The following is a 141,392-nucleotide window of genomic DNA, read 5'->3' as shown; positions in this document are numbered from 1 at the left end:
TTCCCAGCACTTACAGAACGAGTTTGCCGAGCCCCCTTACGAACTCCGCCGCCAGCTGAGATGCACCCCTTTGTCAGAGTTCTGGGTTCCTGCCCCTCTCCCAGGCTTCCAAGTTTGAATATTTTTAGCCTCTTTCCTTTCCTCCTCCAGCCCTAGGGAGAGGGGCGGCTTTCTGTAATTGTTGGAGAACTCTTGTTTTGCCTTTTCAGTGCTTCAGTTGCTGGGTGTGGTGGGCAGAATAATTGTCCCCTAAAGATATCCATGACCTAATCCCCAGGGCCTTGAATAAGTCGCCTTACATGGCACAAGGGACTCTGTAGACGTGATTACGTTAAGGACTTGCGATGGGGAGACTATCCTGGGTTATCTGGGTGGGCCGCATCTTCATCACAAGGGTCCTTAAAAGCGGCAGTGGGAAACAGAAGAAAATTAGAGGGAGATGTGACGAGGGGGAGTGGCCTGAGAGATAGGGGGCGGGACCGAAAACCTGTAGAGGCTACAAGAGGCAAAGAAATGGGTTCAGCCCTATAGAGCTTCCAGAAGGGAGCACAGCCCAATGACCTCTGTGTCAGATTTCTAACCTTCGGAACTGAAAGATGATGAATGTGTGTTGTTTTTAGCCACTAAACTTGCTATAGCAGCAATAGAAAACACACACCCTGGTTACCACTTCTATGCGAAATTCTCTGTTCGTGTAACAGGTGATCATCCTCCCTGGGACCTCTTGCAGGGTGTTCTTACCAGAGCTGGGAAGAAAATAATAAGGAAGCCCTCGGGGGCAAAGAGGCAGCCTAGTAGCTCTGCGCTGGAGGCCAAGACAGAAAGGATCTCCATGGCCCCGTTGACCTTCCCCTTGGTGCTGTGATGGACGAGGAGGGAGGTGACCCAGACATTGCGGGGCACCGGCATGCTTGAACTTGGCTTCATTGACGGGGTCAGGCAGACTCCTGGCCAGGAGAGCCCCAGCGGTGCTCCCCGGGGCCACAGAGCCTAGATATCCCTGGACACCGTAGAAGACAGTGACAGAGCCCTTACTGCATCCAGGGCAGATGAAGTGTGCAGGTGCTTTTGTTGGGAGGGCAGTGAAGAATAAGGAACAGGGGAAACACAGGAAAAGGGAGGTGAGCAGGATGTAGCTGAGAGTTGGTCGTTGGCCTTGACCAAGGGAAAGTCTTGGTCCTTCACAGAGACCACAAGGACCGCAGCCAGGGGGACAGAGAAGCATAGATCTGTGGGGGCCAGAGCCGTCCCCGTGGGGTCTTGATAAACCAGGAAAGCCGCTTTCTTTGGGAGATGGTGGTCTTGATCTGGGTTTGAGTCCTGATGGGACGATATGACATTTGTCCCTGATTTTAGTTGATCAGGGACAAGCTGATCAACTAGTGATCAGTGATACTTCCTCGGCTCTCGAAGACATTCAGGGCAGCCTCAGCTCACTGGCCGGGTTGGTCTGGATGGTGGAATCTCCCTGGCCTTCTTCCTTGCAGGCTAAGACGGCGTCTGCAGTTGCTACGGGATTCTGCCAAGCCCGGATTAATACCCTCGGGCCAAGAACAGTCAATACAGAAACTTCAGGAGAGAGCCGCCTGCTTTCTTAGGCAGAAATCCCTGACGGTTGATGGGATTCGTTCCGCTGGTTGCGTCCAGGACCCTGGATGACATGGCTTCATCCTGAGGCTTGAAGTCCTGTTCACAGCTGGCGGAGTTGCATGTTGTACTAATCAAACTAAATGAATCTGGCTAGCCTCTGTCAGTCAGATGAATCGGGTCAAGAATGGATTCTTCTAACCCCTGTGGGAGAGTCTTTCCAGAAAACGAAGCCAGCTTTCTCGTCTGTGGGTTTTACCTTCCTCAGTTTCGTTCTCTCCTCTGCCTTCTTCACTATCTTTCCTTCTTCTTGTCTCGAGTTCTGTACAGACTCTGGGGATGGTAGGATCTGAATGAGGTCGCTGTCATGAAGATGGGGCACGGACGACCCATCACTGAAGCCTCTCAAGGTATAAATGTCCCGTCACGTTTATTTGTTAACTACAGGCAGAGGAGCTGCTGAACACCTGGAGGTGGGAAGGTTGTGGGAAGTTTCCAGAAACATCACACCCTTGTAACGCCCTTTACTTTAGAGGCGTTTCCAAATGGAAACATTTGGACAATTATGAAACACTGAAAGCTTCCTGGTCAGGAAGTGGTCTTGTAAAAGGGGGAAGCCTCTGAGGCTTAGCAACCAACGTTAGCCCGTTTGATGCTGACTACCTCAGACAAACTGAGCTAGCAGTCTGCTCAGAGCAGGAGGAAGTAAGCCTCGAGTGACATCAGCCCCGCTTTGAATGGGGTATTATATTTAGGAGTTTCTCCGAAAGCAGGGTGCTTGTGCTATAGGCAAACACTCCATTCATTCATCCACCGGATAAGTTTTGTGTCTCATAACATATTGTGAGTGTTGTTCCAGACCCTAGGGCTGTACCGGATGCCAAGGCAGCCCAAGTTTCTGCCTTCCCTTTTCAGGCTCTGAGCCCCGCTGAGGTGGGTCCCGGCCCCTCCCGGCCCCACGCTAACTTTATCTGCCCTTCCCCATAGCCAGACCATGTAGCTGGACCCTCCCTTCAAGGTCTTCTCCCACTGCATTTCTCAAGTTCTCCCAGAGCTGGCCTCCAGCCCAGCAGGTGCTTTAACCTGGTGGCCCTTTCCTACATCAGAGAGAGGAGACCGTGTCTGCCCACCTCCAGGGAGTCAAGTTTCCCAAAGAGCGACAATTAGGACTGTTCAGACCTCAGAGAAGACACCACGCCAATGGGACAGAACGAAGCCGATGGGCTTCAAGGGGTGAGACATCTTCTAAGGCTCTTTTTTGACCTTGAACAAAGGAATCCTGTGTTATACATCAGTTATTTTCCAGGAACTAAACCAGGTTCCAAAGAAGCATGTTTTTTTAGGGGCGCCTGGGTGGCTCAGTCAGTTAAGCGTCCGACTCTTGATTTCAGCTCAGGTCATGACCTCACAGTTCATGGGTTCAAGCCCCGAGTTAGGCTCTGCATTCACAGTGTGGGCCCTGCTTGGGATTCTTTTTTCTCTTTCTCTCTGCCCCTTCCTTGCTCATGGTTGCTCTCTCTCTCTCTAAAGTAAATAAATAAACATAAAAAAAAATGTGTTTTTTTTTTCTGGAAGAGAATTCCAGCAGAGCCTTAAAAATGACAGGTTACATCCGTGCAAGTGGACGTGAACATTTTACTTTATGTATCAGTCCTATGAGAGCAATTTCATGCTGCTTGGATTTATGCGCCTTACAAAAAAAGCATCTAAAACGTTTGTAAGCAAAACATACCAATCAATAAAAATCTCTTCAGTACAGATTCAGCCTGAGAAGAGGAGACAGCCCCCAAGGTCAGCAATTCTTGGGTATTTCAAAAGATAGATATCTCCTTTTTTTAAAATATTTTTTAATGTTTATTTATTTTTGAGAGAGAGAGAGAGACAGACAGACAGACAGAACACGAGCAGGGGAGAGGCAGAGAGAGAGGAAGACACAGAAACTGAAGCAGGCTCCAGGCTCTAAGCTGTCAGCACAGAGCCCGACGCGGAGCTCGAACTCATGAACTGTCAGATCATGACCCGAGCCGAAGTCGAACGTTTAACTGACTGAGCCACCCAGGCGCCTCTAGACGTCTCTTTTTGATACTCAGAAACAGGACTTTTACAAACAGGTTCACTTGTCAGCACACCTCAAATAAAACCCTCCCCATGGGAATGGGGTCTCCAAATCCAAAACTCCTATTTCCACACTCATCATACCCTTGGCCATGAGTTCATCGTTCTCTCTGATGGGTCACACACGTTGCACTGGAGACCAGCATGGAAGCGGCCAAGACTTGTGCCAAGTCTCCATCCCCCATTTAGAAGACCAGACAGACATCCAAACAGACAGGCTCTGAGATATCCATTTTTATAGTTTCTAAACAGTGTCCTGAGGAGGTAATGTTCTAGACTGAGCAGTGACTTGGGAATAGGATTCTTCCTCCATATTCCTCTCCATTTTATTTTATTTTATTTTATTTTATTTTATTTTATTTTATTTCATTTCACTTCATTTCATTTTATTTTTGTAATGTTTATTTTTGAGAGATAGAGAGAGAGAGAGCATGAGTGGGAGAGGGGCAGAGAGAGGGAGACACAGAATCCGAAGCAGGCTCCAGGCTCCAAGCTGTCAGCACAGAGCCTGACATGGGGCTCGAACCCACAAACAGCAAACACTCCATTTTGAAAACACTATTTCCACAAAGTTTGTTGAGTGACTGTCTATGACCCATCAGGCCAGTCCTTTGCATCTCTCCTGAGGGGCTCACGGAAATGAGGCGGTAACTGCCCGGAGAACGTGAGGACAGGGGACTCTGAGCTTCTCCGATAAATTAAGCGGCATAAAAATGATACATTTCAACTGCTTTAAAATTACTGTCACCCTTGTTCAAGGGAGTAGTGGCTCGATTCTAAACCTTGTAAACTTTAGGAGGGAGAATTGACATTTGGAAGGTACTTCTGCGGATTTGTGAGTAGTCGAGAGAGGGGAGGGCTAAGAGAAGGGAGGGAGTGGGGATGATTGGGTTTTGGCGTGAGTATCTGGGCAGGTGGGGCATCTGTTACAGAGAGAACGAGATTGGGGGTTGGTGGAAGTTGGGGGCGGGGGGTGGAGAAGCTTTCTGGAAAAACCTTCTTAGAAGAAAAAAATGCTTTGATTTTAAAAGCCTAATGTAGGGGCAACCTTCAAGTGCGCTCACTGGAAGGCCTTTGGTAACTCTGAACATTATCATTCATGGAAGCTTCGTGATCTGTTCAGTTGTTTACCCTCTCACTGTCACTGTCGGTTTGCCTAGCTTAACGTAGCATGTGTCAGGTACTGTACTTGACTCACGAGGAACTGTATCTGAAGATAAGGAAACTGACGCTCAGACCTTAGATGACTAAGGTCACCCAGCTAGCAATATGCAGGGTACATTCTTTTCCTGTGTACTTATATTATATAAAAAGTTAGCCCAATACAGAAGGTGCTTTCTGGCTTCAAAACTAACAGCAGCACTAGCTCCCTGGTCCTTGTGAAATACCTGCCATCCAGAATCTCCTGATCACCAGGTCCTTTCTCTGGGGGGTAAGCAGTACTATGTACTTGAGAGAGATGTCTTTTTAAAAAAATTTTTTTTTAATATTTATTTTTGAGAGAGGGGGAGGGGCAGAGAGAGGGAGACACAGAATCTGAAACAGGCTCCAGGCTCTGAGCTGTCAGCACAGAGCCCAACACAGGGTTCAAACTCACAAACCTCGAGATTGTGACCTGAACTGAAATTGGATGCTTAACCGACTGAGCCACCCAGGCGCCCCGAGAGAGATGTCTTTGAAAAACCTTTGGAAGCCTCTTGGGATAGATTTATGGTGACCATATTTCTTCACCAAAAATGTTGACACAGGGTCGGATATCGGTAGCACATTTGAAGTTGGGATTGCTCTGGAGAGCCCAGCTTATTTGGTTCCCTTGAGATGGAACTAGGAGGAGTATGTCTACAGAATTTAGTCCTCAGGAAGAGCAGACTCTGGGTGGTCTCCTCCCAGGAATATCCCCTCGTACCAGATGTCTCAGACCGATGTTTTCCCCTTAAGCTGTAACTTGGTGTTCTAGACCATTGTCCCAAGCCTGGGGCCTCGTGTTCCGGCTGATGTCACAGGGGATGTGGGAGGCCCTGCTTCTAAAGAACCTAAAGCCTTGACCATTGCAGGGGCGCCTGGGTGGCTCAGTTGGTTGAGTGTCAACTTCAGCTCAGGTCATGATCTCACCACTTGTGAGTTCAAGCCCTGCATCGTCAGGCTCTGTGCTGACAGCTCAAAGCCTGGAGCCTGTTTTGGATTCTGTGTCCCCCGCCTCCCCATTCCTCCCCACTTGCTCTCTCTCTCTCTCTCTCTCTCTCAAAAGTAAATAAACATTAAAAAACAACAACAACAAAGAACAGCCTTCCTTCCTGATCAACACCCTGAAATCCCCATTAATCTATATTATTTGTGATTTTGTAAGAGAAATCAACTTCAGGTAGCTTACAAGAAAGGAATTCATCCCATGAACTCAGCAGTACCTCATGGAACCCGAGGCCAGAAAGCAGCCGGACTCCTGGAAAGCACCGGAGGGGAAAGCTGCCCAGAAGCCTGGAAGGTACTGTTTCCCCTCCCTGTGCCTTTTCTCCAGGCATCTCCTTCCCTCCTGTTTCCTAGCAATTAGACTTCTCTGCTTTCCACTTTTCCACTCACAGCGGTGGTCCCTAGAGCTGTTAGATTTCCATGAACCAACAGGGTCAGGTGCCCGGAAGAGAATAGATTCTTTCTTGGTCACATTCCACCGTCTGGGGAAATGTCTGCTGAGTCTGTCCTATGCTCTGTTCTGAACCCAAGTCAGGTCCGAGCTGGGTGGTTCAAACATGGCTGCTGTGGGGGCCACGCAGCCCATGAGTTTAGTCCTGGGCAGAGTCTGCTCAGGACGATGAGGGTGGGAGTGAGACCGGGCCCCAGTAGGGAGGTCTGTTGAGGTCCTGTGGGTGCTTGCCATTTGGTCGCAGTCCCCTTGGATCTGTGGGGATTGTCATTATTTTATACTCAGTACACTTCCCACTTTTTATTTCAGAAACTGCTCCTTCTCCATTGCATGCGGGCCTGATAGAAATCATCCAGTACTTGTCCCTTTGTGATTCGCTTATTTTACTCAGCATAACGTCCTATAGGTTTATTCATGCTGTAGCAGGTGTCTGATACTCCTTCCTTTTTAAGGCTGGACAATATTCCATTGTATGGATGCTCCATGTTTTGCTTAATTCATTCATTCGTTGATGGACATTTGAGTTGACTCCACCTTTCGGCTCTTGGGAATAACGCTGCTAGGAATGTGGGTATACAAAGATCTCTTCGAGATCCTGTTTTCGATTCTTTTGGGCATATAGGCAGAGGTGGGATTGCTGGATCCTATAACAATTCTATATTTAATTCTTTTGAAGAACCACCATACTGTTTTCCATAGCAACATCATACCCCCTTTTACATCCCCTCTGACAGTGCACAAGTGTTTCAATTGCCACATCGGCACGGACACATTTTATTTCCTGTTTTGTTTTGTTTTTTTTTCTTTTTGGGGTATAGTGGCCATCCTATGAGTGAAATGGTATCTCATTTGCGGTTTTATTTTGCACTTCCCTAATGATTGGTGACGTTGAGCATTTTTACATGTACTTATTGACCATTTGTGTATCTTCTTTGGAGACTGCTATTGAATTTCCACTTGAATATGCCTATTCTCATCCATTGCCCAGTTTTGAACTGCGTTGTTTATTTTTTGTTGTTGAATTATAGGAGTTGTTTGTATATTCTGGATACTAACCCTTTATCACATGTATGATTTGCAAATGTTTTCTCCCATATTCATGGGTTGCCTTTCACTCTGTTGATTGTGTCCTTGGATGTAAAAAAAGTTTTAAAATTTGTTGTAGGGCAAATTTGTTGTGTTCTGTTGTCTGTGCTTTTACAGTAATATCTAAGAAATCATTGCCAAATCCAATGTCATAAAGCTTCCCCCCTATGTTTCCTCTAAGAGTTTTATAGGTTCAGCCCTTACGTTTAGGTCTTTGATCCATTTTGAGTTAATTTTTTTTAAGTTTATTTACTTTGAGAGAGAGAGAGAGAGTGAGCACAGGACAGAGGTGGGGGGAGAGAGAATCCCAAGCAGGCTCTGCACTGTCAGTGCAGAGCCCGATGTGGGGCGCAAACTTTCAAACCGTGAGATCGTGACCTGAGCTGAAACCAAGAGTTGGACGCTTAGCCAACTGAGCCACCCAGGCACCTCAAGCTAATTTTTGTATGTGGTGTGAGGTAAGGGTCCAACTTCATTCTTTTGTGTGAGGAGATCCAGGTCTCCCGGCATCATTTGTTGAAAAAACTGTCCTTTTCCCCATTGAATGGTCTTGGCGCTCTTGTCAAAAATCATTTGACTACATCTGTGGGAGCTTATTTCTGGGCTCTCTATCCTATTCCTTTGGCCTATATGTCTGTCTTTATGCCAGCATCACACTTTTTTGATTATTTTTGCTTTGTAAAAAGTTTTGAAGTCAGGAAGTAGGCGTCTTCCAACTTTATTCTTCTTTTTCAAGATTGTTTTGGTTATTTGAAATTCTTTGAGATGCCATATGAATTTTAGGATGGATTTTTCTATTTCTATAAAAAAATACCATTGGGATTTTTTATAGGATTGCACGGAATCTGTAGTTTGGTTTGGGTGGTACTAACATCTTAACAATACCAAGTCTTCCAGCCCATGAACACAGAATGTCTCTCCATTAATTTGTGTCTTCTTTACTTTCTTCCAGCAGTATTTTGTAGTTTTCAGTCTTTTGCCTCTGTGGTTAAGCTAGTTTTTAATTATTTTATTCTTTTTGATGCCATTGCAAATGGAATTGTTTTCATAATCTTTTTCAGACAGCTCATTGTTGGTGTACTAGAAACGTAACTGATTTTTGCTTGTTGATTTTGTTAATGTTTATTTATTTATTTTGAGAGAGAGAGAGAGAAAGAGAGAGAGAGAATCCCAAGCAGGCTCTCTGCTGGCAGAACCGTGAGATCATGACCTGAGCCAAAATCAAGAGTCGAATGCTTAACTGACTGAGCCAGCCAGGCGCCCCTGCATGTTGATTTTGTATCCTGCAACTTTTCTGATTTCCTTTATTAGTAGTTCTAACAGTTTCTTTTGTGTGTTTGTGGAATCTTTAAGTGTTTGTGGAATCTTTAAGGTTATCTATATATGAGGTCATGTCATCTGTGAACAGAGATTAAGTCTTTTATTTCTTTTTCTTGCCTAATTGCTCTGGCTAGATGTGGCACTATGTTGAATAGAAGTGGTGAAGGCAGACATCCTCTCCTTTTGGAACTCCAGTGACACAAAGTTTAGATCTTTTGTTATTGTCCCACAGGTCCTAAGACTACGTTTCTTTTTTTAAAAAGACAATTATTGGAGGGGGGGCACCTGAGTGGCTCAGTCGGTTAGTGTCTGACTTTGGCTCAGGTCATGATCTCACGGTTCGTGAGTTCGAGCACTGCATTGGGCTTTCTGCTGTCACCATGAGCCTGCTTTGGATCCTCTATCCCTCTCTCTCTCTCTCTGCCCCTCCCCCATTCACTCTCTCTCCTTGTCTCAAAAATAAATAAACATTAAATAAATTTAAAAAAAGAATGAAAATTATTGGGGCACCTCGCTGGCTCAGTCAGTTGGTAGGGCATGCAACTCTTGATGTCAGAGTGGTGAGTTCGAGCCCCATGTTGGGCATAGAGATCACTTAAAAAGAAAAAAAAAAGAAAATGATTTTCTTCTTGTTCAAATTAGATAACTTTATTAGCTATCTGCACGCTCGCTGATCCTTTCCTCTGTATTTTCCACTCTGCTTTTACGCTCAGCCAGTGTTATTTTTGTCGTTTGCTGACTTTAGTTATTGTATCTTTGACTTCTAAAATTTCCAGTTGGTTCTTCTTTGTCTTTTTCATGTCTTTGCTGAGATGTTTTTACTTTTCCCATTTGCTTAAAGAGAGCTTGTAATTGCTTGTTGGAGCATTTATATAACTGCTTCAAAATCCTCGTCAGATAATTCCAACATCTGTGTTGTCTCCGTACTGGTATTTGCGGATTATCCTTTCTCATTTGAGTATGAGATTTCCTTGGCTCTTGTTATGAGTGATTTTGGATGGTATCCTGGGCATTTGGAGGACAAGGTTATGAGTCTCCCTCCTTTTTACGTATCTATTTTAGCAGGCAGTCCGTCTGTTTATATTAGGAACGCATGTCCTGGCCCCCTTTTGTGGGCTATGTTTTAAATGTCAATTACTTTTCAAAGCCTTTGCTATGCTCTTGTGGGCGGCTGCTTGTGTGTTACCCACAGGCCGGTCTGAAACCCGGGCAGGATTCCACACCAAAGCTGAGCTCTCAAAGCTTTTGCTGTGTTGATCCCGGTCAGTTTTATAAATGGGATGTGTCCAGGACTTGATGCTCTGATTTAAAGCATCCCGTTCTGCCATGGATTTGTGGCCTCTCCTCTCCCCACCCCCACCCCCAAATTCATGTGTTGAAGCCCTAACCCTTCATGTGCTGGTATTGGGAGATGGGGCCTTTGGGAGGTGATGAGATTTGGGTGAGGTCAGGAGGGTGAGGCCCCGGTGATGGGATTGCTGTCCTCATTAAAAAGGCCCCAGAGAACGTTCCCCTTCATCCCCTGCCCATGTGAGGACACAGTGACAAGGTGGCAGTCCGCAAGGCAAGAAACAACGCTGGCCCTGAGATGATGGGCTCGCCTCCGGCACCGTGACAAGATGGCATTCCTGCTTCTCTCCCTTGGTGTAGACCTTCTCGCTTCTCAGAAGGTATCTGCAGAAGTATCTGCAGAAGTTCCTGGTGGCTTCCCCTCCCTGTCTCCCCACCTTCCGGTGCGGGGACACCCTCCAAAACCGAGGTGTTGTGGCACTCGCCTGCCGACACCCTCGGGAAAAGCTCCAGGTTTCCCAGCCAGCAAGGCCGGGTGCTGACTTCCGCACACTCAGCTCCCGCTACCCTTTCTCCTCGCTCCTAGCCTAGCTCTGCTGTCAGGACCCACCAGCCCGAACCTCACCTTCACCCGGGTGGTGTTTACTTAACTAGTTTTTTTTTTTTTTTTTTACATTTTTTTAATGTTTATTTTTTTGAGAGAGACATAGAGTTTGAGCAGGAGAGGGGCGGAGGGAGACACGGAATTCGAAACGGGCTCCAGGCTCCGAGCTGTCAGCCCAGAGCCTGACGCGGGGCTCGAACTCACGAACCGCGAGATCATGACCTGAGTCGAAGTCGGACGCTTAACGGACTGAGCCACCCAGACGCCCCTTAACTAGCCTGTTCTTAAGAAGCCTCCCCTTGGGGCACCTGCGTGGCTTAGTCCGTTAAGTGGCCAACTCTCGATTTTGGCTCAGGGCTCAATCTCGCAGTTGGTGAGTTCAAGCCCCGCGTCGGGCTCTGCACTGACAGTGTGGAGCCTGCTTGAGATTCTGCCTCTCCCCTGCTTGCTCTCTCTCTCTTTCAAAATAAATATATAAACTTTAAAAAAAAGAAATAAAAGAGGTCCTCCCTACACCAGAAGAACGGGTCGCCTAGAGAGTGGGCACCTTTGCCTGCTGTGGCTCTCAGTGCGAAAGTCCCCTGCACTCCATGGCCTTGACTTTTCTGCCATCTTGCTCAGCCTGTAGCCTCCGGGCCAGCGCTTCTGGGTTTCTCTGCGGTGTTCTGGTTGTCCAGCACAGTGCCTGACGCGTGGGAGAGGAGTCATGGAAAGAACCTTCACCTGTATTTCCTGCCTCACTCCCCTGCATTTAGCCCCACCGCAGTTCATGAAAACAGGGCTTTGCTCCCAGAGCCTCTCGCCTGCGAGCCCTGACTTCTCTTTTTCCCTCTGTGTAATTCCTGTTTTCCTCCTACCCAGTGAAAATTCCTCTTTCATCACCGTGTTCTCACATGAACCCACCTGGAATTCGTAGTTTATTCGTTGAATTGAATCCCATGTTGAATGAGACACCGTAGAGGGAGGAAGGGCTCTGAGCCCTGTTTTCTGGATCATGTGGGTAAGGGACCTGGGCAAATGTTCCCCCAGCACTTCTTTTAAAAAAAAAAAAAATTTTTTTTTTAAGTTTATTTATTTTTGAGACAGAGAGAGACAGAGCATGAACGGGGGAGGGTCAGAGAGAGAGGGAGACACAGAACCCGAAGCAGGCTCCAGGCTCCGAGCCGTCAGCCCAGAGCCCGACGCGGGGCTCGAGCTCACGGAACATGAGATCATGACCTGAGTTGAAGTCGGAAGCTTAACCGAGGCACCCCTCTCCCAGCACTTCTTAACTTCAGGTGGCTCCCATTGCCAGGATGAGCCTTCTGGGCTCCCTGGGGATGTGGATGGAAGCACTCTCTGGCACATGAGGGCCCTTAGAGGACAGAAGCACCATATCTGCTCTGTTCAGAATTGTCCCTACCTTGCCCTCGGTGTGGCACGGTAACACTGTGCCTCCAGCTTTCAGATACTTTACAACATTGTCTCTCGGAGCCCTTGCGCTGGCCGGAAACTGTTGCCAAGGCCCAGTTTCAGTCTGCACTTCTGGAAGCAGCAACGCTATACCGGGGACCTGAGATTCTGCCGGGGAGTGACTGTGCCATTTCAAAGTCCAGAATGTAAACACTTTGTTGGGTGGCCAGATATACCTCAGCCAGAGAGGTAACCAGTGCCAGTGTGTGGGATGTAAAACAAAGCCATGAGGGGCGTCCGGCTGGCTCAGTTAGAAGAGTGTGTGACTCTTGATCTTGGGGTTGTGAGTTTGTGGCCCACGTTGGGTGTAGAGATCACTTAACAACGAAATATCAAAAGATGATAATAAATAAAATAAAGCAATGAAACACAGGGCGTGCACATCCGTGGTGGCCGGGCACCAAGTTTTATTACAGTTATCCTGATCTGATCGAACGGTTCAGGAGGCCAATTAAATTCACACGCAGGAGAAATAGCCTCAGATCAATCTCTGGGCAAACCTTATCTTTACGATTATTCACAATATTGCTATTCTTGCAGATGGGTACGTGTCTCATAAAAAGAAAACAAGGGAAAGGATCACATGAAACTGTTTCTGGGAGAGATGTGGAACAGCACTGCTGGGCGATGTTTATAAAGTGTGACCAGGAAGATCAGCACCCCGCGTGGGCTTAGAATTTAAAATACGTAGACGTCAAAATCGGAAGGTAACGATACGGAAATGAAGCATGCTGCATGGAACTCTGGTATTAAATAACCTCATCTTTAGGGACACTTGGGATAATATGCCGGCCCCCACGTGGAGGGGACCGACTTGGCTGATAATTCCCAGTTGGCACCCGGGAGGACGCGCGGGTAGATCTGTCACGGGTTGGGGGCAGTGCGACATCTGTGTGGCATAGCTCAGGGACTCGGGCATTTGCATGGACTTCTCCTGGCGCAGTGACCTCAGTGCTTTGAATCCTCTTGGGTCAGCGAAGCGAGATGCTCCCGGCCAACGTTTGCCCGCTTTTTGGTCTCATCTGGGCTGTTCTGAAGTCTCAGCTTTGCTTCCAGTCTCTGCCTCCATCCTTCTCTGAGCCTGAAAATAGACACCAAACACGCAAACGGAGCAGCCATTTCCACGGCTGTTGGCTCAGGGATGCTTCCTTCCCCCCCTTTTGTTGCCCCCCTGAAGGTGTCTGTGTGTGCATTCAGGTTTTAAAAGGTATGCAGAGCACTTGCAAATTTAAATATATGCATATTTTATATTTTGTAGGTATATCTTTAGCTCTCACTTCTGTTCAGTCTCTTCTAATCTTAACCCTTCAAACTTTCCCCTTGGGGCTGCAACGTCTTTAGAGTTGTGGAGGGGGGAACCTGTCAGTCTAGAATTGTTCACTCGGCAGAGCTGTCTTTCAAACACAGAAGTGAAGTAAAGGTGTCTTCAGCCATGCAAGAGCGGGAGGAACTCGCACCAGCAGCCTGTCCCCACATGACATGTTAAAGGAAACCCGTCAAGCAGAGGGAGAATGGCCGGAAATGGAAGTCGGGATCTGCGCAATTCAGTGAAGGGCGATCGCGTGGGTGCATATTACTAATTTTGTCTCACTACTTAAATCTCCTTAGGGTGCCTGGGTGGCTCAGTCGGTTGAGCGTCCGACTTTGGCTCAGGTCAAGATCTCACGGTTCGTGAGTTCGAGCCCCACATCGGGCTCTGTGCTGACAGCTCAGAGCCTAGAGCTGCTTCGGATTCTGTGTCTCGCTCTCTCTCTGGCCCTCCCCTGCTCGCGCTCTGTCTCTGTCTCTCTCTCAAAAATAAACTTTAAAGAAAAAAATTGAAAAAAAAAAAGAAGATAGTGTCTGAAAGCAAATCTGTCAATGACGTCACGTGGGGTTTATGACGTGTGTGGAAGAGAAACTTTACTTTGCACCGTTGGAGGGGGAGCGGGGGGCTGGGCCACCGTAAGGCTCCCACACCCTCCCTACGGGAGACCAGGTGGCCCTCAAAGGCACACGGTGATGGAGGCCCTAAAGCGACCCTGAAAAGAACACAAACAGATGGCGTTAAAAAGCCGACAGAGGAGATAAAATGAAATCATAAAATACCATTTAGTTAACCCAAAAGAAGGCAGAAAAGAGATAAAGGAAAAACAGCACAGATGAGCGAACAGGAGACAAATCGCAAGCTGGCAGATTTAAACCCAATCATGCGCATTAACGTTAAAGATGTAAACCGCTGATTAAAATGAAAAGATGTTGAGCTGAATAAAAAATGATATTGAAATAGAGGCCGCCTACGGGAAAATCGCTTTTTGTTTTATTTTATTATTTTATTTTATTTTGAGAGAGAGAGAGAGAGAGAGAGTGTGTGAGCAAGTGGGAGAGGGGCAGAGAGAGGGGGAGAGAGAGAATCCCAAGCAGGCTCCATGTTCCGTGCAGAGCCTTACTTGGGGGTCGATCCCACAACCCTGGGCTCATGACCTGAGCCAAAATCAAGAACTGACTGAGCCACCCAGGCGCTTAGGAAAGTCACCTTTAATATGAAGGTGGCAATAGGTTAAAATCAAAAGGATGGGAAAATATTCTATCTTAACCCTAATCAAAGAAAGCTGGAGTGTAATATCAGACGAGGTAGATTTCACAGCCAAGAACATTACCAAAGAGAAAGAGGGTCGTTTGGCAACAAGGGGGTCAATTTATCAAGAGGACGTAACGATCTTAAACATTTGTATGAAAACAGAGCTTCAAAACACACGAGACGAAATGCGACAGAGCTGTTAGGAGATAGAGACAGATCTGCAACGACAGCTAGATTTCAATACCCACATTTCAGAACCAGAGGCAAGACATCAGTAGGGCTGTGGAACTCTGAACAACACTACCAACCGACCGCTCCCCGCTGGTGAAAGGCGGGGACTCTCCAACAGCCCTCTCCTCCTAGTGTCCGTGGGAAAAGTCATAAGGAGAAAATGAAGGCACGGGGAGATCTGCGGGCTCACCCAGAGACCACAGGGGCTGGGGCCGTTCCTCTGGCGTCTGGTCTCTGCTGTATTTAATCCTGGACTAAGTGGCCACGTGCGGGGGCCGGGGGGGGGGGGTTGGGGGTTGGGCGGGGGAGAAGGAACTGACATTATCCTGTTCCAGCCTCGGAACAGCCTAATGAACTGGGCCATCTCCTCCATTTTGTGCCGGGACAAGACGGATTAGCGGGTAAGAGCAGAGACCCTCTGGAGGAGGCCACCGGGTTCAAATGGGAAGAGGAGGAGAAGGATGAACAAATTCGAGTCTCGCCGTCCCACCAGCCAGAAAGCGTCCCCCTGCGGTCTTCCGTTAAGTTGCATAGACGGACACTGTGCATATACATTGTCATGTTTTAATTTTTTGACATTTATTCCTCTTTTGAGAAACAGCGTGAGCAGGGAGAGGGGCCGAGAGAGGGGGAGACACAGAATTCTCCGAAGCAGGCTCCAGGCGCCGAGCTGTCAGCACAGAGCCCGACGCGGGGCTCGAACCCACGGACCGCGAGATCATGACCTGAGCCGAAGTCGGCCGCTTAACTGACTGAGCCACCCAGGCGCCCCTGTCATGCTTTAACAGACTGGAGCCGGTTTGCTCATCCCTCGGCGTGCACCTCACTTTCTGCATCTTCCTTAGGCAGTTCCATCGCACCTGACGCCTTCTGCACACTCCCTGGGGCGGGAGCGGGGGGCACACGCGTGCACGGCGTGCTGAGTGGCCTGGCCTGGGGAAGGAAGGTGGCAGGGACCACAGAAATGACTGACCGCCCACCTCGGCTTCTCAGACAATCCCCGGAGGAGACGCCCTAACACGGCGCTTCAACAGCGAGGACAGCCTGCTTCCCCTTGCCCGTGGCCAGGAATGTGGCCCAGCAGCTCTCCATACGTGCAAGAGGCTGGGTTCCCCTTGGGACTCAGGAGGGCGCTTGGAAGGCAACAGCGAGTCTAAGTCGCACAGACTGGTGCGTGTCGTTGGCCCAGCAAGCACGCACTGGCAGCGTGGAGTCACGAGCCCCGCCGTCGGGCCGATCCCCCCGGCCATACACAAGCTGTGCCCTCTGCAAACAGATGGCGGCTGAGCTGTTCCATGGGGATGGAGGACCCAGATGGGCCTGTCCCCTCACTGGCTCCGAAGTGGAGGTGGCGCGTGCGGGTGGTGACCCGCCGCGGTCCCCACAGCCATGGCGGCCCCGGTCTGCTCAAGGGAGTCGCCGCTCTGCCCTGGGTGGACTGGTTTGGCTGCCGCAGGGATGCCCGGCAGAGGGGTGACCGCCCATCAGCCCCCCTCAGAGAACCTCGCAGGGTGTCCCGTGTCTTCACCCAGACGAACCCTGGGAATCGGTCACGGTCTCCTTTGCTTGATTGCTTCTCACGGGCTCATCTGCTGACCTGCTCCCCAAATTTAGGGTGACCCCCATGAACTAGAAATGGTGACAGAGGGGAGATTTTTCCATTTCTAAAGATACGGATCAAAGGGTACATTTGTTAATGTAAAAGAATTTTAAAAATCACTGCCCAAGGGCGCCTGGATGGCTCAGTAGATTGGGCGCCCGACTTTGGCTCAGGTCATGATCTCATGGTTCGTGGGTTCGAGCCCCGCATCAGGCTCTCTGCTGTCAGCGCAGAACCTGCTTCGGATCCTCTGTCTCCCTCTCTCTGCCCCTCCCCAACTCTCGCGCACGCTCTCTCTCTCTCGAAAATAAATAAACATTAAAAAAAAAAAAAAAGATGGGGCGCCTGGGTGGCGCAGCCGGTTAAGCGTCCGACTTCAGCCAGGTCACGATCTCGCGGTCCGTGAGTTCGAGCCCCGCGTCAGGCTCTGGGCTGATGGCTCGGAGCCTGGAGCCTGTTTCCGATTCTGTGTCTCCCTCTCTCTCTGCCCCTCCCCCGTTCATGCTCTGTCTCTCTCTGTCCCAAAAATAAATAAAAAATGTTGGAAAAAAAAAAATTAAAAAAAAAAAAAAAAAAAAGAAAAGCAAACATAAAAATTGCTGCCCATCAGTATAGGTGATGGCAGGAACATACGCCGGGAAAATTAAAATAATGATGTTCTCTAAGATGCCCATCTGACATTCTGGGGAAATAAATTTTGCTTTAAAAAAAATAGACAAACAAGGGCAGTAATGCTTCGCCCATGTGTGTTCATGGCGGGGATGCTGACAGCGGGGAGGTTGTGCCTGGGAGGCCGGGGATATGGGAATTCTATCTTCCACTCAGTTTTGCTGTGAACCTAAAACTGCCCTAAAGAATAAAGTCTATTTTGTTCTTAGTGGCGTCTGGGTGGCTCAGACGGTTAAGCGTCTGCCTTTGGCTCGGGTCATGATCTCACGGTCCGTGAGTTCGAGCCCCGTGTCGGGCTCTGGGCTGACGGCGCAGAGCCCGCTTCAGATCCTCCTCTGTCTTCCCCTCTCTCTGCCTCTGCCGTGCTCATGCTCTTTTCTCTCTCAAAAGTAAATAAATAAATGTCTATTCTTAAAATCGAATGAACAGTAAAAAAAAAAAATAGACAAACGAGAAACGAGCCACGTACTTTCTCAGGGCGCTTTTTCCCAGGCGATATTCCTCCGACTGTCGGTAGTAGGTCTGTTTGCCGATCTCCTGTTCCCAGAAACGCTTGAGCTCGTGGCAGGTGTTTCCGCAGAAGACTTCCCGGCGGACGTACTGATTGTTCATCCCCTTGAAAAAGAAAGTATCAGTCGAACCCCCGTGGAACACGCTCCCTCAGACTCTGGGGGGTACAGACTATTTGAATCCGGCCCCTGCCACTTATCTGAGGGGGTCCTGGCCAGCGGCAGAACCTCACGGGGGTGGGGGGTGGGGGGTGGGGTTGGCCACACGGCTTGTCGTCGGGATACAGTGGTGTGAATGCGGAAGTCCCCCCGCGGAGCGAGGCCTGGCAGAGACCTCTGCCCTTCTGTCCTCCTTCCGGAAGAGGGGCCCTTCTCAACTCTGCATCAGCAGGTGACGCGTGCCAGGCTTGGATGCATGGTCTAGTTCCTTATCGATGCCCGCAGCACCCCCGTGAGTGGGCATTACCCTCCTCATTTTATGGGGGAGACGTGTGACCAGTTACAGAACTTGCCTGTGGCCCCATGGCTGTAACTAACAGAAACAGGCTGCATACTTCTGCGTGTCTTCAAGCCCTTTACTAAAGGGCTTTGTCACACGTGACGGTCCCAGCGTCTGATACACGTGGAGCCGGCAGCTTTGAGGTGTGTGTGTGTGTGTGTGTGTGTGTGTGTGTGGGTGCACGCACTTGGGTGTGGAACGCTCCAGGTCAGACACTCAAGAACGATCGTTGTTTTACACAAAGAAACTCTGACCCACTCCCAGACCTCACTGGGTCCGGGGGACAGGTCAGAAGCAGGGACCGGAGGGGAGAGGGGTGCAGGGTGAGGAGCAGCGGGCTACTGGAAACGCCCGGAGAGACGCAATGACCGTGCGGTGGAGGCCAGGTTAATGGAAAGTGGACGGGTTCACAAGGCATCTTGGGGGGGTGGCCAACTCCACCTGCCAAATGCGGGTGAGGGGCTGTCGGTGGAGACTCTGACGCCTGTGCAAAGATGGGAAGCAGCAGAGGAGGGGTGCTCACGGGGAGGGGCCTTGAGCCATGCCGGGCAGAATCTGAGATGCCTGGGTGCTACCACCCAGGGGAAGAGAGAGACGGGCATCTGGACCTAGGGTCCGGAGCTCAGCCTGCTGGTCTGGACCACAGCTCTCTCGCAGAGACGGACTGGGGTGGTGGGGCAGGGTGGAAGGAGAGAGGGTCTGAACCCAGACATCGACCGTGGACCTGTGTTCACACCTTCTGCTTGTCAATAAATTTCTCTGGGCCTCAGTCTCTTCACCTTTAAAATTTCTCTGAAGATCAGTGGGCACCTGAGCGGCTCAGTCGGTTGAGTGTCTGACTTCGGCTCAGGTCGTAATCTCGCAGTTTGTGGGTTTGAGCCCCACATCGGGCTTTGCGCTGACAGGGTAGAGCCTGCCTCTAATTCATTGTCTCTCTCTCTCCCCCTCTCCCGCTCGCGTGCTCTCTCTCTCTCTCAAAAATAAACATTAAAAAACATTGAAAAATAAAATAATATTTCTCTGAAGATCACAATGTAATCGTGGATGTGAAACTATTTAGCACTGTATAAATTTCTGAATAAAGACAACGTTTATAGTTTGTCAACCTTAGATTGCACAGGGCATGATACTATAATTAACAGAGAGCAATAATAACTCCTCCAACTCTATAGAAAAGAAAGAATTCCACTTCTCTTTCCTTCTGGATCAGCGGCTATTGACCTTGGCTGCCCGTTGGAATCTCTTGGGGAGCTTTGCAAAGACCTGACGCCAGGGCTCTATCCCCAGGGCGTCCGATTTCAGCGGCCCGTGGTGTGGCCTGGGCATCAGGGATTTGTCAAGCTCCCGCCCTGTGATTCCAGGGTGCAGCCAAGGTGAGAACTGCCATCTTGAATCCTGTCCTCTCGTGCCGTGGTCACATCTCTGTCCGGCGCTGGGTCCAAGGAAGCCGCGGTGACGAGGGCTGGGCATAGAGGCCTAAGGAGTGTAACAGTCATAGCCATCTTGCAAAGTAGGCACTATTTTCCCATCTTGCAGGTAAGAAAACTGAGGTTCAGAGGTAGCCATCTGACTTCATCAAAGTCATTCAGATGGTCAGTGGGGCAGGTGTCCTACTCAGGGCCCAGGCTCCATCCACTGCCCCTAGCTGTTGGCCACAGAGGAGGAATGTGACTCTCTTACCCCCGGAGGTGCTCAGTGATCTCGTACTTTCCTGGAAATATAGCAGAGGGCTCACTGACTGCAGTGAGCTCCCCTGCCTCAGAGCAGAATTTTTCAGAAACAGCTCTTTCCTGTTTTATCTCAATGTCTTGAGCGCACAGCCGTGCTCAACAAATACTTGTTGAATTGACCAAATCCCCCACCCCCCACCCAGTTATCTTTAGTGATTCCTCTGCAGTGCTTTGGGCATCGAGGGGAAGTCTGCAGGGACAGTAAGAGGGACACTGTCACATCACCTTGCCTGCCCACTGGCCCTGGTGGACCTGGCCAGCGAGTGTGGCTGCAGAACATGTTTCTCAGGGAGGGCAAAGGAAAGAACCTGCTGATCCTGAGAATTGTGAGTTCATGTGAAGTTCCTGGCGTGCAGGGGAGAGTCAGTTTGGGGGAGTAAATGCTCATTAGAGTTTTTTCCCAAAGAATTTGGAGGGTTCATTTTTACTCTGAAGTTTTTTTTGTTTTTTTTGTTTTTAATGTTTAAGAAAATGGGAAGGCTCTCGGGGCGCCTGGTGGTTCAGTCGATTAGCGGTGAAGTGTCTGACTTCCGCTCAGGTCCTGATCCCAAGGTTCATGAGTTTGAGCCCCGCGTCGGGCTCTGTGCCGACAGCTCAGAGCCTGGAGGCTGCTTCCATTCTGGGTTTCCCTCTCTCTCTGCCTCTCTGCGTTTGGGCAGCCTCCAGACCCAAACACAGCGAGTGCGGCCTGGCGAGCAGTTATGAAGTGTCCCTACTGTGTGAACAGTCTGCGTCCAGCCTCAGGCTTCCATTTCTTTCTCTCTTTTTTTTTTTCTTCAGTGTTTATTTTTTTTTGAGAGAGACAGACGGAGTGTGAGCAGGGGAGGGGCAGAGAGAGAGAGAGGGAGGCACAGAATCGGAAGCAGGCTCCAGGTTCTGAGCTGTCAGCACAGAGCCCGACACGGGGCTCAAACCCACGCACTGTGAGATCGTGACCCGAGCCAAAGTCGGACGCTTAACCGACTGAGCCACCCAGTCGCCCCTCAAAACATGTTTTTTAAAAGTTTATTTACCTACTTTGAGAGAGACAGAGAAAGCCAGTGGAAGAGGGGCAGAAAGAGAGCGAGAGGGAGAATTCCCACCAGGCTCCCCACTGTCAGCGCTGAGCCCGATGCAGGGCTCGAACTCACAACCCACGAGATCATGACCTGGGCAGAAACCCAGAATCAGACGCTTAACCCACTGAGCCACCCAGGCGCCCCCTTTTGAAAATTTTTTTGAATTTTTTATCAAAACACTTTTTCCTGGACCCTGCTGGCCGCAGGAAAAAGAGGGTCTGGGCCCCACTGGGCCTGTTTGCAGCCATAAACGTAATACCCTACAGCCCGCTTTCAGATGTATTCCGGCGCTGTGCTCCAGGGCTGGCCTCCCAAACCGTCTGCAAACGCCCACCTCCGCTCCCCAGCCCTCCTCAGTGCGCCCTGCGCGCTCTAGCTCTCTTCTTTTGTTACAGAGGGACTCAGGGTGCCCCCCACCCCGGCCTCTCCCTTCCCCGAGCCACACCCTGTGCCTGGGCTGCAAAGGGCTGTCTTGGTCTGCTGCTCTTCTGTCATCCTGTCCCCGCAGCTCCCGGCGTCGGATATTCGTGAAATCTCCTCTCACATGTAGCAGGTGTGCGGGTGTACCTGCTCTGCCCGCTTAACGCACGGTGTTCCCTGCTCACTCCCGGGGCACGGACTCCCAACCCAGCAGGCGGGAGGGTAAGAGAGAGGAGGACGGGCACCCTGCAGCGGTCCCCTCAGAGCTTCGGGGTTTCCTTTATGCGTCCTGCACCTCCGTGTTGTCATCTGTGAAATGGGATTTTTGTGAAGGTTCAATCAGATCACGCTCCTGAAAATGCCGCACAGAGACGTGTGTCCAGCATCCTTCTAGGTGGCCCTCTGATTTTCTCAGGCTGTTGCCGGGCACAGGGACGTCATTAGCCACGGCGAATAGAGCATAATCGAAAACCCTAAGTTAAGTGTCACTTTTCCTTATATGTACATAATATCGAATGTTTGGCCTCTGGACTACGTACGTGGCTAGGATTCATTTGGCTTTGTTCCTGGTCTGTTGGGCTCCTATTTAGGGACACTTAGATGACAAGGCAGAAGCTTCTCAGGTTTTTAGATTAGACAACGTCCCATCTAGGGTCACGCTCAGAGGAGCATTTGGTAAAAGTTTGTGACTGGTGTCGTTCTTATGTCCTTTCACCTCTGATACACCGGAGATGAGCCTCACCACGCCCACTCATCGGGGGATGCCCACGTGTGTAAGAAGGAAGATCTGATCGTGTGTTCCCGAGGGAGAACCGAGTCCCTTCTGGGGTGAACGCTGGCATCTGTCTCCACTTTCGTCTCCACCGTGTTATTTTACAACCTAACCAGCTGTTTTTCTGGAAAACGCCGATGCCACTATGGTGCAAAGGAGCAGGCTCTCTAAGAAAAAATGCATCTTGCTGTTGGACGAGCTACCTCACCCTCTTCCTAACTTTCAGCCATCGTCCCCGGTATGACCAGCACGGTGGCGGCTGCCGTTAACCAGTTGTGTAACATCAAGGAAGCAAAATTAATGACAACTTTTAGGAAAATACACAAGTACGAGAGGAGAGAGGGAGTTAAAGACATCTGGGACTCCTAACCCCCCAACCCCAGGGACTGGTGATACTAGGATGATTCAGGGTCCCCTCAGGGGACTTCAGGTGTAACAGGGGGTGAGCTGTGACAGGAGCTGAAATGGGGGTGGGGTGGGGCACGGGAAGAGTCACCTGACCCCGTCTGAGGGGTTCAGGGGCCTGCAGGATGAGTGGGTGGGAGCAACCAGGGTGCAGGGAGGAGGCCCTGCGGAGGCCGGTGGTGAGAGCCCCCTGAAGCAGAGTGACTGAGACAGAGGGGCGTGGCCTGGGGGGGCAGGGGAGGGGAATTACTGCAAAGGGGCATGAGGGACTTTCTAGGGTTCTGGAAATGTTCTGTATCTTATTTCTAGAGAGGGTTTGCCAAAACTTATCAAATCGTACACTTGAACCGGGTGTATTTTATTCACATAGGTGATGCCTCGGTAGAAGCCGAGAAGAAATGTCTTCTGCCTTTGGACTCGAGATGCATCCAAGTTCCCTGGTTCTAACCTCTCGGGAGACTCTGGCAGCACGTCAGTGTTGGGGGGTTAGCCCCTTGCTCCACGGGAAACACGTGTTCCTGTGAGCGTGTGTGTGTTTTTGTTTCCCGGCTTCCAAAACGGAGACAGCTCCTGTACCTTGAGGAAACGAGGCAAGGAAACTATGAGTAGCTGGAAAACCCTTTGGAAACAGAGGGCATTGTCCTTGATATAGAAACGGCTCAGGATGCCCGAGGGACTCAGTGGGTTAAGCCTCTGACTCTTGCTTTCGGCTCAGGTCATGATCTCTCGGTTTGTGGGATCGAGCCCCGTGTCGGGCTCGGCGTTGACAGTACGGAGCCTGCTTGGGATTCTCTCTCTCCCTCTCTCTCTCTGCCCCTCCCCTGCTTACCCTCTCTCAGACATGAATAACCTTAAAAAAAAAAAAAAAAGAAAGAAATGGCTCTGTTCTCTCCATCTCCTCCACCAAGAATACCATCACCGCTGGTCACATTATTTCCAGCCGATCGTCACCAGCTCGGAAAAGCCGTAACTTCAGGGCCAATGGCGAACTTTACGTCACAAAATCAATTCGTGCTCGAGGAGAATGACGGCACGTAACCCCTTCACAGCAACTCGGTTCCACGGATTGTACGGAACTTCTACGTCGGTGAGGCTTCTGTGCTGCACGGAAGGCCAGCTGGTGTTAGAGAGTCACCCAAAACAAAGGCGCGCTTGTCCCCTGTGAGCCCTGACACCGTGCAAACCGTTTACTATCCCAGGCCTCAGGTTCCTGGGAGGATTAAACCTAAATTGAGGAACGTGAGTCTTCTTTTTTTTTTTTTTTTAAGAATTTTGGCTTATGCTGGTCGTTCTCAGGACTCCTGGCGAGAGCAGCTCATTGCATATGGCGGACCATACGTGCCACCAAGCTACTTCTTACGCTGCCGACGCCTGATAAGAGCGGCCATTTTGTGACAATTTTCCACCACGTTTCAACAAGCTTCGTGGAGGTCATGGCTTGAAGTGGAACGGAGGGTTCCGGCCCCAGATAAATGGAGGAAGCGCTCTACCCCCGTCTATCCAGAGAATGCAGCTCCAGAGACAGTAGACGAAGACACAGGGCAGCTGATGGAAGACGCTGGAGAGGAAACGGTAGCAGGTGGGTCGGAGAAAACCAGAATTCCTATTACCGTTGAATGGCACCAAGTTTTTCCTGTGGGATCCAGGCAGGAACACAGCCAGAGAGAGCTCCCCATCCCCTGATTTTAGGGAGAAAGGACACTATGAATGCTCAGGGAAGGAGGGAAATTACGTGCTCTTCCTTTCTCTAGGCTCTTGGTCTCCAGGAGTTTCCGAGGTGTGGGAGGTGTGGCGGTGGAATGGACCACTGGCAATATCAAGACAAAACCCGGAGGGCAGCACAACTTGGTCCGCCAGGAGGGGCTGTGGTCCTCTTGGTGGAGCCACCCCTGCAGCTCTTCTCTTGGCCCCCTCTGCACTTGACCCCAGATAGAAGTGCAGCACCAGACGCACTCAGCAGACCAGGTAACTAAAGCCTAGGTTTCAGGCCAAAGGACTGAAAAGGGGAGTCCAGGGAACTGGAAATTACCGGGGATACCATGGAAGTCGGTGGACTTACAAGTTACTTCAAAGTTACTTACAGACGCCTAAGCTGGCCTCTGGGCTGCCCGCGCAGGAATCTGACCGAAACAGGGAACGAGCGGAGAGAAATTCATGCACAGATCTGGAAAAATCGAACAGCATCACCAGCCAGCTAGGTCTAAGTGTAATTTATAGATCTCTCCACCCAAGGGTGGCAGAACACAGATTCTTTTCTGGTGCACATGAAACAAACCATGGAAAAAAAAAAAATTCCTGGAACTAATTCCTAGCAAGGGTGCAAGACAGGAGATGGCGGCACAAAAATTAATACACTTCAGCAACGGACAGCTGGACACGGGAACTCAAGACACAACACCATTCACAGTAACTGCCCGAAATGAAATACTTAGGGGCACATCTAACAAAACACGTACAAAGTACGTTTGCTAACAACTGCAAAGTGCTGATGAACGAAATGTTGACGGCTCAGAGCCTTCTTTGGATTCTGTGTCCCCCCCCACCCCTGCCCCCGCCTCTCCCCTGCTTGAATTCTGTGTGTGTGTGTGTGTGTGTGTGTGTCTCAAAAATAAATAAACATTAAAAAAAATTTTTTTAATGGATCATAGGTCTGATATAAAATATAAAACTCTAAAACTCTTAGCAGAAAACATAAGAGAAGCTTTTGGGGCTTGGGGTTAGGCAGAGTTTAAAAAATTTTTTTTTTGATGTTTATTTATTTTTCAAGGAGAGAGAGACAGAGCGTGAAGGGGGAGGGGCAGAGAGAGAGGGAGACACAGAATCCTAAACAGGCTCCAGGCTCTGAGATGTCAGCACAGAGCCCGATACGGGGCTGGAACCCGTATACCAAGAGATCATGACCCGAGCCAAAGTCAGAGGCTTAACTGACTGAGCCACCCAGGAGCCCCGGGGGTTAGGCAGAGTTTTTAAGTATGACACCAAAAGGAGCCTAATCCAGAAAGGAAAAATCGCCACACTGGGGTTCATCAAAATTTAAAAACTTTGTCCAGCAAAAGACAGTTAAGGGAATGAAGCACAAGGTACAAATTGAAAAATATATATATATATATATATGCACAAATCACAGAGACGACAAAGGGTTTGTATCCAGAATATATAAAGAACTCTCAAAATTCAACACGATGAAAGCAAACGACCCATTAACAGATGGGCAGTGCACTTTAACAGACGCTTCATCAAAGAGGATGCAAACATATCGAGTAAGTCCAGTGGAAGACGTTGAACATCATTAGCCACTGGGGAAATGGCCAGTTCAAACCAGGCAGAGATACCACTGCCCCCCGCCCCCCAAAACTGGCCCAAATAAGATTCATTGACAACATGGAGTGTGAGACAGGATGGGTGTGAAGCGATTGGAAGGCTCAGACGCCGCTGCTGGGGACCTGCCACGTGGTACAAGAATCATTCTTACAAGAATTATTTCTTACAAAGCGAAACGAAGACCGCAACACCACTCCCGGGTATTGAGCCTAGAGAAATGCAAGCTTATGTTCTAGCAACAGCCTATACGCCTGTGCACAGTTCCCTTCATAACTGCCACAAAGTGGAAACAACTTAACAGTCCTTCAGTGAGTGAACGGGTAAAAACTGGCAAACATCCAGCCCCCCTCCCCCCCCCCCCCCCCCCACCCGGTGGCTCAGTCGGCGGACTCTTCCATATCGGCTCAGGTCATGATCTCACGGTTCCACGAGTTCAAGTCCCGCATCGGGCTCTGCGATGACAGCTCGGAACCTGGAGCCTGCTTCGGATTCTGGGTCTCCCTCTCTCTCTGCCCCTCCCCTGCTCATGCTCTCTCTCTCTCTCTCTCTCTCTCAAAAATAAACAGTAAAAAAATTTTTTTTAATGTATCCCGACTTTTTGCTGATTTGATAAGATTCAGCCATTGATTGTTTAAGATTATTTACTGTCCCTGAAACACCACCGAACGCTGATAACTCAATTGTCCCATGAGTCAGCAGCACGGGCATCACCTAGAAGTTGCCGCAAATGCAGAATTCATCAAGGCCAAGGTTTGAATCAAAAACTGCATTTTAACCTAATCCCCAGATGATTCACGTGCATGTTCAAGTTTCGGAAGCTCTGCCTCAGAATTACAAAGCCCCAGATTTAGTCCGTGCTCTTAAGCATCAGCCTTCTGAGAATCCCACTGTGGCTGAGCATCTCTGTTTAAATATTCCTCGAGGATATTGGTTCTGGAGGTTTCCACATCTCTTCCTCAACAGGCACTGTTTTCTTTCTAGTATTGCGTCTTGTCAGAGCCATGTTAAGTGAACACAACACTGGTACTGATTTCTGGCTTTCTCATAGAGTTTAGCTCATTTTTTTTTTAATGTTTTTATTTATTTTTGAGACAGAGAGAGACAGAGCATGAGCAGGGGAGGGGCAGAGAGAGGGGGAGACACAGAATCCGGAGCAGGCTCCAGGCTCCGAGCTGTCAGCACAGAGCCCGAAGCGGGGCCCGAACTCACGGAGTGTGAGATCATGACCTGAGCCAAAGTCGGACGCTTAACCGACTGAGCCACCCAGGAGCCCCGGGTTGAGCTCATTTTGAATGCATCATTTAAATCTATATCTTAGATATGGAAAAGCCCCGTTAGGATGTCTAAGTCATTCCCCAGCAGAGGTAAGGTAGGAGGATGGGAGGGAAAGATACATCGCAGGGGCTGAAAAAGAGGTTTTCACAGGGGGTATATCCGTTTCGCTTGCCCCAGAGAGGTGCAAGATGAACATCCAGCCTCCGGCACAATCAAGTTCAACATCGTTTACCTTTGAGATGAATCTGCGCCTGTCTTGATCCGGTGGAAAGGAGCGCAAATATTGCAGCTCTGAGGGTTACAGAGGTCACAGCCCGGTCCCGAAGCCTCAGGGTCCCTACCCTTTATAGCCGAGCAGAGGAGTTACAGCAAGGCCTCAACCTTTCAAGGTTATGTGCGCCCAATCAGTAGCAGAATCACCGAGGTCTCATTCCAGGGACACGGTGGCCTCCTTCCTGGCGAAAAATAGCCCCGATCGCCTGCTCCCCCTACCCACCCCAGGGCGAGCAAGCTTCTGCTCTGGCAGGCCCTGCAGGGACCATGACTTGGCTGGAAGCGGAGTTATTGTCCAGAACATGTTCTGGATTATCCACGAGCTCAAACCTGCTGTGCATCAGCAGGCAAAACCGCCCTCCACCCCTCGGAGGGTGAGAGAGCCCGGGACGGCGTGACAAGTCACACTTCGAGGTCACTTTACAGGACGACTTAGAGAGGCGTGTTGTCCTTTGGAGCTGCTAATCCACACGTGGCACTTGGTGACAGCCTTTTAAGGTCTGCTTGGTTCCCCACTCCCGCCCCCCCCTCCCCCCCACAACCTGGGAGAGCAGGAACTGGCCACCGGCGAGTATCTTCCAGAAAAGGGCACCAAACCGGGAAGGGCTGCCCAGCTGAAAGGGACCTTCACGCCATTTTGAGTTGTGTCCTTGGGTGAAACATCTGGAATCGTCCCCGCCTGAGAACAGTGTCAGCTCATCATTCAACCCGACTAGGTCACTATTAAGCATGCATAGGTGCATGTGACTTACTTACCAGCGTCACAGTGTCAAAGGTCAATCCTTTGCTGTGAATCTTCAGAAAGTGAAGCCCCGCTCCTCCCCCCACGAAAGAAAGAAAGAAAGAAAGAAAGAGAAGCCGGGTGGCGTCACCGACGTTGACTCTATGGGGCTGTTTCAGGAAGGCTCTTCGTACCCACGTGGATGCCCGATGGAGCAGCAGGTGGGGCTTATCCTGGGGAGGGAGGGAGGTAGGCCTGGAAGCCACTCTTCAAAGCACCCCTTCTTCACAATGAGAACACTGAAATCCCCAAAGCACACTTCAAGATAAAAGTACCCATTTTCCAGGCCGCCTGCTCAGCTGGTTAAGTGTCCGACTCTTGGTTTCCGCTCAGGTCATGATCTCACCGTTTCGTGAGTTTGAGCCCCGCGTTGGGTTCTGCGCTGGCAGCACAGAGCCTGCCTGGGATTCTCTCTCTCTTCCTCTTTCTCTCTCTCTCTCTCTGTTCCTCCTCCACTCGCTCTCTCTCTCTCTCTCTCTCTTACCGGCGTTCCTGCCGGTAAGTGTGATATGCTATTTTTTATATATACTTGATGGTCAAGTTGGCTAACATGCAGTGTATATGGTGTGCTCTTGGTTTTGGGGGGGAGATTCCCATGATTCATTGCTTCCATACAACACCCAGTGCTCATCTCAACAAGCGCCCTCCTCGATGCCCATCACCCATTTCCCCCTCTACCCTGCCCTCCCGCACCCCCTCGGTTTGTTCTCTGTATTTAAGAGTCTCTTATGGTTTGCCTCCCTCTCTGTGGATGGCATTATGCTGAGTGAAATAAGCCAGTCAGAGAAAGACAGATATCATATGTTTTCACTCATATGTGGAAATTGGGGAACTTAACAGAAGACCGTGGGGGAAGGGAAGGGGAAAAAATCATTTCTACTGCACTTATAAAAAGTACCCCTGGGCAGCTGGGTGGCTTGGTTGGTTAATCATCCGACTTGGCTCTAGTCATGATCTCATGGTTGGGGAGTTCGAGCCCCATGTCAGGCTCTGTGCTGACAGCTCAGAGCGTGGAGCCTGCTTCAGATTCTGTGTCTCCCTTCCATAGCTCACGCTCTGTCTGTCTCTCTCTCAAAAATAAACATTTAAGACATAATAATAAAAATAAAAATACCCCTTTCCTCTTTAAAAAAATCCACAGTGGAACTGAATATTTTTTAACTTGTTTTGTTTTTTATTTTTTAAAATTTACATCCAAATTAGTTAGCATCTAGTACAACAATGATTTCAGGAGTAGATTCCTTAGTGCCCCTGACCCATTTAGCCCATCCCCCCTCCCACAACCCCTCCTGTAACCCTCAGTTTGTTCTCCATATTTATGAGTCTCGTCTGTTTCGTCTCCCTCCGTGTTTTTATATTATTTTTGTTTCCCTTCCCTTATGTTCATCTGTTTTGACTCTTAAAGTCCTCATATGAGTGAAGTCATATGATTTTTGTCTTTCTCTGACTAATTTCACTCAGCATAATACCCTCCAGTTCCATCCACGCAGTTGCAAATGGCAAGATTTCATTCCTTTTGATTGCCGAGTAATACTCCATTGTATATATATACCACATCTTCTTTATCCATTCATCCATCGATGGACATTTGGGCTCTTTCCATACTTTGGCTATTGTTGCTAGTGCTGCTGTAAACATGGGGGTGCATGTGTCCCTTCGAAACAGCACACCTGTATCCCGTGGATAAATGCCTAGTCGTGCCATTGCTGGGTCGTAGGGTAGTTCTATTTTTAGGTTTTTGAGGAACCTCCATACTGTTTTCCAGAGTGGCTGCACGAGCTTGCATTCCCAGGAATTGAATATTTCATAGGTGAAAGATTATCTTGAAGGATTTTTTTTTTCCACTGCTGAGTGCTGGCAAAGCCTTTCTGGTTACATGGGGTTCCTCAAACTTTATTGAAGTCATTCACACGTCCTTTAAGAAAAAACTTACTAAGTTAAACATCTGAGTGTTGTGCCCCCTCCCCGGGCTCACAACAGTCTGAAAACCTATTCATTCCCCCAGCATGGAATTTCAAAGCATCCATAATTTGTTTATGTTGAAGGACAGACATTTGTGATTTTCCCGACCCAACCGAATTTTGAATGGACAGCCTTCTGAATTTCCAAATTTTCATTCTGTCATTCGTAATTTGTTTAATGGACAGACCTCCTCCTATTCAATCAGATTCTTCATTCTAGTGAAACCCAGCATCTTATTTAGAATGAGGGTGTGCCCAGGACCCAGGCCATATACAGACTTTCTCTGGGAGGTTTAAGAAGACTTCAGAGATAGGATGAAGCTTATCTTTGGCGGGGAGGGGGGCACTGATTCTGGCCATGTGTTCGTCTGGAGCCAAGGTCACTCAGTTGGACCTGTCATTGACGTATTTTCTCATGTTTTAGGGTTTATGGTCATGTGGGAGAAAGAGATACTTAGGGCCAGGTCCTTTCTGCTCTAATACTGGTATTATTCCTATTATAGGCTAAGAAACATTTGAAGTTGTATTTAACAAGGCTCACAAGATAAAAGGGGCCTGGAGACAACAGGGCACCACTATTTTCCCAATTTACCATGCTTCTATCTATCTGTGTGTGTGTGTGTGTGTGTGTGTGTGTGTGTTTGCAAAGTTTTGCATTTGTTTCTTTGAGGCTTAATTTCAAATTGTTCTGGTTAATTAGAGTTAGTCCCCTCCCCGCCCCCCACCCACCTTGGGCTCCTACTAACTTACAGGGAACCTACTGGAAGTGAGGGTTACAAGGAAAGAAGGGGCCAGCCTCTTGGCTCCCCGTTCCTCCTCTGCCGCCTGCACTCAGCTGGAGTGGAGCCCCCTTGTGGCTTCCTGGGCAGGGCACGTGGTTGACTTTTCCAGAACGAATTGGTATTTCTGGCTCCCCTCCCTTTTCTGGACTTGCCTGCAGCTGGGCAGAGCCACGGAGCCAGCACGAGCCAAAGGCTCGGACAAGGAGGTCTCACTTGGCCGCTTCCAGGCCAGAGCACTTGCGGGCTGGGCTGAGATTCTCCAAGCTTGCTCCTCCCAGGCTGCGAAGCCTGAAGCCTCAGGCTGAGAGGGAGATGCCAGAAGATTGCATAAGCCAGGGGTGTTGTGTTTGACCTTGGGTGGCCCTGCAAAGTTGCCTGTACCTGTGGTGGGGTTTTGGAACAAGAGATTAACCGGCTGTTCTTGTTTGTTTCAGAGATTTTGGTACTGCCTCGTTGTGGCATCACAGCCTGGCCTGTCCTGACCCAAACGTGCAGATGTCCCGTGTGATTGTCAAAGACCAGCCGCCCTGGCCAAACCCGTGGGCGGTTTGCACTGTGCCTCAGTCCTCAAACTGTTAGCTTGGCTGTTGAGAAGGAGAAGGTGCTTTGCATGGTGAGAGGAGGCCTTCTTGCCATCACGGCACAGCTGTTGATTACTGACCCGAGAGCCCCTGTCCACTTCTTCCTTGTGGCCAAACCTTGGTTTTGTGTGGGTAATTGTCTCCAGTCACTTGGGGGCTGCTCAAACAAAGTACCGTGAACAGGGGCCGGGGGTGGGGGGTGGGGTTGGCGCTTATACACAACAGAAATTTAAGTCTCACCGTTCAGGGGGCTGAAGTCCGAGATCAGGGCGCTCGCGTGGTTGGGTGGGGGCTCCCTCCTGGGTAGCGGACTGCTGACTACCTACTGAAGGATGTTTGGTTGTTTCCAGTTTTTGGCTATTACAAATAAAGCTTCGCTGAGCACCTGTGTCCGGGCTTTTTTGTGCAAACAGAAGCTTTCATTTCTCTGGGCTAAACACCCAAACACCCAAGAGTTTGATCGCTGGGTCATATTAAGTTTAAGTTGGCAGGAAACAGCCAAATGGTTTTCCAGAGTGGCTGTGCCATTTTATATTCCCCCCACCCCGGGCATGTATTTTACTCACTATCTTCTTTTTCACTTGTTATGTTTTACTTTCTTTCTAAAACTTTTTTTGTTTTGAAATAATCTCATGCTTAATAGAAACATTGTAAGAACAGCACAGAGGATTCCCCATAATCACCTCTCTACTTATTATCATCTCCTTTCTGAACTGTTTGAAAGTACACAGCAAACAGGGGCACCTGGATGGCTCAGTCAGTTAAGCATCTGACTTCAGCTCAGGTCATGATCTCGTGGTCTGCGGGTTCGAGCCCCGCGTCGGGCTCTGTGCTGACAGCTCAGAGCCTGGAACCTGCTTCAGATTCTGTGTCTCCCTCTCTCTCTATCCCTCCCCCACTCGTGCTCTGTATCTCTCTCTCACACACACAAATATATACACATGAAAAACAAATAAAAAAAAAAAAGAAAGGACATTGCAAACATAATGCCCTTCTATTTCTGAACACTTCGTATTTTGGTGAGTCTTCCCTAAGAATAAGGACACTTATGTCACCATCATCTAGTGGTCGAAATTTAGGAAACTTGACAATTATTATCTAAGATACAAATGTTTTCAAATTTTTTCCATGCGATTTATAACAATTTCCTCCCCACGGGATCTCGTCTCCGATCGCGCACGCTGCATTCACTTGTCTTGTCTCTTGAATCTCGGTTCATCTAGAACATTTCCTCAACTTTTTTGTGTGTTTGGTTCTGGTTTTGGTCTTTTGCAACACTGACGTTTTTTGACGATAGGCCTGGTTTTTTTGTACAACGCCTCACTTGCTATTTGGTTTTGTTTCATGGCTCTCTAGAGTGAGCCCCCTTCCCTCCACGAGCTCGCTCCCAGTGCTTTATACATAGCACATTACTTATGAGAAGTGTGATAACACTTCACAGAAGGCGTGTCAAATTGGTAAAAAGAGAGAAGGCTTCAATGTGGGCAGAGAAACCTGATTTTCGGCTAGAGGGGAAGGGGAACGTGAAACTGACACTTCTGCATGCTACACTGTGGAGCATTTTACCTTCGGTTCTGGTCTTCCACTGACACCCTCACACGCGGCTGCCATCCTGTTTTACGGACATGAAAAGCAAGGCTAAGGGACTGGGTGGTGAGGCCCCGGTCCCACCGCTGACGCTCAAACCTGGGTGGTCCTGACCTCAGAGCAGGGCAAACGCTCTTGAAGCTGGTGTGTCTGTATCTGCTCGAGATTGGCCCATATAACGGGCACATAAGATATAAATTGTAGATATCCACATAAAACTTGATTAACATTGTGTAATTCGAGCCACATGGGACCAAGACATGTCAACATGCCTGGTTATCATTTTAACAGGGAGGAGATAGGGGATTCAAAGGTAAACCTTTGATACTTAAATACAAAATACATACGGCCAATGTGGTCAGTTAAAAAACAGATGACCAGGGCGCCTGGGTGGCTCAGTCGGTTAGGTGTCCGACTTTGGCTCAGGTCATGATCTCACGGTTCGTGGGTTCGAGCCCCTCTCTCTCTGTCCCTCCCCTGCTCATGCTCTGTCTCTGTCTCTCAAAAATAAATGTTAAAAAGGAAAACAAAACAAAACAAAAAACAGATGACCAAGTAAATGACCAAATAGCATGGTGCTCTTGGGGCTTGATCAATAGAAAGTGAGGGCTTAGCATCTAAGACTGTGGGTTCTGGAGGCCAGTTTATTCCATATGATTCCTACAGCTCAACTGCATTAGCTGTGCAACGCAAAACAGTGCTTTATCTCAGTTGTGACGTGGCCAGGACTGAACAGGAAACCAAGAAACCCTCATGAGCGTATAGCCCAAAGACCACACCACCAAGCAGAGATGGCTAAAAAGTGCACAACAGAGGTATGATGACCTTCCCGTGTGATAGTTTGAAGACAGGCCTGACGGCAAATATTCCAACCTGTTACCCCTAAAGGATGCTGCTACTTAAAGACTTTCCTTCCTCCCTTCCTTCCTTCTTTCCTCCTTCTTTCTTTCCACCTTCCTTCCTTCCTCCTTCCTCCTTCCTTCCTTCCTCCTCCCTTCCTTCCTCCTTCCTTCCTTCCTCCCTTCTTCCTTCCTTCCTTCCTCCTTCTTCCTTCCTTCCTTCCTTCCTTCCTTCCTTCCTTCCTTCCTTCCTCCTTCCTTCTTCCTTCCTTCCTTCCTTCCTTCCTTCCTTCCTTCCTTCCTTCCTTTCTTCCTTCTTTCCTCCCTTCCTTCCTCCTTCCTTCCTTCTCTCCCTCCCCCCCCTCTTCTTCCTTCCTTCCTTCCATTTGCAAAACTTGGTCACCATAAGCAAAGAGGTCTCTGCATGGCCTGGCTGAATCTAAGGAAGTCTGGAAGCTGTGTGAAGAGTATACACAGGGTTGTATCATCCCCTGCTCTGCTCTCTCTGTCCCCTCACCGGGACCCATGGTGGTGACATGGGAAGCCGTGGAGTACCCTTCGTCTCCTCCATCTTCTCTCAACAGTTCTGTCTCCTGACCCCTTACTTCCAGGCTCCTCTTGAGCTGATGGAGGTGTCACGAGTCTGAGTCCCGACTGTGACCTTACAAAGCTAAACAGTTATTTCTGACTTTGTGGGACCCTTTTTAGTTTACAAAGCGCTTTCAACTCCATTGTCTACTTCAGTGAGTTACCAAGGGAAGGTGATAAGAAGTACAATAAAAATGATAAGAGACATAAGGCAAGCATGGGAAGTCCCTGAGGAGTGAAGGAGGAGGTAGGTGTGCGGATGGGCAGGTCCCTGAGGTCAGCACAGCCTGGGCGGAGGCAGGACAGCACGTGACAGACAGAGGTGTTGGCCCACAGCCTCTGGTTGCCAGGACCCCTGCCCACCGCACGCGCCATCCACCCGGAGCCAGGAATTGAGACTTCTCTGAGGGATGTCCTCTGTAAACTGACAGAAGCCTCCCTCCGAGGGCCTTCGTGTGGCCAGGCGTGCTGGACCACTTTGGGATGCACTACTCTGTAGGGAATTTGAAGTCTGTCCCCCTAGGGGCTTATCTTCAAGGACTTCATTTAAAATCGTGCTTTGCTGGGGCGTCTGGGTGGCTCAGTCAGTTAAGCGTCCGACTCTCGATTTAAGCTCAGGTCATGATCTCACGGTTCGTGGGTTCGAGCCCAGCATGGGGCTCTGCACTGTGCAGAGTCTGCTTAGGAGTCTCTCTCTCCCTCCCCACCCTCTTTTTAGATAAACTTGAAACGATATAAGACCATGCTTTGCAAAAGATAAAGAGTTGCGAAATTATCCGGGCCTGGGCTTGTGACTCTCTGGCCTGACCTTTCCCACTCCTTATGAATGTGATCTGTGTCCCATTACCTTCGGATAAGCTGTTTCTGCTTGACGGGGACGGTGCCAGAGAGCAAGCTTCCCTGGATTACCCTCACATTCTCACCAGCCTTCCCGGGCATTCTCTGAAGACAAGTGAGAACAGAGAAGATTCTCCAGCAGCGCCAGGGGGAAGATTATTTTGAGCAAGGACTTTCTGGGGTCTTTACAGACGCTAAGAATGAGGCGGCTGAGCCCAGTCACGCCTGGCCAAGCACGTCCTCACTGTTTCAAGGATACAGCCCGGGAAGGGCAGCGGGGGCCACAGAGCGAACGGCTCTCTGGCCAGTCCCAAGGCTGGCCTTGTGGAAGAGGGTTTGGGCTGAAGTGACAGCGTGAGGGGACTCCTTCCCACTCCTCCTCCGGGAACGCAGGTGAGTGAGTGAGAACACGGCTGCAGGACGCGGGGCCCTGACACCCTGTGTCTGGAGGACAGCTGTTGTTCTATGGGTGACACGGGCAGCGGGGGATGCCAGCGGTAGGACTGAAGGGCCACCGCTGTTTGGACAGGACCCTGTGTTCTCGAAGCTCCTCCCCGGGCCAGTAGCCTACTGGCGGTGCACCCCGGGGCTTGACCCTCTCCTGATGATCCACGTCTATGCTGGGGGCATCTGGGGGTGAGGACCGGGCAGGTGGGAGAGTCCAGAGTTAAGGTCTGGCTGGTCTCACTGCCTTGGAAACTCCTTTCGTTCTCTGGCGAAATGGGGGGCTTTCAAGGTCATCTCCAGCTTGAATACACGGTGGTTTCAGTGTCCTTAACCTTGGGTTAAGAACAGGCTTCATGGGGTCTGGAAAGCCCTGGTATGGACATTCCTACGTTCACTTCTTTCCGAATAGAGGCCATAGCTTCCTTAAAGCTGCAAAGGGCCCAGTGACAATGATACCTGCAGAGCGTGCTTTCTAGGCCAAGTACTGTTCTTGCTCTCTATCAGGCCTCACGTCAGCTCTCAGGCACACAAAGAGGGTAAGCGATTTGCCCTAGGCCACACGGTGGGCATCGGGGCTCTAAAGGCCAAGCTCTTGACCTTTATGCTGCATGTGGGTAAGGAATGACCCTTCCCAAGGGGATCCAACAAAACCCCTGGTGTGTATCCTTGTCACCATTCTAGGCATACGTACGAATAAATGTAGGCATAAGACACGTGGTTTTTTAGATACGAATGAAATGTGACACGTGCACGCTTCAGCTTCAAGTTCTTTCCACGTCTGTGCGTACAGATTGATGCTCTCCTCATAACAGGTGCACGGCAACAAGGGCAGGTCCTGCCTGCTTGTCCTGGCTCAGGATCTTACGTTCTCACCACAAACTTCTAAGAGGGCCTGCTTTTATAATTAAAAAAAATTCATTATTATTATTTTTTTAATGTTTGTTTATTCTTGAGAGAGAGGGAGACAGAGCAGGAGTAGGGGAACGTCAGAGAGAGGGAGACACAGAATCTGAAGCGGGCGCCAGGCTCTGAGCTGTCAGCCCGGAGCCCGACGCGGGGCTCGAACTCGTGAACCCTGAGATCATGACCTGAGCTGCAGTCGGACGCTTAACCGACTGAGCCACCCAGGTTCTCCATATCTGCCTATTTTCTAAAGCCATTGCTTTGGAACCAGGGCACGGGTTCAATGCCGCCTGGTGATTTGCCTGGGGTGGGGAGGGAGGCGTTTAGCCCAGACGTAGGAGAAAGGCTGTGGGAAAGTGGTTGGAAGAGGCTTATGGGGAAGAGGCTGGGATTACTGGGAAATGCGGTGCTTGGACCTTCCCTGGGCTCCCGTTCAAAACAGTTACTGGGCATCACTTCTATACCCGCACGGCTGGGAGACTGAGCTGAACAGCTCGCTCACGCCCTCATTCCACCTTCGGGCCAGGAGCGCAGGCCATTCGGAGGCTTGCTAGAACTGGGTGGGGCTGAGATTGTTTTTAGGCCGGCAGAGTCCAAACCCACTGCGCTGGGCAAAGGACCAACGTCGGGCGGGCCAGCTCTTGGCAGCTGGAGGTGTGTCTGCGTTTCCCTGCTCCCCTCTGTCTCTTTAAAGACCCTTCTTTCTTTCTACTCCTTCTCCCAGCAGAGGCCCAACCCAAGAAGGAGGGTTCTCTCCCCGAGGGCCAGGAGAGGGCTCGCTCCTTCCGTAAAAAATTGCCTGAGCTGGTGCATGGCTTCCAGGGGGAACGTACGAATGAGTGCATGTATGTGTGTATATATTGACCTGTTTATGGTTCTGAGACTTCTTTTGGCCATTTCTTCTTCTTCTTTTTTTAATGTTTTATTTATTTTTCAGAGAGAGAGAATACAAGCAGAGGAGTACAAGAGAGAGAGGGAGACTCAGAATCTGAAGCAGGCTGCAGGCTCTGAGCCGTCAGCACAGAGCCCCGATGCGGGGCCCGAACTCACAAACTGTGAGATCATGACCTGAGCCGAAGTCGGACGCTTAACCGACTGAGCCACCCAGGCGCCCCCTACTTTGGGCCATTTCTAAGTGGGTGGTTAGGACAACTCACTTCCCGTTGAGAGTACCCGCCCCAGTGAGGGGCAGAAGCCAGGGGAAGAGCCACATCCATTTCAAAGAACATCAATCAACTCCGCCCACCAGGCAGTTTCTAGGAAGGAGGCTGGCAACCGGGAACAAGGCCATCGGTGGGAGGAGGGTCAAATCAGGTCCAAATCTGCCCAGTAGGTGTGGTTCTGGGCTCTGCAGAGGGCACACGAGGCAGCTGTAGTTCCCCTCCTAAGAAGCCATGTAACGCACAGCTCGATTCAGAACTAGCTCCCAAGAGCTGCTCAGGGTGACTTTGGCCCAGAAGAGGATGAGCTTCCCCACATTTCCTGGGCTGGAGGGAAGGGCGGGGGTCAGGCAGGAAGGAGGAGGGCACAGCAGAGCTGCTCTTCTCATCTGTGGGATGCTTCCTGATGGGGCTTTTAGGAGCTCACGGAGTTGCAGATCTATTGGTCATTATTCCGCTTTGTGGACCTCCCTCCTCCTTCCCCTGCCCAGAGAGAGAGATGTCCTAGACTTTGGGCGATCGAAGCCCTTGGGGAGATTGCACCTGGGCAGACTGAGATGGGCTAGGTGGCGTTCACTGTCAGCAACTTTGAGTGGGGAGAGAAGGGAAGGTTCTCGTGGAAGGGATCTAACTGAGGCCATCTTGTGTCCTGTGGGGTGGATGTCTCTGTACAACCTGTGGTCCCTGGGCCCCATTCGGAGAGGGAAATACCTTTTACCCAAACACCTCCAAGTACTAGGGAGAAGCCAGTCTTGCGTTTCACGAAACCAAATGAGATTTGGGTTTTCTTTTCATGGCACCAGTTTTATTTTGACGGGCTAGACTGGTAAATCCAAGAAGTCAATTTGACTTTTTTGAAGATAAAAATCCTGTATTAATGATTGTCAAATTTTCTGACTGACATTGATTACATGCCGATTTATCTAGTTTGTAGTCCTTTTCTCCCTCCCTTCCTTCCTCCCTCCTTTTTTTCTTTCCTTCTTTCTTTCTTTTCCTTCCTTCCTTCTTTTCTTTCTTTTCTTTCCTTCTTTCTTTCTTTCTTTCCTTTGTTTCTTTCTTTTTCTTTCCTTCTTTCTTTTCTTTTTTCTTTCTTTCCTTTCTTTCTTTCTTTTTTCTTTTTTTCTTTGTTTCTTTCTTTCCTTCTTTATTTTCTTTCTTTCTTTCCTTCTTTCTTTTCTTTCTTTCTTTCCTTCTTTCCTTCTTTCTTTCTTTCTTTCCTTCTTTCTTTTCTTTCTTTGTTTCTTTCTTTTTCTTTCTTTCCTTCCTTCTTTATTTTCTTTCTTTCTTTCTTTCTTTCTTTCTTTCTTTCTTTCCTTCTTTCTTTTTCTTTCTTTCTTCCTTCTTTCTCTTCTTTCTTTCCTTCTTTCTTTTCTTTCTTTCTTTCTTTCTTTCTCTCCAACTAAACAAGAAACCTGAATGTTGGGATTAGGTAATTTCTCACTTTCAATTGCTAGTGTTGGTCTCCACTATGGAGAGGGTTCCTGTGAGGAGCAGAGGGCGATCCGTGCACAGTTCATTTACATCATGCACTCAGCGGAAGAAAAACCGCATCGCTTAGAGGTGCTGTATCACTTAAGAGAAGAATGTGAGCTCCCTCTTCTGTGTCCACTTCTCCATGTAGTTTTTTCTTTTTTCAGATGGGGGTTGACCTGGCGGATGAAGCTGGCCAAGTCTGCTAGGAAGCTCAGAGACTCCGGGAGGCGACCGGAACTGGAAGAAGTGCCGGGCCATGCTGAGGACGCCCTTGGCCAAATGGCACTCTGCCTTGTTCTTGCCTTCTTATCATCTTCCCTCCACGGCGGGATGGAGGAGGTGGTGTCAGGAAGTGCTAATGGTCTTATACAGAATACCTGCTAATGAGAAAGAAGAGAATGAGGAAGGCCTCCCTGCCTGCCTCCCGTTCCCTCTTCTTTTCCTCCCTCCGTCCCTCCTTTTTCTTCTCTGTCCTTCCTTACTCGGTCCGCAGCAGCTCTAGTTCCCCAGCGGTTGGCACACAGGTGCTGAGGGTGCTCAGGGACCAGTGGGGGGGTGGGCAGTAGATGTGAAAACAAATCAGCGTGATGGAGTGTTCTGGAATGTCTGAGAGGCCTGTGGTGGCAGGGGTTCAGCTCATATGTGGTCGGTCCTTTGGGGGTGGGGGTGGGGGGTGGGGGTGGGAGAGAGAGGAAAATTGGGAGGGGGTTGAGGAGCTCCAGATCCTGTCTCACCTCCCAGATGCAAGATGCTGGGATTACACAGGGCCAGCCCCTCTGCTGGGAAGGGGAGAGACTGGGGTGGAACGGGGGGGGGGGGGGGGGGTGTTGGCGTTACATTTTTAAAGTTCATGACCACTTCTGAAGGCTTATCAAAATCCATGCCAGCTTTTAGAATGTAGAATTTATTCTTGCTGGGCTCGTTGGCCAGCCCACGAGGCTGTCAGTCCTGGGATGGCCGGGGGGCGGCGGGGGTGGGGGGGTGTCCGGGACCCTTTCCTATTGTGCACCATGGGCTGCCTCTCCTGATGAAATCGGGGTTCAAATCCGTTCCCTCCTGACTTCTCTGTCACGCTTAGTATGGCTGGCACCCTTCTGGAAGCTTCCTCCACCTTGCAGTCTTCTCAGGGTTTCTCCTTCCTCCACCTGGTCTTGGATGCTCATCAGGGCTGCCCTTGGCCCTGCCCGTGGCCCTTTCCTTAGCAAAGAGTTGGTGGCCATGCCTAGCCTTGTCCTTGAACTGCTCTGCAGGGTCCTTGGCTCTAGCATTGCCCTCCCCAGGGCCTTCCCTTTCTCTCCTGTTGGCTTCTTTGATAAACAGGGTTAGTGTTCTTTCATGCTTTTTTTGTTTTTTTTTTTTTAAATCAAAGGAATCATGTGTCCAGTTTACAAAATCGGTACAGCTGAATACTCTTCCAGTGCGGGTGCAGACAACAACGTAGGGCCAAAGGATTCTGTTAGTTTTGGAAATTTTTTTAAGCGAAGCCTTGAAAAAAAAAAAAAAAAAAAAAGCAACACCTGGGTGGCTCAGTCCTTTAAGCGTCTGACCCCGGCTCAGGTCATGATCTCCCAGTTTCTGAGTTTGAGACCAGAGCCTGCTTTGGATCCTCTGTCCCATTCTGTCTCTGCCCCTCCCCGACTTACACTCTCTGTCTCTCAAAATAAACAAACAAACAAACACCTCCAAGCCCACATGAGGTCTCATGTACTTTCGTTCTAACTGTTTGAAGACAGCTGGAGGCCCCCCCCTTCCCCCCACCACTGGCCCCGAGAGGCTGTGTTCCTGCTGTCCCTTTTATAGCCTAGTGAGGAGAGGAAGGAGAACAGGCACCCTTGCCGTGGGGGCATTCAGGATGGGGGGTTCTTCTTGCAAGAAAAGTGTGGAGTCATCAGACTCCCTGAATTTCCTGTCCCCCTTTTTTCTTGTTTTGTTTTTGGTTGTTTTAGGACTTTGTTGCGGGGAGAGAGGGATCCCTAGAGGAGGATACTGGCTAATAATTGGGAGTAGCTCATGCTCCCCGATGAATGTCTAAGCTGTGAAAAGGGGTAAGGAAATTAACCATCTATTGTTGAATGATTGTTTGCTGAACATCGCCAGCGAAGTCCTGAGGTGAAATGATATGTACCTGGTTCCATAAAATAATGAGTCAGAAAGATAAATAATTATGGACCACTGGAGTTATAAATAGGGGAGAGTTGGGGTACCTGGGTGGCTCCGTCGGTTAAGTGTCCGACTTCGGCTCAAGTCATGATCTCATGGTTCGTGGGTTCGAGCCCCGCGTCGGGCTCCGTGCTGACAGCATAGAGGCTGGAGCCTGCTTCAGATTCTGTGTCTTTGTCTCTGCACTTCCTCTGCTCACACTCTGTCTGTCTCTCTCTCTCTCAAAAAATAAATAAATACTTTTAAAAATTAAGTAGGGAAGAGTCAATTATTTACAGTTACTGAAGCAGCTAGACCCACTCAGTGTTGAGTGGGTGCTTCTGGAGAAGGCGGTGGGGAGTGGGGAGGCAGGATTCCCTGGGGGATGAATGAGAAAGGAGTGCCGGCTCATAGCTGTGTCTTGTTGGGAATTGTTTTCAAAGGGAACCACCTAGAACAAGGAGATGCTTCCTCCCCAGGACAGAACACCTAACAATTGGTTGCTGTGGGGGATCCAAAGCCCAGGTGACTCACGGGGCATATCTTGGTCTTCTTTGCCCAACCAGATGGTCAGTGGGCAAATACTGCAGCCACAGGTGAGAAGGGCATGAAGGTCAGGGACACAGACTTCAGGGACGAGGGCCAAGCCCCTCCACCAGGTGAGCCACATAAAGCAGCAGCTGTGCTGGCCCAGGGCAAGCACATGGAGGAGGAAGCAGAGGGCTGCCTTAGCCAGCTGTGCACCCGAGCTTGGAGATAGCAGTCTGGTCCACTAATCCTTTTCTTAAAGTTCTCCCAGGACCAATCCGAATCCTGGGGGAAGTGGAATCAACAGCACAAGGGGCTGATGGCCACAAAAGCCTGGATTCTCTCCTCAGGACCATAAATGACACTGATTCCCCCAGAGTCTGGGCGCCTGGTCTGGAACTGCCCTCATCACATGGGCACTTTGCTTTGAAAACCCTATAAGCTTTTTGAAGGTAGAATCTAGTCATTTGTATCCCCCGGGGCACCATTCCCCAAACATGTACATCTGGTTCATGATTTTAGATGGCGTACAGGTGAACGTTATGATTCATTATTACTGCTTTTGAATTTCAAGACTTGTGTAAATCATTTAGGACCTCACAATTCCCTCCAGGGGGAATGTGTGTCATTTTCCTCGGACACTCCTGGCTACCCAAGAACAAAGGAAAGGGGTTTAAGGGCTTGCCATGGTGATGTGGGAAACTAAGGCAAACGAAAAATGAAATTCCCTCCCAATGAAAGTGACCTCCCTCTAGGAGCTCAGCTGCCTCGATGGTGACACTTTGCTAGGGGCAAAAGGGAATCTTGGCTTCACGTTATCCTGACCGCCCCCCCACCCCCGCCGCCAAGATCTTGTAAGTCTACTTTAACATATAAAAATTTCTTTGGAAACTTCCTTTATCTCAACTCCCCCAAGACATATGCTGGCAATCATACCCCAAACATATGGTCCCTCATATACATCTGAAGGGTCTCATGACTGAGGTTTTACCAAATGGTAATAAATGGCATATTCCTAACAACACCTAGCCTCAAGGTTCTGGAAACCTTGCTTCCCAAATACCTTAGAGACTGACTCTACCCCTAACCCCCCTCCCAACTTAGGGTATATGATCATTTCTCCCTCACAACCCCAATGCAGCTCTTCCTGCCCACGGGTCCTGTCCCCGTGCTTTAATAAAACCACCTTTTTGCACCAAAGACGTCTTCAAAAATTCTTTTCGGCCATTGGCTCCGGACCCCACCATCACCCCAAACCCCATCAGTGGGAACGGTTGCCTAGCAATGTGAAAGTACTGAAAAGTACCACTGAACTTTGTAGTTAATAATGGTTGAGGTGCTAACTTTTATATGATGTATATTTAAAAAATATATGTATAAAAAATTATCAAAAATCATAAAAAAATTATAAACAGAAGATGTGGCTCAAATCGAGGTGGCATGGGATACCCAAGTTTGGAAAACACTGTCCCAGCCTCACCGGGCGTGTGGTTACAGGTTATTTGCATGCAAATGGGAAAGCTTTTTCAATATTCTGAAGTTGCCTTTTTTTTTTTTTTTTTAATTTCCATTTCTGAGCAAAAACGCTCTAGTAAACAAACAGGCACAAAGCGAAGAATTGTGACGTTTGTTGAGAATTTCTGTACTAGTGCTCTGCTTTAGCTTACTTAATTCTAACACTGGTGTAGGGACTAGCCCAGGTGCACAGACTGGGACACTGGGTCCCGTAGCCAGTGCGGGGCTAGAATACCCTTCCACACCGGGCAGCCCACCCCCATGCTGAGGTCTCTGGGGTGCCCCTCACTGCTTCCTGCTGACCCCACATCATCTTCTAGCCATTGGACACTGCAAAAAAAAAAAAAAAATCCCACCCCTTTGGGATTTTGTATCTGCAAGGGCACTAAGGTGGAGAAGGAGTTGGGGACCAAGTGGTACCTGAATAATGGAAGCAAATGTTGTCCTTCACAGCACAGCACACACACCAAAGCCAGAGACAACACTGGGTCTGAGCCCTTGAGTGTGATGTAGTTAGTCTTGGCCCCCCCCACGAAAACAGACGGCACACACCCTTGCTGTGGAAAACACAAAGGTGAGAGGGGAAAAAACCCACCACCACAAAGAACCTGTCAGCACTGCCTAGAAATAAGCACACGTCACCTTCTGGTCCATAGATTTCCCATTTTTACTGGGCATACTCACACACACAATCTATTTTAAAATGGATTTTACAACACAAAGTTTTACCACCTGGTTTACAATGAAATACATGTATTGTGGACATTTTCTTTTTACAACAGTTAAAATACTTGCAAGGTATGGAGAAAACATAATTTCTTCTTCTTCTTCTTCTAATGTTTATCTACTTTTGAGAGAGAGAGACAGAGCGCAAGCAGGGGAGGGGCAGAGAGAGAAGGAGACACAGAATCGGAAGCAGGCTCCAGGCTCTGAGATGTCAGGACAGAGCCCGATGCGGGGCTTGAGCCCATGAATTGTGAGATCATGACCTGAGCCAAAGTCAGACGCTTAACTGACTGAACCACCCAGGAGCCCCTAAAGGTGAGATCTTGGTTGATTTTGGTCAACTCTACTCCTCAGTTTAGCCCCAGTTCCACATTAGGAGTAGCTTTTAATAATCTGAAGATAGAATTCAATTGTTTAAAGGAAACAGGAAGTCCTTGGTAAAGAAACATGTATCAAGAAACAGAACTTGGTCACAGTGTAGATATGGCTGACTTTTTTTTTTTTTTTTTTTTACAAAAGTTTTTTGGAGGAGAAGGCAGAGGAAAGTAGTTGGGACTTTAAGAAAGTGTTACGGACCGTGATGAAAATCCATCCGCTGTTTCAAGGCAACTAACAAATGATCATCTTCCAGTTAGGACATTAGGGTGACGGCCTTTACAGGTTATGGGGTTTGCATGGAAATACCCCATATGCCGGTGTCTGTTAACGGTAACTTTGTATAGCAAGGCAGATGCCAGCTAGAGAGAAAGTGATGCCCGAAGACGGTGCTAATTCTGGAGTCCTGGAAACCAGGAAGTGCTCATCCATCACGTGGCCATCTGAAAGGTAAGGACACTTGGTCATTAAAGGAAATCCCTCCACATGGCACATGGCATATCTACACCTGCCAAAAATCAGTTGGGACCCCACATTCGGTGAGTACAGGGTGCTCGTGGGACCAAACAGTACCGATTACGTGGAATTCAGACTCCCCTGAAAAACCATCTTTCAACACAGGTTGACATGGGTCTCCCGTTAACTTGGTTTTCCCTGGACACATGCCCTCACACCTGGAAAAGTACCCCAGCCGGTGACAATGGCAGGGATGCAGCCGAACTTGGTTAGGCGCGGATGCTAAGGAGACAGCACGTTTTGGGTCCCGAGTTCCAGGAAGAAAATATGGTCTCCACCTATCCATGCTTACCAAACACCTATCCTGGGCCTGACAGCCAGGATGTAAATGGAAAAGCCACAATCCCCGCCTGGGTCAGGGGTCCCATCTTGTACTCAAGTGAAGCATTTGCCTTCATTTCATTTCTGGACTTGACCATTTGCAGTTTCTAACATCTACACGGTCAGAATACGGGAGGCCTCTGAACTTGGGTGCACCTAGAAATCTGGCTCAGGTCAGGGTGAGGAGAGAACCCTCTCGACTCTTGTTCTCCCCCGGGTCCCTGCCCTTCTTGTTATTGTTTTCCTCAAATCAATACAAATCAGCAAGGTGACAAGGTTGAGACCATTCACCCGGGGATCCACGCGGGGGCCTTGGAGGATCCATGAGCTTCTCAAGGAGCGAGAGGGAGGTCAAGCATCTGGTGGAATTCAAGGGCGTGAGGTGAAGTTGGGTGGGCACTGAATTGTCTGCTTGGGGCTTGCCTGGATCTCCCTGCCCAAATGGAGAGCATCTCTTGGTGTTTAAGAGGCCAAGCGTTGCTTGTTTACTTTTCGCAGAAGTCCACATACGATAAAATGTCAAACAGGCTTGAAATAACTGTCTCCACCTCGAAGGCGACATTTCTGAGGCAGTGAATATAAAATAAATAGAAAGGACGCGCACGTGCCCACCCCACCTGGGGTCCTCGGTGCTTTCACAAGCACAATCTGGCTGCCAGGGTCTGGCAAGCCATGAGCTAAGAGGAGAGACCCCGTTAACCCAGTGGCCACAGGCACCTAACTTGAAAGCGTGAAAGAGGGGGCTATCCGCTTACCACACCCGGGTAGAAATGTCTGAGGAAAGCAGTGAAGCCGGCCGTGCCAGCACTTACACATGGAACATCGCCTGGGCAGCCAGGCGCCATGGGGTACAGAGTCACAGTTCCTGAAAAGGAACAGATAAGGTGACGCCTATGGGTTTTCACCCTCACCTCTTTCCCCCTCCATCCACGCCCCCACCCCCAGCCCCTGCCTTAATGGCTTGCTTACTCTTTGCGTGAATCGTGCTCACAGTTCCGGCCATAGAAGGAGGGGGGGCAGGCACAGAAGGACCCCAGCATGCAGGTTCCCCCGTTCAGACAGCAGGTTCTGTTCAGCTCCTTACCTGAAATGGAAGAAGAGGCAGCTGGGAGGGTGGGGGAACTGAAAAGCTGAGGTCCTGGAAAAGCAAAGGTTAATACAGTGCTGAAGGCTTGGTCTTCCCAGTGCTTGGAGAGGTCTAAATATTGTGAAGCTTACAAAATAGGGCTCCGCTGTTTTCTTTTTTTTAAATTTATTTTTCAGAGAGACAGAGCACAAGTGGGGGAGGGGCAGAGAGAGAGGGAGACACAGAGCCGGAAGCAGGCTCCAGGCGCTGAGCTGTCAGCACAGAGCCCGACGCGGGGCTCGAACCCACAAACCGCGAGATCATGACCTGAGCTGAAGTCAGAGGCTTAACCGACTGAGCCACCCGGGCGCCCCAGGACTCTGCTTTTTTGATGTTGCTTTGCTATCGCGCCTCTGCTTTTTTTCATGCTCAGGCCAGGGGTGGTTCCCAGAGAAGCAAGGGGGAAACCGCGTCCCAGGGAGGTGAAATGCACACTGTTGGTCTGGCCTCCAGAGCCAAGTTCAGTCCAACCATCCACCTGGCTCCAGCATCAGGTGGCCACTCAGGAGAAAGAGCATCAGAAAGACAGGAAGCCCGGGGGACCAGGACGGGGAGAGCGCGCTGCAGATCTAAGGCAGGTAGGTCTTACTGTCCTGGATTCCTAGGGACGGCACCAACTGCAAAGATCGATGGCGAATTGCAGTCTCCTCCAGGGACCGAAGGCCGTTATCTCTCCAGGCGGGGTCTCCCTGAGGGGGACGTGCAAGTTCACGGGGGTGGCCCAACCCTGAAGGACAAAATTAGCTTGGTGGGGTCAGTATTTCAGGCCACGTGAGAATTGCTACCGATCAAAATAAAAGTCCCTCACCGGCTGCGGCGGCGAATTCCGGTTCAAACGCTTTGGAAATGGCCACGATCAAAATCACACTGGGAGGAGGAAATCAAACATCCGTTAGCAAAACAAAGCAAATCAAGCTCTTCGAGTTAACACCTGGGCTTTCTCAACACGAGGACAAGACCACAGACCACTAGGGAGAAAATGTAGAACTCCACCTTTGTTTTTCTTTCCTTTCTTTTTAAATGGCTAATTCATCAAACAGCAGAAAGAATGATGAGAATAAAAGCCGCCTAAAAGCCAGTTCTTTCCAATATGTATTATGACTTCATAGGCTCTGTCCTCATATACACATAATTTTAAGTAGGCGAAAATCTCTTGGCTTCGATTTCACAAATGACGCCATAACATTCTGCGCAATTGATGAATCACATCTCACAAACTATTTCATTTAAACCAGTCACTTAGAAGACTTTAAGGTTCGGACAATCCCTTCCCCACCCCCATCGTTCTTCAGGGTTTTGCAAGTATCGAATCTGTCTGTGCCTTTCAACTTTTTAGAAGCAGATTTTTCATTTGGTTGTGACACCGAGCTTTTCCTACACAAGAGAGGAAAGCCCTAGTCATTTCATAGATGGCGCCATTACCCCCATTGAAAAAGTTCAAAGCCAACAGGCAACGCTGGATGGAACTCTTAAGTGTGAAGTTCCAGGTCTCTCGGGAAAAACAGCATCACCGCTGGCAGCCCTTTTAAGGTTCGCGCGGGATGAAGTCAAATGACAGAGAGGCGCAGACCATTATCTCTGAAGCTGGTAAGCTCTAGTGGTCAAAAGTTCACATTCAAGATGGGTTCATACCTGCAAGAGAGGCGCTCCATGCTTCTGCGGTCCATAGCTCCTAACACGCTAGGGGGGACGATGTCAGCATGGCTTTAACTCACAGCCGTTGCTAGAACACCTAAAGGAAAACATGGATTTCCTGAAGCGAAAATGGGAATCTAGAAAGAAGGGTATCCCAGATGAGAATTACACTTTGCCCAGAAGTTCTTAGGAGAAGCAGGAACCAGGATGTCTGGGGAGACTGGGGGCTCATCGCCGAGCTCGGTCCTGAGGAATGCTTTGACCTAAGCCGGGGATCAGCCTTGCTGGGGGCTCTCCTTCCTCAACGACCACGCAGGGCGCCAGGGAGGGCCCTCAGGTGGGTTCGGAGGCGGAGACCCAAGCCCATTACCATGGAAACCTCCCGGGGGCTGAGGTAGGAGGCGGTGAAGCCCTGGGACAAAGAGAGAAAAGGTGGGGTCTTATAAAGCTGGTTAACTAGCCCTTAGGTCTCTATAATTAGTTGCCATTTAAAAACAACAGATTTACTCTTAAAAAAAAAAACAAAAAACAAATCAATGATTCTGTCCAGTTGGTGATTCCAGATTGGAGGAGCGGTGGAAAGGGACTGCTTTAATCAGGAAACCCTCGACACCTCGGACGGGTCCCTCAAGGAGGTTGACATGTGTTAGGTTTTACCTGAAACTTGCTTTCATCTTTGTTTTCCCCCAAAAAAGGTGTGTTGAGCCCAGTGCTTGGCCTTGGGTGTACTTAGGCGGCCCGGTTGGGCGTGTCTCCGCCAGCGGGAGGAGAAACGCGGGGAAACTCTCAAAAGGGGAAGTTCAGGGTCGCCAGGGGTCCCTGGGGGCTCCCGACCTCCTGCGGGGAAGCGTAAATTCCAGGCGGCTCAAATTGGGGGTGGAGTCTCCTCCGGGCTCCCCATGACACTGCAATTAACCCCCTACCCCCCCAGCCGTAATTTGGTGGCTCCTCAGAGCCCCAGACCCTGCGGCCGGAGAGGCGTGTCCAGAGCCGGAGTCCCCACCTAACATCTCTGTGCCCCGGATGATGTCGTTCGTTACTAAATACATACAAAGTCATGGGTAGTTTCCAACTACCCTTTAATTCTCGTTTCCAAAGGACAAGCCTGCCGTTTGCCTAACGTTGCGAGCACACAGGTGGGAGGCTTTTCTGTGCTTCTGTTTTCACCCTTCTCTGTCCACTGAGTTCACACTTTGGCAGGAGTGGGCAGCATCGGGGCCATTTCAGCATCGGTGTCCCCCGTGCGCGCAGGCCATGGCACAGGTGCTGAGAGGCGCCCTGGTTTGCTTCCACACCTGCATCTTGGGGGAATTAAATTTGACATATTTTTTTTTTACAGGGTGGGAGGGCCCCACCAGAGCAATGGTTGGGTGCAGCCCAGTCACCTGAGGGGCTATTCAGTTCTCTCCGAGCTTCAGCTCGACGTGTGGCCTTTTGACTTGTTAAATGCTTCGGGCGACACGCTGAGTTTCCCTGCGGACGGGGGGTCTCAGCTTGAAGCTCTGGGAGCTGGATGTGGGGGGAGGGCAGCGATGAGGAGAATGCTAATCACCCAACCCCAGGAACTGCCAGGAAGCCAAGAAAGTACAGACAGGCAACACCTCCTGTTTTCACGCTTCGCTTCAGGGCGCTTTGCAGACACTACCTTTTTTTTTTTTTTTTTTAACAAATTGAAGGTTTTCGGCAACATTGCTTTGGCCAGTGGTTCCCCCCACCCCCCATCCGTCTTTCTCCCTCTCCTCGGGCCTCCCTGTTCCCTGAGACACAATATTGACTTCAGGCCAGTGAATAACCCTACCGTGGCCTCTGAGTGTTCAAGGGAAGGGAAGAGTCCCGTGTCTTTCCCTTCAAATCAAAAGCTTAGCGAAGAAGGCGCGTCCAAAGCCGACATAGGCTGAGAGCTAAGCCTCCTTTGCCCAACAGTTAGCCAAGCTGTGACTGCGACGGGAAAAAGGAAAAGTTCTTGAAGGAAAATGAAAGGTGCCCCTCCAGGGGACACACGGATGATACGAAAGCTGATAGGGAGAAAGCTTTTCCAGCCAGGAAATGCCTGGCCCTGGAATTGCCTGCTTAAAGGGTGGGCACTTCAAATCATCTTCCAGGAAGGTTGCACCAGTCTCCTCTCCCCCGCCCACCTAGGCTCCCTTCCCCTCTGTCCTCGCCAGCTGGCTGCAGAAAGCACCTTAATTTGTACCAATTCTGTGTCCGAAAATAGTATCTCGTGGTTTGCATTCACATCCTCTCCAGGTTTTATTGGATGTTGTGTTTCTTTCTCTACGAGCTGCCAGATAGTTCTTAGAACGAACTTGAACTGACCTCTTTCTTGCCATTTGCTCCGGGAAGCCCTTTCCTGAGGACAGTCCTCCCTTCCCTGGCTTCCGGTTAGGCCGGAGCCCCGACCCGGCGCCCGCTGCTGGAGTTGACCTCGTCTTAGCCACACTGTATTGTGAGCTGCTTATTTTCAGGTCTTTCACCAACCCGTCCCCCAGTGCCTTGTGCCCCAGACGAGGAGGTCCAGAGACCTGGTCAGCCCAGCATCGCAGCTTCCCCGGCCACTTGTGCAGCGTGACCTTGGGCTGCCTTCCCTCCGGCTAATTTCACTCCGCCTGCCCCATCCCCGGGGGGACAGAAATACGTCTCAGCCGTCGCTTCGGGAGGGGGTGGGGTGGGGCGAGGGCAAGGTCTTTGAGAGGCACCACCGGAGGACAACTTGCTTGCCCCATCTCGGGCCGGGAAGTCCAACAAAGCACGCCCCTCCCCCAGACAGTGAAGGGAAGAAAAGGAAATCCCAAGTTCTCCACACTCTGCTGATTCCGGGCAACTTATTCGGGACAGCTGACTGTATATAAGACAAGATAATCTCGATGCGCTTACCGGAAGTCTGATTTAGGCTTTTAGCCATGTCTACGGTTTAGAATGCTTTCCCACCAAAACTGTTCTCCTGCCAATCAAATTCAACAAATATTGACTGACCGGCTACTGTGTGCTGAGCGCAGTGGGGGAGACAGAGATCTCCGGCTCCCTAATCACCGGCTCCTTCCGTCATAAGACAAGCCCAGAAATCTACGCCAAGTGCCATTTTAGTTTCCCCCCCCCCCCCAAAAAAAAAATGCTGATGGAGAGGGAACACCGACCGAGTCATGGCTCCAGCAGAGCGGTGGGGGGTCACAAGACCTGGAGAATCTCATTTCAAAGCGCTTCTTAAGTGGATTTTGGATTTGATTGCATCCGGGCATTCTTCACAGCTCTGAATGGTTTTGAAATGGATTAAAAGCAAGTGGAAGTTGAAGGCCGAAATGCAAATCCCAAGCCGAATCAGAAATGGATTCAAGTGAGCTTTCCCCTGTGCAAATGACCCTGGGCACTCTGAAGCGTGCCCAGATCTGGAAACCGTCCGAGCCAGGCTGGACTTCTGACCTACGGTAATCGTGATCCATAATCACTGGAAGTTGTGTTAACCCAGTAAGTTTGTGAGAATTTCTTACACAGCAATATAGAAGGAAGGCAAACACTTTCAGACTTTTTTAAATTGAAGTATATCATGCATTCATCAACATGTACAAAAAAACAAGGGTTATAGGTTAATAAATGATTCCAAAGTGCCACATAACTACTACCTAGGTCAAGAATAAGACTATTGCTTGGGGCGCCTGGGTGGCTCAGTCGGATAAGCGTCCGACTTCGGCTCAGGTCATGATCTCACGGTTCATAGGTTCAAGCCCTGCGTTGGGCTCTGTGCTGACAGCTCAGAGCCCGGATCCTGCTTGGGATTCTGTGTCTACCCTTCCCCTTCTCGCACCCTGTCTCTGTCTCTCTCAAAAATAAATAAACATTGGGGCGCCTGGGTGGCGCAGTCGGTTAAGCGTCCGACTTCAGCCAGGTCACGATCTCGCGGTCCGTGAGTTCGAGCCCCGTGTCAGGCTCTGTGCTGATGGCTCGGAGCCTGGAGCCTGTTTCCGATTCTGTGTCTCCCTCTCTCTCTGCCCCTCCCCCGTTCATGCTCTGTCTCTCTCTATCCCAAAAATAAATAAAAAACGTTGAAAAAAAAAAAATAAATAAACATTAAGAAATTTTTAAAAAAATAATAAGAATATGACTAGAACCCCAGAAATCCACTTCCCAGTTCCCGAAAGCCGACTACTTTTCTCATTCCTAATCCCAAAGATTGGTTTCTCCAGGGTTTGGAACTTTATGTGATCATAAGTGAGTATGTATGTCTGCTTCTCTCTGCTCAACATCATGCAGGTGAGATCCGTCCATGCTGGGTGTAGAACTTCGCTCATATTCATTCCTGCAGAATATCCATTGCACTGAATCTACACAAAGACTCAACACCGCTTATTGAAAAGATCATTCTTACATTTCCGCTCTACAATGCCATTTTCTTTTTTAAATTTTTATTTATTTTTGAGAGAGAAAGAGCGTGAGCAGGAGAGGGGTGGAGAGAGAGGGAGACAGAATCCGAAGCAGGCTCCAGGCTCTGAGCTGTTACAGCACAGAGCCGGTTGTGGGGCTCGAACCCATGGACCGTGAGATCATGACCTGAGCTGAAGTCGGACACTTAACCGACTAAGCCACCCAGAGGCCCCTCTACAATGTTGTTTTCATCAGGAATCATTTGTTCACATGTTGTGAGGTTTCTGTTTGTTTGTTTGCTTGTTTTTTAATGTCTTATTCTGTTGCCTTATTCTGTTTGGTTAGTCTCTGTCTCTTCTTGTAGAATACACACACACACACACACACACACACACACACACACACACAATATATTATTCACCAATAACATGATTCTACATGTAGACAACCCAAAATAATCTAGAGATGAACTGTGGGGCTTGATAAGTGTTCTGAGCATAATTAAGTTGTCCCAAAATGTATATGTTGAAGTCCTAACCCGTACTAACTCAGAAATGAGTGTTGGAAACAGGGCCTTTGGTGAGGTGGTTAAGGTAAAATGATCTCACATGAATGGGCCCTAACCCAGTATGACGGGCGTCCTTATAAGAAGAGGAGATTAGGGCAGAGGTGTGTGCACACACAGAGGGAGGGTCCCGCGAGCACCCGGGGAGAAGATGCCCATCTGCAAGCCAAGAAGAGAAGCCTCAGAAGAAACCAGACCTGCCGACGCCTTGATCTTGGACCTCTAGCCTCCAGCACTGTGAGAAAAGACCTATCTGTTGTTTAAGGCACTCAGTCTGTGGTATTTGCTATGGCAGCCTGAGCAAACTTACATAATAAGTAGATTTCACAAGGGTATCGGATACAAGGTCAACAATGAGAAGTCTGCCACCTGGAACAGGGCCACCACTCAACCATGCTGGCAACTTGACCTTGGACTTCCAGCTTCCAGAGCTGTGAGAAATGGATTTCTGCTGTGTATACGCCACCCCGTCTACAGTGCTCTATTACAGCAGCCTGAACAGACGGAGACGGTATGTGAACAGACACACTGACGATAAATCTGACAGCATAAGGCCACAAGGGGACTTAATCGGAAAGACAGCACAGGACACCAAGCAGACTAGCTGGTCCAGAACTGGATCCTTCAGGGTAGAACAAGGCTATGGTGAATTCAAGATTTTAATAATAGGGGGAAAAAAGGGCATTTTCCCCATCTCGGTTTCTGAATATGTATTGACCTTTTTCCTTATCCACTCATGAAAATCACCAGATCTCAAGTCCATTGTCTTATCCAGTCTCTAGATAAGCCATTCAGGTGTTCCTGAGCGGATCCCACCCCCACCCCCCGCCTCCCCCTGGCTCTATACAGGCTCAGGTGTAGTTGGATCAAGATTGGCCATTGATGTGGACCTTGTTTATGAAGGAGTATTTGCAGATGTTCTTTTCGTCCATGTTCTAGGTCACGCTGTGCCAGACTGATGCCAACACCCAAGGCCATGCCTCTTGGAGTTTCTCAACAGATATGTTTAATGCCAGTGAAAGGAGGAAGGTGAGTGCATACATTTAACCTGCTTTGAAGAGGTTACTAAACCCCAGCTTTGTCATCCTGCATTATCCTCATAAAATTGGCATATGAACACCTGCCCCACAGAGATGCCCGACTACAGGCTTTTTATATTTTTAAGCTGTCTTTTATCTTATCTTTATCAGGTAAAACACCTACTATCAGGCCGCCTGGGTGGATCAGCCGGTTAAGGGTTAAGCATCTGACTTGATTTCGGTTCAGGTCATGATGTCATAGTCGTGGGATTGAGACCCATGTCGGGCTCTGCAGTGACAGTGCAGAGCCTGCTTGGGATTCTGTCTCTTCCTTTCTCTCTGGCCCTCCCCTGTTCGTGCTCTCTCTCTCTCTCTCTCTCTCCCTCTCTCTGCCTCCCCTCAAAATAAATAAATAAACATTAAGAAAAAAGATAAACACCTACTAGAGTTGCGGCATATGTAGGCACTTGACATATGTCACTGCCTTTCTATCTCTCTCTCCCTCCTGAGGCAGGTGGACCGATGGTCCCACATTCATTCACTCTTCACTCCTACCGTGTGCCAGGTAACGAGCGAGGCGTGATGCCTTTCAGGATTCAAACAAACGATGGTTTCCATCCTCAGGCCGTCACAGTCAAGAGGAAATGGACATGTAATTAAGCACGTTTCATCAACGTTAGGGAGTCCGTGTTAATGATGCTGCGGTGGCAGGAAGAAGTGAGGGGCCACCTTTCTAGGGGGCGGAGGAGTCGGACAGGGGAACAGGCACTTGCAGAGCGAAGGCGCAGAAGCATGATGGCCTGGCTGAAGGAGGAGGCTGGAAGGGCAGGCGGAGCTGGAGAAGTGTGATGGGGGCCGGTGACGGTGACGTTAGTGGCAGGGGGAGGCCAGCAGGGGGAGGGTCCCAGAGACCGGGTACCCCATGAATTCTGCCTTTCGATGTAGCACTATGAAGAATCAAGCAGGGTTTCTCTCTCTCTCTCTCTCTCTGCCCCTCCCCCGCTCTCTCTCCCAAATATAAATAAATAACCTTAAGAAAAAAAGAAAAAAGAGATTCGTGTATAAAATAAACACAAACAGGCTCTGGACACCATACAGTATGTCAGAAAGGTCACTGGCATTGTGCATCACAGGCCTGAGACCGGGGGCCGTGTCCACCTGAGAACAGGGAATCCTTGGGCCTTGGAGCTTGGTCAGCGAAATGAACGGAGTAGTGCTTCTCTGCCAGTGTCGTGGCCAGCATGTCACCAGAGAACAGAAAACGCTGAGGACAGCAGTACATTAAGGACAGCAGTACATTTTATCTCCTGTTTTTGGTATTTTCCAAGGTTAGATATGTTATAAAGCACCTAGAACTGTTTCTGCCACGTTAAGGACAGCAGTACATTTTGTCTCCTGTTTTGTTTTTGGTATTTTCCAAGGTTAGATATGTTATAAAGCACCTAGAACTGTGCCTGGCCTATAGTAGGCACCCAAGAGTGTGAGCAATTATTTGTGTGTGTTTTGTCGTTTTGTCTTGACTTTGTGTTTCCTCTTTTTTTTTTTTTTTTTTTTTAATTTTTGAGACAGAGAGAGACAGAGCATGAACGGGGGAGGGTCAGAGAGAGAGGGAGACACAGAATCCGAAGCAGGCTCCAGGCTCTGAGCGGTCAGCCCAGAGCCTGACACGGGGCTCGAACTCACGGACCGCGAGATCATGACCTGGGGTGAAGTCGGCCGCTTAACCGACTGAGCCACCCAGGCGCCGGCGCCCCTGGCGTTCTTGATAATTACAGATCGGCTGAGTGGGAACCACCGAAGCATCCCTGAGTTTCTAGAGAGCCGATGCATTGGCAAAGTTCTCCTCCAGGGGGCGCTGGTCAGCAACACTGACTGCCGGCGGACCACAGGGCTGTTTGTTCTCGTCCGAGGTACAGATGACAGATGACGCGACTCCCTGCGGTGGACCTGGCACAGATCTGAGTTCTGGCCTCTTGCCGTTGAATAATTGTATTTGTGAAGAGGTTTGGCCTCCTCCCAGAGGAACACTAACCCCGTGAAAGTCTTCGAGAGGGTGCCACTTTCCGATCCTGGGTTCTCAGCGCTCTCTGTGGCCCATGCTGGCGGTGAGGGGAGCGGCCGTCAGGATGGCCCGCTGGGGTCACCCGGGTCTAGGCCCTGTTCTTTGGGGCGTACAGCCCAATAGAAATGTCACGCCAGCCTCACGTGGGATTTGCACTTTTCTGGCTAGCCACCTCGGCAAAGTGCAGAGAATCGGGTAAAATTAACTTTCATGGGGAGCCTGTGTGGCTCAGTCGGTTGAGCATCCGACTCTTGATTTCAGCTCAAGCCATGCTCTCATGTTTTGTGAGATCGAGCCCCGCTGTCAGCGCAGAGCCGGCTTGGGACTCTCTCTCTCCCTCTCTTTCTGCCCCTCCCTCCCTCGCTCGTTCTCTCTCTTTCTGTCTCTCAAAATAAATAAATACACATTTAAAAAAAATTATCTTCCATAATATATTTTAATTTAGCCCAATTGATCCCAGAGAGTAGCATTTGATCACGTAGTTAGTATGATTTACTATAAGAGGAGGGCCAGGGAAGCCTTCCTCAGCCCGGGGCGCCGTGCTTGAGGCTTCTAGGGCCGGGGCAGGTGAATTGGGCCCTCACCGCACGCCCCTACATGAGTGGGAAGCATTTTGCAACGGTCGCCGAAGTAGAATGAAACAGTTTATACCATTTGGGGTTTTTCATCCTTCTATCGTTGTGTCACGAAACGGGAATGACAGGCTTGTGACACCAGAGGTTTCCTTGGAAGAAGGCTTCGCAGTACGTGTGACTCAGTGTCCCCACAGAATGGGGGTGAGGAAAGCACTTGGTCCCTGGGGGTGCCGGGGTGCGCTTGCGTGTGGGACCCCCTCACACACGAGGCAGAGATGTAGGCCTCCCCTGGAGACGCTGCGGTCTGTGGATGTCGTGAGAGGCTCCCAGGCCCCCGGGGGCTGAATTGGACGAACAAGTGTCTGGTGGCTCAGTTGGTTGAGCGTCTGACATCGGCTCAGGTCATAATCTCTTGGTTCATGGGTTCAAGCCCCGGGTCAGGCTCTGTGCTGACAGCTCAGAGCCTGGAACCTGCTTCGGATTCTGCGTGTGTGTCTCTCTCTCTGCCCCTCCCCCACTCACTCTCTCACTCTCTCTCAAATATAAATAAACATTAAAAAAAAGAAAACTTGGGGCGCCTGGGTGGCTCAGTCGGTTAAGCGTCCGACTTCGACTCAGGTCATGATCTCACGGTCCGTGAGTTCGAGCCCCACGTGGGGCTCTGTACTGACAGCTCAGAGCCTGGAGCCCGCTTCAGATTCTGTGTCTCCCTCTCTCTCTGCCCCTCCCCTGCTCATGCTCTGTCTCTGTCTCAAAAATAAATAAAAGACATTTAAAAAAAACCAAAACAAAGACCCATGCGAGAGTCAGGGACTCAGGGGGACACTGGTGGGTGAAGACCACAGGCCACAGTCTTACGTGCTGCCCCCGGGAAGCTCAGAAGCTGGAAATGCTTTCTGGACACAGCCGAGAGATGCGGCCATCTGCACACGGTGAGTGCAATACAATAATAACAATTCCTTGTATTAACAGAAGTGCACTTTGTGCTTTAAAATACTTCCTGGTTCATATCGCTACCTGTGAATGAGAGGCTCTGTGGAACATGCTGGGATATGGACCACTGGACCTCACCCCAGACTTGCCGAGTCAGAACCTCCCAGCGGGGAAGGGTCCACCCAGGCCAAGCCCCCAAGGAGCCAGTCCCAGGTGCCACTGCACCAGACTGTGCTAATTCCACGTCCTTAGGGCCACTTGTGGTGTGGTCCTCCCAGACCAGCAGCTTTGGCATCGCCTGCGGCTTATTAGAGAGACGGACTCTCGGCCCCTCTCTGGCCTCCTGCGTCAGACTCTGTGTTTCGGTAAGATCCTAGGTGGTTTGGGTGGAGGGTTGCCAGATAAAATACAGGACACCCAGTCATATTTAAATTTCAGACAAACCACAAATAATTTTTAAGTATGACTCATGCAACATTAGAAACATACTCATATGAAAAAATGACTTGTGGTGTGTCCAAAATTCAAATGTAACTTGAAAGTATTTTTATTTGCTAAATTCCTGAGTCCTAGTTGGGTGCACATTATAGACTAAGGAGCCTGGGCTAAACAGTGTCCCGCTTCTCTAACTCTGGCGTCATAAAGGAAGCCCGTTGTATTTGAATGTGTTTGGGGGTGGGGGCAATATTTTTCCCTTTAAATATGATCGAGCTTTTGAATATGTAGCCCTCTTATAAATTGAAAAAGTATTTAAGCAGTGTTTGAACTGCAACTACCTTTTTCAATTTATATTCTTTGGTTCAGGATATCATAAACAAAACAAAAAACCAAATGAAACCATTACTAACTAGGTAACTTACATTATGTGTCAAAGGAGAAAGATACCATACAAATTCTAAGTAATGAGAAGCACATCCAACACGTGATTGGTATGATTTAATATTGTCCCAAGGATTTGGGGCACCTGGGTGGCTCAGTTCGTTAAGCGTCTGACTTTGCCTTGTGTCATGATCTCGTGGTTTGTGGGTTCCAGCCCTGAACTGGGTCCTCTGCTGTCAGCCCAGAGCCCACTTTAGATCCTCTGTCTCCCTCTCTCTCTGCCCCTCCCTTGTTCACCTGCTCTCTCTCTCAAAAATAAATAAAACATTAAAAAAGTATATTGTTGCAAAGATTTATCTGATTCTCATCAACTTGGTATACAATTTAAAAGGATAACTTATTGGGGCACCTGGGTGGCTCAGTCAGTTAAGCGTCTGACTTTGGCTCAGGTCATGATCTCAGAGTTCTTAGGTTTGAGCCCCGAGACGGACTCTGCTGACAGCTCAGAGCCTGGAACCTGCTTCGGATTCTGTGTTTCCCTCCCTCTCTGCCCCTACCCCACTTGTGCTCTCTCTCTCAAAATAAATAAACATTTAAAAATTAAAAAAGAAAAGAGTACACTTATGATGAGCCCGACGCGGGGCTCAAACTCACAAACCGCGAGATCATGACCTGAACCAAAGTCCGACGCTCAACCGACTGAGCCACCCAGGCGTCCCATAAATGTCCTCATAATCCCTATCACCTATTTCACCCATCCCCTCCATGTGCCTCCCCTCTGGTTAACCATCAGTGTGTTCTCTATCGTTAAGAGTCTATTTCTTTTTTTTTTTTTTTAATTTTTTTAAAATGTTTATTTATTTTTGAGACAGAGAGAGACAGAGCATGAACGGGGGAGGGGCAGAGAGAGAGGGAGACACAGAATCGGAAGCAGGCTCGAGGCTCTGAGCCATCAGCCCAGAGCCCGACGCGGGGCTCGAACTCACGGACCGTGAGATCGTGACCTGAGCTGAAGTCGGAGGCTTAACCGACTGAGCCACCCAGGCGCCCCTCTTTTTTAAAAAATTTTATTTATTATTGCTTCTCGGCCTTTTGGCTAAGATCACGTGTAAAAATTTTATTTATTTATTTATTTATTTATTTATATTTTAATTTACATCCAAGTTAGTTAGCATATAGTGCAATAATGATTTCAGGAGTAGATTCCAGTGACAAGAGTCTGTTTCTTGGTTTCTGTCTCTCTCTCTCTCTTTTCCCTTTGCTCATTTGTTTTGTTTCTTAAATTCCACATATGAGTGAAATGATAATGCTATTTGTCTTTCTCTGGTTGACTGGTTTCTCTTTGCGTGATACTCTCTAGCTCTTTCCATGTCATTGCAAATGGCAAGATTTCATTCTTTTTTATGGCTAAATAATATTCCATTATATATATATATATATATATATATATATATACACCACTGCTTCTTTGTCTGTTCATCTCTCCAGGGATACTTGGGCTGCTTCCATAATTTGGCTATTGTAAATAATGCTGCTGTGAACATAGCAGGTGCATGTATCCCTTTGAATTCGTGTTTTTGTATTTTTTAGGGAAATACCCAGTAGTGTGATTACTGGACCGTAGGGTAGTTCTATTGTTAATGCTTTGAGGAACCTCCACGCTGTTCTCCAGAGTGGCTGCACCAGTTTGCATTCCCACCAACAGCGCATGAGGGTTCCCTTTTCTTTGCATCCTCACCAACGCTCGTTGTTTTTTTGTGTTTTAGATTTTAGCCATTAAGACAGGTGTGAGGTGGTCTCTCACTGTGGCTTTGGTTTGTATTTCCCTGATGATCAGTGATGTTGAGCATCTTTTCATGTGTCTGTTGGCCATCTGGTTGTCTTCTTTGGAAAATGTCTGTTCATGTCTTCTGCCCATTTTTAATTGGATTATTTGGTTTTTGGGGGTGTTGAGTTGTATCAGTTTTTTATATATATTTTGAATACTGACCCATTATTGGATATGTCATTTGCAAATATTTGCTCCCATTTCATAGGTTGCCTTTTAGTTTTTTGATCACTTCCTTCATGGTGTAGAAGCTTTTATTTTGATGAGATGCCGATAGTTTATTTTTGCTTTTGTTGCCCTTGCCTCCCTTGTTTCCCTTCCCTTCCTTTTCTAGAAAAATGTTGCCAGGGCTGATGTCAGAGAAATTACTGCCTGTGCTGTCCTCTAGGATTTTTATGGTTTCAGGTCTCGCATGTAGGTCTTTAACCCATTTTGAGTTGATTTTTGTATACGGTGTAGCAAGTGGTCCAGGTTCCTTCTCCTGCATGTCGCTGTCCAGTTTTCCAGCCCCACTTGTTGAAGACACTGTATTTTTCCCATTGCATATTCTTTCCTGCTTTGTCGAAGATTAATTGCCCATATAACTGGGGGCTTGTTTCTGGTCTTTCTATTCTGTTCCATTGATCTAGGTGTCTGCTTTTGTGTCAGCACCATACTGTTTCGATGAGCATAGCTTTGTACGATAACTCGAAGTCTGGAATTGTGATGCCTCCAGCTTTGCTTTTCATTGTCAAGATTGCTTTGGCTATTTGGGGTCTTTTGTGTTTCCGTACACAGTTTAAGATTGTTTGCTCTCATTCTGTGAAAAATGCTGTTGGTATTTGGATAGGGATTGCATTAATAAAATGATAATTAAAAATTGTTTAATGTTTATTTGTTTTTGAGAGAGAGACAGGGTGTGAGCAGGGGAGGGGCAGAGAGAGGGAGACACAGAATCCGAAGCAGGCTCCAGGCTCTGAGCTGTCAGCACAGAGCCTGATGAGGGGCTCAAACTCACGAACTGTGAGATCATGACCTGAGCTGAAGTCGGACCCTTAACCGACTAAGCCACCCAGGCACTCCAATAAAATGATAATTTAATTATAAATGCCAACAAATAGAAGATGTTGCACACAGAAAATAGTCCTTTCAAAACCCAACTATTTTGTAATTATCTTGTCTATAGTAGGCAAAAGGTGTTTTTCTGTTTCAGATGATAGTGTATGAGGAGTCTGTGGCCATGAAGTGGGGGTTATATGGACCTCTGGGAACAGGCAGGGGTAGGGGCTGGGCGGGGGGATGTGGGGGTGGGGGATACAGTGAAGTGAGAGCAATTCCTGATGAACTGATCGTCAAATTGTCACAGTGTTGGTTGTTAGCAAAGCATCTTTGTCCAATTAGTAAGATCACCAAAGAGAACCCAAATTCACATGTTTTAGGAAATTTATTTATTTATTTTTTTAAGTTTATTTATTTATTTTGAGAGAGAGAGAGAGAGAGAGTGCACGAGCAGGGGAGGGGCAGAGAGAGAGGGGGACAGAGAGAGAGAGAGAGAGAGAGAATCCCAAGCAGGCTCCACACCATCAACGTGGAGCCCAACACGGGGCTTGAACTCACAAATCGTACGATCGTGACCTGAGCCGAAACCAAGACTCGGGCGCTTAACCGACTGAGCCACTGAGGCACCCCTGTTTTAGGAAATTTAAAAGAAAAAAAGGGGAACTCCAGATCTCTGATATCTGTGGCTTCAAACACGGAAAACAGTTTTACCTTCCCTGGGTCCTATCCCTTTCTGATCCCCCGTTTTGTTCGGTTCTTAGCTTGGAGTGCTAAGAGCACGGGGCCCCTTCCCTGTTTCTCTGGCCTCTTGGGCTCGATGCACTCCAGGATGGCTAGCGTACAAAAGGCCGTGCGGTCTGTACGGGAGGCGCAGTAACCCTGGGTTACAGGGCTCGAATTGGCCGGCTCGTCGTTTGCTCTGGGCCAAGCCCTCCCCTCTGAACTGTGTTTTGTCTCATGCCGGGCTGAGTCACATAGAATAGATAGATAGTTTATCAGCACATGTCCTACAGATCATATTCTCGACTGACAAATATAGCCCGTTAGCGCACAGGCCGGAGGCTCCAGTGTGTGTGGCTGCTGTGGGTGTCAACAATACTCCACAGCCCGGATTTCACCTGGCAGGCAGCGGGCAGGGGCCGGGACTGCGGCGCTCTCACGGGTAGGTGGCTGTCGTGGGCGTGGGGACGTGGGGGGAAATGGGAACGAGGGGGCTTGTGCACCTGCTGGTGGGAGGCTGGGGGGCAGTGCCTCCTTGTTTATGTCTTTCCCACTGTGCCGTGCATGGCAGGACCCTGGCAAACATCCCCAGTGGAACATGGTGGGGGGGTGTGGATTAGCAATTTATCTGCATTTTAGGGCAAGAAATGGAACTGAATGGAGAAGGAGAGACTGTGGCAGAGGTGGGTGGTGCCCGGAAAGGCTGCCGCTGTGGCGGGGGGGGGGGTCCCCAAGATTCTTGCTCCTGGTTTGTGAGTCTTTCCCAGGACACTGCCCTGGTGCCCGCGGCTGAGCTCAAAATGTTCCGGTCCAAAGTGCTGTCTAGGGGGAGATAAATCAACTTTGTTTGTGTCTTCGGTGCCCTGAAAGGGATGATTGACATCTGGGGGTGGGGGGTACACTTTCCTTCTGGGGATTGGCTCCCCGCTCTCCAGAGAGAGAGGGCGAGGGTGGAAAAGGGATCGGAGACCCAGAGGAAAACCATCTGGCTTTGTGAGCAGCTCAGCTGTGCTGGCGGCTCTTCTCCACCAAATCCTCTCCGGAAACTCAGGGGCTGGGGCCGTCTCCCAGAAAACCTCCGCTGACCATGCCCTGGGCACAAGAATCCACGGGTGCTCACGGACCCCTGGTTTGTGTCTTACGTTTAATAAGGGATGATGTCCGTCTTCAACTCTTCTCTTTTTTTTCCTTTAAATCACTGACATTTTTGGAGCTTTACTGGGTGCCAAATACTCTCTTACGCACTTGACCGAAATGATCACATGTGCTCCAGTCGCCAGTCCCGTGAGCTGGGTGCCCCTGTCAACCCATGTTCAGAGAAGTACACCGGGGCGCAGAGGGGTTAGGTGACTGTCTCAGGGGCGCGAAGCCATAAATGGAGGAGGCGGGACCCAGCCCAAGCAGGCTGACTCCTCTTAATCCCATGCCCGGTGGCCTCTGCCTCCCTGCTTGGATTTTCTGGTAACAAGTTACCAGGTAAACAATGGGTGCTCCCAGGGAAACTCTGACCCTGTGACGTAAGATGTCATTTAATTCAGAATTTGGCTGAACTATCCTGACGGTACTGACCTCACTTGAGCACTTAGCCCTTCATAACCCTACTGTTTCTAGCCGAAAACTCACTCTGGGTGTCAGCTCTGGGGTCCAGGCAGTAGTCTTATGTAAGCCTAGAACGGGATTTGTGCGACGCTGAAGCCCCTTGTTGGCCACGTTACTGCCTCTTCCATGCGTTGGGGTTGCCAAGAATTCCCACTGGTTGTGGCTGTTCCCTGAGCTCTGGTGAGGCTGAGGTGGGTGTCTTTTTCGCGAGGTAGATACACTGGGAAGAATGCTGTGGAGGGTCTGGAGCTGGTCTGCCCAAGGGAAAGAGGGGGCCCGGGGGTTCTGAAGAGTAGGTCGGGGTGAGGGGCCAGGCCCCTCTCCCCATGGCTGTTCAGCTGACCTCCTGACCTCAGCTCCGTCCCTGTCTCCCCACCTCCCCGCACTTGCCGCTGTCCCTCCCCCAGCCTGGCACCCAGAATGGCTGGGCACCTGCACTGTGGGCTTTGCGGGGTCTCTTCCCCCGGGGCCTCTGCACCTTAGATTCTCAGAGATGTGAGCCCTCTACCCACCCCCTGCCCCCTCTCTGTCCAGACTGCTGTTTGACAAGAAGGGAGAGGACTAGGTGACCAGAAAGCACCCCCCTCCCACCTGGAACGCTGGCATACGTCTTCTGAGTGGGGACTCGTGCTCTGGTGCTAGGGGACGTGTTTTTTCCAGTCATGCCCTCTGGCTCGGACGGTGGGTGGTTCTGCGAAGTGATTCTCATGTGCCTGGCTTGCAGAGGGAGCGTGGACAATTACTCAAGCAAACCTGCACGGATAGTCCCCTTCCCCTTCCTCAGGGTCCCGTGGCGTTTCCCCTAGCCCCACTCTCCACGCGCGCTTGAGGGCCTCCCTCCTAACCCGCCTCCACAGCGTCTATCCAGCCGCCCTTGTCAAATCCCCACGCCGCGCTGAAATCCGTCTCTCTGAGCCTCTGTTCCCCTCTCCAGGGGGAGAGCTCTGACGCAGGGACATTCACCCTTCTGCATTTGACAAGCGTCCCCAAACGTCAGTTACTTGGGGTTCCCAGGAATCGAAGGACAGAAATGCACAGCAAAGGAACTGGCCCAATATGCAGGGTTTCTGTGTTGAGGTCAAGGAGCCGGACCCTGGCTGCACCCCCCCCCCCCCCCAGGGCTACCATCATTCACCCGGTGACCTCTCGGGGCACGCGCCTGACTCGGAACCCACCTCTGGGGCCTCTCAGGGGGCTGCTCCCATCAGCAAACCGGGGCCCTTCTCAGCGCGGTCTACGGACAAAGCGAAATTCAACCAACCAGCGGGCAATTCAACTTGCCTTGTGTGCCGTGAGGTAAACAAGCAACAGTCTGAGGGAGAAAGTAACAGGGGGCTCTGGCTTAGAGGAAGAGGCCACTCCAAGGAGAGAACACTGAGTTCAGGGTATGGGGTGCAGGGGAGCTCCGTGGACGAGGGAAGGGGTCCAGGCCGAGGCACTGAGGAGGAGAGCAGTCGAGGGTGGACATGCCAGGGCCCTGTGAGGGGCTGGGATGTCCCCTTCATCCCAAAGGGAAGTCTCTGGAACACTTGAGCCAGGTGGCCGCGTGATCTCACCCTCGTCGGAAAATGGCTCTCGCTGTTGGGTGACAAATGGATTGGACGTGGGTGAGTGGGAAGTCGGGGCGCCAGCTGTAAGGCTTTTGCACGACCGGGGCCAGCTGTGACACTAATCGGTGGTGAGAAATGCCTGCCCTCTAAGGCTTGGGTGATAGATCGGACGCGTGAATGAATGTGTGTGTTTGTGTATGAGTTCATGCCCACATGGCGGGAGGGGTGAGGACACAGAAGGCGTAAAGGAGTGACCTCCAGGTAACGGTGGAGTCAAGGTGAGGAATTAAGGCGGCCGGGGACGGATAGATTCCAAGTGAGTAACTCTGGAAAGGAGTTGTGTTTCTTCGAGAAATGTGGGAGACATCCAGGGGGATATGTCAAGGAAGCGGTGCGATCCAGGCCCTAGAGGTCGCTGTAGATTGAGACCGGTTCTTTTAAGTGGCTCTTATTTCACTGTCCGCTGTATTCATTATTTATCGCCACATAAGAAATTGCCCCGACACTTAACAGCTTAGTGCAAAAAACGGATTATCTCTCTCTCAGAGGGTCAGGAATGGCTTAGCTGAGCGGTCCTGGCTCAGGGTCTGTCGTGAAGTTGCACTTAAGATGTCTTCTGGGGCTGCTGCTATCTGATGGCTCAACTGGGGCTGGTGGGCCTGCTTTTAGACAGCTTCTGCTCACATGGTTGCTGGCAGGGGGCCTCTGCTCCTTCCCGTAGGAAGCTTCTCTATTCAGCCGCTTCAACATCCTCGTGACATGGCGGCTGACTTCCCCCAGAGCGCGTGACCCAAGAGATAGAGAGAGCAGTGCCCGGGGGGACTTAGTCTCAGAAGCTGCACGCCATCACTTTGACCACATTTTATTCATTAGAAACGAGTCACTGAATCCAACCCACGCTCGGGGGGCGGGGGGAGGAATGAAACTCTACCCCCCTTTTTAGAGAGCAAGAGGGAGTACAAGCAGGGGAGGGGCAGAGAGAGAGAGAAAGAATCCCAAGCAGGCTCCATGCTATCAGTGCAGAGCCCGATATGCGGCTTGAACTCACGAACCATGAGATCACGACCTGAGCTGAGATCAACAGTCGGATGGACTGAGCCACCCAGGGGCCCCAAGCCCTACCCTTTAAAATATTTTTTTCATGTTTATTTTTTATTTTTGAGAGAGAGACAGAGACAGAGACAGAACACAAGCAGGGGAGGGGCAGAGAGACAGGGAGACACAGAATCCGAAGCAGGCCCCAGGCTTCGAGCCGTCGGCCCAGAGCCCGATGCGGGGCTCAAACTCACAGACCTCGAGATCGTGACCTGAGCTGAAGTCGGATGCTCAACGACTGAGCCACCCAGGCGCCCCAAGCTCCACCCTTCTACAGGAAAGAATGTCAAGGAATTTGTGGGTACAATTGCAAGCCATCACATCCACAAAACAAAATACATTTTATTGTTCACCGAAGCCGGGAAGCACAAACAGGGCTGGCACACGTTTTTGTATGGCGTTCGGGCACTGCTGGAGGGGGCTGGTGCTGCGAGCCATGGAGACCGAGCTGGAGTCCCCCCACCCCTGCCCCCTGCCTCCCCCTATTCCCCTTCATTCTCAGTGCCTGTCTGCCTGGCCCGCTGTATCTCGCGTCTGCCCGAAGCCCACGCTGGTTGCCACCTACATGTTGGAGACTCTGCTGTGGTTGCAACTGCCAGGCACCAAGCAATGGAATCTCTGCTCAGGGGTTGGTGACTTAGCAAGTCCACCTAGCCTCCAGCCAGCTACCCAACCTGAGCTGACACAGAGGAGAGAAGGACAGACCAGCATCTGGGCGTCACAGGGGCCGGGAGGGAAACTGAGCACAGCAGGTCCCCGTTCCCTGTCCTTCCGCGTGCTGGCCTGCTGGGGCCTTTCCCTCTTGGGCCAGTGGCTCTTGTCCTGAGTATGTCTCCAGCAGGTGGCAACTGATCACAAAACATGGAAGCAAGCTCAAGGCTCCGGGGAGCCCACGGCCAAGTCAGCCGGGAGGGGCAGGCCAGGAGCTTTCTCTTTTGTTATGTAAGCGCCTACATAATATCTTCCATTTTGCCGGTTGGCCCGCGAAGCCTACAGCATTTACTCTCTTGCCCTTTCCTGAAAAGGTTTGCTGACCCCTAGAGCAAAGCGAAAGATTTTTCCGGGAGGAATTTTCCTTTCCACTAGGAATCCAAACTTGGAGAGTCTCTGATTGTTGACGTTTTCGCTCAGGACCCGGGACACCAAGAGAGGTACACAAATGAGACTGACGACACTCTGTCCCAGTGTCCTTTCTGTTGCCATGAGTGACATCATGGTTATCCTCTGCTCTCTTCTAGTCCCATGTGGTTTCTTGTCGGGAAGATGCCCTGTGGCTGTGGACCATGTAGCCCAAATCTAGGGATCTGTGTTCCCTTATGATTCTGCTGTAACCGTGCAAAGCCAGATCTCCAGCAGGGAACTGGGATCAGGCGTCTTCTTGGATTCGTGAATCTTTGCTGTAAAACTCAGTGAGGGCTCACGCTAAAGCCCTGCGTTTCTTATGGTGCCTCAGGACAGTCTACTCGGATGTGGAGATTTCTCTAGGAGGATATTGCTTTCTTTGAAAGGAGGGTCTCTCAGACTGGATCCTGTAGAGGTGAATTTTTGTCTGTACTCCAGTTTTGGTAGAGTTTACCATGGTGCTATTTCTATAGTTCTGGAGAAAGTTAATGCTCAGGAAATTAGATTTTACGTATTTGCAGGAAAGGTTGTGTTGACTAGAACTCATGCTACAAAGAAGAGATTAGCTTTGTCTCTCTTTCCTGAGACCGGCTCTCTTTCCTGAACCTGCTGAGTGACTGTCACCTGCATGGGTCCCTGACATCTGCCTGCTTTCTGCCCCCCCAAAGTGGCTTTGTCCCTGGATGGAGGGTCTCCTACCTGTCCTTCAATGACTCATGGGCTGTGTTGTAAAACCGATTCTTGGATCTGGCACCCATCCGTAGAGCTAGTCTCTGAAGGGTTAACTTTGAACCTGTCCGGTTGTTTAGGGAGGCCTCCGTGCAGCCCTGGCCCGCACAGGACACCAGGGGCTGGGCTGGACACGGCCTTCAGGCGTTGGTATTTCTTAGCTTCCCTGGATTTCACATTATGTGTAGACCCCTAGCGAATGTGGTCATCTCTTACTATTCTTAGAGCTTCCACATTTTGTCACACGCATTTGCAAACAGAACGTCTCACCGGCAAGATCTTGACCTAAAATCCCGGCACATTCAAAACCCTCTTAACTGAAGACTAGAACGTCCTTCACTGCTTTGCAAGACGCAGGGGAAATGGGGAACGTGGTTGGATGGCAGACAGGATATACTCTTTCCCACCAAAACACTGACACTAACACTGATTTACAACCATTTAAAAATAGAACCCAAAGGATCAAGAAGAGACCATTCCTCTAAGACGCAAATTTGAATCATATTCCTCCAAATGAATGCATGGAAACTAACGAGCAATGGTTCTTGGTTTTGTGTTTTAATGCATGGGCAATTAAGGTACAGATCTGGCTACTCCCCAAGGATTTGCTGGTCTAAGAAAATGACAGACACTCAGCAATAGAGGCCGAGTCACGGCTGGTTGATCTAGAGCACACACGCTGTCCTTCAGCTTTAAGTACCCTTGACTGCCTGGGCTGTCCACGCTGCTCAGAAAGTTCCCTTTACTTTGGTTTTTGCTTTGCTTTTAATATATTTTTTTAATGTTTTATTTTTAGTTTTGAGACAGAGACAGGGCATGAGTGGGGGAGGAGCGGAGAGAGAGGGAGACGCAGAATCTGAAGCAGGCTCCAGGCTCGGAGCTGTCAGCACAGAGCCCGACGCGGGGCTCGAACTCACAAACCATGAGATCATGACCTGAGCCGAAGTCGGACGCTCAACCAACTGAGCCACCCAGGCACCCCCTTTTTGCTTTGTTTTTCCGTGTAGACTTGGTTTATGTGTAGAGATCGCCTCAAAGCAATTAGTCTATCTGGTTCTTTCTCTCTTTTGAATTTTTCTCCGTTTCAGGAGGGGGCCTTTGCTCTCGTTTGTAGGCTGGTGCCTCGCATGTTTTAATGGAAACTTTTTTTTTTTTTTTTTTTGTCAAAAACCAAAACCTTAAGCCCTTGGTAGCTTAGGCGCTCCGGACCTGAAGATGACAGTAAAGAAACTGATAGAAGACAAATTAAATGCAGCGGTTTCTGGTTCTGGGTGAGACGGAGTTAGGCATACTCGGCTGTGTCTCTCCCACCAAAGGCAGCTCCATAAAACCCAGACGGAATACATGGAATATGAAGACTCTGAAAAGTAACTGGTTGCAAGAGGATCAGAGAAAGACACCAGAATTCCAAGTACCAGGAACCTGAGGTGTGTTTCCCATTTTCCCCTCCAGTGTTCCGCAGCCTGGACCCAAGGCAGCCTGGAGCCCAGAATTGGGCACAACGGTTCCTATTCGTGCTCCAGGAATAGAAAAGGGGACTCCCAGTGCTCAGAGAGTGGGGGCAAATCCCTGTTCTTCTTTTCCCCATCCTGTCACGTCTCAGCCCCCAAAGGATTCTGCGGTAACAGGAGGGACAGGGAAGGTTGATAGCAGAGGACCTCGGTCACCCAAAGCTTGGAGAAAGGGGATCCTTCCATTCTGATCAGAGGAGTTACAGGCCCCAGAGGGTGGAGAAAACTTTCATTGCTTTCGACAACGAAAGCGAGGTCTGAAGCCCTTCCAAGTTTTGCCCTTTCTGGGGTACTCTCCCTCTGCCCTCTGGTGTGAATGGAGAGGTAGGAAGTATCAGCAAAGACACAGAAGCTATAGAGAACCAAATGGAACCTTGAGAAATAAAATAGGCCATCACTGAAATAAAATATTCCCTGGATAGGCTCATAAACGTAATTGGAGATGATATGATATAGGGAAGAGGTGGGACGTTTGAAGATGGGTTGCTGGATAATACCAACCTGAGAAAAAAGGGGGAAAGAAATTTATAAAGAATGAACAGCCTCAAGAATCCACGAAACGATAGTGAAAGGGCTCATATTTGTGTTGCCGGAGTCTCAGAAGGAGGGGAGAAAGAGGGCAGGGCAGAAGAAAATCTTTGAAGATTTTCCCCCAGTTTGGCAACAGATCCCCCAGTTTGGGACAGATCTGAAAATCCCCCAGTTTGGCAACAGATCAAACCTCCTGACCAGAGGAGCAAGGCAAATCCCACATGGGATAAACTCAACGAAATCCATGCCCGGATTCATCATAATTAAACCGAGGAAAACCCAAGACAAGGGAAAACTCCAGAAAAGTTGTGAGAGAATGATGATGTGTCACCTTGGTGAGAATTATGGTTCCAACAACTGCACGTTTCTCCTGGGAAACCACGGAGGCCAGAAGACACAGGCACAGTGTCTATATGGTGCTGAAGAAAAAGCATTATCTCAGGGTTCCAGAGGCAGCCAACACAATCTTCAGGGTAAAGGTGAAAACGAGATATTCAGATGGGGGAGGACAGAACATTTATCAGCAGACATCCCCTGTCTGAGGGGACATGGGACCACAGGAATGTGGGAGGAACAACAGATATGGTACATATCAGGGTAGACGTGATGGGCTCGTGTCCTCCTTGTGCATTCTTTAACATAAGTTTCATGATTGGAAGCCAAAAATAGAACACTGACAGGTTCGGTGCATGGGAAAACCGCAGCACAAAGGCGAGAGAGCCTAGGGGAACCTTGGTGGGAGTCAGGTGTCTATGGCTCACTATCAGTGGTGAAATGTTGTTTCTGATAGACCGAGATAAGAAGTGAAGCCAGAGTTGATCCTCCGGAGGGCAACCATGAAAACGAAGAGGAAGGACACAGAGAAACATAGTCAAAAACACAGTAGAGAAGCTAAATTGAATACTAGAAGGCGTGAAACACAAAAGAAGGCAGCAAGGTGTAAAGAGGAAAACAAAGGAGGGGTCATGCAGAAATCGGGTAATAAACGAATGTAGACCTAAACGCAAAGTATCGGGCATTATATTAAATGTAAATTGCCCAAACACACCAATTAAAAGACACTGTTGGAGTGTGTCTAAATAAATGATCCGACAAGATTCTGTCTACAGGGGAGCCTGGCTGGCTCAGTCGGTGGAGCATGCGACTCTTGATTTCAGGGTTGTGAGTTCGAGCCCCACATTGGGTATGCAGCCTACAAACAAAAAACAAAAAACAAAAACAAAAGATTCTAGCTGCAAAATCTCACATCAGATATAACCATATACGTTCTTAGGTTAAAAGTAAAAGGACGGAATTGAGAAAGTGAAAAAACAACTCCGAACACAGGAGAAAAGTTTTGCAAATCATCTATGTGACGAAGGACCTGCGTTTAGAATATATAAAGAAGTATTTATGACAAGTCAACAATAAAAAGACAAATGGCCCAATTGAAAAATTGGCAAAGGATCTCAAGAGACATTTGTCCCAGGAAGGTATAATGAGGGCCAACAGGCACATGGAAAGGTGTTCGATCAACATCATTAGCTGGCAGGCAAATGCAGATCAAAACAACTAGATAGCACTTCCCATCCACTGGGATGGCTCTGATGGAAGAAAACAGAAGAACGAGTGTGGAGAGGATGTGAAGACCCTGGAGCCCCAAGCAAGGCTGCTGGGGCCGTAAGATGATGAAGCTGCTTTGGAAAAGAGTCCCGCGGTTCCTAAAAAGGTTAAACACACAGTTAGTTATCAGACGACCCTCCAAAAGCCGCTCCCACGTAGTTACCCAAGAGAACCGAAAACATGTCCGTACAAAGACGTGCACCGTTTGCACCTGAATCAGAAATCTCCTGTAGGTAAAAGAGTTTTAAGGGAGACCAAAGACAGTCCCAGATGCCAGAAATGAAGGGAAAGACGGAAATAAATTGGGGCCAGCATTTTCAGCTCGTTAGACGGAAATTACGGCTCCTCAGCGCTCGGCTGCACAGACGAAAGCTGCGTCCCCCCCCCCTCGGACTGGCAGGCCATTTATGGCGAGGACACAGCTGAGTCAGAAGATTAAATATTTGGTGTTGTATCCCCACTGACTGCCATTTAGAAGCATCTGGAACTGGAGCAGAGAGTATTCAACAGCCCTGCTATTGGCCAGCCGACACGCTGTGTGTGTGTGTGTGTGTGTGTTTGTGTGTGTGTGTGTGTGTGTGTGTTCTGATTAACTCACGAACTTCCCTTTGAGTATGTTCCAACCTGTGGGAAGATTAGTTGCTAGAAATTCAGTAGAAGGCAGAACCATGAGGCTTGAGGAAGGAATGCCCAGGGGGCTCTGGGAACCCACAATTCAGCTGAGAGGCAAGGGCAGAAGTGTGAACTTGTAGAAGAGATGCTTGAAGGGTGATGTTGAACTTGACTTCCCCAGAGTACGATCAGGCTTTAAGAACATTAGCAAATGCCATCCTGGAAGTAACAGGCATTTCATCATTGCTTAAGAGAATTGATTCGTTCATTAAAAAAATTTTTTTTTAATTTTAGAGAGAGTGTGTGTGTGTGAACGGGGGAGAGGGACAGAGGGAGACAAGAGAGACAGAGACAGACAGAGACAGAGAATCTCAAGCAGACTCCACATCCAATGTGGGGCTCAATCCCATGACCCTGGGATCATAACCTGGGCTGAAATCCAGAGTTGGATGCTCAACCGACAGAGCCACCCAGGCACGCCTCATGTTTCATTTTAAAGTTCATGCTACAACTGTTTTCTTCTCCGTGTGTGTACAAAGCTGACATAACGTATGTTTCTTAAATAGGTAATTTCACACGCCCGAAATGGGACACAAAGTGGTCGTATTCGACATTTCTGTCGTCAGAGCCTTGTGGGAAACTCGTGTCAAGAAGCACAAAGCCTGGCAGAAGAAGGAGGCAGAAAGGCTTGAGAAAAGCGCTTTGGAAAAGTATGTGTTTTCTGTACTTGCCTGTGGCTTCTCGGGGACACGGGGGCTTGGCAGGCAGCATAGTGGAGGGGGATGCCTTTCTTCTGGGATTTCTCAGTCAGTGACTCTTGCTCATGGGACCTCAGAGCTGTCACGCTGTTGCCTGGCTAGTGAACGTTCGATTCCTGTTAACAGTCACCCCCAGTGTCGTAAGGACCCACATACCTTCCAGGCGAGGTACTGGGCACCAGGACGACACAGGGAACTTGGTGGAAGGCTGCCAGGCTGGCCTCACTAGGCCATCTGATGCTCTCCACACCTGGGCGGCCCCTGTGACAATGCCCCAGGGCAGCTCAAGGCCACTCCCCTTCATCCATCTCAGCCCTCACCTATTGAACTGAAGGCTGCATAAGAGTCCCTGTATCAATGCATTTTTTACTCCGATTGAGATGATGTGATTGGACTAACTATTCGTGTCGACTCATGAAGTCTGAGGGAAAGAGAGTTACTTGTCTATGAAATTAAGTCGAATGCTTTGGAAAAAACTACATTTACGAAAAATATGAGCCACACAATGGACTCTGCACTGCGCAAGTCTGAGTATGACAAGCTGGAAAGATTGCATGTGGGTGGATTTGCATGTCTGTACTTTTTATTTCCTACGGAGGAACCCAAACCGGTGCTCCTGGCTGATGCGTTAAGGATGTGACTTACCTAAGAAAGGCAGAATGGGATTCCGACGGGCAGACCCATTTTCGGGGGAGGTCCATGACCCTGTCTCAAGTTGGCAGCTGGTGACCTATTTCTATGCTTGAAGCTAAAACACAAAATGCGTAAGGTGTCAATGTCTCTCTATCCTGGGCTCTCCACTTTTCTGAACTATTTGGACGCAACAAATACCTGTTCTGACCATGCTTGATAATTTCGCTGTGGCTGTAAGCCTCACCGCTGTCCCAGGGGGATATCATTATCCTCAGTCTGAAGACGAGGTGGTTGGGGCCTGAGTGACTTTGCCCGAGTTGATACAGCTGGTAAGGGGAGGATTTGGCCAAGCTCTTCCCCCTGCATCGTGCTGTAATCCCAGAGAGTTGATATGTTCTTTTCACTTGCACTCGTCTGAGGTTATCCAATATGATGTGAATCTTGAATTTAAGAACGGGAACCTCAGAGTAGGCATCAATGGGTCTGAGCCATCTACACTAGCACGAATTACCTACACTAGCACGAATTACACGAGGGGCCTGTGAGCCCAGAGTGACTCTCAGCTCTGTTCCTCTCCTCCCTCCTCCTCCCTCCTAGCATCTGGGGTTACCCTAGGGTAGGACAACTTGCTGAATGGGGACCCAAGCCCTGGGGGTTTTGGGGAAAGTGTCTGTAGCTGATGTAACCCCCCCGAGGATTCTAAGGGAGCAGGAACCATCTTCAGAGAGCTGGGGTCCACAGACTCTTCTCCCAGTTGCTTTGGAGTGGTGTTTGCCTCTTGGACTCTGTCGTTCATTGTGGTGCTAAATGCCTTCATGAACAGGTGCGCATGTCTCTTGTGCCCCAGGTAGGCCTTGAATTGGGCTTGGGGTCATTGGGCTTGTGCTGTGTCCTATCTTGTCCTAAGAACAGAAAACCTTTTAGGGATTTGTTAGGCTTTTCTAGCTCAAGATAAGAAAAAGAGCCATCCAACTGGCTGGGCAGGTGAGGGGGAAGTGGAGATGGTGGAGGGAGGAACGTAGGTGTTCAAGGAGGAAGCTTCTTGGTTTCCCAAGACCTGCAAAACAGGTGGTAAATTTACCTTTTTATGCAGGTAGCTGAGTTTCCATCATATGATTCATACTGTGATTATTAATACTATCTGAAGGTTAATCTTGAGTCTCTCAAGATCTGTTTCCTGCTGGGACATTAACACGTGGAAAAACTGATGAATGCCTTATCGTAAGAGGCAATTATCTGGTTAATTTAATTTCACGAAAACAGGCCAAACCCTGAGGCTTGCTCTGTGACCTCCCTTCATGGTACTTTATTTTGTAAGACTGAATTTGTTCCATGAAGCATGTATCAAAACTTAGAAGTTATAAGTAGAGACATAATACAGAATATCACTACCTGAATGAAATCCAATCACTGATGGAGAGAAAGAGAGGAGTCGCTGTCAGGCTCCGAGGGATGATTTCCTCATCCAACGAGGCTCCTTGCAACATTTTGTTTGCACGTGATCTATTTAATTAGTAGGACCCTAAGGGCATTGTTTTACGTGTTTGGCTCATATTTGACATTCTATTAAAATTGATTCAGGGGGAAGGTTATTCAATTATATGGGTGATAAAGTGTAAAGACAATGACAGTTTATTGATCTCATTTGATCTTTTTTCCCCATCGGATTTTTTTTTATTATTGAAGTGTAACTGGCACGCTATGTCACATTAGCTTCAGGTGTATGACATAGTGATTCGACAACTCTATACATTATGCTAGACAGCTTACTTATTTGAATTACTCTCAAGGAAGGGAATGGAATTAAAAAAGGTTTATATGTTCACCTTGACTCTCACTAAACAAGGGCTCATATTCTTATGAGGTTTTGGAGGGAATGAGACATAAAATATTTAAAAAGAAGTCCAAATGGGGCACCTGGGTGGCTCAGTCAGTTAAGTGTCCGACTTTGGGTCAGGCCATGATCTCACGGTTCGTGGGTTCGAGCCCTGCATCGGGCTCTGTGCTGACGGCTCAGAGCCTGGAGCCTGTTTTGGATTCTGTGTCTCCCTCTCTCTCTCTGCCCTTCCCCTGGTTGCATTATCTCTCTCTTTCTCTCTCAAAAATAAATAAACATTTTTAAAAAATTAAAAAAAAATAAAAAGAAATCCAAAAAAGATTTGGTATATGCTTACTTTTTAAAGTCTGTTTATTTATTCTGAGAGCGAGAGAGAGAGAGCACGCGCACAAACAGGGGAGGAACAGAGAGAGAGCAAGAGAGAGAGAGAGTCCCAAGCAGGCTCCCCACTGTCAGCACAGAGCCTGACACAGGGCTGGAACTCACAAACCATGAGATCATGACCTGAGCTGAAATCAAGAGCTGGATGCTTAACCGACTGAGCCACCCAGGTGCCCCATGGTAAATGATTATTTTTAATGAAATCTGTCTGATATCCTTTTTTCTCCTTTTTATGTTGCCTGTACCAAAATATGTGAGCTACTTACGTTGGTTTGTAACGTGTAATATAGGAAGGGTGTATTCTGTAGGGCTTAACGGGCATCATTTCATTACATTGGCAGGGCATCCCTTCAGGTTTGGTCTAAGAAATGAGGGTAGAAAAGCTGGAGGCATTAGCCTGAAAAGTGCTTGGTGAACCCAAGACCTGGCGATGGCTGTACTATTGCTCGTTGGCAATTCGGGCAATTTCTTCTATTCGTTCAGGGAGCATGTCTTAGACCCAGGGTCTGCCCCACATCCCTGACTGCTACAATCAGATCTAAATCTGTGGGCAGGTATTTGCATTTCTTTTTATCACAGGTATTAAAATATTTACATTATACAGAAGAGCTAATCATGAAAAGTAACAATCCCAAGCCAATCCCATCACTTTCCCCCAGGATTAAATTCATCTCTCTCCATGTGCGGGTATTTTTAAGTTTGTTGCTTTTATTGCATTATGTATAGACTTCTTTGTAGAACCCGAAGCCCTACCTACTTGGTTGCTGAGTGCTTATCCTCAGCTCAGCTCAGTGACTAGGACCTGGGTAGGGTGGCAGCTGGGCCAGCCAGGGCCATCGGCGAAATACTTTTCTCAAACACTCCCCTTTCTCTCAGCTTAATGGCAAGTTGGAAACTCCAATGATACCCAAAGAGGTTTTGAAAGACCAAAAAGTCTGCACAGAAACCTGGGGATCCAGCTCTGCAGAAATCCAGGAACGAATGTTCCAGGCAGACACAACAGCAATGTGAATACTGAGGCATGCGTTGGCGTGGGTGTTCAAGGGAGAGCAAGGGGGCCAGCGTGCGGGCCAGAAAAAGCAAGTGACTGTGCAGTGGCCAGACAGGCAAGGTGACGGCACAGACCTGTAGGGCCTTGTCGGTGAGGTAGGACATTGCTTTGCTTTGTGAGATGAGGAATCGGGGACATTGTGATGGGCTTACTCGAACCGCTGGGTGCATTTGGACCGTAGGGGGGACAACAGTGGTACCTGCAAGGAGATGATGGTGACATGGGCAAGAATGGAAGCAGGGAAGGCGGTGAGGCGTGTGGATTCTCGTAGAACCGATCACATCCCTTGACGGATTTGCTACGAGGTATGAAAAAAAGCACAGAGCCAATGATGAGCCCTGAGGTTTTTAGCCAGAGCCTCTGGAAGGCTTTTACGGCTTTAATGGGGCAGAGGCAGGTTTTAGGGTGAGGATCGGGAGTTTGGTTTGGAACATGTTGATTGCGGGACGCCTTTTAGACATTCAGGTGAAGTTCCAGGGGAGGCAAAGAGGCTGGATTCAGCGAGGAAGTCTTGGCTAGAGAAACAGAACTGATCATCAATAGCATACAGATATATTTAAAGCCATGAGACTGAAAGACAGCCAAAGAATGAGTGTAGAGAGAGACGAGAAGAGGCCCGAGGGTTGGGTGTTGGGCCCTTGGGGATTTGGAGGTTGGGAAGAGATGGGGGGCAGGGGGAGGCAGCTCAGTCACTGGAGAGGCAGGAGTGGAGTCAGCAGAGAGAGGGGTCCTGGGAGCCAAATGACAGGCTTCACCGGGGAGGAAGGGCTGTGTCAAATGTTGCAGATGGGTCGGCGAAGATGAGGACTGGATTTGACCGCTGGGTCTGGCAAAATGGAGGTCATGAAGACCTTGGGAATAGTTTCTAAAGAACCGTGGTGGTGAGTGAAGGGGGTTCAACAGAGAACGGGGGTGGGGTGGAGTGGGAAAGAAGGATTGTGGGTGTGAGCCAGCACAGCTCTTTCGTAGGGTTGACTGGAAGGTGGAGCAGAGAAGCGGGCCCCATGGGAGACGTGAGGTTGCGGGGGTGGAGGGGGGGTGCCCTTTAAGCGGGGAGAGGTAACCGCGTGCTCATGCGCTGATGGGAATGGTCTCCCAAAGTGAAACACTGAGGAGAGAGAGAGCCCCTGCAGAAAGTCCTTGAGTCTTGGAGGGCTGGGTTTAGCCCCGAAGGGAGTGAGGGTCGAAGCGAGGCCAGTTTGCAAGGCTGCGAATTTTCCCCCGAGCCCGAGTACCGGGTGGGCGTAGGCGCGGAGCAGGGGAGCAGCGGGTACCCCCTTGAGCTTTGTCCAAGTGCACAGTAGGGAGCAAGAGAGGGGAGAGGGGGTCGAGGAGGGATGCAGGAGGCGATTAAAACGAGGCCCATGACATTTATTTTATAAAAGCTTTATTGATGAGTATACCTGACACCCAATAAACTGTACGCATTTAAAGTAGATAATAAAATAAAAAAAAGATTATTTTGCATTTATTATATTCCATACAAATGGAATCACTGCCTATAAATGGAATCATTCCCTTTTTTGGTCTGGATTCTTTCATTCAGGCTAATCACACTGAGGGTTTTGGTTTTTTTTTAATGTTTTCATTTATTTTTGAGAGGGAGAGAAACAGAGCACAAGCTGGGGAGGGGCAGAGAGAGAGGGAGACACAGAATCCGAAGCAGGCTCCGGGCTCTGAGCTGTCAGCACAGAGCCTGACGCGGGGCTCGAACCCACAGGCAGTGAGATCATGACCTGAGCCGAAGTTGGACGCTTAACGGACTGAGCCACCCAGGCGCCCCGGGGATTACTGACATTTAATGACACACTAGACCTGCTCTGCTAACACTCCTAACATTTGACTGGAGGAAAGAGTCTGTGAAGCACCTACTAGGGTATTTCAACACATGCGATTCCTTAAAAAGCGTGGTCCCAGCCCTGAGTCAGGGCTCTTTTGCCAGTTCTGCGCCGTCGCCGCGCCTTTGCCCGTGGTTTCCCTGCTTGCTCATCCTCTCGGGTCTGCACATCGCATTTAGTCAGGAGCGGGCAGTTAGGATCGTGTGAAGTAAAGAACCAATACAGAATGCCTGGTGGGTCAAACAAAAGCCAGGCAGGACAGAAAGCGGCTGAAACTACATAAATGAGGAGGTGATCGCGACTCTCTGGGCCCTGCCGGTCCCAATCCGAGGAGGAATGAGGGGAAGAGGTCTGGGCTTCCTCTTCTCGCCTCACCGCACCCCTGCCCAGCCTTTGAAACCCCGAGCGCTCAGAGGACACCCACCTTGTGATAAAGGTTCATCTTTTAAAAAAGGTGAAGTCCTCGCGCTGCCATAGATATAAAAGGAATGTGTGTTAAAAATCCCCTTTTTCTCACGGTTGCACAAAAGGACGAGCAGTAAGGTGTTACAACCAGGTCCAAGGGGAGCCCAGAGGACACACACATTTAGGTGGCAGGAAAATTGAAACGCACCCGCGCCCGGAACAGACTGTCTCCAGAGGTGGAGGAGGGCCGTCCGTCCACCGGACAGAATCGATTTGTGTGCCCGCCGTCTTGAGAAGTATTTGTGTGGCTGTCGGTTTTCTACAAGTTCACCTTGGTCTCTACAGAGTTGTCAAAGCCTGTCAGGTATCTGGAGAACCGGGGCTGCCTGTGTCGTTCAAATCAGATGGCCTTGAAAGATCAGCATGTTCTTTTCGCCCTGCGTTAAAAAAAAACAAAACGAAAACAAAAAACTTGGGCTAGCGTCACATAATATCCAAGGAAATTGTAATTAATCAAATGCATAGGTAAACGTGGTAGAAATTTTGGGCAAGATTTCCATGCCACCCACCTTGTCTACTTTTTAAGTCAGAGTTGCTAATTCCCGTCTCTGAGGGTTTAAGGTCCCCCTATGTTCCCGCAGCAGAGGAAATGAGGGAGGAGGCTCAGCTGGGAGGGTTGAGGGTTGGGCGGGTGCTTAAGTCCCCCTAGGCTGGGGGCTGGGGGCTGGGGCCGAGGGGCCAGGGGAGGGACTGTGCCAGCTCCAGGCTGACCTGCCCGCTGCTCCAGGGAGGTGAGGGCGGTTCCCCAGGAGAGTGACTGTGGCTTCTGCTGCCCGTCTAGGATAAAGGAAGAGTGGAATTTCGTGGCCGAGTGCAGGAGGAAAGGCATCCCCCAGGCTGTGTACTGCAAGAATGGCTTCGTAGACACCAGCGTGAGGCTTCTGGAAAAGATCGAAAGGAACTCTCTCACCAGGCAGAGTTTACTTTCCAAGGAGAGAGACAAACGGAGGAGTGCGTTTGTGTTTGAACTTTCGGGGGAGCAGTGGACGGTGAGTGTAGTGAGGGGGTGCCCGGTGAGGGCTGCTGAGCTGAGCTCAGGGCACTGGCCTTGGCCTTGGCCCTGACCCAGAGAGCGCTCCTGCCTCTAAAGAGCTTTCCCCTGGATGGGGAGGAAGCTGTTGCCTGCTTCGAACCGAACCGGGTTTTCACATCCCTCCCTCTGTGTAAGACCCTGTCGTCCTGCGGGAGGGGGCAGCAGGATCCCCTTGGATCCCTCCGAGGCTGGCAGGGGCTGGGACCTGGGGGGGAGGGGAGGGGGGAGTGGGCCCTCCCTAGAATGGCGCAGCCTTTTAATGCTTAATCCTGCCGTCTCTCCCCCAGACGTTAAAATCACTTTGCCTTAAAAAAAAATTTTTTTTAATGTTTATTTATTTTTGAGAGAGAGAGAAAATGCAGGCGGAAGAGGGTCAGAGAGAGAGGGCAACACGGAATCCGAAGCAGGCTCCAGGCTCTGAGCTGTCAGCCCAGAGCCAATCTCTGGGGCTCAAACCACGAGATCACGACCTGAGTCACTGGCTTAGCCGCTTAGCCCACTGAGCCACCCAGGCGCTCCTGCCTTTTTTTGTTTCTGGTTTTTTTTTTGTTTTTTTTTTTGTTTTTTAAATGAACTGTGACTTTCACGGAACATTTCCCAGCGGGTGGTGGTGACTTTGCTGAAGTGTCAGGGTGTGCAGAGCAGTAAAGGAATTTCGGCAGACCCTTTAGCTGCTTTTCCTCTGAGATTCTGAGGCCAGGACAAAGATGCCCCCTTTCTTTCCTCCGGTGTTTACATTGGCTTCCTGCTCCCTCCGCCCCTGACCTGCTGCTTTGCTTGGAGAGGCACCTCCAGGGCTTGCCCTGTGATCCGAGGTTTACTCGTGGAAGCGGCACCTGCTGTGCTGTGGGCAGGTGAACCTGGGCTGTGGTCCCTTTCTGGGGGACAGGGCTCTCTGGGACCTACCCTTCATCTCTTTTTATCCCCCCAACTTCTAGCTGAATGGGCTCTGGGCCGAGAGACTAAATTTTGGGGGGTGATCCTGGGGCCGTCCTTTATTGGCCATGTGACCTGGGGCAGTTTACCCCCAGTATATATATATATATATATATATATATATATATATATATTTTATACATTTTCTCTCCCCCCCAGTAAGATGATGCTAATGCTTGTGTCGGCCCCCGCGAGGGCTGTTGTGGTGACCAAATGAGTGGATATTTTCTGTCACTGATTTCTTAGCTGCACTGCCCTCTGATGCTGGGAGAGATGATCACTGTATGGCCTCTAGTGTTCTTTCTCCTGAGCCCCCATCATTGAGATCCGTGGGTACTGGGTTCTTGTCTGGATTTCTTTTCTTTTTTTTTTTTAATGTTTATTTATTTTGTGAGAGAGACAGAGCAAGGAAGCGAGAGAGCAGGGGAGGGGCAGAGAGAGAGAGAGAGGGAAAGAGAGAATCCCAAGTAGGCTCTGCGCTGTCAGGGCTGAGCCCGATGTGGGGCTCGAACCCACGAACCGTGAGATCGTGACCTGAGCCGAAATCAAGAGTCGGACGCTTAACCGACTGAGCCACCCGGGCGCCCCTACACAGTCTTAAAAGTGGCTTCGTGAAGTGGCTGTCGAGCTGGCGAAGGTCAGGCCTGACGCTCTCCCGCGTGCTCTCTCGTCTTCTACATGGATGCCCCGATGTACGCGGCTTTGTGCACGCTGCCCCTCGGCCCCAACACGCTGAGGAACTTGTTGTGACTGACGTCGTTCATTTTGTTTCAGGAGCTCCCGGATTCGTTGAAGGAGCAGACACACCTGAAAGAATGGCACATTAGCAATACCCTGATTCAAATCATTCCTACCTATATCGAGCTGTTTCAAGCGATGAGAATTCTGGATCTGCCAAAAAACCAAATCTCCCATCTTCCGGCTGAAATTGGTATGTTCCCCAGCGGGAGCCTTCGGTGTTCTGGTCTGGGAAGCGGGCAGCATGGCCCTCCGGGAGGCTGCTTGGACGGGGCTGTTGCCTGTGTTCCCAGAGCCGCTGGCTTGCTTGCAGTGTCCCCTTGGGGCAGCGACGCCACCGTCCCGCCTGCGGAACTCGGCACAGGCAGACGTGGGCCAGTTGCGCAGAAGAAGCTAGAAGTGTCACGAGTGAGCAGTGCCGTGTTTGGGAGCTTCGTGTCTATTTTCTTTCAGTTTTAGAAGGACGAACGTGCAATGACATGTTCACTGTAAACATAAACCTCAATAGTCGGTCCCGGATATTAGTCCGTTGATGAGTTTCGTGTAGCCTGGTAGGTCATTTTGATCAACATTTGATAAATTTCCATCAGTAGCTGAAAATGAAGACCGGATGATCACTACTGCTTCTCCTTCTCTTGGGGTGTGGGAGGTGAAGGTCTGCGGCTGCCTAGTTGGATGAAGGATTAAACAGAGAATAAGCAAAAAACACTCTGATCAAGGACCAACATGCTCAGGATGAAAGACGAGCTGGCATTTAGTGAAGTGCTTAAAAAAACAAATACAAAATTATGTTTCCTGTCTCCCCCCCACCCCCCACCATTTGTACAAATGTGTTGTATCTTTGTCTTGCTTTTGCCGTTAAAAAACCATAAGGGATCTACCCCATGGATGTTCATTTGTTCTGATGACAGGTTGTTTGAAGAACCTGAGAGAACTCAATGTGAGTTTCAACCATCTGAAGAGCATCCCTCCGGAGCTGGGGGACTGCGAAAATCTCGAGAAACTGGATTGTTCCGGAAATCTGGAATTAACTGAGCTCCCCTTTGAAGTAAGAAAGCGATTACGTTTGCACTATGAGTTACTTTTATTTGACTTATGACGTGGGATGATCTATAACGTGGGGAAGATGTTTTACAAGATGAAATCCATCTTTGTTATATCACAGTTTCTTGACATGTCAATCACTATACCAGCAATTGGAAGGTCCTTTAAAGTGTTCTTACACTAGACCAGGAGCTGAATTTAAGTTCAGAAAAGCCATCAAAACAAAACAAAAACAAACACTGGGGCGCCTGGGTGGCTCGGTTGGTTAAGCGTCCGACTCTTGGTTTCGGTTCATGTTACGATCTCACGGTTTGTGGGTTTGAGCCCCACATTGGGCTCTGCACTGGCAGCGTGGAGCCTGCTGGGGTTCTCTCTCTCCCTCTCTCTCTGCCCCTCCCCTGCTCACTCTCTCTGTCTCTCTCTCAAAAATAAATAAACTTAAAAGAAACAAAACAAATAAAAAGCTACACAAAACTAGGCAAAATGTCTTATTTTCACACAGGATATTTTTATTTAATGCCTATTTAATGTAAGATTCCTGTTGTCTGTAATGCTTATCTGCAATTGTGAAATACATCAGAAATGGGAATAAAGGGGGTAAGATTTTTTTAAAGTTTATATATTCATAAAAACTTAGAGGTAACAAAAATCGTCTTACAGATAGGATTTTAAAAGTTCATTAATCGAAATCAAATGAATTAAGTTCATTACTTTTGGTCTGTATTCATTCATGATTTAACATCATATTCTGATAAAATGGAACAGCTGAAAGGGAGCAGAGTTTATTGCCAAATAAAACTCAACAGGCTTCTTATGCTGAAGGGAGATATGGATCTCATGGTAACGAACTGGTAATGAACACACCGGAAACAGTAGTGCTCATGTGGTCCTGCCAACGCCCACTGATTATAGTCCTAGATGGGGTGTTATGGTCCTTGCCTGGAAACTTCTGGGTGGGAGGAAGTAGTCGCTTCTACTGTCGCCCCAGGAAATGCCCGACAGTGGTCCGGGTGAGGGGTGCCCCCCCAAGGGCGTGACCCCCTTCATAAGACTGCTCATTCCCCAAGCCTCCTTAGTTTAGAAAATGGCTCTGGGCACCTGGGTGGCTCAGTCGATTGAGCGTCCGACTTCGGCTCAGGCCATGATCTCACGGTTTGTGAGTTCGAGCCCCGCGTCGGGCTCTGTGCTGACAGCTCAGAGCCTGGAGCCTGCTTCGGGTTCTGCGTCTTCCCCTCTGTCTCTGCCCTCTCCCCACTTGTGCTGTTGTCTCTCTCTCAAAAGTAAATAAACATTGGGGCGCCTGGGTGGCTTGGTCGGTTAAGCGTCCGACTTCGGCTCAGGTCATGATCTCACGGTCCGTGAGTTCAAGCCCCGCGTCGGGCTCTGTGCTGATAGCTCAGAGCCTGGAGCCTGCTTCCGATTCTGTGTCTCCCTCTCTCTCTGACCCTCCCCCATTCACTCTCTGTCTCCAAAATAAATAAACGTTAAAAAAAAAAAAATAAAAAAAAAAATAAACATTAAAGAAGAAAGAAAGAAAGAAAGAAAGAAAGAAAGAAAGAAAGGAAGGAAGGAAGAAAGGAAGAAAGAAAGGGACCCAGTCTTCTCTCGGTTGTCCAGGCTGGAAGCAAGCCAAGTCAACTTGACCTCTGTTGCTCCCACGCCCTGTAACCACTCTGTAAATAAGTCCTGTTGAGCATGCCCTTTAGAATATATTCTGTATCTGACCCCCACCCAGCACCTTGCCACCAACACCCTAGTCCAAGCCCGTGTTGTCCGTCACCTGACCTAGCCTCCTAGGCTTGCTTCTCTGTCCCTTCTCTTCGCCTCCCCGCTTTGTTGAAATATAATTCATACGGCCCCCAATTCAGCCATTGTAAGTGTACGATCCACCGAATTCACTTGTAGGATATTTCGATCTCGCCCTCGAAATTCTGTCTTGCCTCCTCGCACTTAATCCCCATGAGCTGGCATATCAGGCAGCACCAGGCAATCACCATTTGGGTTGTTGTTTTTCACCTGGTTCACCTAAACTATATTGACACCCGTGGGAGCAAATGGTCTCTGGATATAGATTTTTTAGGCTCTTTGCTTTGAATGGGATTCCATAAATGCACAGTATTTGTTATGCTTCCCCAGTTGGCTGCGTTCTCATAGTTCACTGATTCTTCCTATCTATAACTTCGCGAATTCAGTCCTGAATGGTTCTCAGTGGCCATCGTTTTCAACTATCTGTTCAAACTGTGGTTTATTCAAGACAGATGAAAAACCATATACCTGAAGACAGGCTGCACGGTCATGTTAAAGGGAGTGTCATCTGTGAGGGCATCTCAGCCTCACGTGTCCAACTTGTATTTACCCAATGGAAGCACACAGCACCCCAGGTTCTGATGTCTACAGACTCAGGAAACCACTGTTTGCCTGGATGCCATATCCAAATGCTAGCATTAAAAAAAAAAAATTTTATTGGTTAAAAAACTAACATTATGTTTACCATCGTGACCATTTTTATTATTTTTTAAAAATTCTCTTTCATGTTCATTTTTTACTTTTGAGAGAGAGAGAGTGAGCGAGCACAAGCAGGGGAGGGCCAGAGAGAGAGGGAGACACAGAATCCGAAGAGGCTCCAGGCTCTGAGCTGTCAGCATAGAGCCTGACGTGGGGCTGGAACCCACAAACTGTGAGATCATGACCTGAGCCAAAATCAATAGTCAGATGCTTAACCGACTGAGCCACCCAGGCGCCCCCATCGTGACCATTTTTAAGTGTATGGTTCAGTAGGGTTCAATGCCGTCACATTGTTGTGCCCTGTCTTCACGAGGATGCTTCTCTCACAAATAATTGACGTAATCCTGGATTCAAATTCAAATAGACAGCGAGTAGAATAAATGACGTATAGAAAGTTACGGGAAGGAACCGTCAGGAATTTTGAGACAAAGGTAAAGATAATGAAACTTCCGTGTAAATGCGTGTTGTATGTATTATGACTTAACGTCAGCTTTTTATCTGGACAACACTGGAATTTTCAGACAAATAGAATTACCTTTCAAAAGAGTTTGTGAGTGTTTTGCTTTGCCCTTGATGAAAGTAGCTGGTGGGCAATGGCTAGATCTGGGCCTTCCGTCTCCTTGCTAGTTGAATACCGCTGATTTTCCTTATTCTAATTTTCACAAACGTCTTACGTCATTTCCTTTAAATATCCCCAGTAATTTATTCTACAGTCCAAAAAATGCACTTTCTACATTTATCGTAAAAAGAAGAAAGACGAGAGACCGAGGAGAGTTCAGTCTTGATTTTTCTGCTATCTGATAACCCTGGCCACACAGTCAGGAAGTTCAGACTGAATCGTGGGCACCCAAAGCATCTTCTTTGACTGTCACATTCCTGTCTTCATGCTCATTTTTTTAAGGTGTTCCCCAAATCCTTTTCTGATACCTTGCACATTTTTTTTTTCGAGAGAAGGGGAGGAGGGGCAGAGAGAGAGAGAGAGAATCCCAAGCAGCCTCCGCACTGTCAGCGCAGAGCCCGATGTGGGGCTCAGACTCACGAACTGTGAGATCATGATCCGAGCTGAAATCAAGAGTTAGTCCCTCAACCAACTGAGACACCCAGGCGGCCTTTCACATTTCTTTTTATGAACTCAAAACAAGAGCAAAATTAGGATGTGCCCATTCAATAGGACCCCACTTTGGACTGTGCCTCGCTTGGGCAAATTTGGCAATATGGAATTAGGTATTATATTCAGGTAAATAGAGGCATAAACCTACTGCTTCTTTCTTCTCTACTTTTCAGTAATTCCCCCTATTGGTCCAGTTGGCTCCATATTGTGGAACCATTTTGAAAATGTATTCTGAGAGGCAGCTCAAGTTTTATTTGTGGACTCTCAGAATAAGCCAGTAAAAGGTAGCTCCTTATTATGTATTTCATAGTCACGACCTGATTTACAAAATCAAACCCAAACATGAGAGACATTTTCCTGCTTTATTCGCTGTTCATAGATTTGCATTTGAAAGGAAAAAAGTATATTTCCCAGGGTGCCTGGGTGGCTCTGTCGGTTGGGTGTCCGACTCTTGATTTCAGCTCAGGTCATGAGCTCATGGTTGTGGATTTGAATCCCGTGTTGGGCTCTGCGTGGACAGCATGGGGCTTGCTTGGGATTCTCTCTCTTTTCCTCTCTCTCTCTGCCCCTCCCCCACTCATACTTTCTCTCCCAGAATAAATAAATAAACTGAAAAAGGTATATTCCCCTACGGATTCAGTCACCATGTTAAAAACACAGATTATGGAGATAAGACATAAATAGTGGAGATCGAAATTATATTTTAAAAAAAAACCCTGAAATAGTAGAGATCTCTGATCATTTGCCTTGTCCCTTTCTGAGTCTTTTTAAGATTTGTTGGAACTCCTTTGGCTGTCTTCAAGTCATTCTATTCTTGAAAGCTTGTGCTTTTTTGTTTTCTGGGACTTTGCATAGGCTGTTCCCCACCTGGAGTTGCCTTCCCTGTCTTCCCACCTGTCGAGAAAACTCAGGACCCAGTGCAAATACTCCATTCTCCATGAAATCTTTCCTGACCCCTGACCCTTACTCCACCTTGACGTTGGCATATTAGCCACTTATGTCTGTGTTACCGAACAATGCCAGTTGAAACCTTCTTCACGTTAGTTCTTGCTACATAAAAATTGCATTGCTTATTTTGGAAAGTGTGAACTCATTGAGGGCGGCCTCTATGTGGCGTCGATCTTAGTACCCCCAGCATGGAGCACATCCGTAGGTGCTCCAAAATTCATGTTATATGGGTCTGTGTTGCATAGATTTCTAGAGGTGCCTTTGAGAAGAAACATCACCAAAAATTATTAGTCGAACTTCATTCTAGAAAAGTAATTAGAGTATACCTGTTGTTATTCCTTTCTAGTTAAGTAACTTAAAGCAAGTGACATTCGTAGATATCGCGGCAAACAAGTTTGCCAGTGTCCCGATCTGTGTCCTGAGGATGTCTAATTTGCAGTGGTTGGATATCAGCAACAATAGCCTGACCGACCTGCCCCAAGATATAGACAGGTAGCTACTCGCGTTCTGAAGGTGAGGTGTGTATGCATTAGTTACTAACGCCTTAAACACCGTTGCCGCTTTAAACATGTGTAACCCATGAATGGTCTTCAAAATCAACGCATCTTCCAAGAGTTTGTTGTTTCCGGGAGATGTGTCTGTGGGAAATAATAAGACAATTTCCAGTCTGTGTCGTACGTGTGTGTGCACATAAATGTGCATTTGAACACACCTTCTTGGTCTTGGTGAACTTTAATTTACTTCTGTCCTCAATAGAATGCTATCATTAGCTTTCTTTTATTCCACAGAAATGGAAAAGCATGCTTATTACCTATGGAATAGAAACCTATCACTCTGTGTTTTTATACATATTACCACTCTGTTTATAGTATCAGTAAGGATCATTTTTATTGGTTTCATTTATTGGTTTATTGTACCAAATCTTTCAAACGAAATTGATACGGTTAGTAAGTTTTTTCCAATTATATACTTGTATGTCATTTTTAAAAAAATAATCACACCGGGGTGCCTGGCTGGCTCAGTCAGTAGAATATGCGAGTCCTGATCTCAGGGTCGTAGTTCAAGCCCCACGTTGAGTGTAGAGCTTACTTAAAAAAAAAAAAATTACACTGGATCATGTAAGATTCATTCATTCATTCATTCATTCCACCAATAATATTAGGCTCCTGCATGGCTGGTCCAGAGTGTAACATGGTTTTAAATCCACAGTCTTCATTATAACAATATAGTAATAAGCAAGTAATACTCACTACTCTAAGTATACTTGAAGTATATAATAATAAGTAAGCTGTTATGACACAGAGGCCAAAACTGGCTCAGTTCTGAAGGTCACTCATACGACCTTTCTGTACTCTTGGCCACCTGTAATGCATCGGTGCTTCCCAGGTTGTGAGACTAAGTGGGAATTGCTCTACTTTGAAACACAAGGGGAACTCTGTGAAATATTTGTGGGATCAGTCAAGGTTTTGCAAGTGAATGCAAGAAAAAGCTGGGGGGGGGGTGTCACTGAGTTAGAATAAAATGGGAAAGAAGTGAAACACAGCTGGAGCGTAGTTTGCTCGTTTCCTGTTCATTCTGCGGGTTGCTTTTCCATTTCAAAGATAGGAAATATGACGGGGGAGGAATCCTGTGCTTTCCAGATGTGCACAAGGCAATATGTTGCCCAAATCTGTTCATTCTCAGCCCAGCTCCAGGGCGGGTCCTTTCCCACGCCCCGCTGACCCAGGGGAATGCGACGGCTCCTTGGAGGGATGACCGGGTGTCAGGCCCCCTCTCGGCCTCGTGCACGTTGTGCAGTTTGCTTATCCCGCTGCTCTCTTTGGGTCTTCGGCTGGCAATTAAGCCAGCGAAAACTTCAAATTCACGTCACCTGGCATGACTCTATTTAAATTTTGAAGTCAGCTTATTCTCGCAGGGGTCGCCTATAGGGATTTCATACCAGAATTGATGTGTCATTTGCTTTGGTTTTTCAGCTGTGACGTCAGTCCTCATATTTTATTGCCTTTTGCTCCTTCTTAGGCTAGAAGAGCTGCAGACCTTTATCTTGTATAAGAACAAGCTGACCTATCTTCCGTATGCCTTGCTTAACCTAAAGAAGCTGGCCTTGTTAGTCGTCAGTGGGGACCATTTGGTGGAGCTCCCCACGGCCCTGTGTGACTCGTCCACACCTTTAAAGTGAGTAGATCCCAGTAGAGACAGTCAGACACAAGGTAAGGAGTGCCTGGAGCCTGGAGCCTGGGCGCCCGCCTGTTTCAGGAACCAGGTTAGGTGGTTCTTGTGCTCTGAGGACCTGATCCCTGTTCACAGAGGTTCACAGGGGTTCCGATGCCTTTTTACAGGATTTTGAAGGTTTTGGCCACTGGCATGGGGAGGTAGAACTCAGAGGATTTCTGGGCAAATGCTACCGCTGTTTGAAGCGTGACAGGGCAGTTGTCCAGGGCTCCCTGGTCTGTTGTTGAGCCTGGAGGGTCAGTGGCTTTGAATGTTTCCTGGTTGCCTCGCTCTCTGGTTTCCTTAAAGGTATGTGTAAACCACCCCAAACTCAGAAAAACCATCCATGCAAATGTGACCCAAACAGATTCCAATCTGGCGTGAGACACTGAACGGTCTTTCTTACCTTGGCAGTGGACTTGAAAAGCCCCCCGCTCCACCCTCCCTTGAAGCTGACCCCAGGGCACATCCCCTCGGCTCCCGGCTGCCAGAATTTGAGACTTTGGGGGTCCCCCCATCACCTCTCTCCTGAGCCCGTTTTGACCCATTCCAGGAAGCTTTACACGAGGCCACTCCAGTGACAGCCATTTCATCACTGTGTCCAGAGTGTCCCCCTGCCTTGAGTACCAGTTGTTGGCTAAGACCATCATTCAAGGGGCTCTTTCCCAGGGGCGCCCAATTCTTCCAGTGGTAAATGCTCACTATCAGCATAAATCTTCCTCGTCTTCCAATCCTGGCAATAAGATGCATAGCAGACAGAAATAAAGAAGTTGACAACTGCAAAGAGAGAGACTACATCCATCACTGTGTAATCACAAGATGAATGGGGTATGACATCTCCCCACTGCCCCACCATACTCTTTTCACTGGAATGGGTCCTCCCCTGTCCTTGGCTGTCCCAGGAATGTCTTCTGGACCAGAAGGGGCCCCCTGGTGAGAGGGCTGGCAGGACCCACCCTTAAGCCCCTTCCACATTCAGCCAGCTGGGAGCAGGCGTGACAGCTTCTCAACCAAGGATGCACGGGAGGGAGGCTTCCGGTCAGGAGACTTCCGTTCAGGGTAAAACTGCCCTGTGTGCAGGCAACTAAAATCATGTCAAACGATAATAATTGTAGGACTCGGAAATCTCAAAGAACCGGATGGAAGCTCTTTGAATTAATAAAAGTGTAAATTTTTTTTAATGTTTATTTATTTTTGAGAGAGAGAGACAGATCACAAGTGGGGGAGGGACAGAGACAGAGAGGAAGACACAGAATCCGAAATAGGCTTCAGGCTCTGAACTGTCAGCACAGAGTCTGACAAGGGGCTTGAACCCATGAAGTGTGAGATCGTGACCTGAGCCGAAGTCGGACATTCAACCGACTGAGCCCCCCAGGCGCCCCTAAAAGTTTAATAAAAAAACCCCTAGATATAAGTTTGCATTAAGACTTCTATAAATAACCTATAGAAAAATAGTGGAAGGGAATAATGACAGTAATAGTATTAGCCAAAAATATAAAAACCTAAAAAAGAAATCTAGACAAAATGCTAGCAAAATAGCTCTTTATAAGGAATAAACTAAAAAGTGCTCCCAAAGCCTATCGAAGAGGTCTTGAATATTTGGAAAGACATACTGTCTTTTCTGGATGAAAAGACTATAAACATATGATTTCTTCCAAAAATTATACTTAAGTGTATAATATGATCCCAACCATAACTCCAGTGGAATTTCTTTTTTTGGAACTTGAAAAGCTGATGTGAAAGTACACCTAAAAGGCAAAAAGCTAAGAACAGCAATGATAACTTTGGAAAACAAGAGTGACAGGGCAGAATTTGCCTTACTGAGAATTATGATGGGTTTAAAAGGTAGAATAAAGGGGCACCTGTGTGGCTCAGTCGGGTTAAGCGTCCGACTCTTGGTTTCAGCTCAGGTCATGACCTCACGGTTTGTGAGTTCGAACCCTGCATCGGGCTCCATGCTGACAACGTAGAGTCTGCTTGGGATTCTCTCTCTCTCTCTCTCTCTCTCTCTCTCTCTCTCTGTCCCTCCCACGCTCACTCTCTCTCTCAAAATAAATAAATAAACTTAAAACAAAAAACTGGCGTGTAATAATTAAAATGAGGTCGTGTTAGGCAATGATTCGTAGGTGAATTATTAGAACAGAATAGGTAGTACTGAAATTAACCCTAGTATATGATACAGGGATTTTCATAAACCAGTGGGGAAGGTATGAGTGACTTAATACGCCATTAAGGAAGTTGGCTACTCAGGGAAAGACAAAGTCTGTTCGTCACTTTATAGCGTAAGACAGCTTACGGCACATAGCCATGTATGTGCTGTGTATCGTATACAGCATGTAGGAAGACATACAGAGAAAGCCACAGATTAAATGTAAAAAGAAAACTATAAAAGGAATACGATGTTAATGATGGTAGCTTGACCACGTATTTAACACCTATCCTTCTGGAGACCCCGCTGAGATGAGGAAAATAATAAAACCTACAATCGACAATGATCGAGAAAGCGGGAGAAGGCTTTCCCCGAATGAGAGACCATAAGACAACTTTGGGAGACAAACGGCAGACAGAACAGTGGTGACTGATAAAAATTGTATGGCAACCAAGTTTAGAAACCAAGTTTAGAAACCAAGAAACTGAGCCCATTTGCCCTGGAGAACTCCGAAGAAGCTCGAGGTCAGAAATTCCAGGCACGTGTTGGTGCCGCCTGAGACATGGTGCTAAAAATAAAGGAAAATCTCATGTAAACAGATGGCCCCCCCACCTTCCAATCTCCTCCTCGATTCCATCCGGCAGACCACTCACCCCCCGCAGTCTGGCCCCCTGGCCAAAAGCCTGAGGTTTCCTCTAGGGTGGCCCTGGGGGAAAGACCCCGGAGTTCTGTGTTTGGAGCCTCCCCAGGGAGAAGGCATCACCAAGCCTTCCCAGATAATTGTCCCAAGAATACAAATTTTTCAACTTTAGAATCAAACTTCAGGCAAGATGGAAAAGTTAAATACGGTTTTGGATCAGGATGCGGACAGCGTTGGTGTTAATGCAAAAGTAAAAGTCTGTGATGTCTGCGATGTGCTTTGAATGCATCAAAAAATAAGACGGCCTGACGAGTGGATGGAGGGAGGACGGCTGGGTGTGTGATAAGGCAAAAGCCATAAAATCTTACGTATGGAACCTAGGTGGTGGGTATGGGGGTGTTCACTGTAAAATTTTTTCGACCCTTTTGAACGTTGGAAAATTTTCATACTAGGATGTTGAAAAAGTGAAAGTATGGATCGTAAAAACTGGGAGGTGGGAGGGTCGGGCAACTGAAGGGAAGAGAAGGGATGCCTCCGCTTGATGTAACAACATTGAAGTATTTGTCCTGCGTAAAAGAGATTTCCGGCAGGTTAAGTAAAAATAATGATTCACAGATGAAAGAGCTTGCCTCTGGGATCTGAGAGACAGAGGCAGGGTGAGAGACTATGGCTTTCAATAAAAAGTATCCTTGTGCCTATCAAATTTTAAAATACATACAGGGGCGCTTGGGTGGCTCAGTCGACGAAGCATCTGACTCTTGATTGCAGCTCAGGTCGTGATCTCACAGTTCACAGGATCCAGGCCCTGTGTCGGGCTCTGAGTTGATGGCCTAGAGCCTTCTTGGGATTCCCTCTCTCTCCCTTTCTCTCTTCCTCTCTCTCTCTCTCTCTCTCTCTCTCTCTCTCTTCCCTCTGCTCTTGTTCTCTTTGTCACTCAAAATGAATAAATAAACAGCAAAAAATAAAATACAGACAGCGATTACTTGGATAAAACATTGAAGAATGATAACCTACAGGCTTTTTCTTTTTTCCTGGATAGCGAAGGGCGATAAAATTAATTCAATGAAAGAGCTTGCAAAGGAAATTACAACTTTGTTGCTCTCTCCACGTTAGACATTAAATAAAGTTAAAAGGGAAATGAACTAAGGAATATGTGTACTGAAATAGGATAGATGGGTGGCTTTATCTTCCATGTATATAGAACTCCTACAAACCAATGAGAACAGCTATCGCCCAAGCCGGCCGGACCCACAGACCAAAGACTATTTGAGGGATTTCCTTTTTTTCTTCTTTTTATTAAAAAAAATTTTGTTTTAATGTTTATTTATTTTTGAGAGAGACAGTGTGTGTGTGTGTGTGTGTGTGTGTGTGCGCAAGTGGGGGAGGGGCAGAGAGAGAGGGAGACACAGAATCCCAAGCAAGTTCCAGGCTCCCAGCTGTCAGCACAGAGCCCGACGCGGGGCTCGAACCCACGAACGGTGAGATCATGACCTGAGCCGAAGTCGGATGCTTAACCCACTGAGCCACCCAGGTGCCCTGAGGGATTTCCTATTTTGAATTGAAATAATAACATCCCCTTTCACATCAAAACATCTTTGAAAACTGTGAAGACAGATCAAATCCCATTTTCGTTTCTTTCCTTTCCATCTTTTTCGTTGTGGGGATTTTGTCTATTGAGTGTCCTCTGTAACTTAACTCACCTCGTTTTAGAGTTTGATAACACTAGTTGGGAGTCATAGCAAACATAGTAGGACATCACCCAGTTTATTATTTAAAAAAAATTTTTTTTTCAATATATGAAGTTTATTGTCAAATTGGTTTCCATACGACACCCAGTGCTCATCCCAAAAGGTGCCCTCCTCAATACCCATCGCCCACCCTCCCCTCCCTCCCACCCCCCATCAACCCTCAGTTTGTTCTCAGTTTTTAAGAGTCTCTTATGCTTTGGCTCTCTTCCACTCTAACCTCCTTTTTTTTTTTTTTTCCTTCCCCTCCCCCATGGGTTTCTGTTAAGTTTCTCAGGATCCACATAAGAGTGAAACCATATGGTATCTGTCTTTCTCTGTATAGCTTATTTCACTTAGCATCACACTCTCCAGTTCCATCCACGTTGCTACAAAGGGCCATATTTCGTGCTTTCTCATTGCCACGTAGTACTCCATTGTGTATATCAACCACAATTTCTTTATCCATTCATCAGTTGATGGACATTTAGGCTCTTTCCACAATTTGGCTATTGTTGAGAGTGCTGCTATAAACATTGGGGTACAAGTGCCCCTATGCATCAGTACTCCTGTATCCCTTGGGTAAATTCCTAGCAGTGCTATTGCTGGGTCATAGGGTAGGTCTATTTTTAATTTTTTGAGGAACCTCCACACTGTTTTCCAGAGTGGCTGCACCAATTTGCATTCCCACCAACAGTGCAAGAGGGTTCCCGTTTCTCCACATCCTCTCCAGCATCTATAGTCTCCTGATTTGTTCATTTTGGCCACTCTGACTGGTGTGAGGTGATATCTGAGTGTGGTTTTGATTTGTATTTCCCTGATGAGGAGCGACGTTGAGCATCTTTTCATGTGCCTGTTGGTCATCCGGATGTCTTCTTTAGAGAAGTGTCTATTCATGTTTTCTGCCCATTTCTTCACTGGATTATTTGTTTTTTGGGTGTGGAGTTTGGTGAACTCTTTATAGATTTTGGATACTAGCCCTTTGTCTGATATGTCATCTGCAAATATCTTTTCCCATTCTGTTGGTTGCCTTTTAGTTTTATTGGTTGTTTCCTTTGCTGTGCAGAAGCTTTTTATCTTCATAAAGTCCCAGTAGTTCATTTTTGCTTTTAATTCCCTTGCCTTTGGGGATGTGTCAAGTAAGAAATTGCTACGGCTGAGGTCAGAGAGGTCTTTTCCTGCTTTCTCCTCTAGGGTTTTGATGGTTTCCTGTCTCACATTCAGGTCCTTTATCCATTTTGAGTTTATTTTTGTGAATGGTGTGAGAAAGTGCTCTAGTTTCAACCTTCTGCATGTTGCTGTCCAGTTCTCCCAGCACCATTTGTTAAAGAGACTGTCTTTTTTCCATTGGATGTTCTTTCCTGCTTTGTCAAAGATGAGTTGGCCATACGTTTGTGGGTCTAGTTCTGGGGTTTCTATTCTATTCCATTGGACATCACCCAGTTTAAAGGGCCTGACTGTGAGCAAGGGTTAGCGTCTGTCTCAGGGCCTCCTGTCCACTGTCCTTTGCATCTAAGTAGCTCTCATTTTCCCAGCAGGCCCTGAGCAGGCAGGACTGCTCCCATAATCCTGTTAGATTTTTCCACAGGGCAGTTCCACTGGTGACGTTAATATTATGTGGCCGGCTGTGACCTTCAAGGATAACCAAGAACTTGCGATTCAGTACCACAAAACTTCACTTCATGTGAGAGGAATGTTGCGGTTAAAAATGCACAGGTGAAAATGTGATACTGTCCATATTTTCTCGAATAGATTTGTAAGCCTTATGGACAATCCTATTGATAATACCCAGTGTGAAGACGGTGTGGAAGTGATGGAAAGTGAACAAGATCGTCAACACTTTGATAAAGAATTTTTGAAAGCCTATATTGAAGATCTTAAAGAAAGAGGTACGTCAATCACCTTTAAAATTCTTTTAAATGAATATACAGGATTCTGTGCGCTCATGCGACACATTTGACACAAGTCACATCGACAACACGCTAATTGGTTATTTTTCCAGGTACCAAATATCTATAGTTTCTCTAAAATACTAACATTTTCTAGTGTACTTGTCATCAACTATTTGACAGGCCAGGGAGCATACACTTCAGACTTGGCATTACTGACTGTATATGAGTTTTTAACTAAATGACATTGACAAAAGGCTATCCTAGTTAATGGGAAGGTAAGATTCCATTTCAAAGTCCATTTAAGTTCAACTTTAGAAAAGTTGGGTCTTACATAAATCAAGGTCCACTTATATATAAAAATCACAAAAGGAAAAACGCGAGGTGGCAGACTAGTACCTAGGTTGGTTTAGCTCTGGTTTTCCCACGGGTGGTGATATTACAGAGGAGCACGGGCGGTCACAGGACCTCAGGAAAGGGCGGGAAGCCTTCCCCCCAGTGGCTGTTTTCCAAAGTGTTTTCCGGAATGTCAGAAGCCCTTCTTTCTGCCACAAGCACACAAACACAGGAAAAAGGCATAAGTCACTCTTTGTTTTTCTAATTGCCACCTGCTTCCTGGGTATGGATGCCTGAGAGTTCTCTCTTACTTTTCCAGGTCCCTTGTTTTTGTGAGTTAGGTATGGACCTGCCAGAAAGATGTCCCGCAGGTGGATTTAGGGAGGAGGTGGCCCTGGCCCCCAGAGCTTTGAAAATGTGCACCTCGGTCACCCTCAGAAAATTTGCATGTGGGCTTGCTGCCCGCCCCCCACCCCCCATTCATGGACTAAAGATGATTGATCACATGTAGCTATTCAGGGGTTTCATGACAGCACTGAAAGACACCATTTATTTGTCAAATTAAAACTTTTACCTCCGATCTATTTGGTCATCCCTAATCTTGGATGTTGAAATATTACGAGATAGGAGCGCCTGGGTGGCTTGGTCGGTTGAATGTCCAACCTCAGCTCAGGTCACGATCTCACGGTTCGTGAGTTTGAGCCCCACAATGGTCTCTCTGCTCTCAGCCCAGAGCAGACTTCGGATCCTCTGTCTCCCTCTGTCTCTGCCCCTCTCCCACTTGCTCTCTCTCTCTCTCTCTCTCAAAAATAAACACTAAAAAATCTTTGAGAAAACCAAATATTGTGAAATAAATTAGAAATTTGTGTGAAACATGAAACAAATAGAGAACCATTTATTTTGTCAAAATTTATCTTTGGATTGTATAATTTTCCTCTTGGGTAAACCTTCATTGTTATATTTTGTTGATTTGTTCATAGTTGCATTTTAGAGTTATTGTTTAAAAATGCAAGAAAGAATTAGAGAACACAGGTATTTAGCTTTGGATCTGTTGGTCAGCGATAACATAATTTGCTTTTAAAATTTAACTTTAGTGTTGATAGCTTTTTTCATTTTAATTTTTTTAATGTTTATTTATTTTTGAGAGGCAGAGTATGAGTGGGGGAGAGGCAGAGACAGAGAGAGACCTAGAATCCAAAGCAGGCTCCAGTCCTGGGCTGTCAGCACAGAGCCTGACATGGGGCTTGAACTTATGAACCCTGAGATCAGAACCTGAGCCCGAAGTCAGACGCTTAACTAGCTGAGCCACTCAGGCTCCTCTAGTGATGATAGCTTTTGAACTCACTCATTTATTTCTAAATAATTATAATAATTCTATCCTTCATATGTTTATATTGGTTCACAGGATATTGCCAATATTCAGCTGGTTTTTACCTGTAAAAATGACAATTTCTTTGTTTTAAATTTTTTTAAAGTTTATTTTTAAGAAAGAGAGAGAGAGAGAGTGCACAAGCGGGGGAGAGGCAGAGAGAGAGAGAGAGAAAGAGAGAGAGACAGAATCTGAAACAGGCTCTAGGCTCTGAGCTGTCAGCACAGAGTCCGATGTGGGGTTCAAACCCATGAACCGTGAGATCATGACCTGAGCTGAAGTTGGATGCTTAACTGTCCGAGCCACCCAGGCATCCCCAAAAATGACAATTTCTTAACAGTTCAACCTATATGTGGTTGGGCATATTTTTAAAGTTTGTTTTCTTTTCTTCATCGTGGTGTCTTCCCTCTTTTCTCTCCTTCCCTTTCACTCTAATGTCTGAGTCAGACCCAGAGTCCAAAGCTGTAAGGAAAAAAGGGTAGCTTTAGTGAGACATGTGACCCTCCAACGTCATGTGATTCAAGCACAATGAGGAAGTGAAACTCCTCACTGGTCCTCAAGCATTAGTGAACCTAAAAAAATCACCTGCAGGCCCCGCCCTCCGAGATTTTGACTCGCCAGGTCCGGGGTAGGGCTTAGAACGTGCATTTCTAACAAGTTCCCAGGTGATGTTGATGCCTTGGGTCCGGGAGCCTCACCTGGAGAGCCATTGGTCTAGACCATCCTTTGACAGAATTTGGCTGTGAAGACAGAGTGGGCAGTAACCAGTGTCAACAGCAAGACTAAGAAAAGGCATACTTCCTAAGATCCTACTTGGTTTAGGAATAGCCCCAACTTTGCTCCCAAACCATCTTCTCTTCTACCTGGTGTCCACAGTCTCAGGTCCTTGGGCTTTGATTTCTCTTTTGTCAGTCGGTATTATTTTAGGGTCATAAAGGTTCCCAGATCCTGATGCAGCCGTGTGAGTCTGTTGGAGAGATTGCAAAAGAATGAGGGTTAAGAATTCTCTTCTAGATGTAAATGTTTCTAACGCACGACTAGGATTGGTGAAGGCAAATGTCACCCTTAATGGGGACAGGAGAGTGCATTTATCTCTACCCTTAACATATGACGTAGTAACTTGTGTGGTGACCTAAGCCATGGCTTGTAGCTACAGTTGGTGATAAAATGGGGACTGGTTGAATCGACTTGTTCCTCTTGTTACAGAATCTGTTCCCAGCTATACCACCAAAGTATCTTTCAGCCTTCAGCTTTAATACCATCCATCAGAAGACTGCAGAATCTCCCTGTCCCGTGGAGCTAGCAATCTTGGTGTTGTGGAATAACGGTTTGTGCGTAAGGACAAAGTCTAGACATCACGGTCATAGTTAGGAAAAATGGTTTTCAAATTTCACATTTATGAATACTTCTCTCTGGGGGCTGGAGAGTTGATAAATGGGTTTATAGAAGTAATATGTAAGGGTTCATTTGCATATACTTATTTCTAAACAATCCACCTTTAATATTTTAGAAAATGCGTTCGTTTTAAAAATTATAACTCAAAGACCAAATTAGGAAGTTGATCGCACTGATTTTAAGAATCCAGGAATAAAGAAAGGGGTTGTAAAAAGAACATTTGTATTGGGCTAGTCAAATGAGATTTTATTTTATTTACCTTTATTTTTTTATTAAAAATTTTTTTTAACATTTTATTTATTTTTGAGAGACAGAGAGAGAGAGAGTGTGCAAATGGGGGAGGGGCAGAGAGAGGAAGAGAGACACAGAATCTGAAGCAGGCTCCAGGCTCTGAGCTGTCAGCACAGAGTCTGACATGGGGCTCGAACACACGGACCGTGAGATCATGACTTGAGCTGAAGTCGGACGCTTAACCAACCGAACCACCAGGCACCCCTATTTTGAAGGAGTTTTAATGTATGATTTCTTTTACTGAGGAGAGTTTTCCTTGGGCTTATACAAACTGCTATTTTCATATTTTTCAATGATGTTTTGTAAGTGTAGGGTCTTGGGAGAGACTTTGGGCATAATTTGGGCATTGACTGTAGAAAGAAGGGCTGGATTGTCTGCCCGTGCATTGGGCACAGGACATTCAGAGGGTGCACTGGGGGCCCTAGCAGAGGCCGTGTGGGGCCTGGCTGGTCCTAGGAAGCCTTATGTGGGCTGCATGGATGGTCCCCCTGCCCTGAGTGGGAACCTTGGGAGTCCTGAGACCCACCTTAGACCAGGGAGCAGAGGTAGTACCCTCAGGGACTCCTCTTCCAAGGTGGCTGCACAGGATAGCAGGGATGGCTAGTCCACCATGGTGAGGAGCCCCTAGCAAGGCTTCCTTGCAGATACCACAGGAGAACTCTGCCCATGGCCATAATGCTGCAGTCCGCAGGGAGCTCATGAGACTGTTTTATGGTGGCAAAGATGGGATTCATTTTAGGGCTTTGGACTCTTACAACACATCGTATGATTTGGAGAAATTGTACAAATATCTATTTTTATACCATTGTCTTGAGCTAAAATCAACAGGATTGTGAGTTGAAGATAAGCTTTAACAAGTAGCTCTCGTGACTAAGAAGGAAAAAGTGCATATTTCACATATTTATATATGAATCAACTCCTACATGGTCTAGTTCAGTGCTGTTAAGTAGGATTTTCTGCAGTGATGGAAATGTTCTATATCTGTGCTGTCCAAATGTAGTGACCCCCAGATACATGTGCTTTTTGACCACTTGAACAATGACTGGCATAACTGCAGAATTTTTAAGTAATTTAGAATTTTTAATTAAATTTAATTTTAGATTGCCACAGGTGGCTACCATATTGAACACGCACATCTAGCCAGTTGAGTTTTGGGGGAAGAAATGAAGGGTGATTTTTATTTTCTCTTATCAGAAGGGCTACTATGACCCCCCCCCCCCCCCATATTTTGTCTTGGTAGACTGAATCATAATTCCAAGTATTTTATCCTCAACAGATGCAAAACGGGTAGAGCATTCTAGAATCACATGGTAATACTTCAGCGGAGGATTGCCTCAAGTTAGAAACAAACTCTGAGAAGTAGGTTAAGAGATGAAAAGAGTAGGAAAATGAGAAATCACTTCACGTGAACAGCAAACAATTATATTTTTCTTTTTACCTCCTTAAAATCGGGACTGAAATTTATTAATTGAACTACTCGAATAAGTTTGAGACTTTGTTTCATGCCAAGGTATATGTTGTAGATAGTCAAATAGAAAATAAATCTTAAAGGGGGGCAAATGGGGCTTTCATGAACATTGTCCATGACTTATGTAAAATTTATTTCAATAAAACCAGTCTTTTGTGCAAAAACTTTGTGTTGGTGTTACATATAAGGTAAAAAGTACTGCACTGATATATAATTATCTCATGCTACATGATATCCCAAACCAAATATATTGTTTGAATATGACGTTTGTAGGACACTACTTAATCTATTCATATATGTATAAAAATGCAGCCAGATTATAGCGCAGAATATGTATTTTAGTGGAAATACCCTAGAGATTTGAAAATTTGATGTGATGCGTATGAACCGATTCATAATTTGGAAAAGGAATTTCCATTGCGGGCACAGGTATGAGCACTAAAGCTACATGAATAAAGGCATAAGATGTACTTCTTAGAAGAAAAATGCTCTGGTTCCAAAAGCTTATTAGTATACCCGTTTTCATACATTGGACGTTAAAGGGACAAAGACACTCAGGTGAAATCATTCGGTGGTGCATTTTACTTACTAGCAAGGTCCTCATCACATTTCTTGACTGGAGCTTTCTAGAATGACCGGTTGGCGTGCTTGCCAAACCCCAGTTTAGGGTAACTTCGTGATGATGGCAAACAGAAAGGTCCAGAAATCAGTTACTGTCTTTCCTTCTCTGTATCCTTTCCTTCCCACCTCAGTGTGTCTCTTGAGTCTCTCACTACTTCTGAGCAGGAAGGAAAACGTACTTCGAGGTACTGTTTTGTGGTGGGTGTAGGTTTACTCGATTCTAATTTCCCGTGTCCTAAGTCTGCTCCATTCCTGATGCACAGGGACAGCAAATAGTTTCCCCCACCCTACTTGTCAGTAGCAATATTTGGTATCAGAGTAACTTTTGATCATGTGACAACACTTCTTAGGATTTTAACGTACTTTCCAATTCCTTCTTGAAATGAAAGTTCTTGACTCTAGTCTTCAGTGAGCTTACAAATTGTTCAACATCCGCTTCCCTTAATGTCCCCATTATCTAAGTTTTCTACTGTGTTCTAGTTTGTTTTCCTTATTGACAGACACTAAATCATTCCACCCATCCCGCTTATCTTTGGATACAGTAGAGTCTTTCTGGGAGGGATATCGGCACGTGTTTCCCACCTCCCTGTATGTGCCATCTCTTTATTGTGCAAACGTGGACTCACACGCACATGCCCGTTCCAGGCTCTTCTGCAATCTGGTCACCACCGGGACTCAGGGATCCAGGACTCTCTCAAGAAGTAAAAAGTAAAATAAATCTTTATTTTTTTAAGTTGTATTTATTTTAGAGAGGGAGAGAGAGAACATGAGCAAGTGGGGGAGGGACAGCGAGAGAGGGGGACAGAGGATCTGAAGCAGGTCCTGTGCTGACAGCGGAGAGCCTGATGCGGGGCTCAAACCCACAAACCGCAAGATGGTGACCTGAGCTGAAGCTGGATGCTTAACTGACTAAGCCACCCAGGTGCCCCGAGAAGACAATTTCTAAGGCTGATTCCATCTTAAACATTTTATGACTTGCCTTCCACTAAAAATTTCAAAAAACATTTTTTTTAAGTTTATTTATTTTGAGAGAGACAGTGACAACATGATGGGGGGGGGAGAGAGAGAGAGAGAGAGAGAGAGAGAGAATCCCAAGCAGGCTCTGCACTGTCAGCACAGAGCCTGATGCAGAGCTCGAACTCACAAAACCATGAGATCATGACCTGAGCCGAAACCGAGAGTTGGATGTTTAACCAACTGAGCTACCCAGGTGCCCCAGAACCCCTTTTTATATTAACGACCCACCATGTCCTTCCTACCTCACTGGTCACTCAGCTGCCAGCTGTTTATGGGGCTACTAGGTACGCTTGTTCCTTAGACATGTGTTTGTAACTGTCTTGTCCACTATCACATTTTAAGTTTCCGGAGTTTGCTGAATAGGTATACAGACTGGGCTCAAATATTTGAAAACAAATAGCAAGCCCCAGAAGAATTTGCCTACACATTTCTTTTGTGTTCCCAATACTTCTGTCTGTGCTGAGATGTACAAATATTATTTCTGATATTGCCTTGAAAGAGTAAGCTTGCTGGGGCGCCTGGGTGGCTCAGTCGGTTAAGCGTCCAACTTCGGCTCAGGTCACGATCTCACGGTTTGTGAGTTTGAGCCCCGTGACAGGCTCTGTGCTGACAGCTCGGAGCCTGGAGCCTGCTTCGGACTCTGTGTCTCCCTCCCTCTCTGCCCTTCCCCTGTTTACACATGCTCTCTCTCTCAAAAATAAAAAATAAACATTAAAAAAAACAATAAAAAAGATCTTTGCTTAAAAAAAGAAAACTTCCATGGTAAAAAAAATTGTATTTTCTAGAAATTTAGCACACCCATTGGTATAGCTATTATAAAGAAAACAACAACCCAGAAAGTAAAGTGTTGGTGAGGATGTGGAGAAGTTGGAACCCTTGTCCCTGTTGGTGAGAGTGTAAAACGGTAGAATCGCTATGGAAAATAGCAGGGCACTTCCTCAAAAACTTAAAAATAGAATTACTGTATGTTCTACCATTTCCACTTCTGAGTGTGTATCCAAACGAGTTGAAAGGAGGGTCTCAAAGAGCTATTGATACATTTGCATTTTGGGAGGTGGGAGCCACCCGGATGTCTGCAGATGGATAAACAGAATGCGGGATATACAAACCATGGAATATAATTCAGCGTCAGAAAGGAAGGAAATCCTTCCCATGCTACAACGTGGAGGAAACAGGAGGATATTACGCTAAGTGAAATCAACCAGTGACAAGAAGACAAACGCTGTCTGAGTCTGCCTATGTAAGGTCCTCAGGGAAGTCACATTCACGGAGACAGAAAGAAGAATGGTGGTTAGCAGGGATTGAGGGAGGGAGAAAACGCGAGTTGTCGTCTAATGGGTACAGAGTTCTGAAAATGAAGAAGTCAGTGACAAGCTGAGCACGCACTCCAAGTGGGTGTGTATTTGTTTATTTACACATCGTGTCACAATACCATTCTACTCATACATCAACATACATTATAAGCCACACAACAAGAAATAGTAAAGGACAAAGAAACAAAAAATGGAGTTTGCAGGTTCTAGCCCCAACCTGGGTAGATGGTCCTACCTTGACCACACAGGTGGTGCTACCTTGGTCCCCCCTGAGCTGTGTGGACCCTGCTGTGGAGACCACTGCTTTGAGACCCAGGTTTTCAGCCTAATGAAAACCACAGCAAGTGCCTCCACAGACTGATGTCACAGGGTCTGGGCAAGCTTCTCTGGTGAGAGGACCCACGGGTCTCCTGAGATTTCCAGATGGTTCTGTGGGCTATAATGGTTTCGGTCTACAGAGAACAAGCGGGATTTCAGTGTCTTTTAAATAACATTGAATGGAGGTGAAATTAACATGAAATTAACCGTTAAAGCTCACATGAAATCAACCATTTAAAAATGAACAATTCAATGGCCTTTACCGAATTCACAGTGCTGTACAACCACCTGCTCCATCTTGAGCCAAACATTTTCATCACCACTCACCAACTCCCCCCACCCAAAAAAAGCCCCCGTACAGATTAATCCCCTTCCCCACAGCCCCTGGCAGTCACCAATCTGCTCCCTGTCTCTGTATTTACCTATTCTGGAAATTTCCCATCCTTGGGATCATACTACATGACTTTGAACTTGGCATCACCTTGAGATCCACTGAACAGTCTCTACGATAATCACCACCACGATGACTAGAACGAGGCAAAAACAGCAAACATTCCCATACCTGCACCTGGGATTCGGGGCTATGTGGGAACAGAGTCCTTCCCTCCAGCGGGAGACCTGAACTCGCCTCTCCATGTGGTGGTAGGTGTTTGCTCTCGGGCTCCAGTGGGTGGGGAGGCTGGCAGCCTGCGTGGGCCCTGCATACGAGGGTCTGGGTAAAGGCTTCCCCTTGTTGGCCTGGGTGTTCACCGCGTCCACTGTGGTGCCACTCCCTGCGGGAGAGGGCACGGGAATGATGGTCCCGAAAGTAGGTGAGCTTATGGAGGCAAGTGCTGGGGACACCGGTGCCTGCACAGCTGGACCCACCCCACTCTGAGCACAAAAGCCCTGTAGACATGCCTCACAGTTGTTACTGTCATGCGGCCCCTCAAGAGAGATTTCCTTGATCATAGGAAGCTCCTCCATTGACTTAAATCCTTCTCTGTAGCATTTCTTCAGAATTCGGAACACCAAGTTATTCAGGATCCTTGAGATGTTCTCTGTGGTGAACTCGGGAACCTCAAATGGAGACTGACAGCACTTCCGACATCTCTGGGCAAAGACCCTCATCTTCACCTGGCCCTGGGGTTCCCCCTTACTCTTGTGCATGTGGAAAAGGACCTGAACTTGGGAAGAGGCCCAACGACGAGAGCACAGGGAGCACTGGAACCTGTGGAGACAGAAGATGAGACCCTCAGTTTGGCCCAGGAAGGCTGAGTTGGGGGCTGGGCCAGAGGGAAGAAAGGGGACCCAACAACACACAGATGTGGTTTGACCGGGGCTGCGGTGAGTGGGGAAAGAACTCAGCGAGCCCCTCACTCCTGCCTCCATGGTGTTGCCCACATGCCTTGGGACCCACAGGTGTCTGTCATGAAAATGGCTAATCACAAGGTGTCTGCACTGGAGGGGATTTTCTAAGTCCAACTCGATCACGCTGGAGATGAGGCACGTGTTGGAACTAATCGTGTGCAGAGACTCAGTGGGCGTAAGAAGCAGGACTAGACCTCCAGGCTCCTGGCCCCAAACCAAGGCTTCTTCAAATGTAGACTGAAGTGGGTCAAAAAGCTACAGGTGCAACAGCAGCCATTAAATCAGCCCCCAAGAACCCTGAACTAAAATCCACCAGTGGTACAAATGGGTGTTGGTTGAAAGTTTATGCCTCCCCGCAATTCACATGCCTCCCCGCAATTCACATGCCGGAATCCTACCCTTCAAAGGTGATGGACGATGTTAGAAGGCCTTTGGGATGTGATTAGGTCATAGGGGGGAGCCCATGCGAATGGGATTAGTGCTCTTATCAAAAAGATCCCGTAGAGCTCCCCAGCTCCTCCCACCACGTGAGGATACAACAGAAGTCAACCCAGAAACAACCCAGAAGAGGGCTCTCACCTGACCAGCTAGCACCCTGACCTTGGACTTCCGGCCCCTAGAACCATGAGCAATCATGTCTGTTGCATATAAGCTGCCCAGTCTGTTTTTTCTTTTTTTAATTTTTTTAATGTTTAGTTATTTTTGAGAGACAGAGAGAGGCAGAGCGTGAGCAGGGGAGGGGCAGAGAGAGAGAGGGAGACACAGGATCTGAAGCAGGCTCCAGGCTCTGACCTGTCGGCACAGAGACTGACATGGGGCTCGAGCCCATGAACCACGAGATCATGACCTGAGCCGAAGCCAGATGCTCAACTGACTGAGCCACCCAGGAGCCTCCGTTTTGCTCTGTTCTGTTTTTTTTGTTTTTCTTTGTTTTTTTTATAGCTGCCCAAACAGACTAAGGCAATAAGTCATAGCCCCACAGATCAGGGAGGGTCTAGTGTCCTAAGAAAAACATTGTTCTGCCCTGTTGCCCAGGGTCCCTGATCTACCAGTATTACAGGGAGATCACAGTGTCCAGCTGTCTCTCCTTTTACGCCCCTCCAACCCAGTTGGGTTCTGTGTGTGCCTGGTCTCAGGGTACAAGAGAATGACACCTCGTCTCCACAGGGAAGAGGGCAATTTCCTGAGCTCAGATATTTGGACACGCACGGCAGGAGAGATGGAGAGAGGGGAAGGAGGCAGGGAAGCACATGGCTGCCCCCACGATGGGAATCATGGGAGACACAGAAGCTGCGGGGTGGCAGGGCCGTCTCATGCTGATCAGCTTGCCTGTGTGCTCTCTCCTGCTTCACAGCCCAGTTAGGTTGGGCAATGTGACCGGTTGCCCAATGGGAGGTGGGCAGTGACATGGGCTACTTCCAAATCTAGTGCAGAAGCTCTTGGAAAACGCTTCACTCTTCTTCCTCCGCCTCGGTGACCCTGGGACCATGTGTTAGGTCAAATCACCAACAGTTTGTGGTTTGGGGGGCGGGGGGGGGTGGCGCTGGGCTCTGCTCTTCTGGCTGCTGTCCCTTGTCCCTCCCTCTGGGTCATGCTACTCTGCTCATGTGCCAGCTCAGAGTTCAAGGAAAGAAAGGAAAGAAAGGAAGGAAGGAAGGAAGGAAGGAAGGAAGGAAGGAAGGAAGGAATGGAAGGAAGGAATGGAAGGAAGGAAGGAAAGGAAGGAAGGAAGGAAGGAAGGAAGGAAGGAAGGAAGGAAGAAAGAAAGGAAGGAAGGAAGAAAGAAAGAAGCTGAGATTTTGCTCAGGTGCTCCTGGCTTGGGAAGCTGTGGGCCACCAGGACAGGAGAGCTCTGTTTCCTCTGCCCAGACCCTGCCCCGGAGAGGAGGGCAGTGGGCAGGCACCGAGCCCCTGCCCCAGTCCTAGGAGAGAGTCCCAGCCTCCCACCCTCTGGCAGGTGGGCAACCCCATCCACCTGACCCTTGGAGCTCTGCTTTCCCACCCGGATAAAAGGGTGGGGCTTTGGATGGACTCCTGAGGGTCTTAGTTTAAAAGGATCCATCAGCCTGGAGCAGAAGGGACAAGATGCATATTCCTCAGCTACCCCTGTCCTCTGTCCTCTCCTGGAGGGGCTCCTCAGGCCTCTCCCTCCTAGGCTCTGTCGTGAGCCCCAGGTCCCCCGAGGCAGGGAGCGTATGCAGGGAACGTAGCTCTCTCAGTTTTCCTCACTGCTATCTCCTCCCCCGATTTCTCTGCATCAAGGCGTCTGCCTACACCAGTGCCCAGTCCTGCTACTGTGTGAGGTTCACTGTAGCAAGGAAAAAGCCTTCACCGAAGCTAAAGCTTCTTGGGTGATGGGCATCTTACTTCCTGTAGTGCTCAATTTGCAAGCACAGAATGGAATAAGAAAAGTAGCAAGTAGGGGCACCTGGGTGGCTCAGTGGGTTAAGCGTCCGACTTCGGCTCAGGTCGTGATCTAACGGGTCGTGGGTTCGAGCCCCGCGTCGGGCTCTGTGCTGACAGCTCAGAGCCTGGAGCCTGCTTCGGATTCTGTGTCTCCCGCTCTCTCTGCCCCTCCCCTGCTCTTGCTCTGTCCCTGACTCTCTCTCTCTCAAAAATAAATAAACATTAAAAAAAATAAATAAGAAAGAAAAGTAGCAAGTATACACAGCAACGAATAAACAAGAATGTTCTGGAATACGTCCCCTCCTGTTCCCCACTCACCTGGCGAAGGCCCACTGCTGGTACTGTGACCACCCTGGCTGCAGGGTGTTGGGAAGAAGGTCTTTGTCTAGTGTCAAGGTCCATTTGTGCCATGGTTTCAGCTCCTGAATTAATTCCTGGAACACCTGCTTCCATACCTCCATGTCCTCACCCATCGCCACTGCTGTGGAGAGCCGGGTACGTCAGGATCTCCTGGACTCTGACTGGACTCTCCCGGATCTGGAAGCAGGACATGAGGTTTCCAGCTTTACAGAGCAAGGGCTGGGGCCCGCTCTCCCTTTGTGGACCTGAACTGGGCCCGTGGAGCAGCTCTCTGCCTCAAGGTCAAAGGTCAGTCGAGTCTGGCTCCCAGTTCTGAGAACAGTGCTTGCCTCCACGGGGAATTTCGAAAGACACGGCGTGCATGGTTTCGGCCAACAAAATATTACCAACGGCAAGGTCGGGACCCTGGGTTGGAAGAAGTGCACTCACTCTGGCTCTGAGCGCCTGCCCCTTCATCTGGAATGGATAGAGGCTTCCCCGGGCTCTTTCTGGTTCTAGCACTTGAAAGGCCTTATCCGTTGGGCTGCTGTGCTCCCGACTGGGGAGGAGAGCCGCAAAGAAGAGGGCCGTGGCCATCGTGTCCCTCCCCGGCTCCCTGCACCCCTGCTCTGTGCTCTTTGCTTCCCGTTCATAGGACCAGATTTCACAGCCCCCAGGCTGTCCAAGGAGACTCCTGAGGCTCGACTTCCTCCCCATTAGAAAACAAAGCTGACGCAAACAAAGCTGGGTGTCCAGATGAGGCTGCAAGGTCCCCAAGGGGGTGAGAGGCCAGTGGCCACACCCGACCCCACTTCCTGGAGGAGAGGCTTGAAAAGGAAGGACAGAGGAGCAGGGGGCAGGCAACGGCCCAGGGAGGGTGGGTGAGATTCTGGGGACCACCCCCTCCTCAGCCAGCCTGGTGTTGACCTGCGTCACTTTCTCCTTTCCAAAAGAAAAGCCCCGCCTCTGGCCATCCTCCTGCGTGGCCTCGGCCTCAGCCTCTCGCGGCACAAGAGCCTCTGTCCTGGTGTCCCCCCCAGGTGCCTCTGTGCAGCTCCAGCCACTGTCCACATTGCAGCTGGGGGAGGAGTGGAAGGCCCCACGCGCACAGGGCACTTCAGCATGGCCTTTGAAGCCCTCACAGGCCACCCTTGGCCCTGCCCAGCCCATCCTCTCCCAAGCCCATATCCACCCCTACACCTTAAGCCACAGCCCCTCACTCCGTGCCACCCAGCCCCGCGTCCTGTGCTCACGTTCGCCCCACGCAGAGCACCTGCCTTCGCTGACGTGGCTCCTGCCCCGGGTCCAGTTCCAGGGCCCAACAGCGCATGGTCCGTGTTCCACGCCCCTTCCCTCGTCCCCCCGCCCCGGGTCCCGCACCAGCGTCCTAATTGCACCCGAGAAAGAAATCTCACCCATGGATAGTTGTATAAATGCAAATGCTTTTCTGCATCACAGAGGTGATTCAGAGGGAGGTGGAGACCAGAGGGTATTGAGACAATGGCCTGTCTTAACTTTTGGGTCTGGTATGAGGTCTTGTGTGAACATGTCATAGGTGGTTCTGTGTTGTTAAAACTGCCCTTGAAAGCCAGTGTGCAAGGAGACCTTGAAGATCCCCAGATGGCTCGGTGTTTCTATGTCCTGTGAAGATTACCTTTGGCGTCTTGCTCTACTAAGAATATTCTATTCATGTATTTATTTTATTTTATTAAAAAAATTTTTTTAAATGTTCTTTTTATTTATCCTGTTAGAGAGAGCGCAAGCAGGGGAAGGGCAGAGAGAGAGGGAGAGAGAGAACCCCAAGCAGAGAGCCCGATGCAGGGCTCGTGCTCCTGAATCGTGAGATCATGACCTGAACCGAAGTCAGATGCTTAACCCACTGAGCTACCCAGCGCCCCATCAATAAGAACATTCTAACTGGAAAATTCTGAATTCTTAAATGATAGAAGTATGTGAACACAGGCATTTAATGATGTGAGAAAGTTTGTCACATTTACGTTAACATAGGCTAAATGTCTTCCCTCTATCGTGAGTAACGTCATTTACCTGATCTTCCAGAGAATTCTGGGTGTCTGGGACAGGAGCGGGGTGTCAAGGCCTAGGAAGAGGCACATAAACTGAGCAGGCCTGAAGACAGCCAGAGATTCACATTCCTCGGACCAGCCCCGAAGTTCTCATTGAACTGGTCTGGGCCTCAGATTTCTAAAAACTCCTCAAGCGATTCCAAGGCCTGGTTATGGTGGAGACAAGGAGGCTGAAGGGAAAGACAACGCGGGCAGGTCCTGGCCAGCAATCGCAGACTCAGAGGCAGAGATTTTCCCCATCCCTGCGCCGCCCCCCCCCTTCCCCCCCACCCCCACCCCCCAGTGCTGTGCCCGAATCAGCCAGGCCTAAGACTGCCTAAAACTGTCCTAAGACCGCCTGGTTGCATCCACCAGCGGGGTCAGACGCTGGCAGTCTGAGCTGTGGGGAGGAGGCAGGGGTGGGGTGGGAGAGAGGAAGGGGAGGGAAGGAGGAAAAGGAAAGGTAGGAGGGGCGAGGCAGGAGGGGTTTGCTGAAGCCACTTTGGCAACCTCTTTCCTGGCCTCACTGCAGCTGGAGAGATTTATAAAGCAGGTGAGGGGACAGGGGACAGAATCGTGCTGGTGGTCAGGTCTTTGGTCTGGGGCTCCGACAGGTTGTGTGACGGTGGACAAGTCACTTTGGGCTTTTATGAGGAAGGATACTAGGCATGCCTGTGCAGAGAAGGGCCCAGAAGGCAGCCACCGCTGGTCCCTGAAGCTTTACAAAAACAATTCCCAGGACTTCGCTTGGGTCGGTGACTCTCACGGAAACCCCTCCACTCTGGAAATGGGGGTTTAAGTGTATAAACAGGAGCTCATCTCACTGCCTCTGCCTGGCAAGGGTTCTGTCCCTCCCTTCCTCGTGGGCAATGGCTGGGCGCATCCCTCCTCACACCCACCTTCTAACCCAGAGGCCGTTCTCCTCCCAAGGTCCCAAAGGTCAGGGACCTTTGCTGTCACTCTTTCTGACCATCGGCTGGGGCCTGGCTCTGCTGCTGGGAGGGGGCCGCTATGTCGGAAAGCTTGGGATGTGCCCCGCTGACCTTGAACAAGACGACACCCTGCCTTCTTGCACCAGCTCTCGTGCTGAACACAAATGTCCTTTTCGTGGTCTACTTGTGCCATGTTTTCCAGAGTTTTGTGGTTTGGGGTTGGTGGTTTCGTGGTTTGAAGTGGCCGCGAAGCGTAGTGCCCAAGCTCTGCCTGGTGCCCCTAAGTTCAAGTGCACTAAGCGCGAGCAGGCTGGGATGCGCCTCACGGAGAGAATGTGCGTGTTAGATAAGCTCCATTCGGGCACGCGTTCTCGTGCCGACGGCCGCGAATTCAGTGTCAATAAATTAACAATATTTGCTAACTAAGGTGTCTTTAGACCGAAGCCACATAAGGTTCTGTATTGAGTAGTTGAACAAAACGGTACTAGACGCTGGCAGGAACCTAAGTCTGTATTTCCCCTGGGAGCGATGGTTCAGCATTTGCTATTCCAGCGTTTTGGGCACCTTTACGGACTGTGGCCACGGCAAATCGCGAGAAAGGCTGCATTTTCTTTGTCCACCCCGTGGTTTGTCTTCCCTCCCACCCTTCTACCGGGGGGAGCTGCTTTGGGGAAACGAAATCACTTCCAAACCTTGCCCTCCCCTGGTACCCAGCTTTTGTCCAGAAAGTTTCTGACGACTCGTGCAGTTAGCTCTACTATTAGCCCCTGCCGGATCTCCAGGCCCTCTGCTGGCTCCTGTCCTGAGTCTGAGGCCCAGAGAACGACTGTATTTGGAAAAAGGGTCTTTGCAGATATAATTAGATTAAGTATCTTGAGATGAGATCTGTTTTATATGATTTAAAGTTTCTTTTGATGGTGCAACACGAGGACCTTCAGATGAAAGGCAGAATTTTTTGTGATTTACAGTTCAGAAGGTTGCCAGAGGGCTGCACCCCCCGGGGGACAAGGTAATAATAACCTGGAGCTGTAGGGGGCAGTTTGTATATGGCGAGCAGGGCGGGCTTAGCTAGGTTTCAGGGGCTCACTGTAGATTGGCCAACTTGAATAATTTCCTGGGCTCCTGGGCGTACAGGCTGTCCCTTGTTGTCTAGTATCTGTCCCCACTTGCCCCGGGCGTGTAGGTACTGCATTAGGATAGGTACAAAATGCTTTCAAGGGTGAGGCCCTTCTTTTACAGTCCCAGCTTTTTAGTCAAAGTAAGTCTCTCTTCTCTTTCAAACCTGACCACTCTGGCTTCTGCGATCTTATTCCCCAAGGAAATTGCTAAGTCAAGTTTAAAATGACTTCCACTGTTTTTCTTTGATTTTGCGCTGTCCCTGTGCTGAATGCAAGAGAGAAAATAAAACCAAAACAGACCTTTAAGAGACAATTTAGTTCCTCTAGAGATTGAGAAAACCCTCATCAGTCTCCTCATCCCTGTATTTCACTCTTGGGGCTTTTGAAAGTTCCATTTGAACCACTGGTTTTATTATTCAACAGAGAATTCATGACTTCAAGACAACAGGATGACTTCTCTGGTATAGGATAAAAGTTTCCATTCCTGATTATCTGTTCACTGACACAACTTCCCCACCCCCCTGGGTTCACAGCCCGGGGCCGGGGCTTAGGTAATGAACAGACCCGAACCAGCGTGAGACCATGTGACTTCAGAACCCTGGGCAGGGCCACAGGAATTGCTTCCTCCCCCCCACCAGGCAGAGGCCTCTCGCGCTGGAACTGCTGGACGAGAAGGTGTACAGGCTATAGCTGGGGTACAGGGGTGCTTGAGGCCGCGAGGCCTCTGACTCCGCACGGCTCCTGGCCTACGCTGGCCACAGGACAGGGACCCCCAGGGTGGGCAGTGGTCCTCGCTGCTCGGTCTCTTTGTCCCCTCCTGGAGCACCTTTGGGCTTCAAGTTTCTTATTTTTAAAATTCAAAACACACGTTTATTTCTGTTGTTAATGGCGAAAAAAGGAGCCAAACACCAATAATAATAATTATTTTTAAAATATGTTGGTAGTAACAGGCCTCACAGCAGTTCCCCGCCCTCCTCCCCCCCAGGCGCCCACAAATAGTGTAGAGACAGGGCGGCCTCAGTGGAGCACCAGGCAGGCAGCAAGGCAGCCGGCTCGCTGGGCGCTGGTCCCGCCGATCCCAAGTGGGGCTGCCAGGTGAAACACAGGGTCGTCTGGATCTGAACTTCCAATTTCAATAACAACGAATGATATTCTTAGCGAACTTTACACTAAAGTTAGTGTAATCAACTAAGAGTTGATTCGCTGCTCGTCTGAAATTGGAATTTAAGTCGGGGGTCCTGGTGCTGGCTTTGGGCTGCTAAAAGGGGCGACGGTAGTCGCGGGGCTTCGCGCCCCTCGCTGTCACCCTAGGAAAGATCCGGGTCCACCACTGGGGGTGGCAGCGGCGGCGGACGAGGGGGCGGGGCGCTCGCTAGGAGTCGCGCGAGAGGCGGAGGAGGCTGGGGGCGGGCCGGAAGTATGGAGGGGGCGCGGCCGGCGGGCCGGAAGTGTGCTGGGGCGCGCGCGGAGCGGAGGGCGGAGCGGAGGGCGGAGCGGAGGGCGGAGCGGAGGGCGGAGCGGAGGGCGGAGCGGAGGGCGGAGCGGAGGGCGGAGCGGAGGGCGGAGCGGAGGGCGGAGCGGAGGGCGGAGCGGAGGGCGGAGCGGAGGGCGGTGTGTAGTAGCTGCTGGAGCGCGCTGCTTGGCCCTCTGGGCCAAGGACCCTCATTGGGGACCGACTCAGACAAGGGGGAAAAGCCCTTCCATCTGAACTGTACGCTGATGAGTTGAGGTCCAGAATCTACATAAAGGAACAAAGCACACGTAACATTTCAGATTATTCAAGTCTTAGGGTTTGTGCCCTCTCACCCCACAAAACATATTTCAAGCCTCGCGGCGTTGGGAAGAAAAGGCAGCGTTCATGTCCCCTGCAGGGGAGGGCTGGCGGGCCTTCCCCCGCGCCACCTGCGGCCCCACCGGTTACAGATTGAAGGGACTGAAGCTCGGGATTCACACGCCCGCTTGATATTCATCCCACTCTCGCCCGAAGCGGAGCCTCTCCTGTTGCAGTAACTTGTCCTGAAGTAGAATGGACATTCTGAAGATACGCATATTCCACAAAATAACACATTTTTTTCACAGTAAAGTGTTTAAATGAAAATCAGCACTATTAGGATTAAGCAAAGAGGATTTAACCATGTTCTTGGCTGGTTGAAGAGAGAATAAAACACTGCATAGAGAATGAAAGGTATTTTGCGGTGTTTCGTCCCCAGCTAGAGAACTGGGGACTGCCCACGGCTTCACCGCCACACCCCCCAGTTCACCTGCTGTTGGCTCCTGGAAAGCCAGTCCAGTTTAATCTCTGATATATTTCATTCATCCTATTTTAAATCTTTTTGAACCCGCAAGTCGCTGTTGTTGTCCTAAATACAGCTAGAATATCCCCGTTTTGACCATATTTTAAGAAAATAGGTCTGAGTACCCATCTTTAGGCCATTCATATCTGTCCATTGTGGCTTCTAAGATCTTGACTTTTATTTTTTTCAAAAGTGTTTTATGAAATAGAAGAATGGGTAAGACACATATATGAGCGTAATGAGTAATTATAAAGCAAATACTTGTATAAATACCACCAAGTTCACAAAATAGAATATTAGGAAGTCTTACTCGAAATTGAGTTAGGAAGCCATGAAGGGAGCGCTCTCATGCACTACCACTCCTCATAGCTTACCTAGTTCCAGCAAGAGGAAGGAAGATCCTCTTTCTGCCCAGAAATGGCAAGCATAGTCAATGAGAGGCCACCAGTGAACTTTTAAAAAAATGTGTCTTTATTTTTGAGAGAGAGAGAGAGAGAGAGAGAGAGAGAGAGAGAGAACCCAGAGGAAGGGGCAGAGAGAGAGGAGAGGGAATCCCAAGCAGGTTCCAGGCTCAGGACCGAGATTGACACGGGGCTCCATCCCATGACCCTGCCATTATGACCTGAGCAGAAATCAAGAGTCACAGGCTCAACCAACTGAGCCACCCAGGGGCCCTGTTTTGCTTCTGTTAATTAAATGAGGAGGCCATTAGACTGAGGTGGCTCAGTGCTTTGGTAGCATATATTAGCAAAGTGAAACCTAAGTCAGGGTCAATGCACTGGAATCTGAGAAAGTGAAACTTCAGAATTATGTAGCACAGCCAACCAGGCTTTCCCAAATAAGGCCACTGCTTAAGCTATAGCCAATCAAATAATTCCTTTGCTTGGCTTCTCAGTCTTCTCTATAAAAACCTCCCCCCCTAGCTCCTGTGGGTGGAACATACTTGTAGCCACTTTGCATCTGTGGGCTGCCTGATTGGAATTGGTATAGGCTGAAATAAATTCTTGAAAAATGTTAGTGTACCTCAGTTTATCTTTCAATGCTTCTATTACAAAATAGTGTACTTGTGGGATTCATCCGTGCTGTTCCATTCCATTCTCAACCCTGTATATTCCATTGAATGAAAACGACAATATATTTATCCACACTACTGTTGTTGCCTGTGTGGTTTGTTTCCAGTTTTTGCTTATTATGAATAATGAGACTATCCATATATTTAGACATATCTTTTTTGTGCCTTTTTATGCCTTTTTGGTGGGTATACAACGAAGAGTGGAAATCCTTGGTTATAAAGTATGCATATGTGAACCCTCAGTAGATACGACAGTTTTGGAAAGTTTATGAATATTTCAATTGTGTCAGTACTCACCAACACTTGATATTGTTGTTATTAAAAAAGATTGTTTTTCACATTTATTTTATGAGAGACGGCGCGAGACAGAGAGTGAGTGGGGAAGGGGCAGAGAGAGAGGAGGGACACAGAATCCGAAGCAGGCTCCAGGCTCTGAGCTGTCAGCACAGAGCCCGATGCGGGGCTCAGCCTCACACATGTTGAGATCATGACCTGAGCCGAAGTTGGACGCTTAACTGACTGAGCCACCCAGGCGCCCCTGATATTGTTATTAGTTTAAAATGTGACATTTCTAGCGGTTATGGAGAAATATCTCACTATGATTTAAATTTATGTTTGCCTGATTATTGTTGAAAATCGAGTATCTTTTCATAATGTTGATGGACAATTTGGATATTCTCATTCTGAACCACTTGGTCAAGTCTTTTCTTCATTTTTTTAAATTTAGAACTCTTTTTAAACGTTTGCTTACTTTGAGAGAGAGAGAAAGGGAGCAAACAGAGAGAGAGGGAGAGAGAGAATCTCAAGCAGAGCATCTCAAGCAGGTGCTGTACCAACAGCTCTGTCTGAGGTGACAGTGCAGAGCCAGACATGGGGCTTGATTTCACCAACCATGAGATCATCACCTGAGCCGATATCAAGAATCAGGTACTTAACCAACTGAGCCACCCAGGCTCCTCTTTTATTTCATTTTGAAAACTGAGTGGTTTAACTTTATTTTGTTGGTTTGTTGGAATTTAAAAAAAAAAAAAAAAAAAAAAAAAAAAAAATATATATATATATATATATATATATATATATATATATATCTTCCATATTCGTTCTTTTTCAGCTACATGTGTGACACATATGTGTTTCAGCTTTCTACTTTGGAGATTTTGATAATATTAAACTTAAATAAAATAAATACATATTACCTAAAATAAATAAAATAAAAAGAAACAGAGGAAACAAATAGCTGGCCAAAATTATAAAACATCACAGTTAGCATTGGACTGTTTTGATAATTATTAAAGAAAGCCACCCAAACTGGGACTAGGTTGTGTGATCTACGGTTTGTTTTCTAGGTGAGTTCTATAAACCATTCAAGGAAAAGGTAATTCCAACCTTACACAATTTTTTTGACATGTATAGAAAAAGAAGTCACACTTGATAACTCATTTTATTAGTGCAGTATAATGTTGATTAAAAAACAGTCAAGAAGACAAATTGTAGGCCATGTCACCGAGAACTTAACATATATATATTTAAAAAAAACCCTATATACAATAACAAAAAAACCCAGCAAAGTCAACCTTGCAATGTATTGTAAAATGCATCTTGACCAACTTGAATTTATGCTAGAAATGCAAGAATGTCTAAGTAGAAAATTATTATTGTAATTCACCCTATTGACATATAATCTTCAAAATAGTATAAAATAAAATAATGGTATTTGGTAAAATCCAACATCCATGTAAGACAAAAAGAAAAAAAAATCTTAGCAAACTAGGAATAGAAGGGAATTGCTTTGTTTGATAGAGTATCTAATAAAACTCAACAGCAAAATCATTCTCCAAGCTGAAACAATAGAAGTTTACCCTTAAAAATCAGAAATGAGACAAGGGTACCAGCCATCATTTAACATGTGAAATTCTATTCCACATTGTAATAGAGGCCCTAGGCAGCCCAATAAGTTGTTAACAAAATGGTTATAGGGATTAGGAAGAGAGAAAGAAAACCTGCCATTATTCACAGACAGTATGATTGTTTACATAGGGAAAAAAATCCCCAAGGAATTTATAGATAAATGATAAGAATTATTAAGAGTTACACAAGGTTTCTACATATAGGATGCACAGACCCAAATTATGTGCATTTCTATAGAGGCTCTTAAAAAAAAAGATTTTTTTAAAGTGACATTTACAACAGCAGTAACAAGAAAAAATTAAGGGACCTAGGAATAAATCTAACAAAGGATGTTGAAAATTTTATGGAAAAATTCTATAATTTTATAAAAGACATTTTAGAAAGACCCAAATATTTCCCAAAGGAGAACTATGACATGTGAACAGGTCAGGTAAGTCTGCATAAAAATGTCATGATTTCCCAAATTAATCTAAAAGCTCAATGCAGTTTCAGTAAAAAAATCTAACAAGATTTTTCATAGAACTTGACAAGTTTGATTCTAAAATTTGTATAGAAGTAACTAAGACCATTTTAAAGACGATCAAGTTGGGGCAGGAATTCTCCTTATTAGGTATCAACATTTAATTAAAACACACACAACTAGTAAATCAAAACAGTGTTCACCAACTGTCTAACGAAACAGAATAGACAGCCCAGAATAGACCCACCCATATGTAGAGATGTGATATATGAGAGAGACAGCCCTAAAGATTATTAGGAAATGGTGGAGCTACCAATCCATTTATCCAGGACAATGTGCTATCCAATAAATTCAATTAGATCCCTACCTTAATTTCCTGTAGATTAAGAACCTAAATATGAAAAGGAAAATTTCAAAACTTTTTCAAGTACATGCTTAAACAAGACACAAGAAGAAGAGCTATGCATTTAACTAAGCTTTTTCCCTCATAAGACACACTTGAACATGGAAAATAGAAGCCACAGAGCCACAAACACATTTGAACTAAAAAGGGGTTAATCGATGTATGAAGAACTTTCACCAATCAATGAGAAAAATATAAACAACTCAATAGAAGAATGGGCAAAAGGTATGAACAGGCAATTTACAGAAGAGAAAGCATGAAAGGTCAATGAGCATTTGAAAAGATAGTCAACCTGACCTGTAATCCAGAAATGAAAATTAAAGTAAAAATGCCATACTATCACACACATATTTGAAAAACCTAAAACACTGATAATATACCAAGTGTTTATAAGCATGTGGCCCAGCACGTAAACATATACACTGCTGTATATGTACTTGGTATATGCTGTATACCCACCTTGGAAGGCAGTTCAGTATTAAAGATCCACATGCCCTATTCAACCATTGGCAGTTCTACTTCTATGTATGGTACCCAGAAGAACACTTATACGTGTAGTGCACAGATACAAACTAGACTGTTTGTAGAAATAGCATTTTAATATCAAACAACTGTAACTCCTCCATTCCCTGTGAATAAAGGAATGAATTTTTTAGAGTCACCCAATGGAATTTTATACAGCAGTACAAATGAATGAACTAGGGGTCAGCAAATTACTACCTGCAGCCAAATCTGACCCATCACCTGTTTTTGTACAACCCGAGAACCGAGAATGGTTTATAAAGATGAACAATTGCAATAGACAGGGAACATTAACTTTGATGTTAATCTAAAAGAATTTCAATATGTTAACTAACTTGGATTTAAATTAAATTAAAAAAATAAAATAAAGTGGCAAATTCCAATGAGGTATATAATGGATAGAAAACCAATATTTCTTTCCAGGGTAAATGCTACCGGTAATTCGGTATTAGTTTTCTACATTTTTCCAATTTGACTTGATAATATATTTTGAGAATTATTGTATTCATGTGAAGGAATATTAGTTTATAGTTTTCTCCTTAGAATTGGTGTATATGTTTTCAGGATCAGGATAACATAAAGATGTTGATATTACCTTAATACTCTTTTTAATGTTTGTAAGATTTGCAATGATGTTTTTAAGCATATGTGCATTTCTTTTGTAATCAAAGATGGAAATATATGATTATGTCAGAGCAAAAAAAAAAAAAAAAGGAAAGAGAGAGAGGACACAAATTACTCATATTAGAACTGAAAGCGGGGACATCATCGCTACAGATTTATTTTGATGGACATTAAAAGTTTAATAAAAAATACCAGGGTGCCTGGGTGGCTCAAAAAAAAAAAAAAAAAAAAAAGAGAATTTCAGTCTTCTTGTTATTAGACCCATATTACAATTTTTATTCAATTATTATTACCTTTTGAATTGCATCACGAAAAGTTTCGTAGAAATCTGGTTTCCCTTTTGTTACATCAACACATACATAATACCCTCCATTTAGCCTCTTTCATACAGCGAAAAATACCTATTACCTGGCCGTTTACTGCTGACCTCTGAACTAGAGCTACGTATATCAACGTGGACCTATCTCCCAATCGTAGTGTGGAGCAAAGAATTCAAGTTGCTGAAAATAGACACAGTATGATACCCCTTAAGGAAGAACAGAACCCACAGCAGGGTAGTCTATGTCGTGTAGGGAATCACTTGCACTAAAACATAAGGAAATTCATACAACCTAAGGGTGGGTGCCATACTTGGGCAGCTTTATTAAATTAGGATGTTTCCTCTGAGCCCAAGACCCACCTTCTCTCCCAGGGGGGATGCCCCTAGGGTAGTAGAGGAGTTGATACAGAAACATAAACTATACCACAAGACTAACCATAGGTAGAGGGCCACTCTCTATGGAGCTGCGGAGCGGGAGGAGACTTTCAAGCAAGGACATACTCGGAAGGGGTCAGGTGTCTTTGGAGAAGGTGTGGTTCACTGGGCACCAGCGGGGGCAGGAGGCCTTCTGGGTGCCTGGGCCACGTGGAGGCTTGTACAGGGGGGCTGCAGGTGAGCCTGTGACCCTTGGAGCCACAGGTCACTGCGTGCAGGCCACACGGAACTTCCTGAGGGGGGGAGCCTGGGTGCCAGCGCTCGGCAGGCCTGCGGGGCACACAAGTTCAACGGGGCTCCAAGCTCTGAGTTGCGAGGGCTGCTGGGTTAGCACCGGACCCAGGCTGTAAAGTGGCAGCCCCGAGGCCAGTCCTCACATCCGCCCTCCCTCGGCCCCCCTCCACTCTGGAGATGTCCTAAGGGTTTCTTCCTGCCGTGTCCCTCCAGCGCCCTCTACCGAGAAAGCTTACTCGAAAGGGATCGTGCTCCCTCCAAAGGACGCTGAAGGGTGTGTTCAGAGGTGGGAGACCCTTTAGGACTGACCCAAACTTTCTACAAATGCGTGACAGAACCGCCCCGAAGCCCCTGGAGGAAAAGGTGCCCATCCAACTGAGTTTGGAAAGTAGGGTTTTGCCCGGGCACGGTCGGGCTCAAGCTGAAAGGGTCTGCAGGTGTCGCATCTAATTGCTGAGTGTGGTTCCCCGAGGGGAGCATTCTGAAGTTGCTTCATAGGCGTGAGGGGTGGGGGGGGGGGGGTGCAACACACAAGTAAGTACACGGACGACAGCGGTGGGGGCCAGGTTGTTCGCACTGTAGGAGAGGGAGGCTGGAAGAAGGCTGGGTTGAATCCCGAGGGCTGGATTGGAACTGGAGACGGTCCCAGGGAGCTCAGTGTGTGCACAGATGGGTAGATGCAGAAACAGGGGACGTATGTCTATGTCCAGACTTGTGTTTGTTACCCATGCACGCATCCACCCAGCCCGGTCTGCGGAAGGTGCTGGAAGCAGCAAGCACACCCAGTGCTCACAACTTGGTTTTTAATACCATTGTCTGGTAAAAGAATGGCGGCTCCTTGGTGAGGTGGTAGGAGATGTATAATACAAGATGAGCCCGGAGCATCGTGTAGTGCCCGAAAGTAAGGAAGGGCTTAAAAACCAGAAAGATGATGCACGGTGGGGACCAACCTGACTGAGCTCCCGAAGGGCAAAGCTGGGACCATCTGAGCCACAAAGTAGCATAGTATTGGATGATAACCCAAAGTATAACATAAACATACATGAATTCACACTGATAGAAATAGATGATTGGGCGGATTAAAAATACGAGCGAAAGACCAATCTTTACAGAAGACTTCCCAGGAACATACGTAGAGATTCCCACCCCCCTCCAGGAGGTGAGATTTGGTTTGGTCCCTCCACCCCTCTTCTGGGTTGGCTGGATTTACTTCCAGGGAATAGAGCCTCGGCCCTTCTAGGGACAGAGCCCCAAGTTGTGAGTGAGGACAACGGGGGATCCCCCCTGCTGCCACGCCTCGGGCTGTGTGCCCCAGGATGTGCCACACCCCGCTGGTGGAGAGAGATGCTGAGTGAGCATGCTACGGCCCCCTGCAGGAAACCCCGTGGCAGCATGGTGGGGGGGGGGGGGGCACTAGCCTGAGGTGGCTCCCTTATACCAGCAATCCAAAGTCTGATCCTGTGAAGTCCTCAAGGTTTTGAAGTCAAAAAGATAAGGAACGGGCGCCTGGGGGGCTCAGTCAGTTGAGTGTCTGACTCTTGACTTTGGCTCAGGTCGTGATCCTGGGTCATGGGATCGAGCCCCGCATCAGGCTCCGCGCTGCTGGCCGAGCCTGCTTGGGATTCTCTCTCTCTCTCTCTCTCTCTCTCTCTCTCTCTCTCTCTCTCTCTCTCCCTCTGCTCCTCCTCTGCTTGCACGCGCTGTCTCTAAAATAAAACAAACAAACAAACAACGAAATGATAAGGACAACCATCAGAAACAGCCAACCAGACTTTCGACTACAACCACTCAAGAATTTCCTTTCTTTGCTCCCTGCTCCTGTCGCTGGAGCATTCCTAACCCCTTCTGGCTTGGCTCTGCGCGCTTGGCGAGGATTTGTGCTCAGATAAACTCTTAAAATTTTTAGTATGCCTCAGTTTATCTTTTTTTTTTAATGTTTACTTATTTTTGAGAGAGAGAGAAAGAGAGGGAGGGAGGGAGGGAGGGAGATTACGTGAGCTGGGGCGGGGCAGAGACAGAGGGAGACAGAGGATCCCAAGCAGGCTCTGCGCTGTGAGCGCAGAGCCCGGGGCAGGGCTCGAACTCACCAACTGGGAGATCAGGACCTGAGCTGAAATCAAGAGTCAGATGCTTCACCGACTGAGCTCCCCCAGGCGCCCCAGCCTTAGTTTATCTTTCAAGAGTTCCGGTCATGTTTCTGCTCTAGGATGTTGATGTCATCTGCCTCTCCCCACTTCGCTGGGCCCGGAATGTCCGCTAGAGGGAAGGGACTTTGGTTGTGTTTGAACTGGTAGGTCCTCCGCCTAGCCCAGTACTTGCTAAATGCCACTTGAGTGAGTGGATGGCAGGAGTCCCCCCCACTGTGTCTGAGCCCCAGGGAAGGAGAGCAGGTGGCCAGCCTCCCTGCTCCTCCCCTCTACCTTCAGGGAACTAGCTGAGCTGGAGAGGCCTTTCAGATTTCTATTTTTTGCTGTTAAAACCTTCCTGAATCCTGGCTGCCTGAACCTCCAGCCCCTCTGCTGAGGGCATCGGGAATAGGACTTCGGCTTGTCCTTCTAGACACAAGTTGTGGCCGCCCTTCCTGCGGGGGTCCAGGCTTCTGGGGCCTACAGCTCTCTGCCTTCTGGGAAGGGTGTCTGATCTATTTGAGAGAGAAGGGGAGAGGGAGAAGGGAGGAGGGGGAGGCTGGGGAGGAGGAGAGGGAGAAAGAGAGACGTAGCACAGTTACAGAACACTTCCGCAAAGCCGACCAGACCCCGTCCAGACCTAGTCCCTCAAGCCCTTGTCCCTCTGGGGTACCTGTGGGGCCACAACAGAGGCGAAGAAACATTTATTGAGGCTTTGAGAACTTCAAGCACTTTTGTGCTTATGGGTGATGCAGCCTGGCTCTTGCTGGGAACCTCCCCCACCCCCTGGAAAGTTCAGCAAAGTTTGCAGGCCTTTGACAGGCCCTCCGGCTGAGGTGTGGCAGGGGGAGGGCTCAGGGTGGGGAAGAGCCCTGGCCCTGGAGCCCTGGCTCAGCCTGGAACTCCCAGGGAGGCTCTGAGGAATTTAGAAGTGGAATCTGTATTGGTTGGCATTCCTAGTGTCTACCCTCCTCCCTTTCTTCCTTGTTCCCTTTCCTCCCTGCCTCCTTTCACTCATTCATTCACTCATTCGCTCACTCATCCATCCAACCATTCATTCACTCACTCATTCGTGGATTCATTGATTCATTGATTCGTTCATCACTTATTGACTGGTTGATTCATTCATTCACTGACGCATTCATCACTCGTTCATTCATTCGTTCATTGATTGATTGACTGATTCATTCATATACCCAGTGGTTGTGAAACCCTAGCAACATGTAGCTTGGGTGCCAGGCAGACGGGACAAAAAGGAAGACTGGAACCAACATTTCCTCAGTGCGCCAGACACCATGTTAAGCTTCTTATAAGTTGTCCAATCCTCACCACCACCATGGAGATTACTGTTCCCATTTTAAGGTGAGAAAACTGAGGTCCCAACTGGCAAACTGGAAATGCCACTCCTGTAGGACCGGACGCACCGATGGAAGCTGAAGGCAGCTATTCACCTTGTGGCTGGTTTACATCAATCAGGCTCTGGGTGACTGCCCCGCCTGAGATCATCCCTCCCCACCCTTGGCAACATTTCTGCCTTGGGCCTTCCTCCCGCATAGCCCACGAGGGCACTGCTGCGGGCCAGGAGGCAGGAATCCCTGGAGCTTCCTTGTTCCTACCAGGGGACCGGGGTCTGTAGTGTGGCCTGCGGGAGAGAGGGTTTCTGGGCACAGATGTGCTGTTCCTTCTTGAAACCGCGGCCTCCTTTCACTGAAGGAGCGAACACACGTGTGCTCTGTCCCGTCACTCCTGTCCTTTCTGTCTTTCCTCTCCCAGTGCTTCAGGTGCCCTCCGAAGCTTCCCGACGGTTCTCTGGGACACCTGCTCTTCTGAGCTCCTTCCTGAGCCTTTGCGTGGAGGGTGGCGGTCCCGGTGTGCGTCACGCCAGGGCCTCCCAGCTTCCTCCTCCTCCGAGAAGTGAGCCCGCAGTGTAGACCTGACACGCAGTCCCAAGGGAAGGTCTTCACCCGGTGGCCGCAGCATGCACCCTGACCCCGGCCCCGGCAACGGCGGGTCGACAGCCACCTGACCGGGCCTTTGTTTCTACTCCTAGCCAATAGTGGCCGCAGTTAATGCACCATAAATTCCCAGCGTTACCGCAACGAACTCTGACCTTTTGAGGAAGATGTTTAAATAACCGCTTTACGGGTGTGACTGCCAACACCCATGGGCATAAAGGAGGCAGCCAGCAGGAGTGGGTTCTGTAAAATCAGAGGAAGGGAGTGGCCGGAGGGCCTTCTAGGCAGTGGATACCTCCTCCGCCCTCTTCTCTAGAAGGCCCCATGACTCCCTAGGAGCTGTGTTGGGTCCTCGGAAGCCTCCTCCACCCCCACCAGCCTTGTCTGTGACCTCAGTGTCTCTGTGATTGACAGGAAGCGGGCAACGGTCCTCCACAGCCACCGGCGGCTGTCACGGGAACTGTGGGTGGACATCTTGCACCGGAGAAGCCCCTCTTTCCCACCAGGCCTCCCTCCTTGCCCCAGCACCCCATTCCTGCTCATGCCTCCTCCCCAGCAGGGAGCCCAGCGGACGGTGGGTCCGTCGGGGGCCCAGAGCACAGCTGGAGCCCGGAACCTGGGAGAAAAAAACCTGCAGCCCAGCCAGCCCGACTTGTCATCACTTTCTGGGCCATCTGCCTCGGGCTCAACCCGCCTGTACCCCTGACCTTCCTCCTTTCCTGCTCCCTGAAACTCCAGCTGGGGCCTGGACTGAGATCCGACCTGGCTCAGAATTGAATCAACAAAGAAAGGAAGAAGGCACGCTCCTCCTGGAGTTGGCTGGGCTCCTCCTGGAGTTGGCTGGGCTCGGGAGAGCTGGAGGCTGGCCTGGGAGGAAGCATGGCCCCAGGGGACAGACCCATAGGTCATGGTGGCTCTTTCCAGTCTGGAGCCCACTCAGCAGCCCCCAAGTGTGCGGAAGTCTTGTCCTCTCTGCCCTAAGGCTCAGGCTCTCGCCCTGCCCCAGGAGGTGGGCCGGGGTGGGGGTGTGAGATGGGACAGCGCGCCTTCGCCTTCGGGGATCAGCCCTGGCTGGGAACAGGTGTCAGCACCTGCTGGGAACATTTGACTCTGATTTTTCTTTCGTTTGTTTCCTTATTCCTCCTGTGTGCTCCTTTGAAGTCCCTGCTTCATCGACCACAGTTAATCTTGATCAACAATATACTGGGGGCCCCAGATCATAAAGGCTCAGTGCGAGTGTGGGAGGAGTGTGGACATTGGCAGAACATTCTGGGGCAGAACATTTCGGGCCCTTCTTGGCACTGACTTCCCAGCAGGGATGTGCAGTTTTCTAGGGGAGTAGGGGGAGGGTATGGGACCTGCGGTTGTCTGGGGGGACGTTTCAGCCTTCCCTCATTCCCAAGCCTCAACCTCCTCATCTGTGAGATGGGCAGAATGATGGCAGGATCTACCGCACAGGGGTGGCCGAGGTCCCAACGAGTAGTGTATGCACAGTGTCCAGAACAGTGCCTGGTCCTGTGCTCAGGGGCTCGCCAGGGTCTGCCAGACATCTTTGTTCTTCTCCCTCCCCCTCCCTCCCTCCCTTCCTTCCTTCCTTCCTTCCTTCCTTCCCTCTTTCCTTCCCTCCCTCCCTCCCTTCTTTTCTTCCTCCTTCCCTCCCTCCCTCCCTCCCTCCCTCCTTCCCTCCCTCCCTCTCTTCCTTCCTTCCTTCTTCCTTCCCTCCCTTCCTTCTTTCCTTCCTTCTTTCCTTCCTTCCCCAGAGCCCATGCCCCAGCTCAAGCACCCATCCCACCGTGACTTGGGCAACCATAACTTGTGTCCATCTACAAATATTCATCCCCACTCTCTCCCACCCATCCCTTCTCTCTTCAGGCACCGGCAAGGGTTGACATTTGAGGGAGGAGGTGGTTTTTCAGGAAAAGCTTTGCTTGCAGTTTCCAGAGGGCTCCTGGAGGAGCATTTCTGACACATCCTGAACATGGGCAGCACCTGTGGGGGACCAAGGAGGCCGCGGCCAGGCTTGCAGCCACGCGTATGCCTTCACGCTGGTGGCTTTTAAAAATAAGCTTTTATTGATGTATAACAAATGTCTAGAAAAGCGCATCGTTAATATTTGTACAGCTGGATGAGTTATCACGACATGAATCCCTTCATGTGATCACCACCCAAGTACCTGATGTTACCAGTACCCCAAAGCCCCACTCCTGCCCCCGTCAACCACTTTCCTGCTCTCCTACTCCCCAAAGTTACCACTCTTCTTCTTTTTTTTTAATGTTGGTTTATTTTTGAGAGAGAGAAACAGAGTGCAAGCAGGGGAGGGGCAGAGAGAGAGGGGGAGATACAGAATCCGAAGCAGGCTCCAGGCTGTGAACTGTCAGCACAGAGCCTGACGTGGGGCTCGAACCCATGAACCACGAGATCATATCCTGAGCTGAAGTGGGATGCTTACCCAACTGAGCCACCCAGGCTCCCCAAAACCTTCTTCTAAAACAAAGCTAAATGAGGGGCGCCTGGGTGGCTCAGTTGGTTAAGCATCTGACTGCAGCTCAGGTCATGATCTCACGGTCCGTGAGTTCGAGCCCCACATTAGGCTCTGTGCTGACAGCTCAGAGCCTGGAGCCTGCTTCGGATTCTGTGTCTCCCCCTCTCTCTGCCCCTTCCCCACTCACACTCTTTCTGTCTCTCAAAAATAAACATGAAAAAAGTTAAAAAATAAAATAAAATAAAGCTGAATGAAAAGATCATCCAGAGAGATTTCAAATGTTTGATATAGTATAATCAAGGGCTATGAAAATCAGCACTCACACTTGAAATATTCCCTGGAAAGCTATCTGACATGTGAAGGTCAATTTGTTTAGAGAAATCCAACTTGTTTAGTTTTTCTAGTAACTGCTACCAAATGTGTGTAACGTGCTGACCCATACCCCCCATATCCAGCACATATGTCTTCTGAATAACAGAATATCTTAGTCTCATGTCTCCGACGGAGTCTAAAGATCATCTTCGGTTGTTTGATGGTCGATACAACAGACAGGTCTTACTCTAATTTTCTTTTTTTACATTTATTTTATTTTTGAGAGACAGAGAGAGACAGAGCACAAGCGGAGGAGGGGCAGAGAGAGAGGGAGACACAGAATCCGAAGCAGGCTCCAGGCTCCGAGCCGTCGGCACAGAGCCCGACGCGGGGCTCGAACCCACAAACCGCGAGATCATGACTGAGCCGAAGCCGGACGCTTAACTGACGGAGCCCCCCAGGCCCCCCTCCCACTCTTGTATCTTGTGACATCACAGGCTGATTTGACCTGCCCTTGAGCTTTGTAGACGCAGGAAGGTGACAGTGCTCCTTTCTGTCCCCTCTCTCTTTCTCAGCTCTGTATTTGTGAGATTCAGCCATACAGTAGCAGGTAGCAGCAAGGGCCTCGTGCTCCTGGCTTAGTTTATAGTATTATTATTTACTTTGCTGATTTCTTTATCATTTATGTCTTATCAAGTCTATCACTCACAGACGTTTCGGATGGTTGGGGGAAAGCTCTGATGCACCCTCCTGTTGCGTTTTGGGTGCTCTCGCGTGCTCACGTCTATCGGGCCGAGTTCTGCGACAGGAGCTGAGCTGTGTTGGGCCCGGCCCCTCCTGGCTCGGGAGAGCCTGCTGTTAGACTGTCAAGAATTTGCAAGATTTGCCCCGTTCTCACCTTCCTTCCCTTGCACTCCCGGGGCTCCTGAGGTTGCTTACGCCTATTGTATCTGTGCCATATAAGGTGATATTACTTCTCTCTTTCCAGCCCCCTCTTCGGAGACAACCATCCACGTCGGTGGCGTGAAACCAGCCACAGGGGAGGTTTCACACCACAGCACTCGGCAAATGTTACCGGTCAAGGCTTAATAGATGCCTCGTTTGGTTGATGGTCTAGGGTCAGACTAAGGGAAGGGTGATAGAACAAATGTGGATGATGCCGATTAAGCCCTGGAGGGGGCTACCTCCACAGTGGTGACATTGTAACTGGCTCAGCAAGGCAGGATATGGCTCTCCAGTTTCGGGAAACCGTGGCCTGAGTCAGGAGAGGAGTCAGTTGCTCACATCGGTGACGAATGAGTGACGTTCCAGGCTGTCTCTCTTTCGCGTTACATTGTAACACAAACAAAACTATGAGCCCCCGAGTGTTTTTGTTGGAGCCGCACTCCCAGAAGCAGCCGTGATCAAGCGCCGATCCGCCTGGCGCTGAGCAGAGGGCGCGTTCCGCCGGGCCTGCCAAACCCGTCCCCGAGACACGGTTCTGCCCGTGTCTGTGTCTGCTGGTGGGTTTTTAACAACAAAACTCAGCTGTACTTTGTCCCCCCATCTCAGGACCAGCAGTTCCCTAGAAACTAAGGCGACGGCTGAGCAAACAAGCCGACGTGGGCTGGTTGGTGATTATTGGCAACAGATTCCATGAGCAAATACCGCTTCCGTCGGGGCCACTGTTGGAAGTGGGGGTGCAGGCGTGGCCACTCGGCTTCCTGGCGGGGGCCGCCCTCTGATGGCCCCGAGGGTTCGAATGGGCGGGGGGAGGGGCTGTCCCTGGGACAGAAGCCTGGTTTGAGGAAGCTGTTCCCTTCTCAAGCCTTCTTTTGCACGTTCACTCCTCATGTCTCGCGCATCACCGCTCAGTTCCAACCTCAATACGTTCTTTTGTGCACTGACATCCTCGGGCAACAGCGAGTGGCCTGTACCTAATGAGTAAACATTGTCCCCAAATGCACACAAGCCCCTGAGGCTTGTGAATGTGCCCGTTGTTCTTGCGGCCGGGGTGGACATTTCCTGCTCTTTCTCTCATGCGGAGGCCACGGTGGGGTCAATAATCAATCACGAACGAGTTTTAGACGTGAAACCGGAAGAGACAGGCTCTGCGTTCGACACGGGCCGTACGGAGAAAACTTCAGCCTCCTCCGGAGCTCCTGTGCAAGGAAAGAACCAACGTCCGTGACCAGTGAGATGAGCCAGAGGCCGGAACGGGAGCTTGTCTGCGCCCCACGGCCACGGGCACGGGAGGGGCGGGGGGCACGGAGGTCAGAGTGGGGCTTGAAGGAGTGGTCAGGAGAGCCGCGGAGCCCCAGACTCCCAGCCCGTGACAATGACCCACGGACAGGATGCGGAGTGTTTCGTGAGCCCTGGAGCCAGAAATGGTATTTTGCGTCGCTAGACAGCAGCATTATCCTGGGGGAGAAAAATGGACCCATGCTCCAAAATAAATTTTAAGTCAAGTGCCAGACTTCTATCTTTGACTCCTGTGGTGCCAGAGCCACTCTGGGTGGGAGTGAGTCAGGGGGCTTCTCCCATCACCCCCCGTCCAGAGGTCTGAAGGTCCGTCTTACTGACAGCGTGCAAAACGGAACTTCTGGTCTACCACTCCCCATCTGCAGTCTTCCCATTCTCAGCAATGCGAATCCGTTCTTGTAGTTCCTCTGGCCGCCCCCCACAATAGTCTGTCTGCTCCCCTCCTGCCCCTCCCTCTTAGTCTCTTCCCAGCCCCCCAAAGGCCCCTCTCTCCCCCAGGGTGAATGCAAACGTTCTTCCGGTTGCTCTCAAGGACCCCCAATTCCTGGTCCCTGTAACCTCTCCCTCGCTCACTTGCTTCTAACCAGGCCCACCTTGTGGAGGTTGCTGGAAGATGCCAGGGTGGGGGAGTGTGAGGGCTTTCCAGCCCCTTCCGGAGCTGCCCCAGTACCACTCTTGTCTGTCATCCTTGGGGGCAGGGATCAAGTCTGATGCGTGTTGATGACCTACAACACTTGACAAGGGCCTGGCCCAGAGCAAATGCTCTGTGAGGACATCTTTGGCTGAAGGGAACCCTGCCTCTCCCCGCTCTCCTCTCTCCACCTCGTGCAAGAGGTCAGGAGGCCAGAGTCCACCTCGCCCTACCCAGGCAGGTCTAGGGAGGCCACATGCCCCTTCTGTGCACAGAGGCTCCATTTTTAAAATGGTGTCAGGGGAACCAAGCAGCTCTGATAGGGTCTGATTTTTTGGTCAGCTTATTTCATGGGCGCAACGTCAAGCCAAAATATTTCCAAATATCCTGGAAATTGCTCACTTCCCTGGCTCTTTCCTCCATTTCCAAAGAGCCATCAGGTTCTGCTTCATCTACCAGGTCCCCATCTACTTTGCCAACCACTTCCTCGTTCTATAAGTCATCTGCCTTTATGTCCTCACAGTGGCCCTCTGGCATCTGTGTTGTATCCTGCCGCTGCTTTCCCATCAAGGTGTCACTTCCCTGGTGACCAGGGCACGGTGGTTGAGAACCAGCTGGGCCTGGACTCACGTGGACTTACTTGGACCCAATCCCTGGCGCTATCCATGGCCCCTGCCATCGCCTGCTGATGGGCAAAGCACGTCACCTGTCCTTAGCCACCAATACAGTGACCTTCAGCTCTCGGGGAAGAGACCAAGTGGCCTGAAGGGCTCCAGGAAAGCTTCCCCGGTAGCCCGGGGAAGCTTGCAAGTGGGAAGGAGAAGGCATCGTGGAGCAGAGGCAGGACCTGAGAGCCGAGAGGCAGGAGGCTGGGAGATAGACCAGACAGTGCCGAGGAGAGTGACTGGGGCTGTGGGGCTGAAGGAAAGGGGCAGGGGTGATGTGAGACAGACAGATGTAGCGAGAGGACAAGGCAGAGAGAAATCTGAAGATGGAGAAAGAGCTAGAAGTGATACCAGAGAGAGAATGCAGGAACAACAGAGAGTTACAGACAGATAACAGGATGGGACCAGGGATCAGAAAGACAGATGTCCTGGGTCAAGCATGGGGGACACGCTGCTTGGTTCAGCTTCAAGAGGGAGATGGTGGGAAAGCAGCTCCCACTCTGTCCTTGGTCCTACCTGCGCCCCCTCCCCTTCCCTGGCCCCTCCCTCCCCCCCTGAGTGCTTAGTCTCTAAGGGTTTGGAGATTTTCTTCTTTTTGTTACTGATTTCTAGCTTGATCTGATTTTGATCAGAGAACATATTTTGGATGATTTCGATTTCTTTATATTTGTTGAAGTTTGTTTTACGTGTCCCGGGACACGCGCAGTCTTGGTGAACGTGCCGTGGGAACTGGAGAAGAATTGTGTTCTGCTGCTGTTGGGCCGAGGGCTTCATAAATGTTGCCTACGTCCTGTTGGTTGATGGTGATGTCGGGTTCTTTTGCACCCTTGCTGATCTGCTGTCCCTTTGTTCTCTCAGTTGTTGGGAGAGGGGTTCGATGTCTCCCATTATAATTGTGGATTTGTCTATTTCTTCTTTCGGTTCTATTGGTTTTTGCTCCATGTATTTTGCAGCCCCGTTTTTTGGTGCATGCACGTTCAGGATTGCTATGATCTCTTGGTGTATTGACCCTTTTATCCTCATGCAATGTCCCTCTGTCCCCCAACAGTCTTCTTTGCTCTGAATTTAACTTTATCTGGTATCAATACAGCCACTGCTACTTTCTTTTTATTAATATTTACATGATATATGTTTTTTTTTATCCTTTTACTTTCAACCTAGCTAGGTTGTTATATTTTCTAGTGAGTTTCTTATAGACAGCTGACAGCTGGGTTATGTCTTTTTTAAAACTACTCTGCCAATCGTAGTCTTTTAATTGGAGTGTTTATTTACATCTGATATAACTATTGATATACTAGCGTTACCTCTGCGATTTTATTTTTTTGTTTCCTTTGTTTTTACGTTTTCATTGTTTTCTTTTCCTACCGTCCTGTGGGTGACTTAAACATTTTTCACAATTCCATTTTGATTTATCTGTGGTGTTTTTGAGTGTATCTCCTTGTATAGTTTACTTAGTGGTCGCTCTAGGAATTACTTTGCATACACGATTTATCATAATCCACTGGCTTGTTGGGCTGAGTAATGGTCCCCAAAGATGTCCATGTCCTAATTCCCAGAACCTACAAATATGTTACCTTATGTGGCAAAAGGGACTTTGCAGGTATGATTAAATTAAAGATCTTGAGCTGGGGAGAGTATTCTGGATTATCCAAATGGACCCAATGGGATCACAGTGCTTTTATAAGGAGGCAGGGGAGTCAGAGACAGAGGTGTCACAATGGGAACAGAATTAGGAGTAATGTGAGGCCAAGACCCAAGGAACTCAGTCAACCTCTAGAGGCTGGAAATGGTAAGAGAATGGATTCCCCTGAGAATCTCCAGAAGGAACACAGCTATGTGTTCTTTAGCTCACTGAGGGTGATCTGAACTTCTACCTTTAGAACTTTAGGATGATAAATTTGTGTTGTTTTGAGCCACAATAGCTATCCTCCCCAGGGGTTTTTGGCTGTACTTGGGGCGGGGGGGGCGGGTAGGGAGAGATGTGTCTGCTTCATCTTGATCCAGAACTGGAAGGCGGACATGCTGGTTTGAGGTGCTGCTGGGACCCCCAGGCTGACCTGCCCAGCTCATGGTTGAGCACACCTCCATCAGGGGAGACGAGAGCTCTGGGTGGGCAATGCAGTCCTGGGAGCGTTCAGCACAGAGAGGGTAGTTCAATCCAAAGGAGAAGGGGGGATGAGCTTCCTCTGGGACAGAGCCTAGGGAGAAGAGAGGAGGGGCAAGGAAAAAAGCCGTGGAACCGCTGTCAGGTCTGTGGTTTCCAGAGAGTTCCTTGGGGTCGAGAGAGGCGGGAGGGTGTCAAGAGCTGAGGCAGGAGCCCAGGACCATCTCCTGACCACAGAATGGAAAGGGACGCATGGGCACGAGAGGCAGGATGCAGGAAGGCTGGGTGCATTTGGGCAGCAGATAGCACCGAGCGAGTGAAGGAGAGGGGGAATCCGAAAACACACACAAGTATTGATCTAGAGAGATTGGGAGCCAGGCCCAGGCCTGCCAGACTGGAGGGAAGAGAAAGCTATAAGGGGGCAGGAGTGCACGGAGAAGGGGCAGGAAGGACCAGCAGAGAGAAGCTCTTTGATTGCTGAGTTTCCTTTACGAATGAGGCAACATTGGGCAACAATGTTATTGGTCAGAGCCTTGCTCCCCGTACCCCGCCCCCCCCGCCCCCCCCAGCTTCCCCCAACCCTCCCTCAAACACCACACACGCCAGGATGGGGGGTTGGTTTCAGCTCTCTCTTCAAGAGGGCCAAGCAGGCGGCTGACTTTTGTCTTTTCCCAGATGGATTTCTCTGGAAGTTGTTAATACTTTATGGAGGAAGATTTTGCTTGGGCTCAAGACCCATTTGGTGGATCCGGAAAAGGGGGCATCTTGCTCCCGGCCTCTGCCCCTCCTTTCACTCCACGTGAGCACACAGGAGGTTAAGGAGGAGCAGACAGGGTGACCCAGAGAGAACCCGGCTAGTGCTCTCTGCACCCTTGGCAGAGTGCAAGTTCAGTGATAACATCCATTTGTGGGATTGAATAGCGCACCTCACGTGCAGGCACCCCCTATAGGGACCTGGGTTAGTGCAAGCTTTACCTCTGGTTTCAGCTGAACCAAAGTAGGTGGGGGGTGGTGGGGTGGGGAGGAAGGGGACTGACTCTGGAGCTGGGAGGGAGAGGTGGGGGGACGGGAAGGGTGGGTGTCGCTGGAGAGAAGAGAGCACCGAGAAGGAGCTAGAAGGAGAGGTCATGCCAGTGGGCCTCTGGCTGCAAACCAATTCCCTAAAATAAGAGTATCTCTGGCCTGGAGAGGGGGGTGCATTAGAGCTGGGAGGGGTCTGGCCCCCCTGCCTCCGCAGTCCTTTCAGCTCATGTCTGCTATTTCCCCGGTGCTCTCCTGGTGCTCCCCCTGCCTCGTCTTTGGAAGCTGATTCAGGCTGTGGGGGAGGGGAAGAGGGCTTTCAGTAGAAGGGGGTCTTAGCCTCCCTGTAGGAGAGGGGCCGGGTGCTGGGCATGACGGAGGAATCTCTCCCCCAGCTTTTCCCATCACCCCCCTCCCCCTCACTCCCCCCCCTCCCCCCAGCTGCTGTCCTCATACTGAGGCTGCTCAGATGCTGTACAGGGCAGGCCAGGGGCAGGACTAGAATGCCCCACCTGCTGGGAGGTTTCTGCAGGGCACAGACTGGGGAGAAGGAAAGATGGGGTGGCCGCCCCCACACCTGCCGCGCTGGAGCTCAGCGCCCCGGTCACCCTCACAGGCCAGCCTTCCTACCTCGTGAGGATGAGAAGGGTGCTGTCAGACTTGTAACCGAAGGATTTGGGGGTGGGGATTTTGGCCTCTCCACCTGCCTCTTTTCACACTTACCCACTGAACGATCCCCCCCCCCACACCCCCCCCCCCCCCCCGCGAGGCTCTCCTCTGGGCCAGGCCGTGAGCGGACCTTTGTCCTTGAGGATCCAGAGATGGGTCCGCTGCGGCCCTTTCCTCCAAGAGCTGGGCATCCGGGGGCAGGTACAGGCAGGTGGGTCAGTGCTACAAGCACCTCGACAGAAGGAGGCTCAGCCGGGGTCGGCAGGGAGGAGAGGGGAAGAGGCCGGGATCAGACAGGGGCGCGGAGAAGAAGCTGGAGAGGAGGGCGGGGTAAGACCCACACTCGAGAAAATGCGGGCAGCTGAGGGCAGCCACGTGCTCTGTTAGAAGGAGGGGCATGTGGGAAAAATAACTCTGCCCTGGTCTCCGCTCCGGGGGCCACCTCCCCCTGCCCGCCTGCTCCCCCCGGACGCCCATGCCCAGCCAAAGCCCACTCATCGGGGGCTCGTGAGTGTCTGCTGAGCATTTCATAAGCATCTCAAACACCAGAGTTTAACTCTGCCCACTTCATGAGGTGGGTATCATGTTTATGCCTCTTTGACCCGCGGGGAAACTGAGGCTTAGACAGGTTACGAGACTAGCACGGGTCCAGGTGGCTATTTAGAGTGGAGCCGGTTCTCCCGTGCTTCTAACCTTGTGTCCCTGTGCCCGCCGGCCCGAGAGGCTGTCCGGTGAAGCAGTGAATGGGGGGGGGGGGTTGCGGAAGAGATGTCTACTTGGGAGTAGGTGGGGCTGGCCACTCCCGGCCTCGGGGAGCTGGGGAGGAGCAGCGCCGGCCTTGCCCAGCGGGATGGAGACCCACAGTGGCTCCTGGCTCCTCCGGGAGCCCGCTCAAGCTCCTTCTCCTTCCCGCCAGAATGCGGCCCCCTGGGACAGGGGGCTGCGGTGGCCTCAGGCTCAGGTGCTTCCTTCCCGGGGCTTTCTCTGGCAGGGACCTCATTCCTGCTGGGAAGAAATTTGCATGGTTGACGCTGGGCCAGCCCCTGCCACCTTCCAGACTGCCCTTGACTGGCACCTTCCAGGAAGACTTTCCCTGGGCCTGGCCTGCTGCGCATTCTCATCTCCGTGGATACGGTGATTAGGAGTTCGTGGAGTTGGGATTTCTGCCAGGGACATGGGGTTCTATTCTGGCTGGGAGAATGGAAATCTGCAAGTGGAAAAGCCAATTTCCACTGCCCCTCGGACCATCGGGCAGAACGGTGCAGTGGCACTCAGGAGGTCTGTGGGGTGCTGGCCCTGTGAAGGGAGGGTCCAGAGGGGCAGGGAGGGTCCCAGGAAGGGAGGGTCCTGATTACGAGGGGAGGTAGGTGAGGAGGAGAAGGAGGAAGAGTGCTGTCCAAGGAGACAGAAGCTCTTTGTCTCTGTGGGTTCTTTGTAAATTAGGCAAGCTTTGGCAACAAGACATATTAGTTAATAAAGCCACCATTTTCCTGCCCGCCACCCTTCAGCTCAGCTTCTCTCCCCATAGCAGCCCCCACCGCCCACCGACACACCTGAAGACTCTCCAGGGCCTTCGGCCACATGCAGGGGGCCGCCTTGGGGCCGAACGTTAGGGCCTTGTTCAGGAAATCATGACCATCACACTGGCCAACGAGCAGGGGGTTCTCTGTCCACCTCATCCTCAGTTTTGCTCGCTTTCTGCTCTCCCTTCAGGGTGGTCAGCAAAGGAAGGGTCGATAGCAATAGAGGATCACTGGATAAGGGTCAGGGGTCCGTGGTGGATTTCTAGATCTGACCAACTGGGTGACCGTGAGCAAGTTGCCTTGCCTGATTCCGCCCCATTTGGAAAGCAGGCCTAATGAGGCAGGTCACGGTGCTTCGATGAGGACCAAAAGCCCCGGCCGATGTGCGGAAGCATCTGGATAGCGCCTCTGCTCCACAGAAGGGGCTCAGGACCTGTGGGTTTTCCTTCCTGCCGAGATCAAGAGCTAGGGGTATCCCCGGATCTCGGCTTGTGCATCCTGAGCTCTCAGGGAGTTCTGGGCCCTTGAGGGTGACGGATTGGTTGTGGGCCTCAGGGGAGACTCAGGGTTTTGGGTTATTATGTTGTCTCTCTCCTGGGATGGCACCCCAGCCCCAGATACCCACGCTAACGTGGGCACTGCATGCCTCCAAACAGGGACAGACCCAGGCAGCGATGTGCTGTGAACTGGCTCTCCAGGAGGGAAAAATGCCCTGATGCATAGCGTTTGCTAGTTTCCATGGTGTAAATCCTCCCACCATGAATGATTTCAAGCTACTGATGGTCCAACAACCCGCCACGAAATTCCTAAATATTTAACAGGTGGCTCTCTGCCCAGCCGGTAACCTCACACATCGGCAGGGGCAGGATCCCTGGTCTGGGGTCTCTCCTGTTGGCCAGGCTGGAGCCCCCGGGTGAGTAGCTATCTCAAGAACTCCTTTTCTCTCGTCTATTCTATCTAGAGTGGGTTCTGCCCAGATCGGGGGTTCTTCCCAGAGCTCCTCTTGGGTTTGAAGCTAGAGGACTCCATAGAGGGCAAGGTGCGGGGCTTACGGCATGCCTGTGGGGAAGGGCTTACCTTGTGCCAGTCCTTGTCCCGGCCAAGGGTCCCCGTGTGAATTTCAGGGGTGGAGAGGAAGCCAGGATGCGGGAGAAGTTAGCTGACTTCCCTCGCCTGCCTGCCAAACACCAGCTCCCGCCACCGCCCAGCGGTTTGTACCACAGCCACCTGGCTTCGCACTCCTTATACTCACGCCATGCCACCGTCTCAGCATTGGGAAACCCGTCCCCTGCTTCCCTGCAGGCTGTGCACGATCTGGCCCCGCTGTTCAACGCCGGGCAAACAGGCAAATTAATGACTCCATGAACACTGGCTCTGGGGAGGCCCTGGCATAGCCAGCTCTGGGCCTCGCTGTCTTTCAGACTCGACACACTGCCAACAGGATCCCTCACCCACTTCCTGGCCTTCCTCCCCATTCATTCACTCATTCATTCAACCAGTATTGATCATCAGCTGCCCATCACACATACAGGGCTAGCTCGTCAGAGGATTTGAGGACCACTCTGAGGCTCTCTGTTTGGAGGGCTTGGTGGAGGGTGGTAGGAAATCCGAGAGAAGACACCGGGCTGGAGGGGGGGTGGATGCGTTTCGTTTCAGACGCACCGAGTTTCGGTACCTACAGGCCCTGTGAGAGGAGTGGTTCAGAGGCAGACAGACACGTGGTGTGGCGCTCAGGATAGAGGAGGTGACTTTGCTAATCCTTCTTGCGAGAAGAGTTCCCGGCCAGAAAGCCCCGAGTATTTTCCCGTTGTTCCTCGCGCTCAGCTAATTGGTCACGGCGTGCTCAAGCTCCCGAGCCTTTACTCCGCTGTTTCCTCCACCTGAATATTCTCCTTACAGAAATGCTGTCCTTTCTCCAGGTACCCGGGTCAAATGTTCTTCCTTGAACTCTTCTGGAACCCTCGTGACGGGAACTGGTCGGTCATTTCTCCTGCCATCCTCACCTTTTTTTTTTTTTTTTTTTAAGATTAAAAAAGAAATGCTTATTTATTTTAGAGAGACAGAGTGCGAGCGAGGGAGGGGCAGAGGGAGAGGGAAACACAGAATCCAAAGCAGGTTCCGGGCTCCCAGCTGTCAGCACAGAGCCTGATGGGGGGCTTGAACTCATGAACCACGAGATCATGACCTGAGCCGGGGTCGGACGCTCAACCCACTGGGCCACCCAGGTGGTCCCCACCCTCACTTTGTTTATGCTGCCTGGTCTTTTCCCAGGTGCCTGTGCCTGGCCCCCGCTCCTTGACTGTGCTGTGGGCTCCTGAGTGCAAGGACAGCCCCCTCTTCTCCGTGTCCCTCCTGGAACTCACCAGTTCTGACATGCATGAATGAATGCTGATAATACATCAGTTGAACCTCGTCGTCTTTTGGGTAGATCCCTCCCTTATTATCAGCTTCCTCTGTGGATGGAGCCCTGCTCTGCGTGTGTGCAGCTGAGCACATGCCTGGCCTGGGGCTGGGCCATTCCCTGCAGACACAGCATAAAACAGTCTGCCCTGTGGCCTAATGGATCCCAGTCCTGCCTCGAGGTCATCCCTGAAACTCAGCCTGCTGGTCGTGGCCGCAGGTTCTCTGTGTCCCTGCCAATGCTGTAGCAGACATAAGAGGGTCTAGGGGCCCCTCATCTCACAATCCACCTTTTTTTAGAATTTGCACTCAGGGACAGACACGTGGGATGTGACATTTCTTCATTCTTCTACAATCATGGAAAGGCAGAGCCGAGTTGTTGATTGAGGCACAAAGATGCTTCGGCACTCTCGAGAATTAGTCAATTGCGTGTTTCTTCACCAATTTTGAAATGGCTTATTGCAATTATTGATGAAAGCAACTTTCAAGGTTGTGACACTATGTTTCCAAACCACAGGAGACCCTGGATCTGTCACCCCCAAACCCAGGTGTTGCTTCTAGGGCTGAACCCCAGTCCCCACTCTCGTGTCCGGGCAGCAGGGTGCCCGATCAGACCTTACTCTGTGCCTGGCCAGGCTCCACACCTGGGGCAGAGGGGGCCCGCGGATTCCTTGAGGGTCTCACGGATTCGGGCCAGGTCTGCTTCTTCGTGGCCGAGAGCCTGCTGTACCCCCACCCTACACAGTGCTGCCTCCCTAGCTACTGCCCGGCGGCTCCAGGAAATCCTTGGTGCACCACGTAAGCAAACAGCCCAAAGCAACTTGCCCGGATGAGCAGATTCCAGACTAATGTATTGGCAAGATGGACCTGGCAAGAGCCAATGTCCAGGTGCCTCTGATCTCCCTCCCTCCTGCTGCCTTACTTCTTCACTTCATATCTCTGGGCGCCGAGTTCACATGGATACGTACAGGACGGCCCGAACTTTCTGAGGCTGCAGGCGTGTCCCACGGCATGCGTGGCACCACACTCGGTGACCCCCCCCCCCCCCCCCAGGCACGGACATTTAATTTGCTTCCATTTGGTTAATGACACACAGTGCTGCCCCGGAGACCCTTGTATGTGAGCCTCTGTGCATCATGGGGGTGTATTTTTACAAGGTACATTCTCAGCAGAATCCTAGCTTTAGACTTTAAAAGCATCTTTCTGAAATACGGTCCGCTGATGCATGAGGACAAAAAGGGGGATTTATCAAAAAGAGGTTCCCACGATAGCCAACTATGGAAAGGGCCCAAATGTCCATCGACGGATGAATGGATAAGATGTGGTATCCATATATGATGGAATACTACTCAGCGATCCAAAAGAATGAAATCTTGCCATTTGCAACAACGTGGATGGAACTAGAGTGTTTTATGCTAAGGGAAATAAGTCAGTCAGAGAAAGACAAATACATGATTTCACTCATCCGTCGAATTTAAGAAAAAAAGCAGGTGAACATAGGAGACGGGAAGGAAAAATAAGATGAAAACAGAGAGGGAGGCAAACCATAAGAGACTCTTAAATACAGCGAACAAACTCAGGGTTGCTGGGGAAGGGGTGGGTGGGGAATGGGCTACATGGGCGATGGGTATTAAGGAGGGTACTTGTGATGGGCACTGGGTGTTGTATGTAAGTGATGAATCACTAAATTCTACTCCTGAAACCATTACTGCCCTATATGTTAACTAACTTGGATTTAAGCGAAAAAAATAAAAATAAAAATAAAATAAAAAACGAGGTGCCCATCTCCCACCTCATGCTGCCACAAAACAAAACAAAAATAAAACAAGAGTTAGGACAGCCTTCTCACTGGCAAATGAGGGGCCAAGGGGACAGCCGGTGGGCAGTGGGTGGCGGTCACTTCCTCTGAGACTGCTGGCTCTGGTTTCTGGGAGCTGTACTGTGTTCTCCGTGGGGCCAGGAGAGACCCGGTGGGCAGCTGGGGTCGGACTCTGGGCAGCGTCTGTCACCTCCGCTAGCTGTCCCAGGCCGCTGACCCCAGGCAGCTGGGTCCTCTGCAGAGTTGTGGGCTGGCTGCTGGCCGGGGTGCTGGGGAGGGGGGGGTCCCCCTGCCTTGACCAGCTCCCCCGCGCTTTAGACCCATCTGCTAAAGGCAAGGCGAGTCCCACAGTTTTGATCACAGATGATCACAGATGACCACAGATATTCCCCTTAGGATCCCGGCTCTGTGTCCAACGGTCTAGGAGGCGCTGAGACCAGAGGAAGG

General features: G+C 49.0%; 4 protein-coding genes across 4 annotated transcripts; 1 reads left to right on the top strand and 3 right to left on the bottom strand.

Moving 5' to 3' along the window:
• Nucleotides 1–12,923: 12,923 nt before the first annotated feature.
• FAM240A (family with sequence similarity 240 member A) lies at nucleotides 12,924–17,764 on the bottom strand. Its single transcript, XM_042927510.1, has 2 exons — nucleotides 17,622–17,764; nucleotides 12,924–13,173 (listed from the first exon to the last, which is right to left on the bottom strand). The coding sequence occupies exons 1-2, from the start codon at nucleotides 17,762–17,764 to the stop codon at nucleotides 13,041–13,043; spliced, it is 276 nt and encodes a 91-aa protein (XP_042783444.1). The 3' UTR covers nucleotides 12,924–13,040.
• Nucleotides 17,765–44,818: 27,054 nt separating this feature from the next.
• Nucleotides 44,819–48,314, bottom strand: TDGF1 (teratocarcinoma-derived growth factor 1). Its single transcript, XM_042927509.1, has 6 exons — nucleotides 48,232–48,314; nucleotides 47,408–47,466; nucleotides 47,189–47,326; nucleotides 46,443–46,557; nucleotides 46,229–46,338; nucleotides 44,819–45,079 (listed from the first exon to the last, which is right to left on the bottom strand). The coding sequence occupies exons 1-6, from the start codon at nucleotides 48,264–48,266 to the stop codon at nucleotides 44,964–44,966; spliced, it is 573 nt and encodes a 190-aa protein (XP_042783443.1). The 5' UTR covers nucleotides 48,267–48,314; the 3' UTR covers nucleotides 44,819–44,963.
• Nucleotides 48,315–62,554: 14,240 nt separating this feature from the next.
• LRRC2 (leucine rich repeat containing 2) lies at nucleotides 62,555–99,430 on the top strand. The gene is made up of 9 exons (XM_042927508.1): nucleotides 62,555–62,591; nucleotides 73,067–73,210; nucleotides 80,245–80,452; nucleotides 82,207–82,363; nucleotides 83,082–83,218; nucleotides 88,125–88,270; nucleotides 89,798–89,953; nucleotides 96,255–96,391; nucleotides 99,303–99,430. Exons 2-9 carry the CDS (start codon nucleotides 73,086–73,088, stop codon nucleotides 99,350–99,352), a joined length of 1,116 nt encoding a protein of 371 aa, XP_042783442.1. The 5' UTR covers nucleotides 62,555–62,591; nucleotides 73,067–73,085; the 3' UTR covers nucleotides 99,353–99,430.
• A 5,460-nt stretch (nucleotides 99,431–104,890) lies between these two features.
• On the bottom strand, nucleotides 104,891–108,748 carry RTP3 (receptor transporter protein 3). The gene is made up of 2 exons (XM_042927507.1): nucleotides 108,594–108,748; nucleotides 104,891–105,729 (listed from the first exon to the last, which is right to left on the bottom strand). Exons 1-2 carry the CDS (start codon nucleotides 108,746–108,748, stop codon nucleotides 104,997–104,999), a joined length of 888 nt encoding a protein of 295 aa, XP_042783441.1. The 3' UTR covers nucleotides 104,891–104,996.
• Between the last annotated feature and the right edge of the window lie 32,644 nt (nucleotides 108,749–141,392).

This window comes from Panthera leo, chromosome A2 (genome assembly GCF_018350215.1).
Source record: "Panthera leo isolate Ple1 chromosome A2, P.leo_Ple1_pat1.1, whole genome shotgun sequence".
Taxonomy (NCBI): domain Eukaryota; kingdom Metazoa; phylum Chordata; class Mammalia; order Carnivora; family Felidae; genus Panthera; species Panthera leo.
This window is presented reverse-complemented; position numbering and strand designations above follow the sequence as displayed.

Bases quoted from the DNA above. Each gene is read 5' to 3' on its own strand.
- FAM240A (XM_042927510.1), bottom strand. From the start codon at position 17,764: ATGAACAATCAGTACGTCCGCCGGGAAGTCTTCTGCGGAAACACCTGC. The intron at 13,174-17,621 runs GTACGTGGCTCG...GTCTATTTTCAG, and splicing joins GGAAAAAGCGCCCTGAGAAA to GCTCAGAGAAGGATGGAGGC.
- TDGF1 (XM_042927509.1), bottom strand. From the start codon at position 48,266: ATGGACCGCAGAAGCATGGAGCGCCTCTCTTGCAG. The intron at 47,327-47,407 runs GTGAGGGACTTT...TTTGTCCTTCAG, and splicing joins GGAATTCGCCGCCGCAGCCG to GGTTGGGCCACCCCCGTGAA. The intron at 46,558-47,188 runs GTAAGACCTACC...CTTCCATTTCAG, and splicing joins GTCCCTAGGAATCCAGGACA to GTAAGGAGCTGAACAGAACC.
- LRRC2 (XM_042927508.1), top strand. From the start codon at position 73,086: ATGGGACACAAAGTGGTCGTATTCGACATTTCTGTCGTCAGAGCCTTG. The intron at 73,211-80,244 runs GTATGTGTTTTC...CTGCCCGTCTAG, and splicing joins GAGAAAAGCGCTTTGGAAAA to GATAAAGGAAGAGTGGAATT. The intron at 82,364-83,081 runs GTATGTTCCCCA...TTCTGATGACAG, and splicing joins CCATCTTCCGGCTGAAATTG to GTTGTTTGAAGAACCTGAGA.
- RTP3 (XM_042927507.1), bottom strand. From the start codon at position 108,748: ATGGGTGAGGACATGGAGGTATGGAAGCAGGTGTTCCAGGAATTAATT. The intron at 105,730-108,593 runs GTGAGTGGGGAA...CTGTCTCCACAG, and splicing joins CAGCAGTGGGCCTTCGCCAG to GTTCCAGTGCTCCCTGTGCT.